The following is a 144179-nucleotide window of genomic DNA, read 5'->3' as shown; positions in this document are numbered from 1 at the left end:
GGTTTTAGGAAGATAAATCTCTGAGGATCCAGGCCTTTGGTACCTAAAATAAAACTTGGGCTTAATTTGAAACGCAGCACCAAAACAGTGATTTTGAAAATTTTTTTAACCATCTGGAGATGCCTGACATTTTTAGTTATAATTTTCCCTGCTTTTCTGATAGAGGCATAAAGATAGAACAACGCTGTAGCATAGGGAATATGGAAATCAGTCTTGAGCTCTTCCCTCTGACATATTTTAAGCAAAAAGGATGAATAACACGCATTTCCATACCTCCTTCCTGAGCAACTACCTTTACCAGAAAAGGAGATACCACCAATACATTTCCTCTCAAGGAATCTCTCAAGATAAAAAAGAAAGCCCTGCTCTGTTCTGTGAGTGAACAGGCAGAAGTGGTATCATTCGGAAGAGGAATCAGAGCTGTGGAATCTGAATGGACAGAAGATCCTCCCCGATGGTAGAGAATAAAATTGCTTGCAGCGCAGAGGGTAAGATCCAGCTTGTCTCCACTGCTTCCCTAGAAAACAGCACACAGCTTCCTGCTCAGCAGGCGACTCTCCAGATCCCTTCTGCTTGCTCTTCCAAATTCTTCTGTAGCACTGGATTATGAAGTGTGCTCCTGAGATCAAGTGCCTAAACTTTAGGAATAGATCTGTTACTGAATCTGGCCTTGAAGGCCAGTCATAATTCCACACAGGTTGAAGCTCTTGTGGAATATCTGATAAAGTAGTATCATTTGATAACTTGCTCACATGTTTGCATAAGACTTCATAATGAGTTGGATAAGACTCAGTAGAAATAAGCAGTGTCTCGGGTTGTGTTATAACCCCACCATTTCTACTGTTACTGGTTGGCAGATGTCAGATAGAAGGGGGGTCATCCAAGCAAAGCTAACATTTCTTTGATCACTCATGTACTAATCCCATAATGCTACATGTATGTAAAAGTCAAGGGACATAGATCCAAATGAGTCACTCCCCGTCCCAAATAGAATATAATTGCCGTTTATTTTCTGCAATATATAGGAAAATACAGGATATATCTCCTAGGATATAGGAGAATATAGGTTATATTCTCCTAGGAGCATATCTTGTTTAAAACAGCTAAAATACGATCAGGATTTGTTCACGCTATAAACCAATCTAAATTGTAATTCTCTCCACTGATTCAATTTTATTTGTAAGTAAAGACAGCAATTAAAGATGCCATTAGCACAGTGATGAGTATGTTTCCATCCTCCACGTGACTCTTACTTGAGCATCTGTGTTCTTGTGAGCAATCCTGTGATTAAATTCATGATCTCTGTAAAGATAATCTCCTAATTTCTGCTTGCTTATTTTCTCTGAAAAAATGTTTGTCTGTAACCTGAAGACCTTACAATTAAGTGTATGTAGCTTAAAGCCACTTTTTAAAAATTATGTAAATTGTACCTATTGAATGATGTTCTCAATTCAAGACAAAGATTTTTGTTAGGATGGGCCAAAGAGGTTTTCAAAATGTTATTGCTTCAGGCTCTGTAGGACAAAAGGAAATGCCTTGTGTACCTGCATTGTAAGAAATCTGAACAATAGCAGAAAAAACATTTTCCAGAGCAGAATCTCCTGGAATAGGATCTGTTCTTTATATCAGTGTGCAGCAGTATACCCACACACTGCTTGTAAAAAAAAATCTAAGGAAAGTTTCAGTACTTTACTTGGAACAGATCAACAAATGGCAGCTCTGGAAAAGACTGAAGTGTTTACTAGCTTTTTCATCACCCTTTTAAAAAAGATCAGTTGCAGTAGCATGGGCCTAACAAAATTAGTACCAGAGAGGAAGGGATAAGATCTTAACCTAGAAGAGGAAAAATATGGATTAGGGAGTTTTTGTATCAGCTGGGCCTGATGAACTTTGTCATCCTAGGATATTTAAAGAAGGAACTGAAGCAGTTCTGTGCTCATAATAGTTCTCTTTAAAAACTGGTACACAAAGGTACCAAGTGAAAAAAGAAAAAGAAACGTAGTTCCTATTCTAAGAAAAAGTGAAGCAGTTAGCACCTGGGGAATTATAAATCACACCTCTTAATTAAAATTCCTGGAAAAATACTGAAATATTTTCAAACACATTATATACAAGCACATGGGAAAACCCAAAGATTCACGGACATCATAGATTTATTGAGAACAAATTCTGTCAAGACAATTTAATTCCCTTCTGTCAAAGGTAACTGGCCCTGTGAATGGAGAAGAAGCAGTAGGAGTCAAATGTCTTGGCTCCAGTAAAGCTTTGGCCATTGTCTCATATAACATACACAGAAGGAAGTGTCCTCTAGATGAAGCTGCTGTAGGAGGGGTGCAGGACTGTTTGGAAACTATATTGAGATTGCAATCTTCAATGATTCCTAGTGAAAACTGAAGGGCTTATCATGCTGGATTCTGCAGCAGTCTGTCCCAGACAAGTACTGCTTGCTGTTCTCAGTAGTGGCTTAGAAGATGGAATAGAGACTGTGCTTACTAAATTTGCAAATGCTAGCAAGCTGAGAGAGACTGCAAGTGCATAGTATAAATTTGGAAAGCAATCTGAAAAGAAATGCAGGTCAGTAGGAATAAGTGCTATACTGTTCCAAACAGAAATAGTCAACTGCAAAAATAAAAGATGGAGAATAAATGGTAAGGCAACATTAATGCTGAACCTGGGAGTCTCAGTGACTCACAAGCTGGACATGAGTCAACACTGTTAATGCAGTCACAAAAAATGGAAGATACCATGCTGAGAGGTTTAAATGAAAGTGTAGTCTAGGAGACATACGTGAAGTAACATTTTACTCTACTTTGCAATGGTGCAACTTTGGCTGGAATACATTTTGGGCCCCAGTTTTGGGAGCCATTCTTCAAGAAAGCTGTTGCTGAGATTAAGAAAATTCAGAGGAGGGCTACATGAGGGATCTTTTAATTTCTATGCAAGAATGAACAAAATGGGATTGTATTGCTTAAAGCATTGAAAACTGGGAAAGCAGTGAAATCCTGCCCAGGATGGACAGGAAAAGAAACAAACCCCTAAATGGCAGCAAAAAAAAAAAGTTCAGCTTAGACATTAGAAAAGCTTTCCAATGATGATAGTAAAACTCCAGAACAGTTGACCTAGGAAGACTTTAGTCTCCAGCACTGAAAGTCTTTAAGGACACTGGTGAGGAAAGGTACAGTACAGTTTTCTTGCTGTGTGGCTGAGGGATGAACTTGATGAACAGCTGAGGCTTTCCAGAACAATTTTCTATGACTTTCTAGAATGCATTCCTCTCAAGCTGCTAATAAGTCTCCATTTTGGAGTAATGATAAGTCCACTTGTATCCACATAATTTTTTTTATTGAGATACTCCTGTATATATCCATAACTGCTTGCTGTTGTAGGTTCTGTCTATGCAATGCCAAAACGGCTGTCTCCAGGGCAGTGCTGAGTCTGGTGCGGTTGCTGAGTGGCAGCTGCCTGCAGTGCCCATTGCTGCACACCACTGCAGGGCCAGGCTGGCAGGCAGGCTGCAGGCAGCCAGCCCAGGCATGCCAGGCAGCCTACCAGCCCTGTTAAGCTGCTGGACACACTTGAATAAGTAGTGTCCCTGTGTGATTCAGAGAGTGCCTGACAGTCGTGCTCGTGGGCTGATTGTTGGCATGGTCAGTGAATTTGGTCTTGACAGTGTTGTTGGGCCACCCTGGAAAGAATAGCATAGATCTGCCATGGTCAATGAGCATTACCTCTGTTTCACAAGAAACATTGAAAGCCATTTCCAGCCTCCCTCCAGACAATTTTTGCATCTGATTTCAGTGCTGTTATAAGCTACTAAGTTTCACCCATCCACCATTCCTTAACACTTAATGTTCTGTTAAAGACAAATTCTTTTCCTAATGGCTTTATTTAAAATGTATTATCTTTCAGTAACAATCTTTATCTAATTTCAGGATGATGGATAAGAATTATCCAATGTATTGATTTTACAAAACATAAATTACCTTTCATAATGCAACAAAGTGGATATAAACTCAATAGAGCCGTGTGTGAAAATACTTGGACATAAGTACGTTGTGGAGTTTAAACAGACACAAAGAGCAAGTTGTATAAATGTTTTAAAACAATAAACCCCTTGGTTTTTAGGCGAGAAGGAAAACACTGCAACATGTTTTTTAATGTTGTGAGTGAGTTTACTTGAAACAGGTTCTCCTTGAACTAATAATCTCATAAATGGAACAAGCCTCAAGTGGCAGAGCTTCTCCCTGAAGTCAAAGCTGGCAATTTCTCCTTATATCATGCAGAACAGATAAACGCAGTATCGGAGCTGCACAAAACATTCTTTGAAAACTTTGCTTCTAAAAAACACCAGAAAAAAAACCCCAAAATTGAAAAGGTTTATACTAGTACAATACCTCTCAAAAAACCTCTTTGTTGTGAATTTAAACTTGAATTTAACCTGAACTTATTTCTTTTGCTCTTTCATATCAGTTAGGAATTTGCAGTAAACACAGTGACATGTCTATGTGTAAATGGACCATATAATAACTTCATAATTCTCTCATTTCCAGTATAAAATTATTCTTTACATCAAGAAACACTGATTTAACAAAGTAAACTCTTTCTAGTGTTACATTTTTGAAAGGAACCTTTCAGAAAACAAGAAACCTCTTCATTATAAGATGGTCTATTCATGTGTTTGTAGTACGTTCATCTCTATCATATCTGATAGCCTCACAAATAGCTTATTAGTCTAGATTTTCCCACTAAATACTCTGGGCAAAATTTCAATTAGATTGAAAGCAATGAGGTGTCTGAGGCTACACTTAGTGCCTGTGTGTACAATGATGTCAACAGCGATTCCCTCCCTAAGTATTCCACTAATATATTGGCCTATAGAAGATATATTTTTCAGGAAGCTGAAGAAGTAAGGAAAAGCTCAGGAAGTGAGTCCCACTTTACTTCATTGAAATGCATGTTGTTCATTTCAGGAGAATTTATTGAAAGTGCATTTCACTTAAGTCTCTTTTAAAGCTACTCAGAGTAACCGAGCTTTCAGTGAGTTTTGTTCTCTGTATAATATTAAAATATTAATGTTTTCAAGTAATAATACACAATCTCAAAATTATAGGCAATTGATTAGCTCAATCACAAATCCTTTTTCTGTGTGCATCAAGCTGCCCTATGACTCTCACCTTGTCTGAAAGTCATATGCATGCAAAAGTAAGCGATTGCTACCCTACTACTCACAGTTTGCCTTACCTGCTTCATAGCTGCCTTCTGCTATGTGACAGTATGCAGGCACATGACAAATATCACTGATAGTTTCATGTAATTAGCCGCTTTCCATACACTCCCTCCAAAATTATAACAGTAGAACATATTATATGAAAGTCAAATAAGAGTTGATAAGAAAAAAAAACTTACAAATCAAGACTGTTAAAAGGCATAGGATTTTGTTTTTGACTTCTCGTGTGCATCAGAGATTTCTGTTAACCCCCAAATTGTTTTTCTGAAAAATCAAATAAAATGGTTGTTTATGGTCTTATCATTGGTCTAAGTACAGGCAACTGGAGGAAATACTGGGCTACTAATCAAGGATCTGGCCTTTCTTTCTAAATAATTCTGAAGAAAACAGTAGCTTCCTAGCAATCATGGCTCATCAAGTGAAACAAGAAATTCACTCTGGCTTGGGTCCCATTACAAATACAACCTGACTGAACTGCAATCTGAGCATAGCCAGAACTGATAAAGAACACAGACAATCTTTGCTGTCACCATTGCTAAAGATGCTGTGCAAAATACAAAAAGACTCAATGTACAATAAATGTGATGAAAACTTCTAAAGCTGGGTATAATAACATTAAAAAGAGAGACTTAGTTTCAATAACCCTGGTTAACCCTGATCTCAGGAAATCTCTCTTGTGGTTACAGCAACCGACTGACCTTCTTTGAAAAATCATATACATGATAAAATGGAAAAGAATATGTTCTAGTTAGATATCAGCCTGTTGTCAGCCATATGCTATTTTGGGAATCACACTTCCAATACTGTAAGTCAAACCAAGATATTGGCTTCTGTCAAGGATACAGCTTTATATGAGTTTATAAGGAATTCAGGTTTTCTACCAAGATCTTAAAAAACTATTACCGCAAAGCTACTTGAATCAAGATTATAGTAATTCAGGAGATTAATTATTCTGTAGTAAAGAATATTACATGTGCCTTTTTATAGTATTTGGATATAATTCAGCAAGGTACTTAAACAATTGTTTTCTGCTAGTATATACTTCAGAATATATGTATGTGCCTTGCTGAAGTAAAACCTAAATTACTAAGGATAAACTTCTGCGTCAAATTTTCAAAAGCAGCTTTTCATTGTATTGCTTGACCAAATTTCTTTATTGCTAACAGTCAAAGCATAACACTGGGGGAGAATTCCAGCATCTTTGCAGGTCTCCAAACTTCCAAAGACTCTGCTGCTGGAAGACAAGTTCTTCTGTGAGCACTGGAAGTAATGAGAGGCCTGCTTTCTATCAATTTGTATTCTTTATCCCCACAAATGCTCACCTACACCATCGTATTAACACAGTTTCTCTTCTGTGTGTTCTAAAATGTCCTCAGACAGATTGGCTAGCTGGCCTCTGCTAAACAGAGTGTGTGGCACTCAGGTTGTACCTCTGCTTCCCTCAGTGATGTGGCACTAGTGCAGATTTTGTCTTCTGAACAGCCTTCAGTTTTATTGAAACTTGATTATGAATTAGACTTCCGTATTTTTTTGTCAAATTTGGCTAAAATTATCCCATGAGTATAAAACATCTTCAGGGAGATAGGACTATGTTATAGCTAATAATATGATAGTATAAATCTCATTTTCATAAGAAGCTAAGCTATAAAGAAAATTACTGTCAGCGTCAGGTTAAGTACAAAGTACAAAGAAATGTACTTTTAGGAGAGAGAAAGTCCTTTCCCAGAATAAATCTGGGACTGCATTTCAGAAGTTAGCGATGCTTATACCAGTAACCTTTAAGCATAAATCTTCTGTACTATCAGAAGGTAAGAATCTGCTTTAGCATGGAGTTCTAAGTACATAAACAGAAAATAAGTAACCACAGGGTTTCTGTGAAGAGAAGGAAAAAGCAGAAGTGTGGGCAGGGAGCACAGGAAGCAGGCAAAGGGAGTAGTTCTCACCATTTGATTGATTGACTGATTGGGTACTTGATTATGGAGACTATATTCTCAATGGACAAAACATGCTATGATTACAAATTCTCTGAGTTCAGCGGAGTTCTCCTAGGACTTCAACTGATTCCTCCTTCTCTCAGAAGGCAAATCTGGGAGAGGATCAATAGCCTCATTTCTTTCCTTGGCTGAGAATATCCAGTGACTGAAGTCACTGTCCTCAAAGAGAGCATTTTTACCATCTTGTCTAACAAATTCCAGAGACAGCAACCTCCAGAGCTTAAGATGTTTCTGCTGTCTGTAGGTTTTCCAGAGGCATTGACAAAAGACAGATGGAAGGGAAAAGTTCAGTGTGTACCGTGGGAAGGCCTGGTGAAGATTTTCTGGATCCAGCTCATGATCCAGCTTTTTACTTTTTTACCTTTCCTGGATATTGGTGGAAACCAGATTAAAAGTCCCCAGAAGATGTGTGGTTAGGTATAAAAACCGAGTAGTGCCTGACACTAGCAAGTCTCAAACAAGTAAGTGCCTGTTGTCTGCTATCTTTACTAGACATTTAAAAATGCTTCTAACAATTAGCATTTGTGTCCTACTTAGTAACTTACTTCTATAAATTCAAACAGACTTTGTTATTATCTCTTCTTAGAGTTTAACAGTTTTATGACATATTTTTACTAACCACCTCTCCTGTCAAATCAGTGGCTGTGAATGGCACACAGAAATAGGGTGAAGGTACAATTGCTCACTTATTATGTTCTCATTACTCTGTGTGTTGCAAAGGTTCAGCTCTTTTCAGTGGTAGACCTGCTGGTACCGACAGGGACCCAATAGAGACCATAACTCAAGACGGTGTCTCAGAGACCTTCTTGAACAGTCACTCTGATCTCATTGTGGGAGAGTATCTCAGACTGAAGATATAAACAGCCTAATAAAAGGACTGAAACCAGTTACTCAGCAGAAAGGAAACCTCCTTCCTCCCCCGTTCTCTTTAGTCTGAAAAGTCACCTTGCACATTGCAAGAGCTTTCTCTGCCTAACTGACAACTTGGCAGCCCTGACAAGAGCAATTTGACTTTGGATGGAAGCTGGATCTGTGGCAAGCATATAGTTACAAAATAAGTCACGCTTTCCTTCCATTGAGTGCATGTTCTATTTATAGCACATTCCAGATTATGCAAGGATTCCCAGAACACTGCAGACTCTAGTTGAAAATTATATCTGCATAGCATGGAATATATCAAGCAATATTTTAAAAATCCCATTGTTAGCAGAATGAGCATCTTGCAGTTATATCTACAGAAAAGCTGGGGTAAATTTGGAAAGATACCATATAGTAACGAAGAGTAGTTACAGTTCATTTTATTTTGTTCGCCAAATCATTTTGATAAATTGTATCTTTTAAAAAAGCAAAACAGTAATTGCATGAAAGAAGCCTGAAAAGCCAAGGTAAATAGTTCACTTGATTGAAAAGTGAGATTTTTCTGATGTTTGAGAGAGTATGTATTTTACAAATATGAGGGAATGTGTTAGAATGTGAATGTTGTAGGACAAGAATATTTGAATTCTAACTTTAATGTCAATTTCCTCTCAAAGTTGTGACAAAATACAGTATCTTGCTATCCATTCAGCCATGGGATAGGAACTTTCAGTGAAAGTTTGTTTTGTGATGCAAACATTACAAATTTCTTAAATTTTCATGTTGAGAATACCAAATAATAAAGCTGGGACTTAAAATATTTCAGTGACATTTAAGAAATTCTAAATGCTCAAGAAAAGCAATATAGCAGGAGAGCCATGCAGATATAAAAGTAAAATACATATATCACTGAACATACCTGTTTTCAGTGCAAATACACTATAAAACACCTGCATCTATTTCTTTTCCCCCAATTCATCATGTAAACTTAAAGTACTCTTATGCTTTGAAATAGGCCAATTGGCAAAGCTTATTCTGAATTTTCAAATGGCTTATCACCCCTAATCTGTGAAGCAAGAATTTCTGAAAGTCAGACTCAATCATAGCCATTTTGAAAATTTGCCTGAGTTTAATTGAAAACAAATAAGATTTGTAATTCTATTACAAAGTTTATTATCACTGGGTCATCACAGGTTTTCACTGAAACATCAAATATAGACACAGCTTTGGGTCAAGACTAGTCAAAAATATAAACAACAACGACTATTTTCATGCCAGTACGTTCTGTCAGACTTCACAATCTTGACTAGTTTTAAAAAATGCATGTATTGATTGGATGTCCCAGTCTATTTTAGACAGCAGATTCACTCTAAACTCTGTTAACTGGTTTGCTGGCTAGCTAATCAATCCAAGAACAAATTGTACTCTTTCAACATATTTTTTAGTGTACGACACAATTGCCAAGCCCTGTTATGAAGTGACCTTCGCAGTCTCACAATAAAATACACCTATAGAGAAAGTCTGCAAAGTTATCTTCAAGAATATGTTAAATTAGCAATATACCAGGGCTTAGCTGTAAAATTTTATGAAGTGTGTTTAATGTGTTACAAAGCAGAGTTTATACAACTAGAATTAAATAGCTTACCCTCAAAACCACCTTTTGTGCTTGATTTAGAAACTGGGGGTTAACAAAGTTTCTTAACAAACTAATAATGCTGTTGCCATCGTTAACACAGCATTCAAGCCTCTGTACCTACATATCAGATTCTGCAGTGTTTCAGTCCATTAAAAATATAAAATAAACGGGAAGAGGGGAGAGAAGGAAGGGGGGGGTGTGGTATTTCTAGACCCCAATGTAATGTGGAAGGGCATTTTTGTGGTACTTTTGTTTAGCTATATCACCTATACTTTTCGTGTCACTCGAATTTGAATCTCTGAAGTGCTATTTTTCCATCAACAAACTATGGAAAGAAGATGATGTGAGCTCCTCAGTTGTCTATCCAATTATTCATCATTAATGGGCTAAGTCACAAAGTAAACCTTCATGTGTAACTTTAGAGTCAGAAAGGAGCCAGATTAGACAGTTTTAATTACCCAAGAGTCATCATTTGAGCTCTCTCTTCTCATACCCTTTCATTTTTAAATCAAACCTCCGGTCTCACATGTTAGTTTTCGCACATCATCCACTAGATACTGGAATAATTTACACAAGGTGTGAAGTAGTCTGTTTTTAGCTATCTGTTACAAAGTTAGCAATGTTACTATTCTTACTGGGCACAGTGTGTAAGATATATTCCCACACTAGGAGAGTATTTAGTAGGGTCACAAGGATGCCCAGTCCTTATCAAACACATTCCCTGGAAACTTGGCAGGGGTTTCATTTTACAAGAATTCAGGGGCAAATTAATGGTATTGGTTTTAGGCTTAAATTTTTCAGTGTTTGTGCAGAAAGAGATTTGTATTACCAACCTGTAACAGAAAAATTGTTGTCAGCAGTATTCAAAGTCTAATTTTGCTTTGAGTAAATTGATTTTGAATTAATTTAATTCACTAACTTTGGTATAGTTGCTTCACATTTGCATGAGAAGCAGGCTGTATTCGCACTACTAAGATTTATTTTAGTCTATTTATTCATTTCATAAGGAAGAAAACTGAGCTTTTTACGTGATTTTGAAGACAATAACATCAAGGCTGGAGGCAAACACGGAGTAATATATGCAAGGACTAGATGCAAATATTTTCAATGTTTAAAAAGGATTTTATGTAACCTAGAGAAACAGAAGCAATAGAAGTGTGGCTCTAAATGGAAACAGAACCCTGCAGAAAGAAAAGACTCGGTCAGAGCACTATGTCTCTACTTCTAATAATCTGTGGGAAAGAGGGAAGTCCCCCACACACTTTGTCTCTTGTCATTTTTCTGACTTTTTCCTTAGTCTCTGTCTTGTAGAAAGTGTCTGTGCGTGGTAGGAATGTTGCCAGAAACACTGAGGTGGAAATTGAACACAACCAACCACTGAAAATCTTTGCAGAACTTCCAGGCAGTCTATGTAACTGCAGGAGGCTCTTCAAATTTTGCTGTCAACCGAGACCAAACTATATATCCTGAAAAGATGTATTAAATACATCACAGTGTATCCAATGGAAAAATATGTAATCTGCTATGCTTATGAGGATCAGAAAAGAATGGTGAGCAGGGAAAGCCTTATTTTAGGGAAGAGTCTTTTTTAAAAAACTTATTAAGAGGGAAAAAAGAAGAGCAGGAGCAGAGTTAGTTATTACCATCTGCAAAAGCTGAATATAGCCTCAATAAATGAATGAGGGGACTCAGATCCCTCTGAGAATCCAAGAACATCTATAAAACTAAGTTATGAAACTTAGCAAATATTATATTCAACTGTATCCTGAAAGCAGAATATATAGAGATAATATGAAATACAAAATATTTGCTGTGACATCATCAGCAGTTTTTTGCCTATTTGCTATGCGTTGAGGCCTACCCAACTTTCTCAGCTTCAGTGAGAAATTGGAATTTGAAGCTGGATAATTCATTAGTTTCGATTAATAGGAAAAGGACTAAGGCCTAGATCCTACCTTGTACTACACCTGTGCAAATTAGAGACTAAGGGTCACCAAGAGTCCTTTTCTACCCAGGCACATATCATCAGGCAGCGTGCACTTTACAGCAGGCAGCAGTGCTCAGGAAGAACAGCTGGCTGAGCTGCCAGCCTGCACTCTGCTCTCTCAGCTATGTCTTCTTCCCCAGCACACTGGTATGGCATCTTGCCATTTGCAGCACGTTCCGGCCAGAATACGGCATTTGGATACAACTGCACTCCAGAAGTCCAGCAAAATAAATTGACTCAGCCCATCTGTCAGAATAAAGTCTTCTACCAAAGGATATCCTTTGTCAGAAGTTGGCAGTCCTGCAGAGGACAGCCACACTTAGGAAACTTGCTTTCACATCCTGCTTCATCAGAGATTTCTTCTGTGACCTTGAACAAGTAATTGGCTTGTCTATGCCTCAGTTTGCTGCCTGAAAAATATTTGCAGGAGTTCTTGAGAGTAAGATTGCAAAGCCCTCAAATACAATGGTACTGAGGACCAGAAAAGTGGACAGATACAAACTTTTTTTGGAAACACAGCTTTCTACTTCAACTATCAAAAAAACCCAACTGTACCAGAGTTCAAGTATGGGGGTCAAAAAAGGCTGATGATAGCAGAGAGCCTTCAAACTCTGCTCTTGGGTAATGAACATGTCTTCTGACACTTAAACAACCACTGCTGACTGATAAAGAATGCAGCATCTTGCCCTTCTAGCCTACAGAAAGGGTCACCACACGTAGGGCCTTGAAGTTGTTCTGGGAAATGCAGATCTTAGAAGACTTCACCAAGAACGATAGAGTTCTGTGTTATATAATTATCATTTCTTTGCTAAGATACAAAGCCCTTAGACAGTAACGTTCCCTGGCTTTCCTCACGTGAGAGTCATGGTGCTCTTTGTGCAACATTGCTTCTGGAGCTCACGGTTCAGTAACTTTCTATCTGCCTTGATTGTAAGTGGCAGTGTCAACGCTCATGCCAAAAATAAACCGTCCTGACGAATGACATGGATACTCCACAGGCTTAGAGACATCTTTTTATAGCAACCCTTTGATTTCAGATACCAAACGTTTGCTATTTTTGGCACAGAGGCTTGGAGAAACTTTCATGATCTTTAGCCTACATGACTACTTTTGCACACAGCTCAGGTGCTGTCAGAGTACTTGCGGCTTTTCATAAAGATAGGGAAATATGTTTATTCTACTGGATATTTGTACTCACTAGAGAAACAGCTGACCTAGAAAATGGGGACCGTGCTATCACATGAGGTTTTCCAAATTGTTGCTGAGGTATTAAAGACTTGTCACTTCAAGAAGTTCTAAGATGTCTGATGGTTTGATACTTAATGTAACTGAAAAGAATAATTTTGAATTGAATTAACTAGAAGTGAAACATAACCATGAGATGACTTCAATGTATTTCCTCATTTAATGACCCAGAGAGGATATATATATTTATTTATTTTAATAAGAGAATGTGGTATTAATGGCAGATGCCAAATTCACCCTCTGGCAGATAGACATTCACTTTTTATTCATAGGGCAGACTGAAGATGTTTTTATCCAAACAAGTTTTTTTAAAGTCATAATTTACCTCTAATACAACTCTACCAGCCATAAACAGCACTAGAAGCTACTGTGTAGGCAGAGCTCTGGTTATTTTACCTCACATCAGTTCAGTACAACTGGATAACAGAATAGTAACATTTTGGCAGCACCACCTGATTTAGTCATTGCTATCAACACTCTAGTGAATTATATGTCTGATATTTACTATTGTAGTCAGAGCCAGATCTCAAGGAAATGTGTATTGCTACCTGATGTTCTGTGGCTTAAGAAATGCTTGCCAGATTAGACCTAGTTTACCACAGTACATACAGAATCTGGAAGGTAATTTAATTTTCCCATCCTTATAAATCTTAATATCACTGGTAAGATTTTTCAAACAAGGGTTACCATTTTCATGATGACAGTGTCATTTGCACTGACGAAGTACTAGCCCAGACTATCAAATCAACTTTTACCTAGGAAAACATAATACCAGGAGACAGAAACAAGTAGACACTCTGGAAGGACAACTTCAAAAGAGAGAAGAGGCCATGTGAGGGGCTACATCTGGAATACCGTATCCAGTTTTGGGTCTCCCAGCTCTCTCCACTGGAGAGAGTACAGTGGAGAGCCACAAGGATGGTGGGGGGCTTGAACATGTAGCGTGAGAAGAGGGTGAGGGAATGGGGTTTGTTCAGCCTGCAGAAGAGAAGACCAAAAAGGAATTTAAGTGTTGTCTTCTGCTACCTAAAGGTGGGGCTTATAGAGAAGACAGCAACAGACTATTCTCAAAGGGACGCCACAAAAGCACAAAGAGCAGTAGTCACAACTTGCAAGAAGGAAAAGGCATAAGAAGAATATTCTTTAACAAGGGTGGTTAAGAAAAGTAACAGATCACCCAGAGAGGTTTGAAAATCTCCAAGGCTAGAGGGCATGAATTCAGCAGGCGAAGACCCACATCAGTGTATAGAGATACAGTAGTTCCTTTATGAATGAAAGCTGTTAGTTGCCTAACTTGATGATTTCCAACAAATATTTCTTTAAATTGTGGCAGAAATTATTAGTTTCATGAGGTCTTATTTCAGCACTAATTCAGTTCTATGGGACTGAAGATTTGCTTTCAACTTGCCTTCAGACTTAGTAGCTGTAATGATAGTTACTGGTACGGTTTACTATTCTTTAATGCCTGCAGTTCAGAAAGTCTCTAGTCCTTGTACTTGGCACCATACAGGCATAGAACAAAGAGAGCAGTCCCTGTACGTTATTCAGGACAGACAAATAGGAGGAAGGTAAAGAAGTACAGTAAAAACAAATCCACGGCTCATCATCAGAAAAACTGGAACCGATCCCCAGCTCTCAATTTAATGCTTTTTTTCATTGAAGTTTCTCGCTCATGTTCCCTTTCTGATCAATATAACTTAACAGCCAATCTATGTAATAAAAGTACAAGGAAAAAAAATCAGTTATAGACACTTTACCAATATTTGAAATAATTTTAAAAGTTAATTTCACAAGAAGTCTGTGAATAGGGCCTTATTTCTTCTGTAAATAAATATGGTCCTAAATACCAGTGCACTAAGGCTGCTTAAGGCTGAAAGTAGGATGATTCCAACTTGTCCTATTTTAGCAGGGTATACTCAAGATATACTTTTTAAGACTACTGAATGCAATTAATTTCACAATTACTTTGAAAGGATTGAAAATCTGACCAGATTAGATTCAAAGCCTGGGCAGCAATTGCTACAGCTGAATACAGAGCTTCATATACCTATGCATTTTAGCTGTTCACTAATGTTAATATGCACTGGTCATTAAGTAAAAATTCAGTCCTTTAGGCTTTCCCCCCCTAAGGCACGCTAATGAATTTATTCATGGATGTTAATCCAACTAGTAAATTGTTCCTCTCCTTCTGTACAGAATCTCCCTCTCCTTTAGCATTTGACCGTTTCAAATGCTGAAAGAGAGACTATAACCTCCCATGGAAAGCTTTTCCTGTAAACACTAAAATGAAAAGAACAAAAGAAAACAAAAGGATCAAAAAGTTACTATGCTTTTTGGATAAGGTGAGAAAAGTGAGTTTTATTTCTAAAAGCTGATATACAATGTATATGTGTATATCTGTGTATGTATATCCCTATCCTTTAGCAGATTTCTTCTTTGCCTTTTTCAGGTCTCCACAGTCAGGTCTGACTACAGGGAACAGCCCACGGAAGAGTACGTATCTTGTTGTACTGTATCTGCCAGAACTGCTTTATTTGGGAAAACAACAGAAAACAGGCTCAACTAAATTAATAGAGTCCTAACTTACACTGTCAACCAGAATACGGGCAACAGAAAAATATATAGTAAAACAGTGAGTTGTTTTGGGTAGGAGAAAGTTCCCTTCCTTTACCTTAGAAATTCAGCAGTGATTTTTAATTCTGACACTTGTCAGAAAACATACTAAAATACTGCTAAGTATCAAAGCTTAAGAGAGATGCAGCCATTATCAGAGAGGACCTGCATTGTCATATACCAGATTTCTCTCATTTTTATTGATGTTATAAAACCTGAAAGTTAGAAAATTAAAGTGGAAGAAATCTCTTTTGCTAAACTCTTCTAGGGCAGACAATCTTTGCTGAGGAGTGACTAACGGGCTTGTCTACAGCATGACCATTAAACCAGGGTAAGGAAATACTACTTATGACCTATTTTGCACTACCTCCTGTGTGCAAACACTTCAAAAAGAAAATCAGTCCACGTGCACAAAGGTGCTCCGAGCTGAAGGCATGTCTTCCCCTTAAAATGAAAGATGGTGCAGATCTCCTTCACCAAGCTGTGACCAGAACCAAAGTGAAGCAGTCGTATCGACACAGCAATGTACAAAAGGTCCCACCAACAGTTTTTTTAACTAACAGTATTGCACCCCAGTAACTATTTGCTGTCTTTGGAGTCAAAGCTGGTCACTCTTCAGTGCCATGCTGTAGCTAGCTACTTATATTGTTCAGTGAATGCCATTGCATTACACGGCGCACCACTTTTCATTAAGGAACTGTCTTAAGAGGACACATAGAGCTACTGCAAAATAGCTAGCAGACAATTTGTACCATTAATGTGCAGTAATTCACTTTGTAAACAAACTCTGGTTCAGACTACTACTCATCTTACTATTGACTTATCAGCTTACATACTCACTTTAAAGGATGATAGTTATAATCTGCTGTGGAGAACTTCCTGATACATTATAAATACCCAAGCTAAGTCTCCAAGTACATTACACTTGTGTGGATTCAGTGACCCCAATGGAAGAAGAATTTCTCCAGACTGATCCCCAAACAACAGGTCAAAACCTTGATTCTTTTCTTTTTCTGCTGGCTTGGTTGTCTGTTTTTAACTGGAAACACTATTTATATATCTCAAATACATAAGGTTTATGATTACATTACTCAGATGGAGTCAGACAAGCAATAAGAATACTTGGAACAATGCACACAACTTGTAGTCAACAGCAGGTTGCCAGGTAGAGGGGGGTAATTCTGATTTCATTTCAGCCTGAAATAACGCCAAAAAAGGTGAATGCCATTATGCAAGCTACAGACAACTCATAATTAATGTCTGAAATCCCCTTGTAATTTAGCCTTTAAAGGGGAAGAATCAAAACAACTATCAATTATAAAGATCATAGAGCAATATTAACACTTATGTGTAAAAACAACAGTCTATCAGTTTATTTCCAAGATTTTTTAAAAAACTTGGTGTCACATATGAGTATCATTGTTTGAGTACATCCCATGCAAATTGTCAAGCACAGTCTTTAGGGAGGCTTTTCTCATCTCCAGTTTGATGTGCTAGGTGGAAACAAGGACTCTGCTGACAGCAGGCCAGATGACTGATAAGTACACATCTAGCATTGAGTCAAATGCTCCACAATCCCAACAGGTCCCAACTTGACAGAGACAGACATTTGTGTAATTAACATTTGGCAAACAAGAGGCAGATAAGTAGTCAGTAGGCGGTTTACCGAGAACTGAATAGTTCTAGTCATCTGTGTAATACGTGCACCAGCTGTCAGAGCTAGGGGGTTTCTCTAGACTGACAGTCATGTGTATTCACCTTTTCTTAGCTCACAGAGGAAGAACCCTCCCTTTCCAGAAACAGACATAAATAGACTTTTCAGCAGACATGAATGCAGTGCAGATTAGCAAATTTCTAAACGCACAGAATAAGGATTGGAATCACAGTAAATTTACCTAGTTTACAGTATTTCCATAGTCAGAACTATAAAAGTCTGAAGAATCTGTACTAAAAAAATAGATGCACTAGAAACACATTTTTGGTACAAGTTCTCATTAAGGCTCCTTCCTTGTTTTCCCTTGCTGGAAATGAAGTCCTGCAGGTGAAACCCTATCCACTCATATCAAAGAGTGCAAAACCAGAACATTTTTACCTTTTCCGGAAGACAAGCATCTCTGAATACAGTGCCTCTGCTCTTCTTACCTCCAGATTTCAACAGCAGATTTACTGCCTCTTTTCTGGAAGAGCTGTGATATTTTTACCGTAAAGCAGACAATGCTCAGCATCATATTTCAAACAAGCTCCCTTGCTCACATGTTCTGAGTTGTGAGGCATCAGCAAAGCAACCTGTTTGTTTCCTAAAGCAAAAATCTGGAAAGATGCCTTTGTTCCCAGACAGTGAGACTTTCTTCTTTTGATTAACACACAGAGTCTAGAAATTCTACCCACAATTGACATGGGTCCTTCTTGTATTTAGTTCAACTATTCTGTTTCCTACATATACTCGGGGAAAAAAAAGTGTAAGGTGACTGATGAAAATCGGTCTTTTGCCTAAGTGGAACTGTAAAAAAGAATACATTCTTGCTCTTAAAATGCATTTGTTGAAACATAGGCTGTCAGCCTATTAAATGCAGAACAGACACAAAAAGTTAACCAAAATTGATAGATAAATGATGATACTGCATTCCGTTTAGATTGTAGTGAAATGAGCTACCTACTTTGCCACCATATGCAGTCACATCACTAAAACAGAATTGTTCTGTTTCTCTTTAGATCAGTTGCTTGAACATTCTAGCCAAATTTTGAAAGTCTAATTAAATTTGAACAGCTACTACTTCTACCCTGTTTCTACCCCAGTGTTTGGGTTACAGCTTGACTCTGTTCTTGCAGTGGGCCACAGAGATGGCCCAAGGGGACACAGTTGAATGCTGCTTCGGTAACTTGTTTTTCACCACCTGAACAAACTGCTTGTGTGTTTTTATACCTCCAGTTCCAACACTGCTCTCTGGTGGATCAGTCTAATACCCCATTTCCTTGTTTAGAAGTAATTGCAATGCTTGTTCTTTACCAGACAAATTTTGGGTATTGTTAGTCATAAATGTGCCTTTATATTACAACACAACAATATGGTGTTGTAATGTAAAGACATAGCTTTGCTGCTACTGTAGAGATGGCAAAACTTGCTGTGCATAAACTAACTCTGGAACCAGAATCTTGTTTGGATGTACCCATAGCCCAGGTATTAGCTACCTTAAAACTTGGTATGACAAGTGCTGTTTCATACTGTGGATATGACTTAATCTATTTGAGACTTTAACAACTCTTTGGGAAGCTTGGTTAATAGTTTCAGCAGGGTACTGAAGCACTATTACTTTTATACTCAGAAGGAGATTATTTTAGAATATCCATACACCAAAACAAACCTTCAGTCTTGAAGGCTTGAAAAATATCTTTCTGTTTTTCAAAAACATGGGAAACTTTTACTGTGAAAATAGTCTCTATTAGCCATAGAGTCTATTTGAGCCATCCTTGCTTTAAGAGGGCCAGGTGCCCTTCTATAAGACGGTTTATAGACTTGAGTAGAATTTCAGACATTTATGGTAGCAGAGAATTTGGCTCTTCTCTTCAAAAGGTGAAGTTGACGCAAATACGAGTAAGAGGAAATTCACACTGAAATGAAAGCGTGCATTCCACTCAGAGTCATTCTAGGTTTTATACTATCTCAGTGATTTTCAGTTACAATTTTGAAAACATATGCAAGAAAAACTGTATGAAAATTGTTCATTGACAAATGTATCTCTCTACTGTTGTCTGAAGTGGATAGAACTTCAATTGGTACTTTTCCATGCCAAGAGTCCCCCCCACTTCCAGAATACAAATACTTAGACACAGCTACAGTAAAGAAAAATTCCAACTGACATGGATGCATAGCCATTAGCAATAGAGATTTTTGATGTGTCAAAAAGCATGTCGTCACTGGTCTTTTCAGAAAGATGTGCAAGTAAACTCAAAATAGCAGCCACAGACCATATTTCTCAGTTCACCAGTGAAACAGAGGTGATCTTGGATACCATACAAAAGCCCTTACTAGCAAGTAAGTCAAATGCTTAAATATGTGTCCTTGGCTGAGACTATATCCCTGTTCCCCTGGCAAACCCAAAGTACCAAGCATAATTGCTCAGGCAGAGCAAGCAGTACAGTGTAGTTATTTGACAACTGTGTATTAATACAAGTTCATATGCATCCAGTTATGTTTTTAACTGAAAACATGCCTTCTGAACTGTAAACAAATTATGTTCTATTTGTTCCATTTCCCTGTCTTTTTCTGGACAACTGTTGGCTTGAAACTGAGTTTGAGTTAAATATAACAAGAACAAAAAAAACCTATCATAGAATTAAGGTTTAAAATCCTGTGTACATTAGGTTAAAGGCAGTATTAGTACATCTTATTACTTTGCCATTTCCAATGCCTTGTAAAAGATAAGATTATCTCATTAATCCTATTGTGCTCCCTCTAAGGAGCTGAAACACTAGATGAAAGTACACAGAAATAAAGCAGCTGTCAAGTGGTGTCTGACACTAGAGTATCAGAGCAAAGCTACGCATACTGCCAAAGCATCTCAAAAAGTACAAATTAAAATTAAGATCTTCACATTCTGTATCTCCCAGCTAGACACAAACATAAAAGCTGTTCTTTTTACCCAGTCTAAAGTGTGGTAGAAAACAGTGATGTTTCATTCACTGCTGCAGTTACTCTCTAACTTTGTCTGTAAACAATTCACAGTCCTCAGAGAAAACTGTGCCAAAAGAGAGCATTTTTCCCCCAATTCAACCAAATACAACAAAAGATAGCTTAAAATATATTTTTATATATGAACAGATAGGAGCCTGTTTTCTTCCCCATCCTCCTAATACTTTAATCTTGACAGCAATTAGTATTTCAGAAGACAATAACGAAAGGTGAAACATCTCATATCAATCAGCTGTATTTATATTAAAAAATAAATGCATAGAGGATTGTGGGAAAAGCAAATAAAGTTAGAAGTACATAGACTACATTTTCATAGTTACTGTTAAAGCAGTGGGAGCCTCTGCACAGTTGGAAAATGCCACAACAGGAGGAGAATACTGTGAAGAGCCTCAGTAGTATTTTGGATGTTCAGAGGTCTTCAGCTGATTTCTGTTCACATAAATATAACTTTAGTCAGTCATATCTCCTGAATATAATTCATGGAAAAGTTTTGCTCCCAGTTTTGTGCTTTTACAACCAAAAAAATGCCTTCACATTGAATGAACTTCTTCCTTGAGAAACTTGAGTGATAATCATGGGAAAGAAATAAGCCCTGAGGAGTAAAAAGAAACACGTGAAATAATAGAGCTGTCATCAGAATTGTAAAAAATACGTTATGAAAATCAAGTGTCCCAAACATTCACAGATATGAGGATTGAATGCCAGAGATGGAAGCTTCAGAAAGAACCTATGGAAGGTGACAGAGACAAAGCTTCCACACCAACCGTAACGCCGGAGGCCATCAATCCTTTCCTGATACAAATGGATTTTACTCAGCTAGTTGAAGTCTTCTTCAAATACTCAGTGGTATAAGAACAGAGATTTTATATTTGAAACGTGAGATCAGAATCACATAGGTTCATCAAAGAGTCATTTGGCTTAAAGACTGCTCCATTTTCTTGATGTTTACAGTTAGCATCTTTTTAAGCTTGACTATGGCCTTTGGACAGAAATAGATCTTGAAGACAGGGTATCTGAAAGCTTATAATGGATTTCCTTTTAGCCATAAAAACTCTAGGTTTTAACATCGTGTTTTCACCTGCTCCCTACACATGTTGCAACTAAGAAGGAACAGTAATTTCTAACAATCATTTCATAACAACAGGGAAAGCTTTCTGCCCTAGTGACCAGGACAAATCTGTTCTCAGATAATTACTTTACAGTATCATTGGCGTAAACTCCATCAGCTCAAAACACACAGTAACTTTTGCGAAGTTGCTAACATCCTGTCTCAGCAGTCTCAGTCTCTGAAATAGACATGTTTAGTAAGGGAGAACTAATAGTTACTGCTAGCCAAAGACTATCTGAAAGCTAAACAAAGCATTTTGGACCAAATTATGAGAATAATAAGTGCTAAATGTTAGATTTGCTTTTACTATTATTTTTCTTATTAGGAAAAGGAGCATCCCGATCAGTTTCTTTGATCTTGAGATGCCAAAGAACATTCACAATCGGTGCCATTAGTCAGCTCAGTTCTCCCAGCAGTATGCTAGACCCCTGGAATTCCCAGGCAATTTAGTAAAATGTGCACTAACACTAACAAAAAAACCCTAAAACCCATCACAAAACAAAACATCTTACCATACGATTGCTAATACAAGTCAGCCTCTAGCTAGTGACCATTCACAAAGGGATTTGAAATGAGCAAGCTTTCAATAAGGAATGACCCAAATTTCTACTGTGCACGAAGCAGCATGTTTCAAATCCAGTTATGGCACAAATATCAAGTTCCTTCACAAGGTAAGATGAAACAAACATGGCCTTAAAGACTAATGCACTGTATTGTCATGAGTCAATCTGAATCAGTCTGGTCAAGTTATAGACAGTGAAACTTTAAAAATTAATACTTCATTTTATCTAAGCTGTTCCTGAATAAGCCATTTAACTTCAAAAAGTGCTGATGGAAGTTCTGAATTGCTTTTTCATAGAAAATTAAGGTTTTTCATCCCTTCCCTGAGGAAAAAAAGAATAATTGCAGGGTTTATTTCCCTGTAATATTTTGTTGATTACCTCCAAACATTCCAACTTTTATCCTGTGAAAATCAGTGTGTGAGACTGTGAAACGTGTGACTATGAAACATTTCAGTTTAACTAAACCAACAGAAAATTACTGTATTTTTCATTTTAAAATGAAAATTAGAGCTCTATATGCTACTGAAAAGGCTGTGAATGCTTTGAAACTTTTTTAAAGAAAAACCTTTTCATAAATTAAAAATGACCACTTTAAATCACTTCCAGATAGAGATTGCTCTAATGCTGTAGCTTGGCAGGTTATAGGTTTTACAGACAAGCTATAAATTCTCTAAATAGACATCAATAATAGAAATAATTGCACAGTCTTTATAAAGCAATATGAACAATTATATTGCAATATAAAAATCTATTGCCACTATAACCAGCGATGAATCAGATGCCCATTAATGAATAAAGGTTGTGAATCATCGTCTTTAAAAGATTTAAGACTATGAAATGTAACAGCTTCTTAAAATTGGCTCCCTAGCTTGTCTGTGTTAACAATTGCATGACCAGAGATGGTTAAGAAACAACTGGAATTTTGGTTCAGTGAGCTAACCTTGATATTTGTCTGATGTACACTACAGTTGTTTTGGTATGGCTTTGAAATCTGCCAACTCCCAAGGACACAGTCCTTCTTGTAGTATGTTGGGAAAGTACTGTGCTCTCACCTAGACTGTACAATATCATACCTATTAACAAGGCATTTTCACAAAGCAAAAGGGCCTAGTTTAACACAACATTTGTAAGCAGTTTCTTATTTTATCTGAAACAATTCACTCATCCATCAGTATCCAATTAAATGCAGTATGAGTCAGGTGGTAGCATACTATATTGGCTGCTGATGACTAATAAGGCAGGTCAACATCTATACATCAAACTATTTGGTGAACTAATGGTGATTCGCAACTTTGATTAGAGTCAGTGACTGTGAGCACACTATATATGTTTTAAGGATGTGTATTATTATATTTTATCTACTAACATAAGACGACAAGATACACCATTAAGACTTTCATATTGAATAATCCCAATTTAGTATTGCTTGCTAACGTTTTGTGCTTTATGATTGTTTTTTCCCACTGTATCAAATACATTCCTTCCTCACACAAGGACAAGTCTCAGCAAAACGAGTATCTAGTGTATATGCCTAAAAAAATTTAGGCAATACATTGTTTTTAACCTCATGCTTTCATAAGCATTGTATACAACGTAAATCAACACATCTTTTGCAAGAAGGAACATAAGGTTTACAAATCCACAGAGACCAAAGGAAAAAGACAAGCATGCAAGAAGTACTTCAGTAATTTTTAAATGAGCATAGCAAATTTATTTTTCAGGTCAGCGCATGATTTTCTGTTACTTTGTTTTCTTTATCAGTCCTGGCTTACACTACTCCTAGTGTAATTAAGATCACTAATTTAATCTAAAATTGAAATAGATTTTAAAAAGTCAGTTTGTGCTTTCAGCTTGGATGCTACATACACAGCAAGTTAGCTGAATGTGAGCATGGCAGTTTTGAACTGTGTATGCAGGTTTTTGCTACAGTCTCCGAGTCCTCTGAGCTTCACAAACACTAAAAAATTGCTTAGACTGCCCATTCATACTTGCATGTTTTTGAGAGGATGGTACTTGCTTTCATGGAGCTTGGTGGTTTTTTTAGTTTTTGGAGAAGGGACAGAAAATTGCAATAATGCACAATTTAAAGGAGGATACAGTGATCTTTGAGCCTTAGTTTTCCTTCTGACTTTTGAATGCACTAGTTATCTATTTTAATAGCTCTAATTTTGCCACAAAATGCTTAGTCAAAGAAATATATCTACACAGCTACATCAGAATTTTCCTGTTTTAGGGAAATGAAAGAATGATTTTTAAAATAAGTATCAAAAAACCACAGGAGGAAAGACAGACATCACTTTGAATTACGTGTATTAACAATAGAAATGACAAGCACAAGAAAAAAAGACAGGATTAATGCATTCATTTTTCCTGTCATTTGAATTAAGATTAAACAGAGTAAGAACATGACTTCTCAATTATTTTTCTTAATGCCTGGTTTTGCTTACTAGAAAATAGAAAGACTTCTTACAATTATCTGTCAGTTATATAGAACCATGTGGAGAGACTTTAAACAGCATGAGTTAAGTGTTAGCCTCACCTTTGTGTCTAAGAACTGGCTTCCATCTAGACCACCACTTCATGTTACGGTACTGCTGTCATGGATGGGACTATGCTATAGATAGTTGCTCCAGAGAAATAATGTGCATCTACAACTTAGCAAGCAGAGAACAGGATGTACATACATATACTAGACATGGTCCAGCTGCAGTCGACTGACTATTCAAGTAAACTGTCCTCTTTTAGCGAGGCAAATTAATCCAGCAAAGTGCCAAATTACTACTGTCTAGCTCTGGAGTTAGCTCAGGTACCTCTGCATTGTACTGCATGCTCTACAGCATCACTGAGACTGGTCATGTATTTAAATTGCTGATGAGAACGCGCCCCATATTCCATTAAATCCTATAAGCCATGCAGGCTGTGAATACTGAGACTGACAATGCTTCGTGTTTCTCTCAAAAAAATCTGCACTGTGTAAGAAAATGCAGCTTGTCAAGTCACAAACACAAAACTCAACTGTAATTTCAGGTATTTCATATGTCCTTCCTGTTAGGTTTGTATGAGTGAGTCTACAAAAACATTTGCAGTGCTTTCTGTAAGTCCAGCAATCAACCTGATCACTCAAGAGATGTGAAAAAAAAACAGTTGGGAAAATTAACCACCTGTCTTGCCATTATCACCGCTTCTTTTCTTAATGCGGTACTGTAAACACAGCAAAGTCTTCTTAATCTTTCAGATACAAATGTTAGATGTTGTTTTATTTCAAAAAAAGATTTGTAGTCAATACAATTTTTCAAAGTTGAAAGTATCTCTTTAAGTGGTCCTCTCAAAAGATTGAAGTCTTGGTATAACTAACTGAATTTTGCAGTTCTGGATATGAACAAGAAAATACCTGATGTCAAAGACATTTCATTATTCCATACTCAGGAAGAGGAAGCGGGACTTCCATAAGGCCTGTCTATGTCATGTGACTGAGTCTGAGCTAAGAGCTGTGAACTAGCAGCAGGGGACAGCACACTATCAGGATTCCCAGATTTTATCTACTCCTAAGATGATCTGATCTCAGCAAATTTTCTCACTTCTTCCCCAGTTTCCCTTTCTACCCTTTATTCCTTTTTAGGTATTTACAGTATACGTACTTTCTTGTACATTGCATATAGGAGACAGCAGGACAACCATGACATGGGTCTCCAAGCTGCACACTTCCATAACAGTCACAAATGGTTCTTAACAGCTGGTTTTCCCTGACTTTTTAATTATCAAAGCTATATGGTCTGCTGCCACTCAAAGATCCCATCCCATACCTGCATGTGTTTTCTCTCACTCATATTTCACAGGCCGCTCATTTAAAGCACAATAATTTTAAATATCTAAGTTATAAAGAAAATCATGTCATCAGTTTGTCCTGTGAACTGTTGGTTCTAGAGGCAACACATGGACTCACCTGGTTTCAGTACGCAGTAAAAAAGATAAAGTTAAGATGTCCTAGGAGGATGGTAGAAAACAGTGAGATAATGTAATTCCTAAATAGCAAGTGTATGTATCCTAGAAAAACGGTCTACAGCTCCTCCTCAGGTACTTACTGTGTCTCAAGATTATAGGGTCTTCACCCTGCACAGTATGCTTTGTTTCTCAGCAAGGAAAGAGGAAGCAAAGATATTAGTCAGGATATTATTTCATGATAATAAAACTAACTGACTTAGTTTGGCATCCAACCATGTTTGAAGCCTGCCAGTAAGGGAAGAATTAGGGCAAAGTCTTCATGCATGCCCCAACACCAGAGTTTCAACTTCTGGAAGGCACTGTGTGGCAGACACTTATTCAGAGCCGAACATGCAGACTTATTCACAGTGTTCCCAGAGGACATATTTCTGGGCTGATGCAGTAAGCCTTTAGTCTTCCATGAGACTAGATAGTTTAGAGGATTCATGCATTTTCCATTAGTAATCCTACTTGAGATATTGAAATAGAGTCACATATCCATAAATTTACTTCACCACTTCAGCACCAAGTGCTGATAGAGGAGACATATCTGCCTCTTACATATGAGGAAGATAGGCAGAGGTTAACAAGATTTTAATTTTATGCATGCCTCACCTGAAGAAGATAGCTCAGAATACCAGAAGATACCAGAACTCATTTGTTTATCCCGCTGTATACACTTCATATATTTTCCTTAATATTAACTACCCTAGTTTTTTCTCCTTTCTCTCCTTCCAATATATGCTGCCTTGAATCTCTTTTCCAGATGGTTTCTATCACCCTTAACAGTAATACAGAAATAGCCCATTGGTAATTTAAAGGTTTAGAACCAATTAGCTAAGTCTTTGCTTTCATTTCATCAGCTCAAAACTTATGTATATCAAATCACATTGTTCCAGCTGAGATCCTAATGAGCTAGAATTTCTCATTTTGGTGGCCCCTAAATTCTATTTATAGAGTCCTTTCCAACAATGAATTCATCTGTTCAGAAAACAAGGTCTGGCTGTGCTCAAAAATAAGTTATAATGAGCCATGTCAGCAAATACTAGATAAAGGTAGTGCTGAAAGAGGGAAATGAATACTTCAAGCTCATTTATGATTTATGAGTTCAGGGTTGAAATGGAAGTGACACATAAGAATGAGCAATGGAAATACCTCTTGTTTTGAGAGAAAGGATGAATAGAACTTTGGGCTTGAATAGGTTTTAATAGGTTATTGATCTAACCTATGTCTGCTACAAAAAAAGAGCAAAGTTCAAAAACTGGTCAGCAATAAACAAAAATACACTGTATCAGCCAATAGCCAAAATACTCCTGCACGGCCATAAGAATATGGATCTGTAATCATCAGAGTCATGGGTATTGTACATCTAAAACTGCATCTCATTTGCAGTTAGAATGTACACATCCAGGGGTTTCACACTCTTACTCCTTCCAAGTTTTTCAAATAGAGGTCAATTGGCTCTGGACCGAGTCCCAGGATGTTATGGTAGTGAAATCTTATGTGATCTCAAGGGACAAGCACAACAATGCATTTTCTACTCCAGGCCAGGGAATCAAAAATCCCATGACTTTTTAGAGGTGGACATTTGCTCACTTTCTACTTTACCGGTTTCATCCACTGCCACAGCTCAGAGGATAATGATCCTATTGACCAGTGCCTCAAGAGATCTGACTTAGAGGCAATGTCTACATCATTGGCATGTTTTGTTTTAATTCGACACCATCTTGAGTATCAGAGCCAGACTTTGACGTATTCCTAAGGAACATGTCAGAAACATGCAGTCATGCCTCTAATTAAGTTCATGGGAAAGCTCTTGAAGCAGCTAAAGTTTCATCTAGTCAAGTATAGAAAACCTCTTTAGATAAAAATAAAAGTTTAAATGGATGCACATTCATACCTCTCCTTTCTCTTCACAGAGCATAAACCCCACATTTTCATATTACAAAAATATATTTAAAGTAGCAAGATCCTTGTACTCATGACTGTCTAGGATACTAGCTTGCCTACAGTTCTTTTCATCTGTAGACCAAATGATGGTTTTTAGATACACATGCATAAATCAGTTGGTCTGGTGAATACTACAACCTGTTTCAAGTGTATTTAGTAGTTTTGTTGCATTTATATCTAGATATGTAGGCTCCTGCAACAATTTACAGGTTTTACAAAACTTATTTGCAAAATACAACTTGAGGAAAGCTGATTACAGCTAAGTTATTTGCTAGTTTTTAATAAAGAGGTACCAGCAATTAAGCTTGCATAAATAAGCAATTTCTACTCAGGTAAGAAAAAAAGAATTATTACTTAACTGGATCTCATTCAGTGGCATCTCCCCAAATTCCCATATAAGCACACTATTACCCTACATGTGAAGAAGAGAGTCAGTATTCTGGATGCTTCCTTTTTTCCATCAATACACATTGCCAACTAATTTATTCTCAGCTCCAGTTCCCAAGACACAAAACTTCACAAGTAACCATTCTCTTGCGTGTTTTGTACCACTGCCATAATGCCGGTGTCTTAAGAACAAGGACTTTAGGTATAGCTGCACCAATCTGCACCTCTGAAGTTTTAAGGAAATATAAGGACAGCTAGTGTCTCTTTTGGTAAAACATCGGCATTTTGCAATAAGAACATAAAGTGCAGGTTCATCTGTTGCTACATTTACTGGGTTGCATTCTTTCTGTTGCGCTAATTAAACATCAGAACTTTACAATTCCTAACTTATCAAAAAATGTGTAACAAAGTAGTAGAAAATTCTTACACTAAGCTGAAAAAGGATCTATTACATCCATAACTGGAAAGTTTTGGAACTCTTTCAGCAACAGAAGTTTTGTGGGAGATTGTTTTCATCAGCAGGATGAATAAAAGATGAGTTGGCAGGTGAATACGGTGGAAATATTTATTACTAGCATTCACTGAAAATGACACTAGAATGCCTCTAAAAGCCTGACTGAAACATTTAAAAAATTAACTTGCACTCTGGAAAAGGAAATGAAGATAACCAAGTACGCCCACTTTTCTGCCAGGTGGTTGGAAAACCACATAGAAATTGAAGTAAAAATGAAATTGAAACTCCTTTTTCTTTTTGTAACGTAGCTGTAAAAGGGCAGCAATGTCGCATTGTTTTTGTGTTTTTTACAGAGGGTTCTACACTCTCTTCTGCATAATGTCACCAGAGAAACTTTCAGACTATTGACTAGTGCAATCTGTTCTACTGTAGCCAAAGATTTCAAAGACACAGGGCTTACTATAAACAAAGTAATAATAAAAATAAATAAATAACCTTTTCAGCAGTGTTAGGCACATTTTTTGAAAAAGGATCAGGGTCGTTAGGGAATTTACTCTCTACTATTAGCATAGTTTAAAAAATACAGCTATTATCTCTTATTCGTAAACACAGCTCTGCAAATGAGAGAAATGTCCTATATGCATGACTTAGGAATTCACAGGGGATATCACAGCAAAGAAAACCACTGGCAAACAGTAAGTTTCTTAATGCATGGCAATATCAGAATTAGGGATGGATGCATAGCTTTTATTTGCTTTACATATGCTTGCAAACAGTAAAAGATAACTATTTTGTTTTGTTTAAAATAAGATGATGCAACATGAGCCCCAACCCTGGAAGATTTTAATCATGACCTAGTTTCTCTAAAAATCTAGCCAAATGACTAGATTTCACTTCTATTAGAGAGAGAGCACAGCAAAGATCTGATTAGCAAATATATCAAATGGGTTTGAGATCAGAACCTGACCCAAGTCCCTGTGTGGAGCAGGTCCGTGGAGGATCAGCTCTGTAACCCAAACACCGCAGCTTTATTCTGCCCCACTACTGCCTGTCATTTTAATCTTTCAGTTGAGTTGCCAGTATGGTCTGATTATTTTACTTTCATGGTAAGTGGTTAGAAACAGAGACTCAAACGTATCTCAGGTTGAAGTTTGTCTACAAGGAGGATGTATTACTTTTATCTGTGCTAACAAAGAGGACAAAGCAATTACTCTATATCACCCAGCACTTCAGATCTTTGTTATTTGCTATGCTATACGGCATTGCTGTAATAGCAGCAAACAGTTGAAAAAGCTTTTCTATAGGATCGTAGGATCACTCACATATGCACCTGGCAGAAAGCATGTTATGTCACACTCTAGAATTCCCTCACCTGCTGCATGTGGAAGAAAGTCACATCCCCCTTCTCATATTGCTCTAAAAATGCAATGTTGCCCCTTTTTCTTAAAGTAGTTGCCCAGAACAATAAATAGAAAATGAAACACCATGGAGTAATGGGAACAGAAGAAAGAGAGAGGTGGTGGGTGGAAAGAGCAACAGCAAGGATACATAAGAGATGCAAGTTTTGATAAGCTGCATCCAGTGCAGGCAACTATGTCCAGAAGAAAGAACTGCAGATAAAGATTAAAAAAAAAGGGAGGGGGGGGTCCAAAAAACCTCCACCACTAAACAAACCAAACACTGATTTATTTCTCAAACCCTCATCTTACTCAAGAATCCCAGCTGACAACGAGGTTGAACCAAGACATCTCCGTGAACACGTAGAATGAACAGTAGATCTCCATCTCCTCACAGCAGCAAGCTCCTCCAGGAGCATTTCAAGGTAATTTCCAGACTAGAAGTTTGTCCTTTATATATACAATTACAATTGTATCTTTACAATTTATAACCTAAGCCATAGCTTAGCCATGGGGCAGCCGTGGCCACCTGCAGCTTCTGAGCTGCATGACAGCAGGAGCTAGGCACTCGGGTAATCGTTGAGCTAAGATTTCCTCAGCTTCGGAAGCATCTTTTTTTCTTGTGCAATTGAAGACTTCAGGAAACTCAGACAGGTGTCTCTTGGCTTCACTTTCATGTTCTTGTACCTTTCCACAAAGCTTAACTGCTTAGGGTACTTGGGGCATTAAAACTTGGTTTTGGCAAAGAATTAATCGAACTCTTGCTCAGATTACCCAGTTCATAAGTTGGAAGTACTAATAAATCACAGAATTTTTAACGTGTATAGGTGATTGGTGGGGGGGTTTTCCTCCATTTTTCAACAGCACCTGAAATTTATGTTATGAACACATACATAATAGTGAAGAGAGACTGAAGTCCCCTTTTGCAAAACTCATATGACATCTTCTGGCCAACCTCGGTTCTGCAGGTACGAAATCAAAGATTGATTCTGTAACGCACTCAAATCGAAATCCTTTTTGTTAAGAAAAACAGCACAGAACTGTGTAGCATGAAATAGTGATGTAAGAGCCACCTCAGAGCAACAAAGATCATTTCAGAGAGCACGAAGCAAAGCACACTGAACAAAAATAGAAAAGAGCATGTCAAAGGCTCCACCATCAGAGCTCAGAACCTCCGTGAGCTGACAGAAAGCTGCTGATTTCTAATGCACTTCAGTACCCTACAGCGAGGAAGAACTATTTCCACAGCTAGCATCTTTTGGCTGATTTGAGAGAAGTACAGAGTCAGAGTCTCAACTAACCAACCCACTCTAGAACAAGTCCCTATAGGATTGGCCCCAAAATTTCAGCAGGGAGGCATGAGAAGTACACTTTATGACCCACTTATCTGCTGCCTAGGGTTCCAGTACCCTTTTAAGCATTGCTCATTGACCACATTTTTCCCCTCTGCATTGTTTCTAATTCAAAAAAGCTCGCCAGAAGGCAAAAACCGTACTTTTTTTTCCTCTTTGAGAGAAGTGTCCAGTTAAGTTTGCTTAACCCAAATAGAAGCCATAATTATGCTTCCTTTCCACAACTGCTTGGCTCCCAGTCATCTTTTTCCATCAAGTTGTTAAAGAGCTTCAGTCAAAGCATTCTGAGAGTCTCTGATAGCATAGGCTCAAAGAAGCCAAGCTCAAGTAGACGCCCCACTGCTTGTTAGCATGGTGCTGAAGTGCAGGCCAATGGGCCGTAAAGTCCCTGAGCAGCAATTAAGGAATGCAATAAGAAATAAGACTCTTACCTGACTGGCAACTGGAGAGATCCAACAGCAGCAGTTTGAACCGGTTCTTCAGGATGAAGACAAAGATTTAGTAAAATTTCAAGTGTTTCATTTGACAAGAATACTTCTTAGAAGGTTAACCTCTCCGCAACAGATGTAAAGAAGGAAAACCTTTTTTTTCATGTCACACCATGCTTTGTAACCCCAAGAGAAACACATGCCTTGGATTCTTACTTTTCTGCTAAAGTATTAAAATTACTACTGTGGTAGTAAAAAGCACACACCACTAGTGTGACCAATTGGTATCTGACAAAACCACAAGGTGTGCTCAGTTCTACTTTTAGTTCTCAGTACTATTATAGCTCTGAACAGAGAACCTCTGTTCGACTAAAACAATACCAAAAAACTCCTCCTCAAAGTTTAGACAAATATCTTCTTTTGGAAGGAAAAAAAAAAGAAAAAAGAAAGGAAAAAAATCTGTCCCGAATAATTTTCTTTTCTCTTTACCCCCCCAAAAAAGACAAACACTTGGAATTAATGGAAATAAAGTTAAGCCTCAAAGACTAAGTACATGAACACTTGCCTTGCTACTGGTCTGTTGTAATTGAAGGATTTAATCAATGTTTCTATAGATGTATTTGTAGATTTTTTTCGCATTATTTTAAAGACAATTACAACACACACTTGATGTGAATGTTACAATGATGTTTTAACTGCTGATGAACACATGTGAGCCTATCAAAGTTAAAATATTTTTATGTAGAATGTCAAATTACTAAAGCACAATTTGGATATTTTGGCCAGTGAACTCGTGCTCCCTCTGCTGACTGGTTAATTTAGGAACCTCAATACTATCAAGATGTCCTTACTTTTATGTGTTAACAATTATTTCAATTGTGGGAAAACCGCAGAGCTACACACACTTAAGCTAACTCACAACACCTACTCAAACTATTTACTTTTACCCCAGCCTGAACATTAATGCTCTCTGACCTGGAATCTGGCATCTTTTCATATGAGCATTCAGCAGAAAGAATGCCAGATTCCAGTACAGCAACCGAAACATTAAGTCTTTCATCCATTTAACAAAAAATTAGTTTTAAGTGTGAAATGAATATTTTTACTTACAAAACCAGTAATCCCCCTCACTATTTACAAAGAAGTTACCAAAAAAACCACCACCCCCCAAACTCCAAATACATTATGGAGCCCTGAATACTTAAATATAAATAAGCATCATAATTTCAACCCAAGGTTTAAGTTTTAGGGAATAAAATAATATTTTTTCTATTATTTACATCAGTGCTTAGCCTCAGATGTTTTACTTAAGAGTTATAATGCCCGTAATACCACATTTTGAGAGACAGAATTTGAGTGTGTTTTTGACTATTGCTTCTCCGGACTGCTATAGAAGTAAAGAAAACAAATGCCAAGCAGAACTATCTAATCTAAACCAAACAGACTGCCTGCAAAGATGTTTGTTCCAACATATTTTCAATATTGCAGGACTCGCATCTAAATGTGCTATCAAATCTTCACATCATTGTGCTTGCAGAAGCAGATTAATGCATTTAGTTTGCTCATTTAAACATTGTTGATTCCCCCTCCAAGTCACGAAATACTACTTTTATTAATGCCTACTAGCTGCGTTAGCAGTTAGAGATGAAAATGTCTATGATCCAATTCAAATGGGTAGAATCATTATTTTTCTTACCACAAGTATGGATAGGTTACTTTCATTGGCCTGCAACAAATTCCAGGGAGCATGCAGTTAAATCCATTATTTGCATTTAAAAAACAAAACAACCAAAAACCAAACCTCTAACTAGTTTAATGTTATCCTTTTCCCCTGTAGGATAATTATAGCATTGCATGTTAAACTGAGCAAAACTAACATGAAATTAGAAATAATACCTTTCTTTCAAATGCGTTCCCCCAATCATTATCAATTTGCAGTTGCAGTTACAACAACCTATGTACAATAACATATCCAGGAGTAACACTTAGACAACATAGTGCCACAATGACTCTTTCAAAAGATGACCTAAATTTCACCACTGAGTGGTGAAAAGAACGAAACAGCTTATTTTTACTTTATGACTATATACTAGCTGGTTTGCTACGTTACTTTTGCAGTTGCAGGTTTGCTCTACATCAAAAGTTTTCTAGGTTATCTTCATAAAAAAATGTATCACTTCATATTATCTCTAATATGATTTAGTCCCTTTGTTCCTCTAGCTATGCTGTTAAATAATATCTCTATTAAGAGGTAGTCTAGAAATGCATTCTTTTACTGCTTTATGTCTAAATTTCAAGCAAAAAGCTTATTTGCCTTTTTCTGGCAGATGAAAACTGTGTCTCCACAGTACCAGCTTCAAGGATGAAGGCACACTTTAAAGTAAGTTGGACCCAAGCAACAGGAATTTCAGCAGCCTCTGTAACATCTTGCACATACCTAAAGTCTTCCTGCAGTCCCTGTCACCAAGATCTAAGTGTCAGATTTCTTGAGGCAATCCTGTTTTGTCAATATCAAGGGGAATAGATCTACTCATTTTATCTGAAAAAGAGGGCTACCTGCCTCCAGGTTGAATTGCTGGATGTACTCCAATATGTACTAGATGAAAAAAACTTAAAAGACTAAATTAGCTTTGCAGAAAGGAAGGTTTTTTAAGGATGCATTCAGTGATTGCAATTGTGGCACTGAATTACACGTCAATCCTGAATAGTCAAAAGCATGAGTATTTTTTAAACAGTTTTAGTTTCCTTCTAATCGATCTTCAAAACAGATTATTTAAATGCCTGAAGAAGCACGGAGAATTTTTATCCAGAGGAAAAGTATACAAAAAGCCCCAAGTCCACAACTGCTACCGGTTTATGTCCCAAGATCTCATCTACTTAAGATCTTGAGAAAAATTTAAGTACTTTTTAATCTGCTAAACTGTAGAAGGGTAACGCTTTTATTTTAGTGAAATTCAGAAAAAAAAAAAGCAATTATTTTTATCTGCTCTGCTGTACCCACATGAGTTCTTACTCGGTAGCAACAGCGGTAAACAGTCCTATATTCCCAGTACACACATTGTTGCGGGCAACAGTCGCTGCTGTGCACAAACAAGGAAAAGAGTCACTAGAGAACACCGTATGTGAAATCTAAGAAAATACAGCTAATTTGCAAGCTTGGATTGGCACTCTAGAAAGCACAGTATAAAAGAAAACAGTTGTAAAACACACAAAAGTATATGTTCAGAGACTAGAACATACATTCATTAGAGAAAATAACTGCACCTTTAAGGAAAAGCTGACATCCAAAGGCAAGAATAAGAGTAAAATAAAGATTAAACATGTTTTGGTGAAATATCAGCACTGTTATTTCTCCCTTCTAAGTTAAATCTGAAGAGACAGGTGCTCTCTCTTTGCTGTACTTACATTTAGATGAATTTTTCAATTTCTGGATCTGTCAAACTTCATTTAAACTACAGTTGGCAGATTTGATGCACAGCACTTCATAGATCAATACTTAATAAAAGGGCATATTCTTTAAGTAAGTTAAACACTTAAAATGTTTAAGTCTAGTACTGTTAATTCCTAAACAGAGAATCATGAAGTCCGTCGTGTGTTTGAGCTGTAAGTTGTCACACAAGTCCACACACAGAGTTAAGAGAACATGCATTCACACTTCAAAATAATTGCAGAAGAAAATAGGATTGTTTCCTAGCTTAACAAAAAAGAACTAAAAAAAAATGTCTGACAATCCCAGGGCTCTGTGAGCAGCCTTCTTTAGTGTTGTCTTCACACCTACAAGGCAATTTGTTAAAGTATCTGACACTGTTACATCAAATAAAGGTTTGGTAGTTTATTTAATTCAATTACAGTGCTTCAATAGGATGCTACTCATTTTGCACAAGAGCAGAGCCTTTCTTACACTCCATGCAGCTACAGGTATTATCCATCTCTCTATTAAATTGTACCAGCCTCAGTGAAATTCGTCTTGTTTGTTCATTTGGAAAGTTTTACCAGTAGTTCCCATGGAATCAGAACTGCGTCAGCAATCTTTAGTTCAGTTACATTTCAGTGAACTTTCATCAAAACATTTTTCTTCAGTGTGTACAGACCTGGAAACCCAGGGAACTTTCACCAAACTCGCTTCTAGAAAGTTATTTTTGAGACTAGTAAGTGGCAAAAAGATTTAGGAACTTCCAGACCATAACACTGGTAACAGCTTGACTATCAGAGAAAAACAGGAATGGTTCCAGTATCAAAGCTGGCTAGTGGTACAGAACAGCAGCAGTGCAAGTCTCTATTCATTGTTTCTGTAGTAATTTTCAATAGTTTCTGAATTAAAATACACCACAGTAACTGTGATATCATCTCTGTACATTCTCGCAAGGTCTTCAGGCAGTGTCAGCATTGCAGCAAGTTTCTCTTGGTCCACCTCCCCATACTCATTACTTCCAATTGCATGCCTTATTAAATGAGTAGCTATGTTCTGGTCAAGTGAGGCAATGCCTCTGTTTTTCCTCTGAAGTAACAAGCTGTGCATATAACCCAAATTAACTGGTTTCTCAAAAGCCAGTTGTGGTTTCTGCATATTAAACTCTGTAAGGTGTCCAGCAACAAGTTTTACAACCTTCTCATTACTTAGCATCTCCCATAGTCCATCCGAAGCAATAACTAGAAACTTATCCTTGCTTCTTAATTTGTGGTATGTGACTTCAGGCTCTGCAGTTAAATAAGGGGGTGTATGGTAGTTTGGAGGAACATACTGATAAATATTTAATGCCTCAACATCACAGCTATTCTCGAGAACACTGTGTTGCAATTCTTTACTCCATTTTAACTGCACATCTCCAAAAGCTCTGGAGGGCATGAGAATCCCCAGTAATCTGTCATTCACAAATAGGGTTTTCTCCTCAGATCTAGGATGTTCTCTCTTCAGTCTTCTAATTTCAAATTCATCGAAGGCATTGTGGTCTCGGGTTAGAGGGAGAGTAGACCACGTTCCATCTTCTTCATGAACCCCTAAAATTGCTCTGCAATCACCGGTATTTGCAACGTTTAAGTGAACACCGTTAATGTGAGCTACACAGGCTGTTGCACCAGAAAAAGCTACTTGAAGGGCAATATTTCTCATCAATTCATTTTCCTGGGGAGCCTGAACTTCCAGTGATATGTCTGAGTCTAACCTTTTGAATGCACATATCATGGCTTCTTCTAAACTAAATCCTAGCTCAGTGTCTAGGTCCAGTAAATGTTGCCAGTAAACCCGGAGGTTTTCAAAATATTGTGAAGTTATTTCTCGATACTCTACATCATTTGGATGCTTGTGCCACTGCAGAATAGGTAGAACTGGTTTCATGCACTCCACAGCAAGCTCGATCTCTTCCAAGGTTTGCCGAGACATGAGAGAAACCGCTATATAATGAAGTAGTCTCTCACTTACTGCCTGAGCACATGCAGAACCTGCATGACCATCGAAGACTCCAAACATCATCCCTTTGGTCTGCAAGCAAGTGGCTGCACTTCTGCGGTCTTCAATAGGGGTGTTGGATGCCAACTGGTTACTTTCAAACCTCAACACAGAATTTGCATTTTTACCATTCAAATCCAGTATTTTATGGGATAATTCGCCTCCTCTGAGTATATCATTGATTTGTGATGGAGACAACTGGAAAGACAAATGTTCTTCTTCGGTGGAAGTGTGTCGGAATGCTTTTTTTAAGGAGAAAGTATTGTCTAAGCTGCAGCTTCCAGCAGGGTAGAGATGTGTTTTGGAGAAAACAAGCTTCCATTTTATCTTGTTTCTATTTGGGATACAGATGGAGTACAAACGTCCTTTTCCTTGTAAAACAATGCTGTTTCTTGCTGAGCTTAAGATCCAGGATGATACAGTTCTTGACATCATAAGTCACTCCACAAATAGGAGCACCTTCCTTCAGTAACACAGAATGTCCTTACAGCCTAGAATATAAGATAAGGAAAGGTATAAAATTTAGAAGGTTCACAAGAAGCTTTCTATATAGCAATACAAAATCAAGTCTAGAGCTCACAGAAATATTCAGAACTTTTTTCCAAAAAAAGATCGCTATCGATACAGGCATCTTAAAAGTGATACAATTTCCATCACTTAATTATGACCTTAGGATATGACTGCCTCTCTCCAGTTAACTCAGACAAGCTAGTTTTTATTTTCCAGGCATGTTTTTCCTCATTGTGTCAAGGCTAAGAAGAAATTCCAACATTACAAGATATGTAATTGTAAACTGTACAGTGAAAAGCCTCATCTAACATGACACAGAACAAACAGATCCAACAAGTTAGAAAATAGGAACTTCAGTGACAATTAACGTGCAACTTTAAAAAAGCCTTCTAGAGTACAACTCTATTAATACACTCTAAATATCAAAACCAAGAGAAGATCAGTACTCAAACCCTACAGAAAAACTGAAAGATGTGGCAAGTTAATGATTTATATGAATTGCCATGATCCTCACATCTAGAACAACTAGTCTACCTTTCCAATTCTGTTCCAGCTTATAAGCTCGACTGTTTGTTTTTTTTTTTTACCTCCAAGGTCTTAACCAACCTTCACGCAGGTAGGATTTTTTGCGCAGCTGAAGGCAGATTCTAGTGCTGGTTAATTAATGCATTTATCACAGCATTGTGCACTTTGATGCAGTGAAAGTTACAGCACAGTTACACTGACAACTTCACAGGCTTACAATTTGGCTTGTTCATTTGGAGTGCAATTAGAACAAGCAGCTGTGAAGAGCTCTGCTGCTAACAGCACTAAAACCTAAGGCACCTGAGCAGCTGAAGTTCTTCAGTTGCCATGGGGGAGGTCCATCATATTGTCTCCTACTTTAAATAAGGTATTCAACCTGTAGGAAAATGCTAAGTACAACCAGATGCTTACTCCACAACAGAATTTTGTGCCATGGATTTCAAAAGCTAACTGTATAGTAGCACTGCAAGTACAGTTACTCCCAAAAGGTCACGCTAGCAGCATCTGTGAGCTCTGAACCACTTTCAGGTGGCCTGTAGCACCATGTGCTCTAGGTCTCAGGCCAAAGATGCTACATAGTACTGCAATATTGGTTTTTTAGTAGGGCATTTCATGAGAAATAACAAGAAGCCAGCCCGGCCAGTTGCATGAAAACGTCTCTTAAGAAATCAGCAGGAGCTAAAAAAACCCCTTGAACTATTCTAAACAAAAGGCCTACTGATACAACCCAAGGACTTCACTGAAATCCCATTTGGAAAACAAAAGCAACGTGTCACAAACATTTCTGAAGCGTACCACAGAAACACTGTTGGCTTAACAGAAAAGAGTAGACAAGCTGTTCCAACGAGGACCCCACCACTATAATTCTGGGGAGCTTATGACGACAGGCAAAGACACAGCATAATTTTACTGCTGATGTCAGGAGAGCAGATGGAAAAGGCAATGCCAGTTCATTGCTCGAGGCTCGCCTGCAGTCTCTTGGGACACTGCCACCTCCCAACACAACTGACACCTTTTGTTGTACTGCAGAGAGAACACAAAAAAAATAAAGCTAATAGGAAGACAGCTGATACTGCTAACTCCAGCATCAGCTAAACTCAAAAAGCACCAACAATGCAAGACAAGCCTTCGTGTTTGCCAACCTTTCCCAGGCCATCCCCCATCCTGTTTTTTCTTCTTTCTCTTTCTGCCCTTCTGAGCCACATGAGATTGAAACAATGATGACTTTCACGTTCTTGACTCAAAAAGCCGACAGAAACAGTGTTTTAAACAAACTTACCCTGTTCACATCAGCTGGCTGACAGACACAGCAAGGTGGTCGTTTTCTTCCTAGCAGCAGAGTTGCCTAAAACCATTTAGACTTATGTTTGCCTAAGGTCAGGTAGCATCGATCAGTCCAGGAGCACATTTCTAAACCACCCCTACTCACTGCCTGTAACTACAATTTTCACATCCTCAGGTTCCAACCCCGTCGCAGTGTGCAGACTCCACTGCTTCTGCCCAGGACACCCACCCACATCCATTAGCCACTCCAGCACAAGCCACGTTAAAACACAGTAGCAGTGCTAATAAAAGCAATGTGCTAAAGACCATTATGTAAGAGCCAATTACATAAACCTTATGCTCCCTGCGCGGCACACCTACCACTTCAGCACCAAACGCGGCACTTCCTCATCAGGTGAATTAGTGTAATCATTGGAACCAAACTGCCCTCATAACACAGCCTGCTTGCTGCTGGGAAGTCAGAGTACCCACTGGGGGCTCCCGAAAGAGGAACGCCCACTTTTTCCAATAAAATAACAGATATCCATTCCATTCATTTTTACAGCCCCCCCAAACCCCCATATTGCCCTCACACGTGCTCCCGACACCGCCCACACACCCTCTACGCACCCCACCCTTATCCCACACACACCAACCCCTACCCCACTACCTCCCCCACAAGCTCCCCACCTCCCCAGCCCCCACCGACCCCACACACCCCCACTCCAGACTAGCTCCCACGCCCCATACTCCCAGCCCCTACCCCGCACGCACCCCCGCGGGCCTTTCCCCGCAGAACCGCCCCACGGCATTCCTGCCCCCACGGCTCCGTCCTCCCGCTGCCGTGAGGGCTGCCCCTTAAGCAGGCTTAAGTCAGGCCCGGCTCCGCTCCCTCTGCCCCGCGGCATCGCCCCCTGGCCGGCCCAGCCCGTGCCACGGCGGAAGGGCTGGCGGCGGCCGCCGCCGCCCAGGCGAGCACCCGCGGCGCGGCGCTCCCCCACGCCGCTCCCCCGGAGGCGGCTGAAGCGCCCCTCCGGCAGCGGCGGCGACGCTTTCTTCCCGCCCCCGCTCAGGCAGCTGCCCGCCCCGCCGCCCCGCCATCCCGCGCGGCGCCCCCGGGCGCACCCACGGGCCGCAGCAGCCGCCACGCGACCCCCGCCGCCTGCAGGTTCCGAGCTCGCCGGCGCAGCGGGGCGCGGCGCTGGCGGTGGGCGCTGACTGACGGCCCCGCCGCCCAACCCGCGCTTCCGACACCAGAGCCGCCCTCGGCGCCCCGCCCCGAGTAACTGCCGCGCCGGGGGGCGGTGCGCGGGTTCCTGTCAGGACACGGCGGGCCGGATGAAGGGCGTGGAGGCGAGCCCCGCCTCCCTCTGTCCCGCCTGTCCGCCATGTTGTTCTCAGCGCCTGCCTGTGCCCGCAGAAGCTCCTCAGCTGGCGAGCTCAGGCACAGCTGCGGAGGGGCGAGGTAAAGCTCGCTGCGGAGCTGCCGCCAGGCCCAGGGGTGAGGAGAGATCCCCTGGGGCGGGGCCCCGGAGCCTCCCGTCGCCTCCGCTGCCCCGGTCAATAGAGCCGTGCGCTTGGTTGCCTCACAGCGCGGATGAGGTGCTGAGGGAGGGTCAGGCGACTTCGGCCCTGTGCTTCTCGGTTTCCTGCGTATTTTTAAGCAGGATAATAACGTGAGCAATAAAAGCAAGCAGATGAGATGTGTTAGGAAAAAAAACAGCAGCAAGATTTTTTTTTCCCCCATTAATAAAGTTAGAAAAATGTTATTCTCTTGAGGGAGGGTCCTTAGGATTTTTGTTGGTTTGGTTTGGTTTTTTTAAATACAATTCTACACTCTTCAGTGCTGAGGCCACCAGCTGGTGAGGCTCAAAATTGCAAAGCCCTTTTGAAAATGATAGGCCATATAAATGATGGAGAATAAAAAGTAAAGGCTCATTTTGCTGGCCCCCCGTTTTTTTGGTTTCATATGTCTGCTTGTCTTGGTTAAAATTTCTACTGAGTGGTTTTATACCACGTAACAAGACAAGGGATGGGCCCAAAGTGCATGGTGGTTAATGAGTAGTTATTGCGTATTATGGATTGGTTACTAAGTAGTCCTTGCTTTAACCTGTAGTAGTGATTTTGCAAAAACAGAGGCTCACAAGTCACAAGAGGCTTTGATATTACCAGTGCGTTTTTTATTCTCCTGGCTTCTTGTACTGAAGCATTTTTTGTTTAAATAATGTGTTGCAGGTATCCTAGGTGAGAGAAATGTGTTCCCAGGTTATCTCAGTTGGAAGGATGTGCAATCATCTTCGTGAGTCTGAGCTTTCATTTTTTTCTTGTTTTTATTAATACAATGAAACATAGTTTCATGTGAAATGGAAGACTAAGAAAAAAATAGAAATTCACCTTAAAGAAAAATTTCAGGGCAATATTTTAGCACACATGAAAACAATTATATTAAGTTTGACATAATTATTTTATTTGTCTGACAAATCTGCTGAACTGAAAGAGGTCACCCGCAGCAGCCCTTACCTGCATCTCTCTACTTTGCTGCACTGCTCAGGTATACCAACAGCAGTTTCTGGGTCTCAAGGCACTCTTCATTCTGACCTACCAAGTTTTTTCAGTTTTTTTACCATTTACAACAGTAATAAAACTTCATACAGCAGCCTGAAAACTAACTTGACTGCTCTGAGTTTCCTGTGCTCCCGGCATGTTTAAATGAAAGGATTTTAAAACAATGAAAAGTTGAAATTACTTATTGCTCACATGTTCATGCAGTAATTTCATAAACTTATATGTGTAAGCTGAAGTGATTTAGGAAATGTGTAAATGAAGGTGAAGCAATTAACAGTCCTGCAGAAGAAGGTGTTGCTTTCATTCCATATTTTCTAGGCACAAGAAGGAATACCATATTGAAGGCTTCCAAGAAACTTAATGGTTTTCAGTGTTTCAGTGTTAATGGACAGGACTGGATATTAAGTTGAATTGAGATTTAGATTCTGCTTTGGAGTGTTTGGTTATGCTGATGAACCAGACTGATATATAATTAAAGTTTTAAAAAGTAGAAATGATACTCTCTGATATGATTTGAGGAAAGAAACAGTATTGCTCAGGCTTGCAGTATTTTTGCCTTCAGGAATATCTAATTAAAATGGCATATTTCTGTGGCAACAGTGGCTTGGTTGCCATAGTGCTCTATCTTGTTCATTTGCATTGAAAAAATTATAACTCAAGTTTCTTGACATAAAACTAAGATTTGGTTTTGACTTCCCTGTTTATAGGTGAGCTAAAGTTCAGTATCAAATGTCCTGTGCCAGGAGAAAGTCCTTACCACTATTTATAAGCTAATGAGTCTAATTCCAGGGGCATTGTATTAAGGTGCAGTGACAGGTTAAAATGTAGCAAATGCTATATTTAGATTTTTTCAAGGTATAATTTTATCTGTTGACTTGTACAGTCAGCAACTCTGATTTTCTTTGCAAATTCATTTTTGTGCTCATTTCTATGTTGCTTCTTTAGGCCATGATCCAGCTCCCATTGAAGTCAATGACAGTTTCAGCAGACTTCAATAGGTTTCAGATAAAGTGAAATGTTTATTTGAGCCTGAAAGGTCAGTTTGAGAAAGGCCATTGCATGAAACACATTGCGATGAGGCCATTCAAGCACATGGCGTCTTTACTTCTGACCTGAAGTTACTGCCTCAGGAGTTGTTAAGCAGACAAATCCTGCTAGGTATTTGAGACAGGAGTACATTGCTTAAGTTAGTTCAGCCAACTTGTATGTTTGTATGAATGCAGAAGTGTGAGACTATGAAAGAAACTTAATTAGTTTCACTGTATGTTGAATTTGATGTAATTACTGGATACTATTTAGAGATGTAGTCCTATTCTCTCCCAGAACCCAGCTCTTCTGTCAGATTTAGCTATCACACGACCCTACAGCAAGTCAGGCTGTCTTCAGATCTGACAAAATAATAATTTTTCAGGGGGAGTTGTGATCCAGCTTCCTGCATGGTAATGTGATCGTTAGATCAAATGCAGAGAAAGGGGACAAATGTGGAGTGGGGAGGGATACTGCTGCTTCTGGCATCAGCCCTCAGTTAGTTTGGGTGAATGACACTCACAATCTTATATACCTGGAGTAATTCAAGTAAGTTAATACAGAAGTACCTGAATTACTCAGTGGTAACAGAGAATATTTGCACAGTGAGGATTTTCATACACAGAACTGGAGGCAGATGTCTGCAAAACTGATAAAAACTGACTTCTTGGGAGGGAGTGCGGGGAGGTGTCCCACAGATCGTAAAATTTGCTTGAGGGTTTTAGCACTTAGTATTCTGCTTTGAAAAGAGCAGCAGCCAACTCAACTGTGGGAGCATTTATGTTGCTGAAAGAATTCTAGTTAACTGAAGTTCAGATAATTGTGGTTCCACAGTAACTGGACTCCTAACAGCACTATATCAACCTTGTCTCTGAAAATCCAACACTGTCTAGAAGAACTGAAAAATGTAGGAGGCAAAAGATGTCATATATATGCATCACTTGGAAATGGCATATGAAAGTGTACTTGGTATAGCTCTGTCAGTTTGGGATAATGAGGTCTTTAGCTGAAGTTAAGAAACAGCCAGAATGTATCTAGGAGGTGGAAGAACAGCCGTTTCTAATTTTTCATGTCCTTTTATAAAAGGAGGCTAATTCTGTGACTAACTGGACAGGGAAACTTAAAGTTTTCTATCTGACTCTCCTTACACTGATACTGCACTATTTGGGATTTCCTTTGTTCCCATGGAACATTACTATTTTTCTCCCTTTGTTTGTTTGGGCAAGTGGCTGTGGCTAATTTGGTGCAATATATACAGCTTCTGCTTCCAGAAGCTGCAAACAGATACCCATCAGTTACCGCTGCCTTCACGGCAGGTGCTATGATGGATTACTTTCCACTAATTGATATTCATGAAAGGTGTGGGACTCCTAGTGCTTTGTAAACATTTCTTATTATGGGGACACACGAAGAACAGAACCATCAAATAAGCCAGATGTTCCTAAGAAAGCAAGTTAAAAATCAGAATAGTGTTTCTAATAAATAACTAATCCTTTTCCAAAAAGCTGACAGTAACAAACACAATTTGAATCCAAAGAAAAGTAGTTTACTAGAAGTTTTCCTGAAACGGAGAGAAAGACTTAGTCTAGTGATACACATTAGAAAATACCCATAGATCCAAACCCTTTGGAAACTTGTGAATGACCATCACGCAAAGGAAGGTAGGTCCTTTGAATGGACTGACTCTCTGGTCCATCTTAGAGAATACAGATTGAGTCAGACCTTGCCTTTGCACAAAAAGCACAACAGTAGCTGACCAGCTTTTTGACAGGAAATGAATACAACGCCAGTCCACAAGACACTTCGATACCTTCCTGCTGAGAGCCTTTAAAAATGTCAGCTGTTTACTGTATTTTGCCCTGTAAACAGTGACATACATTTCATTTACTGTATATCATATTTTGAATTTTTACAAAAGGGAAATTAGCACCTTAGATGCAGAGATGTCTTCTTATAAACAACAACAAAAAAACCCCCATGAATGAGACTGGGAAAAATAGATTTCCTCTAGGTCTGTTAAAGCAATTGCATTTTCCTAGTTTGGTTACAGCAAATTCCAGTCTTTGATCTTCCTATATAATCTGAAACAAATGCTCAAATGCTAGGAAAGCCAACAAGCCACAAGAAATGTCAATGAACAGAGGTAAACACAATGAACAACTGTAGGAAAAATGCCATTCCAACTCTCCTTAACCTCTGCTGTTACAGCAGAGGCTAAGCAGTGTGTCTATATATGAAGTTGCAGGGGTTAAACTGAAGATCCAGTTTAAGTTAATGTAATTGGACTGGTGCAAAGGCCTATCTAGTTGCTGTAATTGGATCTGAACTCCACATATATAATTTTTACTGGACGTTGCTTACAAACTGGTTCAAGTTAAACTGAAATACATGTTCAGTTAAGGTTCTGTACCACTGTAAAAGTGAGTTTAAATTTCTTGGGGACAGCTTACAAGTGCAGGGAAGTCTTCTGGCTTGGTATGAAGTGCTCATGTGTAGAAAAGTAATTATATTCCTTTCCTCCCTCTCCTCCTTCCACCTTCTTCCCCTCCAACAGATGAACAGGTTGGGTTGACTCCTGGATTGCTGCATTTAATATTCCACTGTATTAATGTGAAATGAAATGAAATGATGGTTTGCATTACTATGTTGCTGTTCACATCCTGGAGTGAGGGGCTGAAATTTTACTAAAATTCAAATGTAATGCAAATAGCAGTATAAATGGAACATCAGAGGTATAAACATTCTCTGCCTTACAGCCATGCAAATTGGGAATAGTTCTGTTGAAGTCAGTCAGATTTCATCAGTATACTGTAGTTTCCTCAGGGTAAGTAAGTGAGAAAAAACTTGAGACCCCCCACTCTTACAGGCAGTGTAGAGCAACATGCTTTGATACTCAGTATCTTTACTAAATGGTCACTTTTGCATGCAGAAGGAATTCAGAGAGGAAAACAGCTAATCTGAGGTATAAGATAACATCTCATTTTTTTCAGCCTTATCTCTGCTTTTTTCCTGAAATGCTCCCTTTTTTATCTTTCTGACCTTTGAATACCACCAAAAGCACCATCTGGTGACAAGGTACCTTGCAACACTTTTCCCCTGATGCTTATATTTGGGTTAATTTACACTCATCATGAAATTTATCATTATAAATCACTGCTAGATCATATCAACTATATCACTGAAACTGCCTAAAAATCTTTCTGTTTGCAGAGGATGGGGAAAAAAATCCTAAGTTGAACCTTAAATATAGCTATTAACGTTAAAAAGTTAAAGTTAAGATAGTGTGCAGTTTACCAGGCAGAAGATATCTCCACTCTATCAGTGAAAAAAGGAACAAAAAATAGTAACTGATTTATTGAGTTTCTTTTGTAAGATTGATTTTTATCTGATAAAGGAGTTTCAAGGACTGCGTATGTAGAGCCAGCACAGGGATTTCAATTACGCTCACCCATACCTTTAAAAATAACTGTCGTCAAAGTAAAATTCTCTCATCTGTTGTATTTTGACTGAATTGGCCTTAAAAATTGTTTTAAGCATTGTGGTAAGAAATGGAAACAGACAGCCACTAGATGGCATTTTTAGTCTAGCTTTTAGAGCTGTGCAATTTCAGTCACTGTCCTAAATATAAGGCCTCGTGTTCTCTCAGTCATGACAACTGTGATGCTACACAGGATCCTTACACACCTTACAAGTTAAGCTAAGTCTTGCTGGAGTAGTTAGATTCAGCTGCTCTTTTGCCTTCAATATAGTTGGTAGAAGATAAGGAGAGCACATGTTCTAGAGTTTGAATGACCTTGATGGAGGAGCTTTGCTGAGTAATGTTTGTGTGCAGACAAAGACAGTTCAGAAGGGAAACAAAGATGAATTTTCTGCAAATCCTCAAAAAGTACTGATGCATAGCACAGGTATTTGGCCCTATGAATTGCCTTTGAGGGGGACACTTGTACTAGAGGCACCAGCTAGAATACTCTTAGGAGTTCAGACAAGCAAACTGGTAATAATGGCTTGATTCCTATGGTCTTACAAAATGCAGCACTTTGTAAATTGATGGTCATGTCTGTATATGCAAGCACCGAAATGTAGCTCAGATCAAAAGTGGAATTATTAAATAATAGAAGTTTGTACTGTTATAGTTAGTATCTTCTGAGGGTCTCAAAGCATATTATAAATACAGTACACAGTCCCTGGGTTTGAGTATCCTCATCTCATGGACAACAACATAAAATAATGTTGGTAAAAGAAATAAAGCAGTTCTTGCTATAAAGCTCTCAAGTTAACTATATTTCAACCAATATATTAACAAGTCAAGAATCTGTATAAGGAATACAAATGAATATGGTTCCTTGTACCCCAGAATATTACTACTAGGAGAACTCTGCTAAATCAGAAAGAATCATCAGTGAAGCTCTTCATGCTACTCCTTCTGAAAAATAACTTAGATTGGTGATTTTAAGTCTTTTGGTGGGGAACATTGTTATTATTTTTGCTATGTTTTCCTGGTGGACTATATTTTCAGTTACAGGGAAAAGACAGTACAGCAAAGCTTAATCCAACTGAATACTATACCTTCATCATACTGATTGCATTATTCATTGAGTATACAATAAAATTCACTATTTCATATATTTGATATTTCTTCTGCAGTTTGCTTTTATAGTCTCAAAATAAATGAAGTGCATTGAATTGTAGAATGTATTTTATAGCTTTAAAATCATACAAAAATTAAATATTTGTGCTTTTTTCTTGGATGACCAGGGTTTCAAGAAACAAAGAACATAAAAGGCTTCCCTTTATATTTTGTTTCACCATGGTAAAAATAGATCATGTTCTTTAATCCAAACTGAAAAAAAACCTGTAAACAAGATAAATTTTATTTCTTAAGGAAGGTATAGTTCAGTTTCTCCCAGAAACTGAACACCTTGGGGGATTCAGCATTTAAAGCTCTTTACAATAGCTAAGCTTTTACAATAACCTTGTGAGCTAAAGATTATCCTTCTGTTGTTCATGAGTAAACCACCCTTAAGAAGCTTAAGTACTGTGTTCAAGGTCACAGAATAGACACATCCTGTGCATAAATAAGATTTTGATTTTGTTAGACCGAGGGGTTGTAGCTGGGGAAAAACTGGGCAAAGTTTTGGTATACAAGCCCCCCTTACCTTTTGTGAGAAACTGAGTGAGCAGAAACCTACTTATATGCCTAGAATGAGAGAAAACACTGAAAATATTGATCAGTGACCTGCTCTGTGAAAGTGTGTACTAATACTAATGTAACAGTACTTTGGTAGCTTGATTAAGCTATAAGGTAAGTAATATTGGTTACATTTTAATCAGGAAATTATTTTAATTTACCCTAGTAAAAAGTATTTGGGCTATCAAATATATAAGGTTCTTTTGAAAGACTTTTTACATTTTCAGGTGAGTCTCTTCATGTAGATTTTAACAGGGACATAAGATTCCTGACAACAATAATTTAACCCTGACTGGGCAAGAAGTCATTCAAGATGCACAAAATGTCAGAATGAGTGAAAGGATTCAGCTGAAGGAGAAACTGTTAGTCCCAAAAGATGGGACGAATTGTGATCTAGACTAAAAATAGTTTTTAAAGAGAGGTAGGCTTTCTAGAACTTAAAAAAAAAGCCTAGAAACTTGGGAGGGATAACTCTTATCTGTACTTGATTATTCTACTATAGCATAATCAAGGTTTCTATGAAACTGACGATAAACAATCAAAGCATTCCTTGATCCGAAATAGATGCATCAGTTGAAGATATCAAACAGTATTTCCATTAATAAAAGTCCAAGAAAACCAGTACTCTAAGTAGGGAGAAGTAGGTCTATTCAAAATAAAGGACGAAGAGATGCACACTTGATTTTGAAGTCTCATTTATTTCATTTGTTAAAGAAATTAAGATACATTAAATAGATTTTCTGCAATACCAGTTTGTATTACTAGCAAAGTTACAATCATAACAGCTAAAAACATTGCATTTTGTAATGATTTTCTGTTTCCTTTAGCATCTGCTGTATAAGAATCTCACATCTAAAACAATGCTGAATTAGCCCTCACAACATCCCTGTGAGGTAGGTCAGTGTTACCCTCATTTTATATAAGAGGAAACTGAGGAATGGAAAGTTTTAGGTCAGTGTACCCAAAAAACTGTAGAAGAGTTAGGCCTAGAATTCTAGTCTTCCATTCCCTGCACTGTGCTTCACATCTAGTGTCTTTCTGCCTTTCTGAAAAAGAGCAGCCCATAGTATCTCTTCTCCTTTCCTCGCCCCCGCTTTCCTCTACATTGTAGATCTTAGATGATTTCTCCACCTAAGCTGATGAAAATTTATAAACATCAGCAATTTCTATCTGAACTATACAGATGAAGTAGAACATTTGAAGCCCAGAATTAAACTAACTGAAAATAGACTGTGGGTAGTCACAGATAACATCACTGTATTTAGTACCAGAGACACAAGCCTGAATTTTGTCACTAAGCTGCAGAAGCAGTAGTACTAACACATGGCTTTTCTAAAGCAACTTTCTTTTGAAGAGGTAAAGGGACTCAGGACTGATGAAACCTCCTATCTGCAGGGAGTATCTCTGACAGACTGCTGTAATGAGGGGATGATTTGTGCAGCAAGGTACATTCAGTGCAGTCAAGGTCTACCCATGTTAGGTCCCTAAGGTAAACAAAATATCTACTTTCTTTAGGGCAGACAATAAAGGAGGTTGTATTGCAGAGCAAATCACTTAACTGAGGTAGAATCTGAACAATTGAGAACCACAAAACACATACCTGAATTGCTATAGATGTTCAAGACAATTTACAAAGGCATTATAGTTACATATGCTGCATGGGCTAAAAAACCAAATGTCTGAATGACACTGTGCAATAAAATGGCCTGCTTTTAAGCAGCATTTGCATTGCTATTTTGAATTAGTTATAAAATAGCATCTTAGAACAGTAACTTTAAAATATATATGTAGTTTTCATACCAGTGCCTACTTGAGGTGAGTAAAGAACTTTTTTCTAGTGCTACTCGTGCACTGTATGTGTCGACAGCAAGAATACAGTGAAAGCAATCTTTAAATCAGACAGAGCTCAAATGCTAACAAGAGATGGGTAAGGGAAATTTAAGTCCAGTTTGTCCAAAATTCTTGACTACTGTTTCATCATGTATTAAATGAGACAATTAGAAGTTGTGGCCATTGGTACTAGTAGATCACTACATAATTTCCCATTTTATATTAAGTGGTATTTTAATTTCATTTTAATTTTTAGAGTTTCAGGTCTTGGAGAACACTCTAGTTTACTCAACTATCCCTTATATTAAAAAGTGCTAGTTAAAAAGATCCCATTTCTCAAAAGAATGAGCAATTCAAATAAAATATAAAATCAGAAGATTGTCCCCCTCCAAGTAGAGTGTTCATGGAAATGGCTGTCTTGTGTGTTCCATGAGTGATCTGAAGACCAGAGTTTCTGTTTATAGAATCTCAAATGTGGAAGCTCTTGGATATCTCAGGGCCATTATCAGTTTTCTTCAGGCCTTGAAGGAAGCTCGAACTACTCTGCCCTTAAGAGGCTGAGGGGGGCGAAAATTATTCACCATTTGGATCCTCTGGTCTTCCTCACTAGTGAAGAGGAGCATGCGAAATTTCTCCAGCTGTAAATTCAGGTGAAATAATTTACTGCTTAAGAGGGCAATCAATATTAATGTTTTTTAAAAAGGACCAAAGGAAAGTATTCAGTACATTTTAATCTGTTAATAGAACAGGTTCAAGCAAAGATCCTAGAGAGTATTAACAGAAAAAACAGAAGCCCCGATTATTGAACAGGCTGATTATCCACAGGCTAATGGTCTTTTAACTTAGCCCCATTGCAAATCAAAACAGTCACTGCTTGTTTATCCAGTGTTGAATCCTACAAGAACTGGGAGAGTATCAAAAGCTTACCTGTTTCTCAGAAATTCTGATGGGTTCTTTCAGCACTATCCATGTTACACTCTCATTAAGGGGTGGTGTTGTCAAAGAACCAAGGTATGTCCAATAATCTAGACTCAAAGGCAGGAGACATTTGGGGTTGAAGCTTCTAAATTGAGCTTTTGTTCCCTGGAAAAAATTGATACTTGAAATTTATCTTTTTACTTTTAAGTGCAGGTTAAGAACTCTTTTTGAAAGAGGAAAAAATGCTAAAGTTATATTAAAAAGTAGGGGAAAGGAAAAGTCTATAAAGGTTTTGCTGCCTTATAACAACTGTTATCCAAGAGTAGCATGGCAAGTGTGATGCCTGCTGCTGGCTTACTGGACTTTGAGTTCTTGCCCCATTGCCTCTACCGAAGTTCAGCTCTTGTAAAAAAGGTCTAAAAGTGCAGAAAGTGTATTCTGTATATAGTGTTCAGTGTGAGCTATAGATAATATCATGGCAGAATTCCTTGTCTCATTACTTGCTATTTTCTATGCTTCCCATCTATTTCAGTAGAAAATTTGAAACTATGGAAAACTTGGCCCCAAACAGTCATTGTCTGCTAGGACAAATACGGGCTTTAAAAATCTAGTCAAGTCTAAAATTAGAGGAAGGTGGATCAACCAAAAGACCAGTAGAAATAGAAGGAGGTGCTGCCTAAAGTAGTGATTGCCTTAACTACCGTAGTCCAGGGCAAGATTTTTCAGCCTGTAGGAGTATCTGAAAGGTACTTAGTCACTCAGAAAGCACTGTCCAATTGCCTGTAAAATTGCTTATAAGGAACACAATGAGCAGCTTATACCCAGTGGCAAACCTGCAGACCTTCCATCACTACAACTGAGGGATAACTACTTCTTTCCTGCAAGTGGAAGAAATCACTTAAACATCAAAGTATCATTTAGTGTGTCTGCAGCCTACATATTGCTGTGTAACTGCCTTCATTTCCTGTCTTTCACAAGCATATACAGAGGAGCAAGAAATAATATGCCCACTCAAGTATTAGATATAGTTTATTTTGCATATTAGAACTTATGCATGTTATAGAATGCATTAACCTCATGTAAATCCAGAAAGGATAACATTTGTAGTGGTCTAATCAGTCTGCACTTGAGAAAGTGCAGCAGGTATCAATCTTCAGCAAAGCTCTCAGATACATCTGGTTAAAGACCACCTTCAGGTATCACTGTAAGAATAGACTAGCTCAGGACCTCATTAAGATTGTGCCCTGACAGAGCTTTGCAGCAGAAGATAGACAGCCAGCTTTGACTTGTTCAAGGCTAGGCTCAATGGAAAAGGATTATTTTGCTGAGTGTAAGAGCTGAGCCTGAAGGGTCATGGAGCTTTTGATTTTAGATTCTCTGGGAAAGGTAGAACCTCTGAATGACCAGTGGGGTCAACATAGCCTTGGGAGGCACCTGAGATTAGGCAAATAAGATGAACTTTGGAGGGGAAGAGGAGAATACAACTACAGTGATGTTCTAATGATGGGAGGATTTGCAGTGGGTGGTTTTCCATTTTTGTCTCAAACATGTACATGAGCTTGATTTTTAAAGGATCTCAGAAACAATTAAGTTTAAAGAGCTTAAAACTTACTTTAAATTTTACCATGTACAAAGCATCAGTGAGTCTGTTCATATTGGCATGTTCTTTCCCAATCTAAAATAATGGAATAGACAGGTTAAATAAGAATGACTACAATTACGCTTTGAATAGGTGTTGGTTTTTATCTGAATCTCAACATTCCTACTAAAGTAAGTTTAACAGCAATTTGCAATGAGTTACTGCTTCCAGTAAGTCATCTGTTTTCCTTAAGCACTACTTAAATATGTGGCTTGGTTCTCAAACACTTGACAGCATAATGCTTTTCATCATGTAAACATGCTATTTTTGTGATTCTTACCTCCAAGAAAACACCAACTACTGCCAAGCCATCTGGAGCTGCTGCTGCTTCTCCAAATGTTGCATATTTTCTGGCATTCCAGTGAACTAAGTGGAGCTTTAAAGAAAAATAACAAATAAGAATTCAACAAATTAGTGACAGAAGCTGTGAACGTAGGTTGTCTCATGTTAACAGACACTAATAGTTGTTCATAACAGAATGTAGGTTTTGCTCCAAAGGCATCTTTGGAAAGATGAACATGTTCAATCTTTTGGACCAGTCCATAAGCATGGACAGACACTAAAAAAGTTTCTATATATCAGCCTGTGTTGGGTTTGCATGACAAGGTCTTGGTAGCAGGGGGGCTACAGGGTTGGCTTCTGTGAGAAGCTGCCAGAAGCTTCCCTTATGTCTAATAGAGCCAATGCCAGCTGGCTCCAACATGGAGCCACCTCTGGCCAAGGCCGAGCCAATTGGAAACAGTGGTAGCACCTCTGGGATAACATATTTAAGAAGGGCAAAAAACTGCAGCTGAAGACAGGAGTGAGAATGTGAGAGAAACAACTCCGCAGACACCAAGGTCAGTGAAGGAGGGGGAGGAGGTGCTCCAGGTGCCGGAACAGAGATTCCCCTGCAGCCCGTGGTGAAGACCATGGTGGTGAGGCAGGCTGTCCCCCTGCAGCCCATGGAGGTCCACAGTGGAGCAGATATCCTGCTCCCTGGAGGACCCCATGTCAGAGCAGGTGGATGCCCAAGGGAAGCTGTGACCCTGTGGGAAGCCCATGCTGGAACAGGCTCCTGGCAGGACCTGTGGACCCATGGAGAGAGGAGCCCAGGCTGGAGCAGGTTTGCTGGCAGGACTTGTGACCCCATGGGGGACCCACGCTGGAGCAGTCTGTTCCTGAGGGACTGCACCCTGTGGAAGGGACCCACACTGGAGCAGTTCATGAAGAACTGTAGCCTGTGGGAAGGACTCATGTTGGAGAAGTTCATGGAGGACTGACTGTCTCCTGTGGGAGGGACCCCACACTGGAGCAGGGGAAGAGTGTGAGGAGTCCTCCCCCTGAGGAGGAAGGAGCAGCAGAAACAACGTGTGATGAACTGACCGCAACCCCCATTCCCCATCCCCCTGCACCACTGAGGGGGAGGAGGTAGAGAAAATTGGGAGTAAAGTTAAGCCCAGGAAGAAGGGAGGGATGGGGGGAAGGTATTATTTTAAGATTTGGTTTTATTTCTCATTATCCTGCTCTGATTTGATTGGTAATAAATTAAATTAATTTTCCCCAAGTTGAGTCTGTTTTGCCCATGGTGGTAATTGGTGAGTGATCTCGCCCTGTCCTTATCCCAGCCCATGAGCCTTTTGTTCTATTTTCTCCCCCCTGTCCAGTTGAGGAGGGGAGTGACAGAGCGGCTTTGGTGGGCACCTGGCATCCAGCCAGGGTCAACCCACCACACAGCCTTAATTTGAAACAAATCAGGCATTAGCCTGTGACCTAACTTCCCTAGTATAGGCCTTCATCCCATGGAGCACTATGCTCCAGTACTCACTGGTAGACTCCAGGATGCTATGCTACTGTAGTATTTGGGATAGATTGTGCTCGGAAAGGCCTGTGCCTTGTCCTGGCTTTGCAGAACTTTCTCAAGAGCACCAAGATGAAGCCATTTCTGAGCTACGGATAGCACCAGCATGGTCATTTAATTCTCATTAAAGTCTGTGCTGACCTAACCATCATGAGTAGGCAATCAGAATCCTAAGGGACATTCAGTCCCCACTACAAAGTCATTTGTCAACAGCATTTGCATGAATTAATCCCATCTGTAAAAACAGATCATTACCTCACAGGGAAAAGGTTTGCCATCAATTGTGTGCTCCGATCCCTGGCTGTGCTTTGTCCCCCAGTGAAAATGAAACTGCTTTAGCCGAAATGGATTCTCAAAGGGACCACCACTGATTGCTAGGCAGAAAAAAAAAAAAAGGAGAGGAAAAAGCTTAAGCATTCTGGCTTTTTTGCTTCCTGTTAGTGAAAACTAACCATTTTTGGTACAATAGTGGAAAAAAGCCAGCAGCATCTCCCAGTTGCTAATATGAAAGAGATGCATCATCCAGACATTTAGAAGGGTTGGATTTCTTAATGGAAAGTACCTGAATTCATGTAAAAATTTAAATTAAAAACATTGAGTGGCTACTTGTACAGAATTTTGTAGCTTTTTTGAAAGAGTATTTGAGATACAAAGATGTGGTAGCCATTGTTATGGTTATGCCTTTCCTGTTAAACACAATAAATCCAAGTTGAATATTAAAAAATAAATCACAATTTGAAACTCATACCTAAAATATTTTTGACAGTGATACTTGAGATGTGCAAACGAGCGTCAATACCTTGAGCATCAAGTAGACAATTCAGCTAAGTATTTCCTCTTTAGAGTGTCTTTACTTCCAGTGGAGGTTATCTATATTCTGTTTCCTTTAAATACCTGATCCCATAAAAGAGGTAATATAATAGCTTGTACTTTACACAACACCATTCAGAATCTCAAATCATCTTATAAAGGTGAGGAAATGCTACAGAGAAATTTCATACATCCTTTAGAAATAACACTTAAGAACAGATGAATGTTTAAGATGCTACCTATAGAAGATACTCTATCAACAGCATCAGTAATCCTCCTGTAATTTTATGGCACTAAAAATAAGTTTTGCCCAACAGACATGAAAACCTGATCAAAGTATTCTATATAAGAAAATTAAAATTACATTTAGTATCTGTAAAGCACTTATCTTCAGTGTAGTCCATAACATTTTATTGAAAAAATTAAAGCTGGGGCTTGCACAGTGCTACCACATGTGCATAGTTTCAGCTGGCCTTTATGCAGGAAACTAGCCTTGCCAAAGGAAAGGTTTTAGTATTAATTAAGAATATAAGTATCTCCTAGTATGTTTTTCTGAACTTAGCAATGGAATGCATCACCTGTCTCATACTACTTTAAGAAATCTAGCTATGATGAGTTACTGTCAAAATTCTGTTGTGCCATTTATGCAGAGCTGTGAGTCACTAGATCTATTTCAACACAACTAAAAACACTTTAAACCATGTTTTCCACTCCTAGCAGTCTTCTTCCTTGAACATGTTATTAAAACAAGGCATGTGCTTAGTGTAGAAAGGGCAGAGGTCTTCATTCCTGCATGTGCTCTGAGTCTATATCTGTAAATGCACAGTAATAGATGATGTTCTTAAACTTCTAAAGCTGGATAAAGTTCACTGTTAGGTAGATATAGTTCAGCTTAGAATTGCACGAAAGCAGTTAGCAAGCTAAGATAATACTTCCAGATATATTTTACAAATTCTCTTTGTAGGGTGACATGCTTAATAGATCTGTGTAGCAAGATTTTGGAAAAATGCACATCCAGTCTTCTTTTCAAATTCAGTAAAGATGCTTGAAAACCTGACCTTTCAGTTGGGCAGTTTCTTAGATTCATTCCAGAAGAGAAATTTTAAAACAAAATGGCTGGAATTTTAACCCCAGCCCTTATTTCAAAGAGTTACCAGCACAGACAAGTCACTTCACAGAATAAGTAACTTGTTTTGAGTATCTAGGATATCCCATTTAGCTAGAATCAATAAACACACCCAAATGGAAGATGAAATCAGCTGATAGGTTTAAAAATTGTTCAGAGTGGGTTTTTTAAAGTGCACTCTGTCCATTTATCAGCTACTTTATCACCTTCATTTGAATGCTCTTCCCCTACCCCCCGAGATGTAAAAGCAAGGTCTACCATGGAAGTAGAATTAACAGAAGTAATCAATCACTTAAAGCATTTATATTCTCTGCCACAAGCTAAGAGACAAGAATAATATACAACTGCAGATAGTCCAACATCCACAAGCTGCTGCCAGCTCAGAATTAGCCAAAGATTTTTAATTTCTGAAGAAACTGAACTGCTATGAGGCAGGGAGGAAAGAAGAAAACAATGCAAGGTAACAGTGACTGGTCCAGATACAACTTGGTGTAGTGACTATGATTATGACTACTACACTGTATGACCCGATCTCTGCTGATCCTCTTCTCTTCTCTGGATGGAAACTGGGCAGTGAGCCAGACAGAGCTGGCATGTGCGTTAGCATCTTTGATTTGGATGATCATGGAGACAGGGCAGTGAGGAGTGTACATACCTACTCTGCATGCTGGATGTGGTCTAGGAGTGCTGGAGAGATGCATGGATTCCCTGTCTAGCAAACTGACAATCCCCATTTAAAAGGGAAGCATCGCAAACAAACCTCTGATTTTCCTGATGCAAGAGCTTTGCCTAATGCAGAAACACTATTCTGCTGTGCAATATTGCATTGTTAGAGAGGCTCAAGTGAAGACAAGATATGTGAGGCTGAAGAAGACAAAATAGAGGGCTCTGGTCATATGCCTTGTTCTAAACTGAAATTGTACATCATATAAAATATACTATACAGGATGTATTTAATTGTTTCCCTCACTAAGTCACAAAATGGTATTCCGAGTTAGCTGGTTGTGTTAGTCTCACCTGTCTTGTCATCAGTATCTTCAAACTCAACCATAACTGAATGACCATTGTTGGAGATGTTGAGAGATGTACACGATTCATAGGAGATAATAAGTGGCTTCAGATTAGGGTCATAAACTGCTCTTGCAGAAACTATATCAATAGGTGACTGGCGGTTCCCTTGGGCAACAGGATAAGATTTGTGCCACTCTGAAGGTCCTTCAAAAGGGAAGAAAGGAAAGCACCATTATTTTCTTCCTATTATAAACAAAATAATCATTACAGGTTTTCATGAGGCCTGAAGTAAAGCTTGCTGAGCAGGGGTGACTTGAAAGTTTGGTATCTGAGAAGTTCACTTAAATTCTAAGCTGGTGTGGTTTTATTAGCACAAACAGGCTGCAACAAGATGGGGGATTCAAATATCTTGTACAAAACACACTGAGGAAATCATAGCACATCAACAGGCTGCTGTATCTTCAGTTACTTCACTAATTTCCTGCAGAGTAATTACATTGCTACAGTATCTGAAGACCTTCCAAGGTGGGTGCAGGTGTAAACACACTTGCATGCACACATATACTCCCCCAAAGAAACAGCATTTAATTCTTCCTGGGAAAGATAGTGTAAAAGCTCCGGTGATTCAAATTAGATGCAGATGACTCAATCTCTTAGCTACTGACTCTGCAGTTATTTTTAAAACCATTTTATGACTGCAGTAAATCTTTGAGGCAGCTTCATTCTTCACTCATGCCCATTATGGTATCTCTCTACCCTGAGTGAAGGGTACAGTGTGATAATTAACATTTTTGGACTTCCTGACCCCAATAGAGCGGGGAGAAAGATCAATTTAATAACACAGCTCTCTACTGCCAGAGCTGGAACATTCTTATGTTGTTTGAGATAACAAAACCTTATCTGTATCAAAGATTTACTTATGGCTTCTTTTTCTACTTTGATATGGTAGTGCAGGAAGCAATTAAATTCTTCTACGGCTTATGTTCATAAAGTATTAACAGTAACAATTTTACTTTAAGATTCCCAAGAAGCACATTTTTAATTGTAGCATTCTCACATACTTTCACAAGTGGAAACTTTTTTTAATCAAGCACAGGTATTTACCCTCCTTGAGTTTATGTAACAAACCCAGTGATCCATTATACTCTTATTTGTCTGGGGCATTTTCTGGAAAGCTAAGCTTATAAAATAATATCTTTTCTCAGCCTGCCTATAAAGCAGTTTTAGGATTTAAATGCTGTTACACAAGCTTAGGCAATATAATTTGTCTCTTATAAGCTTCATAAGAATATACATGGCTTTATTACTACTACCACGTATATGCCCAAACACATAACGCTATCTACTAGTACTAACCAGCTTCACTTAGCATTCAAACTTGCTTTTGGACTCACAGAAACTAAAATAGTTGCTGTTAAGAGAGAGACTGGCTCCTGAAGGTTATGCAAAACACCCTTGTTGGACACTCAGCAGCTAAAATAATTGCTGTCAAAAGAGAGAGACTCCTGAAAGTTATGTAAAAGACTGTCTTATTGGACAAGATCAGTCACTCATCCTTCCTCTGTAAAGGATACAGGTGCTATAAAACACTATTGTAGGAATCTTTCAGTAGCTTCACATATCCTCTCACTCTGTGACACACATTCTTGGAGGTGGGAAGCAAAGGAGGATGACTAAATTAAAAACTGTCAAATCAGAAAGCATAAGTTGTTCTGTAAGAGATCTCTGATACTGATCTGTACAATTTATTGATGTTCTAGAAATATATAACATATTCCTTATTTTATTCATTTCTATGGAAGCTTAGATATCACATTTCAACAGCTACACAGGATCAGAAGATCTATTACTGCTTTGCTAAATCTTCTTTACTTAAAAGAATTGCTTTTGGAGAGACAGACACAGTTAATCCTTTTCACAACAGCTTTTTGGAAAGAAACCCATCCATAATATCTGCAGCCTGAAAAAAACCCGCTCAGTACTGCTTCTCTCAGTTTAGGAACATTGATTGCAACAATGAAAGGCAGCAGGTGTAAGTTTGTGCATCTTTTGGTGCCACTTTCTGGGTGCTATTTATTATCAATAAAGTAATTAATTACCTGCTGTATATACTTGATGCTTGCAGACATCGAAACGCAGGCAGCTCTGCAAGGCTCAGGCAACAGTTCTAGAAAGAAAATGAGTGGGGGAAGATAGAGAGATGCAGCACGGAAATGCTATAACCTACCGTCATCCTGCCCATATCCCCAACTGTGGTGGCCAGTCATTATAGGGGAGCTGCACCCTGCTTTGCTCTCAGCTCTTTGATCAGGGCACTGCTGCTTACCTGCCTTTATAATGGCTCACCGTGGGATAGGGTCAGCCCCTTAAAGATACAGAGCAACCAAAGCAATTCCTGCAGGACAGGGAAAGCACCCGCCTTCCTCCTGCTCCCAACTTTGCTGCTCCTGCTCCTGCTGCTGCTCACTCTACTTGCTAACTCAGCACAGAAGGAAAATGTAAAACTGAGATAACTGAAGTCCCAGGACTTAGAGAGGAACCAGGACTTAGAGAGGAACCAAGGCTGTCCAGGTGGCATGGGGATCAAATTTAGGAAAAAGTAGTAGTATTTTCCCATTCTACACCACAAGGAAGCAAGAACCATAACCTGCTGTGAGCATCAGGGCACAGTAATGTGTGCAGATTGTAACGGGAACTGCCTTTCTCACTTTTATGTTCTGCAGGGGGAAGCATCACCTAGTCACTGCCTCTCTTTTTCTTAAACACTCTCTTCAGCTGCAAAAAATGAATGATGTTTCCACTTGATTTGTAATTAAAACTTCAGCATCTGTGCTTAGATGAGATGGAGAACATTCTCATCTCAGAAAAAATTACTTGTGCTACTTTTAAACAAGGTAAAAATCACACCAATCAAGGATAAGTTGGCAATCTGATTTTTTTTTTCTTTGTAACTCTGAAGAAACTTTTTAAAAAGACAAAAATAAAAGTGTGGTTGTATTAGGGAACAGAACACAGCAGATTCTAGAGAAAAGAGCTGATCTGTGAAGCTTCAGTTATCTGGTACGATCCAGTAGTTGCCTGCAACCTGCTAAACCCATGAAGAGGCTACAACGAGATACCCAATCTGCAGCTGTAAAATGCCTTAAGACATCTTTGTGGCAAGAAAAATGGCTCCTTGGTAGTAATTTTGTTGGATCTGAGGAAATGCCGTCTGTCAAGGCTACATTTTAGAAACATATTGATTTTCACAAAGACAACAGCGCACAGAAATAGGGATTCTTCTATTATGCAATCAAGAAAATGGAAGAAAAAATCAATGAAAGCATTTTATGCAACTTTTATGTTGTGGTACTGCTTTGTAAGAATTAATTTCCTTTTTCAGGAGCTTTCCATAGGATCCAGCTATAAAACCTTTGAGATTGACTCATGCAAGCTAAATCACTCAATAAGATGTAAACTGCTGTAAAAGTGTCCACAGAGTAGTTCTGCAATGACTTACTCTGGTCAACTTCTCAATTTATTTCTGTTAAACTACTGTGATCTACTCAGGTCCCTCCATAGGCCTGACACACGCACCAGGCACTGACACTGCAGGTATGTCTGTGGCCAAACAGTCTGCACACACAGGTTCTCATGGTGACTCAAATACTGGGAGTAGTACAGCAGCGCTGCCATTGGGTTAAAATACTTCGCTGCTTAGTAGGACAAATGAGCTGCGAGAAGTTGTGATGCTTTGGTTCTTATTCTTGTGTGGCTCTGTGCTGTGTTTGTAGACAGGGAAGCCAGATGTAGACAGAGTCAGTCAGATGCAAATAGTCAGGAAAGCTGTTCTAGACCATGGGAAAAAGTACAAAACATACCAACTCACCAGTGAAAAGAAGAAACGGAAGAGGAATTTTGTATATTAAAAAAAGCAGACTGTAGATTGGGGAAAACCGTATGCAAGATAGAGAATACCGAGCAACTGTTTTCAAGAGAAACTTGAAAACTGAGGCTCAGATCTTGCTCGCAGGGCACGGTGCCATTGAAGTGGCCCCATGTCTACATGCATGGGACACCATTTGCCACTTGAGCTTTTATCTTCTCACATTCAAAACCACATAGATGTCTACATACGTGGACTACAAAGGCAGGGCATAGGGAGACCTCTGAGACAAGAGAAAATATGCTGAAGACATGGCAGGAAGTGGACTCTACAAAACGGAAGTTTAAATGGTTGGATTTAGAAAAAGTGAAAAGGGGGAGTGACAGTACGTGAGACGAAAGACAAAGATAGCTTGAATAAAATTTTAGCTATAAATGATAGCCAGTGTGTATATGACAGTTTAATGTGCTCCCCCATCCAACCAGCCTTCTTTCTTTTTGAGGAAAATATTAAGTTTTCCTTCAAGCTAGGGTAATACTGCTGCTTACACAACTATCACATTATTCTGTAACCCTGATGTGTCTTGATATTGGCTGCCTCTAAGAATGGATTTTCACTGATTCTGTCCTCAAATTACCATTTATCACTTCAAAAGTTGCAGTAGTAATCTAATTGTGATCTCAATTTTACTAGCTTGAATTGGGGAGAATTACATCACACTCATGAAGTCAAACTTATGGAAGTGAGAAGAACAGAGTGGTAGGTGTGTAAAGGGTAGATTTCTCCAATGCTGAGCTAAAAGTGGTGATTTCCACAAATTTCTCACAGGCTTTGACTACATCTCAAAAGTGTCTGCTTAGCAGTGAATGACAGAAAGACATAATTGCATCCACTACAGTGAAATATTTCAAGCTACCTTAAAGAATAATTCTGTCTTCCCCAGTCTTCACACTTATGATTTTACTCCTCTTTGACAGTAATGATGAGTGAACAGAGCAGCAGCCTAGGATAAATACATGGGTTCTTCTGAACCCATCACTATGTTGTGGCACTGAATTAAGACCAAATGCTTCAGTTTTCCCATTCCTATATATGGAATAATTTTCTTTATGACTTAATTTGAGCTCCCTTTCTTAAAATTGTTGTATAAGAACTAACCATTACGGTTAGAAAGCTCCAAGTAAGATTGGAATGCCAAATAGAAGTTGAACATATTAAGTTTTGCAGGTTTGAGGAAATTGGATTTTTGAATCTCTAAGGCAAGTTGTCTCTATAATACAGATCTGGAGTCATCGGGAGGTATTCGCACAAGGACATCACGTCACTTGAGGATAATGTTTTTGGTATATATTACTGCATCACTGTAGACACGCAGAGCTGCATTTTAGGAGATGTAAAATGAAAGAATAGTTATTTGGTTCCAAGGTGAACGGCTAAATGTCACTCTAAGTGTATTTGCTTAAGTAACTTGGGAATTATGTTTGCTGAGCATCTTTAATAATGGCGACATACATTTGAACGAGGTGTCGTGTGCCACCTTTAATGCATATGAGTGTGTCTGATGCGTCATTGCCTATTAACAAAAATATGGCAGAAATACCATCAGTTTGGGTACAGGCTGCTCGCTCTAGAGCCTTTGAAGTACAATAGGTAGGAGCAGATTAAATGTTAAAACATTCATCACTCCAGAGCTTGCCTACACCTCAGGTTCTTGAAAGAGTATCTTGTTTATCCAGGCAGCTCATCTCTCGTCTTACATTGCCATTACTAATGCTGGCAGTTTCCAAATGGGAGTTATACTAAGGTGACATCTGTTCTTTATGTGTGTGATAAAATAATTTATAATGAATCCAGAAACTCCACAAAAATACTTCACAAGGTAACTATAAACAGGAGGGTATACTGCCAACACTAAACATTAAAAAGCAGAATCATTCCAGATTTTTTTTTCATTTTTTTAGTATTTTATTTAAAAAGTGACTGCCTACACTTGTTGACTGACAATAGAAATTTCAAATTTTATATTCTCAAGTTTTTCTTTACAAACACAAAAATGTGATGACTGTATATTGAGATTCTCATGCATCCAGTGTAACTTCAGGAGCTGAAAGTGGTAATCTTTCTCCCACAGCTACATAGTCAGATTAATGAGATTTCTAAGGGAAAGAACTCCACATTTATTTACTGGGAATCTCTTCCTGGCATAAGGGGGGTGGGGGGCTGGGGGGTGGGAGGGAAGGGTCCATAAGTAAAGAAGGGATTTAGAAGAAAAGGACAAAAAGGACATGCATAAAATTAACAGACAATTTTGCAAGAGAAAAAATTTGAATAAAATATGGGCCAAGAGGGCCAAGAGGAAAGAAGGAATTTATTTGGAACATTCTTGGGAAAGTGGGGCAGAAAAAGAGGAACTGGGTACCTGGCTCCCTAGGAGTTTCCCAGCCTTCACATGCCATTTTTTATTATTACTTGTCTTTGACTTTTAAAGCTATACACACTTGGCTGCTTTACACCAGAAATGGGGCCTATATTTTGGAATTAAGTCTGAAATAATAATTCTTATAATTTATGGTTTGTCCAGGTGAAACTGTATAATTGTAGCAGATAGCAAGAACAGAACGAGACAACTTTTGATTTCGGTAAACGGAACATTCCTACAAATATTGCAACAGCCACTGAAATTTCAACAGAAGGAAGGATTTACTGTGACACAGCAAACACAAAGCCTGAGAAAAATGAACTTTGGAGGAGATACTGTATATGGGAAAACAAAAGAGGAAGCACTATCTTGTATTACAACGTCATCTGCAAGGTATAAAACACTAAATTATAATTGCACTGTTGTATACTTCATTCCAGCAGATATATAGCAAATTAAATTTACTAAAGAGAAGCAGATTAAAAGGATAACAGAATACCCTTTTATGGGCTAACAAATCAGCCAGAATGATGCACACATTTTAGGACCTCTTTTTTGTTGTTGAAACTTAGTGCCAGAGACGTTGGTTGAAATTTTTAAAGATGTGAAAGTTTCCTCTTTTTTTGTACACTTTCATAGTACAATCTATATTGATCCTCTATGGAAAGATTCTCATAACAGAAGTACATAGACACAACAGATTTCAGATTTTATTGTCTCAATACTAAACAGAAATAATTGTAATAATGTACACCACCTCTGCAAAATATATCTAAACTGATTTTTCTGAATGCAGGTATCTGCAGGGCTTCTGACTCAGACTGCTGTAAAATGCTTTAAAACTTCATACCAGAAAGTGGGTTGGGAGATGAAGAGAAATACCCGTTTTGAACATAAATTCCAGGAATGGCATCGTATCTTTAGAAACGTATTCCTGAAGGAAACAGCATCCTATGTTTCTATGCTTGTGACTCCCATCAGCTTCAGTGTTCCCCAAAGACATCAAGGCCTGCCTTGTCAGCACAGTTTTTTTCTACCGTTTTCCAAATCGCCGTCTCAATTCCATTGAACTACGGTGGCAGCTCTTCTCGCATCCCGACCGGATTTGCTAAAATCTCCGTGTCAACACGAATGCTTTCACCTATGTACACAAGATCAAAGCAACGCCCGTGACTCCCAAAAGCACCCATGGGACGAATCCTGCAGCCCCGCGGCGCAGCCTAAGGTAACCCACGACACCGGCCGGGAAACCTCAGGCCCTCGGGCCCGGTACCCCAGCTCAGCCGGGCCCAGCCGGGAGCACGCAGGCAGCCGCAGGAGGCTTTTAGCGGAGCCGGGCGCGACGGAGGGCGAGGAGGCGTCCGTGCTTAACAGCGCCGTGGGGGGCGCAGCCCGCAGGCACCGGACTTCTCCCGCAGAGATTGCCCGGGCAAGGCAGCGGCCCGCAGCCCGGTGCCCGAGCCCCGCGGGCGCGTCCCAGCCCCGACGAGCAGGAAAGCCGAGCGGCTCCGCGCCACCACGCCCCGCCCCTCCCTGGGGACCGCCCGCCCCCACGAGGCTCCACCTCGCCCAGCCCCACAGCCCGAGCCGGCCGCCCCGCCCCGCCCCCCGCCTCCCGCCCCCGCCTCCCGCCCCGGCGGCTCCACAGCGCCCCCCAACGGCCCCGCGCCCCCGCGCATGCGCCCGCCCGCACCTGCGCAGCGCCTGCCGCTGGGGTGCGTGCGGCAATGGCGCAGCCGGGCAGGGCCAGCCTCAAGGAGCAGAGATACGACCGGCAGTTGAGGTAGCGCGGGCGGGCTGCTGGGGCCTGCCCGGGCTCCGCGGGGCTGCTGCCGGGCTGCCGCCGTCCCGGCCGGTCGGAGAGCGGGCTGCCGCGGCGCCTGGCCCTGCCTCTCGCTGTAGGCCGGGCCGGGGGCCGCAGCCCGCGGGCCGAGCTCCCGCCGCTCTGGTTGCCCGTTCAAGCGACAGGCCTCCTCCGCGGCCGCTCGTAAGGAGAGGCACGGCGGGCGGCCCGCCTGGGGCCGGGCTTTGCGGGCAGGGCCGCTCGCCGCCGCCCGCTGAGCTCCCCGGGGCGCGGCAGCCGCCGGCTCCGGCCGCCCGGGTCGTGCCCTGTGGGGCCCGGGAGGAGCCCGTGGAGGGGAGGAGGCTGTACCCGAACTAGTCGGGCTGTTGCCGGCCGGTCGCTTATCGGGTTCGCTGAGCAGCTCCGTGAATGCTTGTGCCGGCGTAGGGGAAAAAGGTAGAAAAGAGCAAAGTCAAATGAGAGAAGGGCGGCTTGTACTGGAGGCAACTGATTTTTGGAATACGGCATGGGTTAACTTTCACATGCTTGCATACGTTTGAAAGTCTTAGTAGTAGTTATAAAGCTTTGCTGTGTCTCTTCAGTAACTTCCTTTTCTGCAGCTGAAGAGACTAAAATTACTACCCGTGTGAAATCAGTGGGGCATATTAAATATGTTACAACAGAAGAAGGTGTGCGCATTCATACAGTGTAGAGTATAAAGATGGAGGAAATGAAATGTCGGTAAAATTGAGTTGCTCTAAAGAAAGTTTCGAGTTTGTCACAGTAAGTTTTCTTAAAGCTTATTTTGGTTAGTGCTATTTAGCCCCTCTCAACAGTGAATAGAAAGTAGTATGCTAGCCTCCATTTGTGGTTCTTTAAATTTTTTTCATTTCTTTATATTGGCATTACAATCTGAAATGAAATAATTTCATGATGTTTTGGTTTCCATCCCAATGTAGATTGTGGGGTGACCATGGACAAGAAGCTTTAGAATCTGCCCATGTTTGTGTGATAAATGCAACAGCAACAGGAACTGAAATACTCAAAAACTTAGTGCTACCGGGTAAGTAGATGTCTCTTCGGTATTTTCTTTGTAATGTGTCTGATAATTTCATAATACCAAATTATTCATAGTGATTTTTTTTTTCCCCAAGGTATTGGTTCATTTACAATTGTTGATGGGAATCGGGTGTCTGGAGAAGATGTTGGAAATAAGTAGGTTTGTTACTAGTTTCTGATACAAATTGAGAAGTAACAGGGTTTCATAAGTAGTTCCATCTCTATAGTTGTTAAATCCTATAAAATTCTTCATAATTTTAAAAGCCTCTATATGTTTCTCAAGTTTTTTGTGGTTTTGGATGTTTGTGACATATACAGCATGCAAAATCATTTTGATATTAGCTGCTAAATTTTACTTAGTTTTTTAGTTGCTGTTTTTGTATCTTACTGGTTTATTTGCTTGACATATCAAGTTTATGAAGACAATGGTCTACTCAATATAAAAATATTTAAAAATAACTTGTTTGCTGTAATCTTGAGATATGACAATGCAAGATTTGCTTGTGTTTCAGCGTGGCTAAATGTATTTTCCGTGATTTTGGTGATGAAAATAACTTACTTTTCATTTGTTTATCATTGTGAAACTGTGACTGATAGCCATTTATTAGCTTTCATAGCTTTGAAGAGCTTTGTGCAGCAGGGGAAAGGATAACAAACTCTTTACAAATCCTATAAAAAAATTGTTTACTAATTCTAGATCCCATTCTCTTATGGTTCAGGTAGATACCTACAAATATGTGTCTACTTACAGGAGTTACGTGAGGGGGAAGGATATTCCATTACATGAAGAAATGAGTACTAATGGGTCTTTAATTAGCCTCGTGAAAAAGAATCTGCAGTGTGATCCTGGCTTCTAGAGGAGTTTACCATGTCTTATTTTTCAGATTTCTGGCTCAGGCATTGGCAAGTTTCCTTAAGAAACTGACCATGAGGAAAATATAACAGTGGTGGGGAGAAGAAAAGCAGATTTAAGAGGGAACTTGGTTTGTTGTGTATGAGAGTCAGCAACATATTCTGCACTACAAAATGTAGCCTTAATGTTGTTTTTCTTCAAAATAAAACTTCACATGTAACTCATGTAACTCTTTTTCTCGTTTCCTTTTCAGTTTCTTTCTACAAAAAAGCCATATTGGTCAGGTAAGGAGATAACAAATGTCACTTCAGGTGTGTTGAAAGCATGAAAGTATTGAGTAAATACTCAAATGTAGTCTTATGAGTAATGCTAAAAACATGTATGTATAGGTTAAAATCTATTTATTCTTTGACAAAATTCCCGATGCTTATTTTTTAGTTGCTCGTAAGTGAGAAGGTAAGCTCAGTTCTGGGAAGATTAAATGGCAAAAATGAACAGGATATGGTTAAGAAAATCTTTGGAAGGATAAGGTGGAAGAGAATAGTGGTTGAAGGAGTAAAGCTAAGAGCGGAGAGGTGGATGGGGGGAAAAATCGCAAAACCAAGAGAGTACAAAAGGCATAGGTAGCTCCTGGAAATTAATAAATAGCTGTCGCATAATTCTTGTTTTTAAAATGATATTGCTAAAAATGGTCTCAAACAAGTGCCTGCTGTTAAGGGATTTATTTTTTCTTCAGGTAAGCGAGGCTTGGAGTAAGAAGTCCTAGCTTATGATGAAGTTTTTTGTTGGTTTTTTTTTTTTTAAAGCATGTAGCATATGTAGTACTGATATACTATATAAATTACATTTCAAGAGGTTAAACATTGTTTTGATTGTTCTGAAACAGAATCGTGCCCAGAGTGCCACTGAGCTCTTGCAAGAATTGAATAATGATGTTTCTGGAAACTTTGTCGAAGAGGTTTGTTTTCCTAAATTAGTTGTATGTTTCTTGTTATACAATGTGATAAAAGTATGAAATAATAGCTATGTGTTGTCTTTGTAATGTTGCAGTTTAACATTACATTTCATGATAAAACAACATTTGAGGAAGAAGATCTTAAGTTATTTGCAAAAAGTCAATTTATGTGTTTTAAACATTATTTTATAACTTCATAATTTTATAGCTTTCACTTAACACTTTACGTTGAATGTTGAACAAACTTGCTGTGTATTCAGAAATTTGCAGTGTTTCCTGACATTTTTTTTCCTACTATTTAGAGTCCAGAAAAGCTTCTAGACAATGACCCTTCCTTTTTTAATCGATTTAACTTGGTGGTTGCAACGCAACTACCAGAAAGGTAAAGAATCATCTAAAGTTGTTTGTTTGTTTGTTTTCATTCAGTTGTAAAAGTAGCTTTCAACTACAGGCATATTCTTACAGGAAAACTTAGGCAAAACAGAACTCTGTCATTGTGAAGGAAGGTTACAGTACATGATGGCATTTTTCTATGGACATTTTTATATGTTAATACATAGTTTAAAATCTCTTTCAGGTCCATGCCTGACTCCTAGGTGCTGTCTCCAGGTGTATTTGTCTATGTCAAGTACTCTTTTGTAGTGACAGTTGTTTCTGGTCCAAAATTGCTCTAACAAGTATTCTTATGTAAACCCTAACAGGTAATAGGGTCTGTGATACCTTTAGATTTTTGCAAATGTATTTTATTCTTTGTGTAGGTCTTTCCATTTTACCCATGTATGTAATTATATTGCCCATATAAACTTTGTCAAGACCAGAAGTTCGTGATTTTTTTAAATCTCTTCCTGCTGAGAGGCCTCTTGCATGCTGCTTTCCAGTAAACAGTACAGATGAAAAATGACAACTCTCAGCGTATTGAGAAGCTTGAGGAGGAAGAGCATGCTTCTATTTCAGTAGACAGGCTGCCTCCACAGAGGCAAGAGGTTGCTGGATAGACGAATAGTTAAATCTTGCTTTTGTAAGGAAGTGGCTGTTGATCATACTTTATATGTTTTCTCCCTCCCCCTACTTACAGAGGAGCTAGAGATACTGTCTCTTATAGAAATAAGAGCCATCTTGCCTCTTTGAAGTGGTGATTCCCTTGCAGGCATTTGTGATTAAAGAGTATTTCTTACGTGCTATTCCAAAACCTCTGATTGGAATTGCCCCTACTGGAAGTTATGTTTGTGCAACACACAGATCTAATTCTTTTTTTCTTTCTTTCACATAGAAGTTTTTTGTTTAATTGATATTTGGAGCATTTGGGAGGATGGAGTTAAATATAAGTAAGCTAATGGATAAATATATTTCTAACCTAGTGTAAATTCACTTATAAAATTAATCACCTTATATGTGCTTAGAATCATGATAATATTAGAGTTCTCTCATAGAAAACTTCTCTTTCACGAGTGACTTGTACAATAGTGAACTTTATAGTTAACTGTTGTCCTCTTGTACATCTGAAAAAAAAAAAAAATGTTTTTCCTTACAGTACGTTGCTGCGCTTGGCTGAACTACTCTGGAATTCTAACGTTCCTCTGCTGGTCTGCAGGACTTATGGACTGGTTGGTTATATGAGAGTCATTATTAAAGAACATACAGGTTAGAGGGTTTTCTGAGGTACTTTTCTAAAACGTTTAAAGCTTCAATATGTAATGTCACTTTGACCCCCCCCCCCCCCCCCCCCCCCCCCCCCCCCCCCCCCCCCCCCCCCCCCCCCCTTTAAATCTTGTGATGTATTTAGTATTTGTTAAGTCTTACGTAGTTTGCAGCTCATCACCAGGAGCATTCTTTGAGGAATGCATATGTTCTGGTTTCGGCTGGGATAGAGTTAATTTTCTTCTTAGTAGCTGGTACAGTGCTGTGTTTTGGATTTAGTGTGAGAATAATGTTGGTAACACACTGATGTTTTAGTTGTTGCTGAGTAGCACTTACCCTAAGTTAAGGATTTTCAGTTTCCCATGCTCTGCCAGCAAGCAGGTGTGCAAGCAGCTGGGAGGGAGCACAGCCGGGGCAGCTGACCTGAACTAGCCAAAGGGATATTCCATACCATAGAACGTCATGCCCAGTATATAAACTGGGGGGAGTTGGCTGGGAGGGGTGGATTGCTGCTCGGGCATCGGTCAGCAGGTGGTGAGCAATTGCATTGTGCATCACTTGTCTTTTCTTGGGTTTTATTTCTTTTTTTTTTCTGAGATAAGAACAGTTTAATAACTAAAGTAAAATAAAATAAAGTACTAACTAATAATAATGTAAGAATAATAATTGTAATGAAAAGGAATATAACAAAAAAAGACATTGTGTAATTTTTTTCGCAGTTGTTGAATCTCATCCTGACAATATGTTAGAAGATCTGAGACTGGACAAACAATTTCCAGAACTGAGGGAACACATTCAGTCTTACGACTTGGATCATATGGACAAAAAGGTTGGTATGTGGTTTGCACTGTGTACTCTAAGACGGATGCAGACATAGAACAGGCATTCTATGAAAATGGCTCTTGGCAGATGACTTTTTTTGGTGCCAAGTCTCATCTGAGCAGAGGCAACTGTAGAATCAGTCACAAAGTACTATTTTTGGCCTCTGCCCCAAATGTTAGAGTCTGTATTTAAATCTTAAGCAAGTGGGGGTCTTGAAGTAAGGAATGTTCTTGGACAACTCGATTTTTTGTTAGATTGATACCCCCTCTTTTTTTTTTTTTTATGATTGCATACTGCTGCAGAGCTTTGCAGTGTGGGTATTTGTGCATAATGTAAGTTTCACACCAGAAAAATATTGGAGAACTTGGGTCAGCCATCCTGCTTTTAAGTAAAGGAATAAGAATTTAATAATTTGTTTTATAGTAGTTAGAGAATGTTATTTCTGAATCAAAATCTGGAACACGTCCTGTGTTTTTACAGTAGTGGAAGGGATGTTGGGAGTTTATGTTTAAAATAGGTTTTTAATTTGTCTTCCGTTTTTATCTTTTTCTCAACTTGACAAAGATTTCTTTGCTGTTCAATTACAGGACCATAGCCACACTCCATGGATTGTGATTGTAGCCAAGTATCTAACAAAGTGGTTCAGTGAGGTATGTTGCGAAACTGGATAAGTCATCAGTCTATTATTATTGTTACTTTAGATTTGTCTTTTCTGAACTAGAGTGTTATTTTGACAATGTGTAATGAATAAAGAAAACAAGGTGGAATCATAAAAAAAAAAATTACTAATTGAAATACAAGTGAATGTATGTGAACAACCACAAACTCTAGAGTTCAGCAGCCTGAACACAATGAGGTTAGTAGTAGATATTTTAAAGACAAAATGTTTTTGTGTTTTTAAATTTAGAAAAGTGATCAGTTGCCTAAGAGTTACAAAGAAAAAGAAGCCTTCAGACAACTGATTCGGCAAGGTAATATACGTCCTAGGAGTCACTTATTCATACTGGCAGAAATATATAAGGCAATATTTGAAAAATAATCAGAAGTTCTCTCAGGGTTAGTTTTTACGATTCTTCTGCTAAATGATTGTTTTATACAGGTGGATCTTAAGATCCCAGATTTGCTTATAAATGCAGTTTGGCAGCGTTTCTTACTGTTTGCTGTTTAAGATCAAGAGTATGTTTTGATTTGGGTGGGAGGAGAGGCCTTAAGAGAAAATCCTGTAGAAAATGTTGGTTTAACATGGAAAATGTGACAAAGAGGAAAGCAAGTGGCTTTTGACACTGAAATTGTTATTAACTGCAAGTATTTGGTTGGTCAGTTGACCCACCAAACTGTTGGTAATCATTGCAACTCTGTAACCAGTATGTGAACAGACTTCATTTTTGCAGATGTTTAAATCCAATACCTTTTGCGGGTGCTAAAATTAATGAGGCGTTTTTAAGATCTAGAAGTACATCATCTTAAATGATTGTAGAATAAAAACATTAACTGAAGTTTTGGTATTTCCTCATTTGAAGCTGGCCTGTGTGCAAATTGCTGAGTGGTTCTGTCATCCTTATCCCCAGATTGGGCTAGGGAACGGATCTGATCTGTAGTAATTACCTTTGGTTAAATTAGGTTTTTAGTGGAGTCCATTTCTTGGTCTGGCTTGCTCTGTGGGTTCATAAGTGTTTGCCAAATTTGACCAAAAAAACCCCCAACACAACGTGACTGGGAATGGGAAGGAGAGTTGAATTGCCTTTTTACTGCTACCTACATTAATTTAGTGATTATGAAACTTTACTCTCTTTCTCACAGAAAGAAACTGGTATTTTTGTCATAAGTAACTTCTGTTTAACATCACAGGGAAATTAATCACATGCAGAATGTATATGTAGTTAGTTTTAGCAGTACATCTTACTGGTAATTCAGTTTTTTGCTGATTAGTTGTTATGCCACAAATACCTCCAAAGCCAGTCTGCTCTGTTGGTAAGACCTAAATGATGAGATTCAGGGGATTGTGTATTTTTTTTTTTTTCTATAAGGTATCTTAAAGAATGAAAATGGAACCCCAGAAGATGAGGAGAACTTTGAAGAAGCTATAAAAAATGTGAACACAGCATTAAATACCACAGAGGTAAAAGAAACACTTATATGACAAAATTGAAGAAATTTCAACTACCTCATTTTTTCAGAACATATTATGCACTTTTAGCACAGGAATTCCATTTGCAACATTCATACTTGGGTAAAACAGGATTAGTACAATTTTTAAAATTGAAATTGTGTAGTAAAATAGACCTAGACTAGGTGGCACTGTAACTTATGGAAGTTCTTTTATTTCCTTGCTCATGCAAGGAAGCTACATTTCCTTCCTGAAGACTTGAATTTAAGTATAGAATGAGTCGGTAACCAGAGTTCATTAGTAGTGTATTCCTGTCTTAGACTTTATCAGATTTTCTTTTACAGATTAAACTGTAAAGTGCTTTGTACAGTTATAAAGAATTAGCAGTCACTGGTGTGGATGATGTCCAATTTAAATACATTGCTAGAAGAGAGACTCAGAAAGCATTTGTTGAAATTGTGCTATATTGAAGCCGCTTGCTATAGTATTTATTCTGTATAGAAACGAAGTGCTGCAAGGGACCTTTGACTCAGCAAATTCAATACTTCCCTTTTGAAGAAACACGTTATGAAATTCCTTTCATAAACTGATCAAGTTTAAAAACATTAAAAGTGAAGTTTTAATTGTTTTTAAATAATCCTGAAGTAGTAACTCATGGTTTAGAATTTACCTCTGATTTCCTTAATCTCTCACCCATGGTAAATTGCAAAAGCTACATGAGGTAGAAGCACATTCTGTGATTCTTTCTAGATTACATTCCATTTTTTTTGAACTGTGCTGATCCTTGCTTGGACAGTCACGTTAAATCTCCCAAGAAAGCAGCAGGCTGACATCTGAGCCACTACAAGCTGTGTCCCAGGCTATTAGTGATTTATTTCAGTTTATGTGCCAGACTGAACTGCAGCAGTTAAGGAGTCAAAACACACTCACTTTTGCAGCCCCGCCTTTACTTCCCTGGCCTTTTTGCTGCTCTGTCTCTAGCAGGTAGGATGGGCAGCTGGGACTGGTAGTACCTTTTGCTGATGCTGCTACCAGTTTTTTTAACTTTTCTGTGTAGAAGATGGAAATAAGGTGAGACTTTGTTTGTAATATTCATCTTGATCAGAAGCATGTGCCTTGTTCTCAGTGCTACTATTTGAAATATGTCAGAAGCACTGACTATGTAAGATTCAAAAGAGATTTTGGAATGAAACTGAGGTCGCTTAGAGTTGGATCACCTATGTAATGAGTGTTGAGATAATTCAAGAAATTGGAAGTCAAGTAAATACAAACCCAATTTATTTTTTTTCATAGATTCCAAGATGCATTGAAGAGATTTTTAATGATGATTGCTGCATAAATATCACAGAGCAGGTAATGAGTTATTAAGGGTAAGGCTTACATGTAGAAAAAGCATCTTAAATAACATTTGTGTACATGACTGTCTCTTGTGCATTTGCAGTCACCCTCCTTCTGGATTTTGGCTCGAGCTGTAAAGGAATTTGTGGCAAACGAGGGGCAAGGAAGCTTGCCTGTCCGGGGCACTATTCCTGATATGATAGCAGACTCCAACAAATTTATCAAATTGCAAAATGTGTAAGTATACAATTTTTTCTTTAATAGTAACTAATGGTAGTAAATGGTGATGACTTCAGACCTCACAAAGTGCATGAATTCCTGTATTTAAAAAAAACAAAAACAGTGTATCTGGGACTGGGGTGAGGAGGGGTGTGGGAAGCACGACAGCCTGGGGCTATCTGCTCCCTGTATGGATGCTATCTGCTGTTTGGAACCAGGGCCTAAGCCTTCAGTACATCCCAGTTTCCTAAGGTTGGATAGTAAGTGGTCACTTTTCTTAGGTTCAGATCTAGTAAAGAGCTTCCTATTGATAGTAACTGGGCTATGGGATCTACTGCTGTCCAAAGCAAACTGTTGCTTAAACACAGCCTTTTGGTTTTTCTCCTCAATGTGTGTGTCAACATGGTTACAGAAATTCTAGTTTCCTATATGTTTATTTCAAATACTTAATTCTAATTAATGCCCTTTGAAGGGATTGCTTGGTAGATAAGGAAGAGTGTGAATGAACATTAACTGCAAATTCTAGAGAGCGTCAGTTTGGATCAAGATTTTAGGAAGGCCATCTTTGAATGCATATATCCTTAACATGAACTTACTATTCCTGTGCATCCTGGACATGAAGCAAATTGTTGGGCCAAAAAGACTTCCTTACAGTGTTACCACGTTTTCTTTGCAGTTGATTGCTTCTTCCTCCTTTTTTTAATCTTTAAAATGAAACAGTATCTTGCAGAAGACTTTGTTGATTTTATTGTCTCTGCAATCGTACTGTTGAATTGTTCAAATAGGAGCGTATTATTTCTAATAGATATTGATTGTTTCTCCCTAGATTCTGAAACACAACCTCTACTAGAAAAAGGATTGTGTGCCTTAATAGTGTTTACCAATCAAAATGAAATCTGTAATTTTAGAGAAGCATTCCTCAGAACTGTGACAAATAGCATTAAAAAGATGGATATAAAAATATAAATCTGTTACATGTCTAAAATAATTGATTGCTATTGCTTCATGGAAGTTACTCTGTATAATGGCAGTAAAGCCAAGAACTTGTATCATTATTTTGCTAAATGAAACCATAATTGCTTGAATTTGCACAGATACCCTAATTTGTAAATCTGAATTCTATAAGCATCAGTCCTGAATTTCCAGATCATTATCTACTTCAGTTCTCAATTCCAGTAAGCATTACAGGGTTTTAATTTGCAGATAAAACAATTACAGTTCCTTAAAATGAGCTCTTAAATTGAATTTTATTAAATACTATGTTGTTGAGATGTTTGCATTGTCATAGGTCTTAATGGAACTAATATACTATGGCTACAAATATTAAAATACAGAAATTAATGAAATATTAGAAGCTCAATGAAGGACATACAGCTGTTGTTCTGAAACTACTTAATATTCTTCCTCTGACTGTTTGTATTAATATTCATTTTAATTTTAACCGGTTTCTAAGCCACACATTCAGTGAACAGCTCAGCCATGCCGAACAGTCATGCAGGGAGGTAGTAAGTGCATTCATGGCCTTGAGGTAGCTCACTTCCATTCATGTGGCTTGTATTTTGTCTTTATAATATAAAACAAAAAAAATGGTCTTCACTGTGAAGTTGATGGCTTTATGCTGTAATTATTAAGACTTCTTTATTATTAACAGATACCGTGAAAAAGCAAAGAAGGATATTGCTGCCGTGGGTAACCATGCTGCTAAATTGTTACAGTCCCTAGGCAAGGTAATTACAAATGTACGGCCATTCTGACAGGACAGAAATATTTTTACGCTGACGTTCTGTACAGAAATAAGTCACAGGAGACAGATATGAAAAGAGAAGGCTTAATTACCTCATTCTCTCCAAAAGGCCTAAGTAAGTTCTAAAGAAGTTTAATATCTGTGGTCTGTTTTATTTATCACTTTTGGTTTGGTCATATAAAAGTAAAAAACATACAGGGATATATTATTTACAATTTAAGATATCTTTTCTTACAAGAATGACTAGTTATTTCACAATGGATATATGAATATCTCTGAAAATATAAATTCTCTGGTCATTGTATGTACTGGAATGAGTATATTCTCTCTTTTAGGCACCCGAATCTATTTCAGAGAGAGAATTAAAATTGCTTTGTGAGTATGCTTGGATTCTGTTGCTGTGTTTATGCAAATGATCAAATAATCAAAACCTCTTGAAATCAGTAACTCAATATTTGAATTTTTCAAATAAGTGCTTAGCAGTTGCATCCCTCATCTTCAGTGGAAGTAACATGTCCAGCATCTCTCAATAGTGAGTCTATAAAGGTTGGCTTTTAAAAGATACGATATTTTTTCAGGTCCAAAGAACAGGTAGCAGATGTCGTCTACTTTCTGTGATTAGTGCTTAATCACTCTTGCCCATTCTGTGATACTGACTTCAGAGTGCAGGCTCTGTAAACTTCTGGTAGTCTGAAAAGGTGAAACAGTGATGCAGTGAGTGGTACTGTTGATGGCATTTTAGGTTATGTCTGTTCTGGGTATGTATACGTGTCCACACAGCAGCCTGGCTAAGTCTCCCTGCAACTGGAAAATTTTCCTGTAAGCACGTAGCCAAAAGCACACTGCCCCTGCATTGATAAATGATTTGCTGGGAGTTTTGAGAACCTCGCAGTTCCTCATTTTTGAGTGCTAGGTAGTAGCTGCACATTGGGTTGTTTCATAGCAATGATACTGGAGAAGAACCTTTTCCCGCTCGTAGCTGTACTGTTAAGGTATTAATTGAGAATATGTGAGAGAGCAGTAGATGTAGCAGAAGGTGAAAAGAACCCATGTTCATTTGCAGCATGGAAGAGGAAAACATGAAGTTGATGGCTGTGACTGATTAATTGCTATAGAAGAGCTACACACGTTGTGAGCTGTTACATTAACGTGGCAGATACATTTAGATTCTAGAAGTAAATAAGCACGAAGTATTTCACTAAAATACTTGTGATCGTGGACCTAAATGTAGTTTAATAGATTTTATCACTGCAAGCTACTGGAAGAAACAGAAAAGTGTTAAGTGAAATTACAATAAGTTTTAATCTCTCATGTGTAACACATCAGAGATACAGACTTACAAAGATTTAGTAATTGGTGATGCGTTCAAGTAGGTAATGCTCTCCTTTCTGCACCCTCTGCTTAGGCAGCAACTCAGCTTTTCTCCGAGTAGTACGATGTAGATCTCTGTCTGAAGAATACGGTTTAAACACTTTTAACAAGGATGAAATCAGTAAGTACTCCTTTTTGGCATACTTTAATTGCATTTTCAACTTGAAATAGTTTTGTGATCAAAAAGAATTGTGTGTTACATGTTTCTGTTTCATTATGTAGTTTTATAATTTGGCATCAACTAGAAGTATGGCTTTTTAAGTCTAGAATGTTGAATTCAATTTGATTTTGAAAGGTCAGAAATTACGTTACAGATTGATGCATGTTTCAGGTTTTTTTTTCCTTGCTGATTTTATTTTTGATAGCACATAAGGAAAAAATTGTTTTCTTCAAACTTCTCTTTTCTGTACCTCAGTTATTTCTGACAGAGCTGCAAAGGTGCTTTTACCTGACCAAAGATAGGAGAATAATTGTCTTGGCCCCTCTCAGCTTATTGTTTCAGTATGTGAACTAGCAAACTAGTTACTTAATTGCATTTTATTTTTTGAACCTGCATAAATTAAAAAAAAAGCTGGAAATACTTTTTATCAAAGTTTGTTCTTATACAAGTCCTCTGAATGTTTTGGACAAACGTATATACAAAGTGTATATATTTTGTGTATACATATGTTTCATAATATTTATGATTTAAGTGAAAACTCCTTGAATTGGTTGATAATATGCAATGTGATTGAAGTAGTAGTTAGTATTTAGAAAGACTACTGAGCTGTATGTTAAGGGATTTAAGACCTGTTTTATAATCACAGTCATTACAGTTAAGTATATGAAGCATGCGTTTCAAATCCCAAAATTATAACTAAGAAATATCCCATTTAATGTTATAGCAGCTGTCAGAGTTGAAACATGAATATTGTCACTGAACAGTTTATATCAAATACATACAATATGGTTTTGTCATACACTCTGGAGTCAAAACTGTGTATCTGAGTTGACTCACTGAGATTCTCAGTTGCAGGTTTTCATTACAATTTCGTTTTACTGCAGATTTTACAGTTGAAGCAGATGAGAAATACTTGATTTCAAGTAATTCAAAACCTTTCTTTTTCCATTTCATCTGTACCAGCTAACCAGTTCTCTTTTCAGTTTCCCACATGGATAACCCAGACAGTGAAGTAGTGCTGTACTTGATGCTACGGGCTGTAGATAGATTTTATAAGCAGCATGGTAGATATCCAGGTATGTTAATACCAGTTACTTCATCAAAAGAAATACAAAGATCCAATAGTTACTATAATACTAGTTATGAACTACAAATATAGCATTAGTTGTGGTTTTGTTTCCATATTGATCTAACTTTAAGAATGTGAAAATTAAAGTGAGAATTGTTTGTCTTTGGGAACTTAAGGAATTTATCTGAATTGATACCACTGAAATGGGTTGCATGGATTATGAATCGGTTCACCTGTGCAGTAATTTGTTATTATCATGAGTAGCATCAACAGAATATTCAATTATTATTAGTCTAGTATTAATGATTTAATATATTAATCAGCTTAGAAACTTTTCAGAGAAATAAAAGATGCTGCCATTTAAACCCATTAACTTTGAATACGGTGTTACAGTTCTGTGATGAAACAGTTAACTTATTTTCCAGGTGTCTACAACTATCAGGTAGAAGATGATATTGGAAAACTAAAATCATGCCTTACTGGTTTCTTACAAGAACATGTGTTGTCTGTAGTGGTGAAAGATGACTACGTTCATGAGTTGTAAGTATTGTATCTTAAGTGTCACTTTGTTGGTAAAACTGACCTGAAAATACTAACTGTTCCTTTGCTATCCAGTTGTCGCTATGGAGCTGCTGAGCCACATGCTATTGCTGCCTTCATGGGAGGTAAGAATGTCACTGTATTTCTAAGGTCCATACAAACAAACCAACCTGCTGTAGTGCATACTTGAGTCAGAACCTCCACTGTTTTAATTACTTTGTATTGTTAGAGCAAAGACTGTAATCACAGATTGTAGTCAAAGATAGTATTAGAGCAAAATCCTCCCCCTTCATTCTCCAGATGTGACCTCCTATGTATATAGAAAAAGTGGACACAGCAAGGGTTTAAAGTCACTAAAAGGAACCAAATAAACGTAAAAAATAATCTCAGTAGATCAATTCTAGTAGCTTAAAAATGTGTTTAAAATGCTTGAAAGAGGCTTTGAGTTTAAAAAGAAAAAAAGGAATAATTGTAGTAATATTAAAATTAACACAGTACATATCTTCCTTTAAATTAACACAATACACTTATGTTAAGTATCTATTAAATATAAATAGCCTTCATTACTTACCTTAATTCAACCTGCAGGTATTATCAAAACTAAATATGTTTTAATGGATGCTCAAAATTGATAGGTCAGTTAACTTACCTTCTTTATTTGGCTTCATGTGGTGCTGAAGATAATTATGTATTAAATACTCTCTGGATGTAGATTTTTTTTTTTTTCTGATTAAGTGAAACTTGGTATGTGCAGTGCTTTAGAAAAATATGTAAAGATAAATTCTGAAGAAATTACAGAACATTTCATACTACAGGAGAATACAAAGGGATCACAGTGAAGTGACCCTTCAATTTATTTTACAGTTTAACTGTACATGATTTTTTTTAATTAAACGTCTCTATTTCATTTAGAGAGGTCACAACTTGGATGGGTCGGTCTGCTCACACATTTTTACTGTGTGTGTGTACATGGAGAGAGAGAGAGAAAGTATATTCAGCAAAGTGTATGTAAAGCTAACTTATGAAGTTAACAGCTTTCTGAGCCTCTTCTATACTAGGAAGTACTGAAAGGCATTTTTTCCTCCTAGTTGTATCGGAAGCTTCCGAAATAATTCGTGTAGTGAGTTGTAGATAAAAAACATTCCTACTGGTTTTTAAATATGGCCTGCTAACTACCTTCTGTTGTATCTTTGTTTGCTTTACAGGAGCTGCTGCACAGGAGGTTATCAAAGTCATTACGGGGCAGTTTGTAATTTTTAATAACACCTATATTTACAGTGGAATGTCACAGACTTCAGCTACTTTCCAGCTGTAGGGTAATGATCTTGCATTTGTTGCCACCAGGCGCTGCTGCTGCATCCTGTAAATACTGTGGTGGTCTGCCACTGACTGGACTGTTCTGTATTACCTGCAAATTAAAGTTCCTTTATTTGTAACGATTTTATCTCCCCCCCCCCCCCCCCCCCCCCCCCCCCCCCCCCCCCCCCCCCCCCGAGGACAAATAAAATCATACCAAATCCTGAAAAATTTTTTTAAATCTAGAATTTTCTGATTCACCTTTGAAAGAAAAAAGCAGCAGCTGTTCTTTGGCATGGTAAGTTGTATTTACAAATTGGCTTACCTGGTTTGCAGCAGAGCCGAATTTTTTTCATAAAAGCTGCTCTTCAGATTGAGGGGGGGAGGACTTGTAAAAGGTTGAAAAAGACTAATATAACTGTGATGGTCAGAGGATCTAACTGTGAGAAGAGCTAGGGAAAGCTGCAATACTTTTTATTGAGTACAAGAACATTAGGGAAATGGATTGTGTGCCTGAAAGCTTGGTTCTTTCAGCTGTATTCATCTAGTAAAAGATTCTTTTTCCTGCACCCTTTGTGTCTGGCAGATGTCAAGTGATGGCTAACTGGGTTTTGTGGTGGTGTTGTAGCTTCCAAAGGGCAGCGTATGGAAACTGAGCTGCATTGAAAACCAAGTGATTTCCTCCTGGCCTTGGCCAGGAGCCACGCTGAGGTTCGGATAGCGCTCGGAGGTGGTTAAAAGGGATCTGTCTCCTGGTGCCTGAGAGCAGCCGCGCCTGGCGATGCCTCCCTGCCGCCGCTCGTCTGGCGCTTGCTGCGGGTGACTCCTGAGGGGGCCGCGGGAAGCGGCTAAAGGCCGCGCGCGCCGCGGCGGGGCGGGAAAGGCGCGCGGCTGAGGGCGGCAGGGCGGCGTCTCGCTCTCCTCAGGCCGGCGGGGAGGGCCCGGTACCACGGTGGCGGCCCGGCGCGGCAGGAGGGGCTCGGGGTCGCCTTCGTGGCTGACCAGAACCACTCCCACTGCCGGATCAACAGGTAGCTAATCCGTGCCCTATTCCCCACCCCCCTGAAAGCTGGCAGAAGAATGCTTTTGCTTTTCATCTTTAGAGTGTTGCAGCCCTCCCCCCCACCCCCTTTTTTTTTTTAAATCTTGTATATGTTTTTTCCTTTTTATATTTGGGATGCTCTGGAGTACTTGTTAAGACTTCAACTTCAAAGTCGAACTCTGATAATGAGCTATAAATCATACATGGTTCATTTGAGAGGGAGGAGGGATGGGATGAATACTAAAATAGCACTGGAAGACTTCAAAGGTCTGTTACACTGAACAGTGTTTGTCAGCGGACACATCCTCAGCTGCTGGTGTGAATTTTTATTTCAGTAGGACACCAACAATCTGGACTTCTTCCAATGTACAGGATTTGACTACTGGGTTTTAAAAAGGAAAAATACCCCTGAGACTGGCTGTTTCTATCTTGGTGTGGCTGCGTGGGGGCGAGTCCAGCAGCCCAGGCCTTCACTGACTGGGGATGTTGCCATCAGCCTCTGTGTGAGCTCCCTAACCTCCTGTGTCAGTCTTTCTGAATGTTCAAGCTGTGTGCTCTAATGCTGCTGAGCAAACAGATGAATATATCTGTACTTTTTTTAAAGAGTGTTTTTTTTGAGGTTTGAAGGGATGTTACTGGGTTATTTTGCATAACTGATGGGGAAGAGGTAATCTATTTTCTTTTATATTCAACATTTGCCAGAAAGTCTGTTGCTGCAAATCCTGTTACTTATCTTTTCATCTTTTCCCTGCGATGCAACAACAGAGTTGAGCTATTTGCATTTTAATGTAGGCTGGCTTATGAGTATTATTTTGTGTACCTTCTGTATGTTGCAAAGGAAGAAGATCCAGTTAAGGTCAAGACATCTTTCTATAGTGTTTAAAAAAACTTGTGCTTCTTATATTAAAAGTTCTTTAATTGTGTAAATGTGTATTTAATTAAACTTCACTGAAATGAAATTAGCTCCAAAGTCAGCTCATTTTTAAAGCTTTTGTTAAGGAATATGTAGGTAGTTCTTGTTTTCTTGTAGGCTAGCAGGGTGGTATCAGTAGGGGGAAAAAGAGGTGATGAAGACTTGCAAGCTTTCTGCTATTGTGGCAGTGTTAGATTTGCAAGAAAATGAAATGCATATATATATTATCACTTCTGAAAGTGTAAAGGAAGATGAACTCCTTTTAAACTTTCTCTCTCTAAACACGCGTTTCACCAATGCTGCTGAAAGGATGTATATGGTGTATTTGAAGTAATGGAAGCAGCAAAGGAATGGGAACAATCAGTAACTCTAAATGGAAAGCAGGGCTGGCTGTCTTAATTAAGATGACACATTCTTTAGAGCCTTTGCTCTACTGTGAGAAGGATAACTAATTCATTATTAAGCTGGATTTATCACTGATTTAAAGTTTCTACCTGGAGCTAAATAATTTTTGAGAGAGTGAAATAGGTTACTGTGGTGCTTTCATCAACCTTTCTTAGTGTTTGGGACGTGGGGCGTGGTTAAGGGACCATCTTTCTGCTTCCAAACCTGAATTTCACTCTGCTGCTCAGCTAACTCTCGCATGCTGGCACGTTAGGTTTATGTAGAATCAATGCTGTGGGTTTTTCTAGTTTACATGGTTCATGTAATGTGATAATTTCTTTGGTGAACTAAAATAAATTCTTAGTTTAAGAAATAACGTCTCAGTTCATGCTCATTGTCCTTGGTTTTGATCAATACCAATAAAACAACATTGTTATGGTTTAGTGACTCACTGAGTAGCAGTAGGAGGCTGAATGTTTTATAGTGGATGTCAGACACACTTGATCTTCCACATAACATTACTTGGTGGTCTTACTGCCAGTTGTTCGCTGATGACAAAGTTGGCAACCTATTATAAGGAAAATTGGATCAGATTTATTGCGATAAATGACACAGAGCTAGGTATATTTTTAATGACAGGGATGTTTTTGGTGCCCCCCAGTGGTAGCATGGAATCACCTGATTTCTGCAAAATGTTAACTTTCAAAACATAACAACACAGTAGTTACAAATGCAGTGTTACTATAAAATACTGTATTTCCAAAGAAAATCTTTGTCGTGCAAGAGCATATTAAACTGTGGGTGTGTCAGATAATAGTGTAAAACCAGAAAATTGGAGTGTGTTTTAAGAAAAATTACTTCATTTATACTGCATATGATATTATAAACACTGCTAATCTAAACAGAAGAGAAAACACTTTTTCCTTGCCATTGTAGAACAAGAACAGGCATACAACCAAAAATGGAAAATCAAAAGGTGCAGAAAAAACAATGTGGTAAGATACCTAATATAATTTGTCATTTATTACCTGCATCAATTTTACAAAGTTTTATTAGACTGTGATAGGTCTGTCCCGGCATGGTGAGCTGTTGGGGAAACGTTCTTTTTCCTGGTTGCCAAATTTTTGGATTCTGTATTGGATAGCTAAAGGGCAAATCTAATGACAAACTTTCAAATAGTAAAAAATACCACCACGAAGTCACCTTTTTTTGCTAATATTTACCCACACTTTTATTGTATTTAACTTAAGAAACCCCAAATGTTACAAGTGTTTAAAACATATAATATCTGCTGTTACTGTTGCAAATCATTATCAAACAAGTATTTTTATTATACCCAAAAGACGAAGAAACAGATTTTAAAGTGGTTTACCTACCTAGGGTTGTCTGTAGGTGCCCAGAAAATGCTTTGTGTTAACTTCCTAACCTAACAACCTGATTCAAGATTCTAGCTGCTGTGGTAAGTGATTAAGTCTTCTGTAACTAAATATTGTATAGCAAGCCTTGCTTTGTTGGATTCTTTCCCTATTCACTCTGTAGACTTTCAATTGTATTTTCACTCTGAATATTTTCATGGTTCTGTATTATTCACTTAAATACACTTAATGCACATTGCAATTGCAAATTTTATGTTTAGTAATTTGCATCACATTTGCTAACAGCTACTAGTAATTAAAGGCCAGAAATATTAAAAGGGGGCTGTTCCTTTAGCAAAGGAAATCATGCTCAAATAACAAACTATGGAGAGGAATATTTTTTAGGTTAAGTATGTTTGTTGTTTATAGATGGATAGAAGTGGTGTAGCTCCATTTTCACTCACTTTTTTTTTTTCCTCCTTTAAAATACACATACTACATTTTTGGGCAGGTTTATTGTAATACTAAATAGATAAATGAAAAGATAAAAATTGACGTGAAGTTTTTTTGTGTTTGTTCTTAGATATGAAAACAGATCTGAACTTACTGCTTGAATGCCTTAAATATCAGATGGACTGCCCTGTATCTCAGAAGGAGGCTTTGATCACTATTTATTCAATTTGTCAACAAAACAGTAAGAAGTGTTTTTCCTTGGAAACAATGCAATTTTATGTTCACAGTATATGTTAAGAAACTGGTTGTCACTATAAAAAAAAAAACTAAAGGATATAAGGCTTGAGAAGTTATAAAATCTTGGAACCTTATAAAATCTTTCATTTTACAAAGAAACAAAAGCAAAAGTTTAATTTTTGTTCTTTTTTCTGTTATAGGTGAAGCAAGTGAATATTTTCGAGAAATTGGTGGTTTGATGTTTATAAATGATCTTGCAAAGTCAAGTGTTCATTGCATAGTAAAGGAAGCAGCTTTATTTACATTAGGAGTTATAATAGAGAGTAATGGTAATAATAAGTAATATTATTTGTATTTCTGAGTGAGTTATGATCCCATGTTATTACTTCTGCTTGTGCTTTGTCTTCATTATTTTTTTGTCTCAAAAAATCAGATTACAAGATTATCAGCTCGAGTTGGGGGCAGTAAAGGTGCCACTGTTTCACTGTCCATCCCCAGATTTGGAGAAATACCTTGCTAATGTGTGTAAACAGCATGTCTTTATGATATCAGACAGCTGTACTACTTCTCTTCCTCAGCAGCAAGTGTTAAATGACTTGTAGATTATTCCAAAGTTTGCCTAGGTCCTAGTTGGTTTAGAACTGACTACAGGGGGAAGCCCTCAGTCACTTTATAGTCCTGTTTTGTCTCCACTCACCACATATTGGATGCAACTGGGACTCTAATTACTATATTACAAAAATAATTTAGGACTATGAATGGCTTGCTTTAGGACTTAATGGTCTTTATTTTCTGGTTTCAGTTTATTGTCAACAAACTTTGTGTACTTCTGCATTGTTTGAAGACCTCATTTTATTTTTAATTAATAAGGATTCTGGTGTGAACTTGAAAAGAATGTCTGTTTATGTCATCTTAGTACTGGTGTCAAATAATAGTAAGTTTGGTTTTTTTCTGTGTTATAACACCATTTTTTTCTATTTGCCAATCTGCAGTACAGAAACTTGGAACACTCAAAAAGTAAAGTTTTGGTAAAGTTAATTTATAAAGTTGAATGGTTGCATGTAACTGAACCTGAAGTGTGTAAGTAGATCATAGCTCACTGGGATTTCCTTAAATAGCAGAACATGTTTTAGTTCTAAAAATGAAATTATAGTTTAAAAAAAAATATAATGCAAACCAGTAGTTTCTGACAATGTATAGAAAAAAATAGACATAGAAAGAAAGGGAACATTTTTGCCAATGTGTTGGTGTGATTTTGTATTTGGTTTTTTTGGGGATATATGCTTAGGAAATGGAAATAGAATGTATATATGTAAATTAAACTTGACATGAAGATTTTGTCTCAAGTTGCATGTGTCTTCGGAGTCTTGTATGTGTTCTTTTTTAGAAAGTGGGCAAACCTGTGTCAGAGATACAGGCTGCATTGGTCTTCTGCTACGGTTATTCAGGTAAACAGTTGCAATTCAAACAGAAAAATGATATACTATTTAGGACTTACGTTTGCTTGACTATTTGGGACTTGTTTGCATTGTTCTTAACAGAACAAGTCTTTCCACATCTGAGATGAATCTGTCAGATGAAAATACTAATCAGTGCTATCAGCTGTGGTCTTCAGTATGCAGTACTCTCTGTGCCTGTGTTAACAATCCTCAGAATGGTAAGTGTTGCTGTTAGAATCGTGAAAAAAGTTTAAAGTATTTCTCCAAAGTGACAACAGTTTGTTTTCATTTTTACCGTTCAACTGAAATTTCATATTACATTTTGATTTGGGGTTATTTGTTTTTACTTTTCCAGAAGATAATCAAAACATCTGCTGTTCAGTTTTTCCGTATGCCAAAGAGTGGCTCGAAAGTTGCACAGAGCCTGAGATAGTTCGTCCCATTTGTTCATTTGTTGGTCTCACAGTTGCAAATAACTGTAAGTGCAGCTCAAGCTTTAAATAGTTCTTCTTTTGTAAAAGTAAGTTTAATTCGATAGTTAAATATTTGATTTCTTTTTGTCAATCTACACGTTCATTTGCTGTTCTTCCAACTTTTACTCTGAAAACTATATTCCACTATCTTTACTTACACTGCATTGTGCTTAAGTGCACAAACAGCCACAAACTGGCTACATTTAGTAAGGTCAGTAAAACCTATTTGGAAGCTGTTTTGATTAAAAGTATTTTACAAATATGTCATTATTACATCTCTGAAGACAGTGACTTAGGTAGAACTCGAGCATAATGTTTGCCATTTGTATGCATGTATTAGGGCCATGCGTTTCCTGTAACTATTTTATAAGACAATTACTACATTTCTCAAGATTAATATATATCCAACTTCAGTTCTGTTGCATGGATGGAAATGTAATGATTAATACATGCACAGAAAAATTGTGATGATTGGTAAAATGCTAAAACAATTTGCAACTTGTATTATTTAAGACACATTTTTTCTTTTTTTTCCACTAAGCATATGTGCAGAAATATTTTGTGTCTGTTGGAGGATTGGATACATTAGCTAAAGTTCTCATCAAGCTTATGCATGATTCCTGTGTGAGTCACTCAAGCACAAAACTTGCAGTAGTAGTAACAAGGACTCTGGATGCCTGTATTGCTAATGACTGTGAGTGAAAAGACTACTACCATTTTTTATATATGGTAATTTTAAAATGTGATTTTTAAAGTCTGGTTTTGGTGGAAAAGTGATAGGAATGGATGCTAAAAAGCAATTGAGTTGTATACATCCCAGTTTATATTGCAGACTACTTAAAATTCGGACGTGTATATGGGGAATGATTCAGTTCATCTGAGGTGGGTTACTTTCCCATTGTTGCTAAAATAAACATAGTGAAATTTAAACTATACTGAAAATTAAAAATAAGATGCTAAAGCTAGTTTTGTGTCAGTAAAGCTGAGAACTGGGTGTGGCAGTCAGCTTGGGTCCTGGAGTTAGCGCTGTGTTTTGTAGGCCTATGCCTAAGCTAATAAGCTTTGTAAGCTTTAGGAGGCTTTAGTAACTCAGACATGGAGCTGAACAAATGTGGTATGTCTGCCTAACACATTTTTACTCTGATTGGCTGTCTGGGTAGTGCTGTCCTAATGAGGTCTTTGTGTATTCCATCAGAAGATTTTGAGAAACCTGTGAGCCTGATGAATCTGTGCTGTTGGCCATGATTATTATATTTGACGCTTCTGCCATAAGTGCTCGCTAACGGAAGTTCAGAAAGTTTAAAAGCATATACCTGCACTAGTTTTGAGCCTAGTTTCAAAGAAGTTGGTATGTGACAGGATTACGTTTCAGCATGTATGTGCTAGCAGTGGTGTTCTCAGTTTCAGGAAGAGGTTGCCCTCTACCAGAAACATTCCTAGCTCTCGTTGTGGCAGACAGACTATGTGTCAAACCTTATGCTACTCTTTCTTGCTCTGTTCTGGAACTGATAAAGGATGTGGAGAAACTCAGCAGAGGTCTACAAAACTTGCACATTGCAAAGCCCTTCTTTATCAGATCTTCTACCACACTTCTATACAGCACAATCTGGGAGACAGGGCAGTGCTGGATATGGGGAGTAGCATGGACAGAATTACTGCACCAGGAGGGATGTGGTAATTGGAAGTGTTAAAATGAGAGAGAGAGAAGAGGAGGACTGTGCAGGCCCAAGGCTTTTAGAGGTCTGTAGAGTTCCCTTGAATGACAGCATATTATACTTGGATGATGCCTTTATACTTAATATCTAGTGTATTTTTCTTCAAATTATTTTTAATATAATAGCTGCCATGGGTGTTGTCTTGACAAAGTACCACACTGTGTCAGAGCTACTGAAGCTGCTGTCCAGTGACACTCTGGATACTGGAGAAAAAATTAGTATTATTCTAACAATTGGACACTGCACTGAAGTTTGTGGTAAGATTTTTTTCTTTTTTCTTTCTGTCAGTTTCTACTAAATTCTCATACACTAACTAGTTCAATGGTATCGTTTCATCCAGACTGGAATACGAGGGAAAGTTCTATTAAATAATGTAATATTAGCATTCAGAAAAAATGTTTGCTATAATGGTCCAGCTTTAAATTTTAAAACCTGTGTCGTGGTTTAACCCCAGCCGGCAACTAAGCACCATGCAGCCGCTCACTCATTCCCCCCACCCAGTGGGATGGGGAAGAGAATTGGGGGAAAAAAAAAAAATTCATGGGTTGAGATAAAGACAGTTTAATAGGACAGAAAGGAAGGAAAATAATGATGATAATAAAATTATGATAATGATAATAATAAAATTACAATAATAATACTAAAAGGATTAGCATATACAAAACAAGTGATGCACAATGCAGTTGCTCACCACTCGCCAACCGATGCCCAGTTAGTTCCCGAGCAGCAATCTGCCCCTCCCAGCCAGCTCCCCCCAGTTTATATACTGGGCATGATGCCATATGGTATGGAATATCCCTTTGGCGAGTTTGGGTCAGCTGTCCTGGCTGTGTCCCCTCCCAACTTCTTGTGCCCCTCCAGCCTTCTTGCTGGCTGGGCATGAGAAGCTGAAAAATCCTTGACTTAGTACAAACACTACTTAGCAACAACTGAAAACATCAGTGTGTTATCAACATTATTCTCATACTAAATCCAAAACACTGCACTATACCAGCTACTAGGAAGAAAATTAACTCTATACCAGCTGAAACCAGGACAACCTGTTAACAGATAGATAGATCTTTAAGAGCTTAGAAAAAGTAGACTATTATGCAAGAATTCAGAGCTGGGCTTAGGTATCACAGCGTAAAATTAATCCAGACCTGAGAAATACTACAATACATACATACCAAATAAGTCTTTTTGAGCTCTATTTTAATGGCCCTTGATGTATACAGCTTCTATCCACTGTTTACATAGCTATTAGTTTTTTTAAAAGCTATCTAACAGTATTGTTTTTGAAGTAACATAAGCAGTAGGTGACCCTGAAATGTTTTTGCCAGGCTCCTCAGGGCTTTCCCAAGCATATCTGGTGAAAATATAACACTTAAGTTTATAGTAGTACAAGCGAACACAATGGGAAGTTGTGACATACTGATCATTGTTTATTTATATTACTGTTTTTTCTCATGTATGTTCAGAAATGCAAGAAAAAGGGATTATGCTCAAAAATCCTGATTGATTATCATCCTCTAAATGTCAATAACAAGTTCAATAATTAGCTCAGTAGGTCATAAATCTGATATTTTAAAAGACACTTTTTCATGAAGAATTAATTGAAACAAAGCTTAATGGAAAATGTCTTTCAAATAGAAATATGATTAAACCAACAGAATAAAAGTTTCTCTTAAAATGTCAACACTGACAAAATAATCATATTTCATCTCTTGTTGATTCCTTTGTTTTATGAAGTTTAGACAACAAAGAACTATTTCTAGAAAGTTGTCAGTTTTATGAATACATACTTCAAATGAGATCCCAATAAAAAAATTTAGCTAATTATATAGTTAATGAGGAGGAACAGATTAGCTAGACCAGGATTAAACTACTAATTTTATTAAGAGTTTTGCTAATTATAAACTTTAAGTTTTTGATATTTCTGCATCTCAAGGCAGCATATATGTAAATGTAGCATATATACTTTAGGAGTATATACCAGAGGAAAAGAAATACAGAAGCCATAGTTCAAATATTTTAGGCAACAATTAAATGAGTTTGGATCTCCGTCATACAATTTGTCTCAGTCCTTCTTCAGTTTTCTTACAAGAACTTTGAGCTATGGGCAAATCATCCTGTGTGATCCAGAGCACTTCTGCTGCAACCCGGGTAGCAGGTCATTACAGCATGCTTAGATCCATAATGCAAATCTCTTTTTCAGAATGTCCCTGAAAGTTACTAGTACCAGTTTCTAAAATTACTGTAAGATTAAGTGTGTATGAGGCTGAAACCAATCTATTTTCCTTTACAATGTCCTATTTTAGAAGAAAACCAGTGTGAACTGCTCCAGAACAATGGTCTTCCACTTATGATTCAGGTATTAACAGAGTCTCAGGATGAGGAACTAAACAAAGCTGCTACTTTTGTGCTGCAAAACTGCAAACAAATGAGTAAGCTTACTGTTACTGCTTTAAAAATTACAGAGATGATTTCCATCTTTAAGTTCTGTTCACTTTCTAAATGATTTTAACTGTAGCAGCTTTGTAATTCTGTGTATTCCAAGAGATGTTTGTTTTCTGCAGAAAAGTTGCATATTTGCCACCATGGGCTGATTATGGTATTTAGGTAGAAAAAAGATAATGCGATAATGCATTTGTGAAACCTATATATGTAGGGCCAGTTCTTAAAAGCTTTCCCACCTCTGTATTATGTGCAAAATATTAACATTGTCATTTAACATGCAATTGGTACTCTGTTCCTGGGTATGTATCATTGTATATAGAGACTAAACCAGTAGATAATCAAGCCCAAAATCACCATGACTACAATTACTTTGCAATATTAAAAAATCTTGATCTTCATTTTTAAAGTAGGGTGTATTTTGAAGTATCCTGTTTAAGGTTTTTTTTAATTAACTGTGTAATACTACCAATGAAACGGAAAGACACCTTGTCCTTTAATCTCTAAAGCATGGAAAGTATTACGCAATTGATAATTAGTAAAAAGCATGTATCTACATTTTTGTACTGAAAACATAACTGAGAGTTTTGTTTAAGATTGAGGGGATGTGGTGATTTTCAGTGTCCATTAATATGGAGTTGTTTGTTTTTAAAAACAGAGACCCATACTGGTAAAGGACCTATAGAGTTAGGATTAAGTCCATGATGAAGTCATTTTTTAGAGCACAGCATCGTTGTGTGAACAGCTTATAGTAACTATAATTGCAAGCTCACATCTTGTAACTGCAGTTTATATTTGAAGAGTATTAACATTTATGTGTAAATTTAAGTTATATAAAAATTATTATTCAGAGGTTAGATTTTGCATTAAATTATTGGGACTGTCCCTCAGCATACAAAAATATAATAAATATTTATTAAGGTGTTCATTGATAAAATTTGGAATATTAATATTGTTTTATATTTTATAAAGCTGAACAATTGTCCCTGAAAATAAATGATAATTCATTAAACGTGAACAATGTAGAAGAGTTGGATGTGCAAGTCAGAAAAAGAAGTCTACAAGACTACTGGAAGAAAGCAAAAGAAATTTTACACCGAATAAACTTGATTGAAAAAGAACATGAGGAGGTTGGCCTGTTTACCAAAGTAAGATAAAACTAAGCAAATCTTTCCAGAGTTTAGGGAGAAGTAGAAGGTAAACCCTTAAGATAATTTCAGTGTGAGCTAGAAAAGTAGGGAAAACATTGGATATGTGTGAAACTACAACGTGCAACTTTTGCCATTACTGTGTATCATGCAAAGTTAGTATGCAGGGCAATCAGAGAATGCAGGCATCTGTATTTTTATGAAGCATTTTAAGTTTATTATAAAACCAGATTTTCTACAAAATTGAGATCATTTAGGTTGGAGAAACAAGAGTTGGATTTATTTTTAATTGCCAATCATTTGAACCTATAATTTTAATATTTGCATGCATGAAATGCCCATGATTGTACAGCTATGACAGGATAGATGATAATAGAAAATATGAACATAAACTGAAATGAAGTTGTTCTGTATTTTCCTTGTGCTGTATAGCTACTTGATATCTGTGGGTGTGGAGCAGCAAGTTTTTGAGTTATTTAGCTGGATCTTAAGTTAATTAAATCTTTTCCTTTCTAGAAGTGCCTTGTATTAGTAGCAAATCCATTGCTTCAGCCTGGAATTATCACTAACTACCCCTTCAACACCTTCAGCAGCACTGCTGTCTTGTTGGCTCTCAACTCAGTCAGGTGTTTTTGAAGCTTCTCTGGAATTAGCTTTACTTTCAGAGTTAGACTGGTCTATCCTAGTTAATCTTGTTACTAGATTTATTTAATATTTTTATAGAGCTCGTATAGTCGCTAACTAGTATTTTTCAATACAGGAAAGAGCGCAAGGAAGAGTATTTGTAGACAGATCTTCAGAAGCCAATACTGAAGCATCAAAATACTATGAAGTGAATCCTGATGATCCAAAAACTTACATAGAAAGAATACATAAAGAAGTACGTTGTCCACAGTTGACCTCTAAGTCAGATGATCAGGTTCTTGCTCCATCTGTAAATTCTTCTCCGCTGAAAAATGGAATAGTGAACACTATGGATCCAGTAAATGCTTCTACTAGACAAAGTGAACAGAGTAATATTCCATGTTCAGTTAATGAACTGCAAACAGACAGTGTACTTCAAAGGCATAGTATAAATGAAAAAACTGCTTGTGTAAAAAATCAGTCTATTCTTCAAGTAAGGTAGGTATCTTAGCAGAATATACCTAAGCAGAAATACTAAGTTGCTTTTCTTTAGTAATTTCCAAATTGAATGTCAGCCTTTGAAATTATCTTTTACTAATTATGTCTTTTTCTCCTAGTGAAAAAGACATAGCCTTTTGGTAGCTCACTAGAGAATAGTCTGTGGAAGTGTTTTTGACATCACAGATCAAACATTAAAGACACTGTAGTAATAAAAGCTTCTGATCTTTTTCTCTGAATGGTAGGCTTCTGATGGATTGTATAGAGAGCCTGTTACAGGCCATGTTCTAATGCCTTCAACATAGTGATGAAAAAGCATCCATAGTTTTTCTCTCAAAATTCTCACTGATCCAGTAGATCAAGATTTTAGCCATTGGTTTGGATGAAACCACAAAGACTTCTGTAATATGCACTTACTAGGAAAACAGCAGTTCTCTAACTGCTCTGCAAAAAATTGAAATTGGAGTGCCTACAAACTAGGGGAAAAAGCTCCCCCCCCCCCTTTTCTCCCCTCATATTGAATTGCTTCCCTGCATGGGAAGAGAAAGATACAGCCTTGTTTAGTCATTCACTGTTCTCTTGCTCATTGGTCTCACACAAATGCTTGTTTTCCTCTTTTGCTTCTTATGGTTATCTTTCCTCTTTTTCTTTTGCTTCTTATGGTTATCTTTCCTATTGATAAACAAAAAATTAATTAGAGGCAACTTGCAAGGATAAATACAGATTCCATTGTCTTGAATTTATATCTGGAACATCCCTCAAGACAGGCAATGAGAGAGTATGAACAAAACTACATTTCTCCTTTTTTTGAGTTCCACATTTTTATTGTGCTTCTTTTATGTGGCTGGCTGGACACTGCTCCTATGCAGTTTCCTTGCATCCATTATATTGTAACTTTGCAACTACCACAGAAATTATCAAGAGCCTAGGATATGTTCCATGGTACATTCAGGTAAATTTTGCTTTGCTACCGATTAGCATAATTCCACACAGCTTCTTTATTTGTTGTTCTGACCTCTCAAGCACAAAACTATTAAGAAATTCTTTTTTTTTTTTTTGGGGGGGGGGGGGGGGGAAGCTCTCTCCTCGCATATGTATTTGTGTGAAAACAGGAGTTACCTAAGCATAACCATGGATTAGACCCCTTGCTCCTGCAGTATTTGGAGGTAGTTAATGACATAGAAAAATGTACAATCACCACATCATAGGAGCATGTTGGTTGCATAAAATTTAATCAGTGTAAGAACAGAAGACAATCAATTGCCTTTTAGAGCAATTGCTACATCTGGTGAAGGCTACAGTATTTTGAAGACTTTGTGAAAGTTTTATGTGCACTAAGTAACTTTATGTGAATCAGAATTGCGAATGACTCTGGAAACCAGCATCCCTTGAAAGCACTGCATTCCAAATGCTGGAACAGACATGCTGAACAGCACTGCAAGGAATGCTAATCACAGATCTCTGGTAAACAGATTTCTAACACAATGATTACATGCTGGGTACTACAAGCCCAGTAACTTGGGATAATTAGAATCAATTTTGTAGAGTTTTATCTTTTATATATTTACTGTGTTTTTTTGTTTTGCCTTTGGAATGTGTGGATTAATTTACAGGTAAATGTATGTTGTGAAGTTTGATTATTTTTTAATTTGTTCACATTTTGATCTTCCCAGTGGACACTTATTTAAACAACCAGCAAAGATTGTTAAAAATATGAAACAGACATGCACATCAGGTACAAATAGCTAAACATATTCCTTTCTTAGATAATTCTGTTCTTAATGAGATTTTAATTAGTTTTGTGTACTTCTATCACTACTTTTTATCAGATGTTATGTATCATTAGATGACAGAGTACATCATGTATAATATCGTTTAATTGTTTGCATAGTTTTGGAATTTAATACTGTATACAGTTTTACCAGGCGAATACTTATTCTACTTTTCTTCTAATACCTATTTTAGCTTTTTTAAAATTGATTTTAACTATTCAAATGAATGTATCACAGATGAATGTTTTAAGTTTAGTTTGACTGCAATCCGTACTGAACAATGAAAGCCATTAATAGAAAATGCGCAAGGATGCTGGTTTTGTTCTGTACTTGTAAGACTGGGGATAGAACCTATGAGAGTGACTTCTGCCTGAAGCTATTCCTACATGTTGAACATGTGTTTAAGATAAATGTTTTTCAGATTTGCATTGATCTTCTTAGTCTGATACATTTATTTCAGAATTGGGATCTGTTCAATCAAATCTTTGTTCATAATTTAGTTTCCTGTTAATTTATAAAATTTATAATTATTCATTAGATTAGTATTTGCCATAATGGTAGCTTTACAGGTGACCAAGCTGATCTCCAGGTTATACCTATTTAAATTGAGAATAAGTATTATTCCAGTACATCACATTTTTCAGCATCTGATTCCAAATAGAAATAAAGTTTATAGGGCTTAGTTAAGCAATGTAAGTTTACAGGGTTATTTTGCTGTGTTCAAGTTGAAGTAATATTCTTTGGGAGAGTGATGAAAAGCACTGAATTAAATGTAATTATTCTGGATTTACAAAAATGTAAATGCGATCCATTTAACTTCAGGAATTTCATTTGGATTTTCTGCTGTTATGTAAATTAAACTTTAATAATCTACAAATAGAAAATACAATTGAATATAGGTATGCTGATGCATGATTACCAGGGCAAAAGATCGATTGCATTTTCTTAGTGGGTTTTTTCGCTTCCTAATTTAGGTCAACATTCATTCTACTCAGAGATAACCAAGGAAGAAAAAAGTACTTCGGCTACATCTGCATCCCATAAAATGGCAGATTTAAGGTGTTTAGGTAAGTATTATCTCAGGTCTTTCTTTCCTGGGTCCATAAAAGAAGCCTTATGTAAGAATGCAGTGAATGAACTGACATTACAGAAATTTTAACACATCTATTGGATTACCTATTATGTAATTCTTAACTGCTTCCTTTCCTTTTTTTTTGTGCCTAAAATAGAACATAAATATTGAAATCAAGCTTACATATTCCAGTTTTGGTCTATGTAGCTTTTCTTAATGTGGGTTTATTAACAAACAGAATATACAACAGCTTAAAAGATGACACGCTACTTATACGAATACTTAAAAGCGGGTGTTTTCCTCCTTTCTCTGATTGGAAAGAGGGAGGAAAAACATACAGCCGTGCTCAGTACCCTCATATATTCCCCTGCTAAGCCTCCAAACTATTCTGCAGCCCTTCTGTTTTCTCTGCCTTGCTGCTATTAAGTACAGGCAGTCAGTTTTATAGTAATCCATGACTGCAGCCCTCAGTTACCCCATCTTCTACTTCCTGAACATGGTCTATCAGTAGGTTGTAAGAATGCTGCTGGTACTCAGGATTTGTAAGTGGATTTTGTAATCAAGCCTGTGTCTCCATTAAAAAACAAAACAAAACACCCCCACCAAAAGCCCCCCCCCCCCCCCCCCCCCCCAAAAAAAAAAGCCCATAACCCACGTTTGAACATCATTTAGGCATACGAATCAAAGTTGTCAAACTAAATTCAACCTGAGCTTTGGCACTGCTTTATCTTAGGCTAGAATATTACAGATATGTACTGGTGCCCTTATAATTCCTCACAGTGCAGAAGTTCTCTTTCAGCTGACGTAACTAACTGTGAGAACATCCAAGAATAACTAAACCGTAAATTACCCTAGGAATGTCCTCAAAAATGAACAGGAAGGTTTCCTGTGACGAAATTCATACCTAAGCTAGACTTACAATTTATTCAGGTTAATACAGATAACCGTTACAACACAGAGAAAGTTTCAAAGTATAGCAAAGACATCTTTTATATTTTGGCTCCTGGATAAATGTGCAAAGGGAAATGAGGCCCCTGTCTTCCCATCCCACTAATATTTTTACTTCTGTAGAGGATCCATGCCTCATTTAGTACTTCTGGAGTTGAGGTGCGGTATAACTTGGTCCCATAGGTCATGTTGAAAACTCTTCTTTTTTTTTTTTTTTTTTTGTTTTTTTAGAGAGCAAGTACAAAACAAGAAATAAGTATTTTCAAGAAGGTACATAAAAGTGTAACCTCTTTTGAGATGTATATATGGAAAACTAGAGGTTAAATTGTAGATCATAGTGAGCAAAATGAAATGCTGCACTTTGTGATGGCTTCTATAGCATTTGTGCTTGCTGTTTCTACAATATCCTATTTTTTTTCCAGGTTGTACAGCAGGAGGACTGTCCTTCAGTAGTAAAACCTTTACCAAGATGTTGCAAAGTTGTCCGTACCAGTGTGACCGTCACAAAGTCATTCTGGAAGCCGAAGAAAGATATAAAAAGGAACTTCACAAATTGGCTGTTTGTAACAACAGTAGATATGCAACTCATGAGAGTAATTATGATTTTTTTTTTGTAAATGTAACTATTGTTTTAAATCGTATTTAAAATTCTGAAATTTTTTTGTCCTGCTCTTGTAATTTAATTTGCTTTACCAATGATTTGTACTAAGTGAGATCAGAACTAGCCACTTTTGTTTTGAGGATCTTGTGTATTTCTTGGCAGTAGTGATATATCCTCATTATAGGCTTTGATGAGACTGTTCTGTTTGCCAGAGGTAGTAAAGTACTAATAGAAAGGAATATATTAAGTTGAAATAAGTGTGAATGGATGTATGACATCATAACAAGGTCATTTCATTCTAATGTTACATACTTATGGATGTAAGAGGCTTATAATTCTTAAGGAATTCAATAAAAGCACATCCTATATTTTTCTGGTTTAAAGGAGGCATTTTGATAATTAAGCAGTTATTACTTACTGGCATTTGTACTGGTGTCCATCTTATATTTTCCAGAAATACTGCTGACCCCAGTGAAGAAAAAAAGACTGCACACAGAAATATCAACTTTTAGGAGCAAAAAGGATAGTTTCCAAAGTAAGGACTTGGTTTGGAAATTAATGCAAAAAGCCCTTACTGTCTAATTCTTTTGCAGGACTTTACCATGGGAGGCTGTGGATAGGGAATTATGGGTTTTTTTCTGTAGATTCAGTGAAAAATCTGTATGTTAATAGGCCAGAAAATGCATACTCTATAATCATGAAATGGTGTTATGCACATTAGTTCACAACGAAGTTATCTAGTACTTGCTTTGTAGATACTGCTTTGAATCCTGTCAGGGTTACTTCCATGCCATCTGCTATTTTTCAGTTTTGTGGCATTAATTTTTAAAAAGAAGAGGTATAGTCAGGATCAGAACAGAGTACAGTTGCCTGTTTGTGGATTCAGCATCACTCTATTATACAGTTATAGTCATGTTAGCCTATTATACCTGCTTCTTTTCCTGCTTGGAGCTCTGCTAAGGACTTGGGTCTGTCTGTGCTAAATATCTAAAAGGGTAAACATTAATGTATACAACAATACTAGAGCAAGTAACTGAAAACAACCCATGAGAAAATTAAGTACAGGAGATCTCTTTACCTGTCCTGTATTATGAGGTGTTGAATAAGATGTTATTAACAAGGTAGAGATGGAAAAGTGAATATAAGTTCCATCAGTTTCTGCAGTGCAGTTTAGGAACCCTATATTGACAGAACAATCAGTTGCCCATAAAACCTGGTATTCTTTATAATAGACAACAACTGTCCATTTGTAAATAGCAGAGTACATATCTTTTACAGTATTTTATTCTGTAATATAGCAAAAAAGTTATGAGTTACAATTTTTTCGTTACTCTGCAGATATATCTTTTTACATAATTCACAAGTTTTCTTCAGAATGTGGTGTTTGCGGGTACATCCTGCAGAGCTCCAACTACAGTCATACATTCCTACATTCATCACCTAGTAACCAATACTGTTTCTTATGATTGATGACCAGAAATTTTAAAGTAGGCTGAAGCAGCTCTCTAAATCAGTACTTAAATTCTAAAGCATTAATATTACTTTAAAAAACATTCTCTTTTGAAAAACCAGCCCACCCATCAGGAATTTATTTTTAGTATCCTATTTCCAAAAACCTTGTTTACATTGTTACTTTATTTACTTAATTTCCGGTAAAGCTAGTAGATTGATTTTTAAATTTTTAAAATTTTTTTTCCCCCTCCAGATTCAGAAATTAATTAATTTGGCTATGATAGCCATGGAGGTCATGGCTTTTAAAATTAAAAAAACCCCCAACTTCATTTAATTTCAGAGCCCATTACACTAATATATTACCTTTAGCAAGTAAACATTTTCTGAAGTAAACTGAATTTTCCAGTCTTTCTTCCAAGACCAGATAGTGGTATGGCTCAAAAGATGGCACTCTCTTAAATTTTAATTCCTAAAACATTACCTTTGTGTTGTGTTTTTTTTAAAGAAAGATGCATAATGTTTTATTGTTTGGGTTTTTTTTAAGGTATTCTTTTGACTCCAATTAGAAAAAACAAATCTAATACTTCAAATAGAGAGGAACATAGTAAAAATACTAGGTTGACTGATGACTATAACTTGATACCTACGTATAAGAAGTGTGAGTATTAGCAGAAAATTAATTCTGTAATAAGTGTAACTTAAAGATCAGATTTTGCATTTAGGTCAGGGCATTGAGAAAAGCACCTGTGCTTGCTATTGGAGACAAATGGCTAAAAATTTAAATAGATATGTTCATGTACCTTCAGTCATAGTATTACTGATGTTTGAGTTAATTCCTATTATTTGCTAGTTGCTTCCAATGCATAAATAATCCTCATGTGTTAATGTCAATGATAAGAAAGAAGATCTAATGAAAATGAGGTATTACTAATAAAGCAACACTTACATATTCAAGTTCATTAGAAGAAATGTTCCTTTACAACATTATATTCAGTTTTACAGTAGATTTCAGTTAGTTTAAAGAGTAACTAAGAGGTGGCCTTGTTCACAATTTCATAGCTTTCCAAAAAAACCAAGATGCTGACTTGAAGAGACAAAGATTGAAAGAAATGTGCGACCAGGAATGTCAGCGCTTAAAAGAAAATTGCATATATTCACTTGACAAAGATGAGGTTAGTTATGCAAAGCCTAATCATACACTCACATATTTATAAATGTCCAAACAAAATCACTATGAATTGCATAATTTCTTTTTAAGTCACCTTTAACAGGAACCCAGTAGCAAAGTGAACCTTATTAAAAAGATATTCTGTTGATTCTACTCCAGTCATACTGATTTATCCCTGAAATGAGTTAAGCATTTTTCAACTGACAGTCCTTTCTGAATAATGGATATGGAGGTATGCTTTTTCCTGCACTAATGAAAATTTGCATACTATAGAAATAACAGAAACCTAAAGGAATAAACATACTGAAGGTATAACCTATGTAGGCATGACAAATGAAGGTAAAGGTCATGGAAAAATACTGTATTTCAGTAAGTGGGTGACAGTGAAGAAACCTTGAAAACCATTGTTATCTGATAAAGTGATCAGTTCTTTAGGACTGCTTAAGATTGTATTGTTAGTAATAATGCGTTTCTTCCAAATGCAAAATAGTATGTAAATTTACATAATTTTTAATTACACCGAAATAATTATTTGCAGAACAATGAAATACGTTCCCTGGACATGAACACAAGAACTTTAAACAAGAGAAGAAGAACCCGAAAAGATTTTGTGACTGAAGAAATTAACTGTCTTTTGAGTGGAGTGAAAAAAATGGGTAATCACTGGAATTTAATTTTGTGGTCTTACCCATTTCAGAAAGGACGGACAAGTGTTGATCTTTCCAAGAAATACTACAGGTTACAGTTGCAAGTAATCACAATTTAATTTTCTACTAATTGTATATGCTGTCAGCTCAGTTTTCAGCTTTTGCCCCTGAACTGACTCGCAAAAAAAAGGACAGGCTTATCAGAATTTGCAACCCATGGGATTGTGCTTTGTGTCAGTTCAATGCTATGCACACTAAGCATTAGAATGGTCTCTGATGTAATTCAGTCAGGGCTTGTGCCTGGGGAGAGAGAACTAAACAGGGAAAATATGAGAGTGCCTTTGAACCTTCCAGTGCTGCCTGGCAGGATACAAAGAGGGTAAGAATTTCAATTAAGGACTCTAAATTAATCCCTGTGTTTATTAGGAAGTTGATATTTTCTCTGTTCAGTCTCTTTTCTGATGATGGTTTGTGAAAATCTCTGGCAGTTTTGACCGTGTTTAATACGTACACTCCATACAGAGAGATGCTGTCTATGGATGGAGTGGATAGCATTTCTGCTGTGCTTTGGGTATGTGTGGGACTGTGTAGTGGCAAGCGTTTTTCTACTGAAACGTTTTCTAAAATTGTGCAGTGTTTTGTCTCAACATTTGTCTTGATATTTTCTCTTTTATCTCCATTGTATAGAGGCGAGATCATCAATAACATCTTGCAAGAGTATTTTGGATTCTGTTGCAGAATCCTGAAGAACAGCATTTTTAATAGTGAGGTGTTGTCACAACAATACGAGCTCTTGGAGAATTTAGATTGGCTTGGACTCATGTTTTTCAGTGATCACATTCACTGACAGAGTTGTTATGCTTTGTAAATTTAAATTACATGTAATTTGGTAAGTTCTTTTTTTAATAATGCTAACATACCTAACAAAATCTTTATCAGTAAAATTTAGAGGTGTTTTAACTTAATTTAGCCTTCTTGAACATTTGATTTATGTAACATTTCTTTTGGCTTTTTGTTTGAATCTTTTTATAGTTTGCTCTATACCTTTTGTAAGAAAAGGCTATATTGCTAAAATGAATATTTTATGTCAGAAACTGGTAAGTGTTAATGTTGTGTCTGAATTTGTTTCCTCTTAATCAGTGAAATGTTTAAAGCAGGTAAAATGCTTTGTCGTGCGTTTAATATGCTGTATGTGCAGAAGAATGTATCTATGACAGAAAACACCAAATGTATGGTTAAACACTGCTGCATATAGTAGGCAAATCTTACATTGGTACAGTAAATATCAAATTGAAATAAAAAGCTTGTGGAAATGTCAGAACTTCTGGGTAGAAGATCTAGCGTGTGGTTCAGCTGCAATATTTCTTGACTGCTATTAATGACTGGGATAACATTCCTGGACCTACATAAAATACTTCAGTGGTGTGAACTAAGTAGAATGCAGGTACTGATAAAACTTGGCTTCTGTTTACAGTTGGACATTTTTTTGGTGTATTATCCAAGTAAGTGAGCAGAACCACCATTTCTGCTAATTACACAATTTTTATAGAAAGCTTTAGCGAAAGCCTTAATAACTTGATTTTTCAGTGATAGCCTTAGTATTTAATTTGTATTTTTAATCTATTCTGATAAAGGAATGATTAATTGGTAGTTAATTTATTATGGAGAAAGTTTAGTTACCTTATTAGCACTAGGTTTTCACTACAATGTAGCTTAAATGCTTAAAAACAAGCAGGATAACCGAAAACTGAAAGACATGCAGGAAAGATGAAGCCAATGATATAATAAATACGTCTTCTAATATTTTCAGCTGTTGCACTTTTTTATACTATTAAAATTTTCAAGCATCTATAAAAGATGTCTTTGAATGGAGCTATTCAAAGCAGCGTAGTTAAATATTGGCATATGTATTTGCAGAATATGAGCCAAAAGGACTACCGAGGAGCGGTACACACAACAGGGAGATCTTGGTCTGTTACACACCACAAAGTATTTTTCCAAGGACTCAAAAGCCTAGTGTAGACAAGCTGCTCTTTCATCTATTGACTGAATGTGTATTAGTAATCTGTATTATTGTGGCCTAAATATATTTCAAGTGGAGAGAATACGTAAGGTGCAAATCTTTACGTGACATAAAGCCAGAATATCGCAATACTGACAAGTTACCTAATCTTAGGTATAATGCAGGTTGGAAGGGACCTCTGGAGTCCGTGATCTAATCTCCTTTCAAAGTTAGTGGAGTTGCTCAGTGCCTTGTCCAGTTCTGAAAATCTTCAAGGATGCGATTCCCACAACCTCTTCTGGTGCTTCAGCTACCCTTGCAATGCAAGTTGCTGAAAAAGACTTCATTGAAACATTCTTGTGTAATCCGAAAGGGACAAGTCAGGGAGTAGAAGCAAGCAGAAATCTGTTGTGGGAATTTGTGCAAGTCAATCTTTTTCTCTCCTTTTGATTGACTGTACAGTCTTGGTGATCTTATTAATTTTCCTGCATAAAATGCTTTGCAATCCACGCATAATGGGCATAATAAAAATATAATGGCATAAGAATAGTTAATGTAATTTTTAGGCTGCTCAAGCTACCCAGCCGAGTATTTCAGCATTTTGAAAAGCTGAATTGACTGAGAAATCATGAAGGAAAGCATGTTTACAGAAAAACTTGCTTTGTAGTTCTATTAAAAGAACAAAAATTATTGGCGGGGCGTGAGAATTTCGGTGGTAATTAAAGCTTGCTTTAGTAGTAAATAATTCATAACAGGCGATTTCATCTCCACACATGCATTAATTCATTTTCCACGCTACCCCGGGTACTCCTGCGCACCAGGGCCGCGCAGCATCTGCAGCCAGGGTAGGAGCGGGGGCCGTGCCCGCAGCTCGCTGACAGATGGCGCTCCGCCCGGGAGCGTTTCCCGGACGGCGGTGGCTGCACGAGAAGTTACCGGGATTTACGCGGCCGCTGCCGGGCCGGGCCCCGCCGCGGAGAGCGGCGGCGAGCGCCTCGGACAGGGAGCGCAGCGGCGGCCGCGCCTCGCCGGCACCAGGGGGCGCTGCCGGCGGCGGCCCCACCCGCCGCGGAGGGGCGCCGCCCAGGGCGGGGAGCGCTGCCGGGGCTGCCCGGGCGCCGCCTGATCGGAAAGCGACGCGGCCGCGGCTGGCGGCGGCGGTGCGCCTGCGAGGGGCAGGGGGCGGCGGCGAGCCGCGGCGGGGCCGGCAGCGCGGGGCGCCCGCACAGGCGGGCCGGGGCGAGGGAGGAGCGGGGTCCTCGGCGGGCCCGGGTGAGGTCACTCTTTGTGGCTGCGGCTGGCAAGATGGCGCCGGTGCTGGTGGAAAAGAAGCTGCTGGGGCCGGACGGGCCCGGCGGCGCCGAGCTCCCCAGCGAGGAGGAGGAGGGGCAGAACCTCTGGTGAGCGGGGCGGGGGGGGCAGGGAGAGCGCCTCCCGGGCCGCGGCATCCCGGCGGTGGAGGCGAGCGGCTGCTCTCGGGCGTCCCGCGCCTGTCACGGCGGGGTCTCCCTGCTCTGCCGACCCGCCTCAGCCCTCCCGCGGCGGGCGTGAGCCCCTGCCTCGGCCGGGCTGCAGTGGAGCGTGCGCCCCGCTCGGCCGGGGCGGGGGCGGCGGTGGGCGCCGGCTGCGGGGCCGCGCTCGGGCCCCGCTGACGGGAGCGGCGGGTGGCGGCGCCGCGGCACGCAGCTGCCTGCGGCGAGGGCCGGCCCGCCCGGCCGGCCGAGGCGGCGGGGCCGGTGAGGAATGCGGTCCTTGCCGGCTGTGAAGGGGCTCGTGGGGTGCGTGAGGGGAGCCCCGCGCCGGCATGAACGAGGCCAGCATCGCTGCAGGGAGAGGGAGAGCGGGTGTGCGGAGCCCGAGAGATGCGGCTCTGCGGGAGGTCTGCGGGACAGGCTCCAAGAGACTCGATCTCGTGTTTTCCCGTCGCTTACCTCCGAGTAACGCTTCTAAAAATACTAATAATGGCAGAAAAAATTGTGTATAAAATACAGTAATGGATTGTGGGAAGAGTTAGTCATCAGTTGAAAAGTACTGTTTTGCAGTAATGTGACCTCTTATATGGGAGAAAAACTTAAAATGTTACTGCACGTGTTTTAAAAATTATAAAAGCTTTTCTCAAAAAGGTGGCGTGCTTTTGGTCGTTTAAAATGAACTTAAATCGTTAACTGTAACATCACATCTAGTTTGTAAGTAGAATGAATGTAACCGGATTGGTCCGTGCGGATCTGCTGAGCTCATCAGTGCTGTCAAATGGGCAATCTGTGGGTTGTGTTTGTGTGTGCGCGTGCATATGTGCGTGTGTCTGCGTGCACGTCAGTCTAACAAGAATGATGCTGCTGTTCTAGGTCCTCAATACTGAGTGAAGTTTCTACCCGGTCAAGATCTAAATTGCCATCGGGCAAGAATATTCTTGTTTTTGGTAAGTAACATATGCAGGCAGGTGGGTGGTTGGGTTTTTTTTGTCGAAACAAAGCCGGTTTAAAACAATGATAAGAACAAACTGACACATCAGTTTGTTAAAATTAGATTATGTAATATGATCTATGGTATTATTGTCTTCAGGCGGCTGATAGATTTACTTTCTTTTTGGTTTACGCTGTTAGATTTATAACATATATTTAAACAAATGGAATGTAATAGAGAATAATTAAGTGCTTCATTCTTATTGTCATGGTATAAGCCATTGGATTTAGCTGGAATACTTGAAAGAAAATAAATAAGTATGGTCCAAAAACGTACAAGGATACTTCTGATTACTTAAATGTGTTTTGAAAAATCTTTTCGATGAAGTTAAAATTAATTCTGAAAGTGTCTTTTTTTCCTGTAAAAACTTACTGGCAGGTGATGATGGTTCAGGTAAAACCACGCTTATGGCTAAAATACAGGGAGCAGAGCATGGCAAGAAGGGAAGAGGGCTGGAGTACTTGTATCTAAATATTCATGATGAAGACAGAGATGGTAAGTTCATTTTATATGTAATCTCTTTACTGTAATTAAGTAGCTGACATGCTTTTTTAATAACTGTGGTTTCATCAGTGTATTTTGGGTTACGCCCAAGTAGCTGTTTCCCGCGTTGTTCTGTATGTTTTAGAAGCTATATCAATTTCTTAAAAGTGAAATGTGTTTTACATTCAGTGTACATTCTCCATCTTGCCCTTCTTACAGCTTCCCCTGTGTATGAGGAAAAAGTACACTTGAGCAGCTCTCAGGATCCATTTACTTTTAGGGTGTATACGTTTGCTGATGTTGACTTACTAGCAGGTATATTGTCATTTGGTATGACTGCTTGATAACTATATAAAGTGGTACAAGGGAATTTCATTCTCTTTACGGATTTCTGGGCGTGGGGTTTTGGTGTTTTCTTGTGGGGCCTGTGTGCAGAATTTTGGTTAACTATAACTGAGATGTTTTGCTACAGTTGAATGAGTGAAGAACAGAACTTAAAGTCAGAATTAGTATTTCCTTTTCTCAAATTGGAGCTTGTCTCTGCCCCTTTTCTTTCTCTTTGTTGCTGTTGATGGTTGCTCTACTATATGAGAGGGAGATGATGAAAAGAGACAGTTTAAAAGCAGGTCTAATGATCAGAGTAGTCCTAGTTTTGGGAATGTTAGGGACAGGAAGAGATAAGGAGTGAGTTCGTTATCCTTCTTCCTAAATCTGCCTCTGCTTGTCTCATTTTGGGCAAACTGCTGGACCTCTTTGTGTTAGTTTCCGTCTTCAAAAATGGGGAATGACAGTCTTCCTATTCATGACTTCCTTCTGAGTTTTCAGTTCAGAAGAGGGAAGCAATAATGGTCGTTCATCCATGTTGCTGAAAACAAATGAACTAGGAAGATCCTATAATGGTATTTTGGAAATGGAAATGTACTGAAGGCTTGCACGGGTGATTAAGTACCATATGTGACTGGTTGTTATGGAGATTGGTCCTGCACTTACATGGTAGTAAACTGTCTTTGGATACGAAGTTAGGTGCAATGAAAGGATGAGTACATTGCCTGTGTCTTCAGTGGCCACCTAATCTTGCAGTTCCTAAAAATCTTTTGTGCTGTAATTTTAATTGCTGACCCATTCTTGGCTTCTTGAGGTTCTTGCCTGCTTTCTCATCAGGCACAGTCTTCTTTAGTACTGCATAAATACTTTAGGGGAAAAAACCCGCTATGATTAGGAGTGTTAAGGTAGCCTGTGACATCAGGCTTCTTGCAACATCAAAGGAGATGGTATTATAAGCAGAAAAATGTTTGATGTGCTATTCTTCCTGGTACTGTCTTTCAAACCTCAAGTATGTGCCTACTTTGGAAATATCTTGGGGCTATTCCTGAATATCTGGAAGTGATAAGTATTTGAGGTGATTAGGAGAAGCCTGTCATAAGAACTCAGGCAGCACTAGCAGGGAAAAAAGAGACCTTTTTGACTACCAGACTTAGCTGGAGAATTCAGGTCTTCATGCGTCCCTTTAATGGATGTGTTAGGGTCTAATAATACATGCCTTCTTCCTTTCTGTCTCCTTAGCGTCATTAGCAAGCAAAAGAAATAGTTAAGTGGGTCAGGACCTCCCAGCAGGCAAAGATAACACTCTTCCTTCTCTAGGACAGGTTTGGGTTTGTTTCTTTAAACTCTTTGCATGCTCTAGATGTGTGTATGCTCAGATACAGATTTGGGAACAAAGCCTTTATAATTGACCCGCAGTTCTTGGAAGCCATAAAGAAACTCAAGGTAGGCATTCAGGAGCTTACTATCACATATTAATTTTTGAGGGTATCTGCTTTTTATTATACCCCAACCTATTCAAGACCAGCAAACCACAAGGATTTCCAGGGGTGTCAAATCAACACTGGTAACTGAAACTCTGTAGTGGAGTGAGAAGATCTTTTCAGCTTCTTTCCCAGGTGCTAGGAGATTTCTTTGCTCTCTTTGCCTTTTTCTTCTTCATTTCAGAAGAGTTTATTCTGTCCAGGAGAAATATTTTGGTCATAGTGCCGAGTCATTATCTACCTCCCATCTCCCTTTGGAAATCTTAAGGAAAATCTTCTGTGTTGCTTCTTATCCTATCCCCCCTCTCCCTTCCTCCTTAAGGGAGATTTGAATCTGGCTGCTCCTACATTTGAAGTGGAATTACTCTAGATTGCTAGGTGCATATCTTAGTTTACAGTTACTTTTGTCTTTTCCCCTAAAGATCAGATCAGTGATTAAATTGTTCTTTTTTTTGTAGAAAAGTTAAACAAATGCATAGAAAGCACCTCTTTTTTGAAGGACCCCTGTGGCTAATACAGGTGCCCACTAACTTTTTGGTTTTCACTGTCATCTGCTTGTTTATTGGCAGTGGCTGATAACTAGCTTGGATGGCAAGATACACGTCACCACCGTGTTGGTAATTAGCTGGTTCAGTTCTGTTAGATGTTAGTTGTTCAATGTAACGTGCCGTACTTTGGTCCCTAGGTCTCAGGATAACTTAGAGTAAGGCCACTACTGAATCTCTACCAGAAAAATCTCCTTCCTAGGGTACTACCTCAAATGCTGCCTAGGCTAAGGCATTCGTTCAAGAAGAGGTTTGGGGATGCCTGAGAAGCAATCCTGAGAGAGAGAGAGGATTCTCCTAGATCATTAGCCTCAGGTACAGTGTCCTTGGAGCACATGGCTTCTGCATACATGACACCGTAGTTGATCCGGATGAAAGCACTTATAGCACTAGCTGTAAAGTTAACTCAGAATATTAAATGACCTTGGAGCTCAGGCCCGAGAGTCCTCTGTTAGTGGAATTTCTCAGGGAGTGTGGCCAGTTTTAATTTTTTGCGTTTCTTTGTGATGAGCAGATGTTTTGTGTCTATGCTGGTTAGTCTGCTTTTGAGAGCTGAGAATCTTAATTCGTAGGAGGTAGAAGAGAGGCTCTGCATAATTTTCTTAAAGGATGTGTATTTCTAGAGTAGCTTTCAGAGTCTCTTGCAGTGATGGGGCAGAGTTAAAGTGAGGATGTACAGCAAGACATTGAGACAAAGTACATCGACTGGTTTTGTAGCGGTACTGCATGGGTTAGCTGGCAATTATAAACACCATAGAGAACTTTCAGTTGAACTGCCTCAGATTACAAATGCAATACAGTTGTCCTGACTGTGCCAAACGTACCAGTGAAGTAGAGCCTGTCTGTTGCCTTCTTACTTGTAACAAAATCAGGTAGTCTTGGTTTTTTGCCTCAGGTTTGGACTGGCCTCAGTCATATCATATGCATATTCCAGTTGAACTGGTTGTTCCAGATTGAACTGAGTACTGCTGGTACCCTGGTTTCTAATGGGAAATTGTCTTCTTGTCAACATCTTTAAAGTAATTCTCTTGAAAATTATTTTTTCCTGTTTCGCTTCTCTTCACAGCTTGGACAAAGGATATCTAATTACCACTGATACCCTTTGAATAAATGCAGGAGATGTAGTTGCAGTTCACAGAATCAACCATCTGCAGTAAAATTCATCAAAGCTGGAAAATCTTTTTCATGGCTAAAGGGATAATGAAATATTGACAGGATTTAGAAATGTAGTTTTAGCAGCTATTGTAATAGTAGCACCTGCTTTTCCAACAGAATCTGGTAATTGTTTGCTCTGTTTTGGTGTCTTATGTCATAGCCACTATGAAAGGCCCAGTTAACATTCGCATCATATGACTAACTAGGAGCTTGACGTGGTGCTGACAAAGTTGAATTTGCCATCAAGTCCTTGCCAAATTGCGAACAACCAGTACTGTATTTTTAAAGTATATAAAAGTGTGTTTTATATTTGTAGCAAATGTAAATCACAAGCCATACCTCTTTACTGTAAGAAAGGAGGAAAACCTTTCATTTTTGTACGTTACCTTTTTTTTTAAGTACATTTTAATGTGAGTGCTAGGCTGCCAGTCTTCCTAGCAGATTGATTTCGTTTGAGTGATAGTTCCAACTGCATTCTAGTTCTACCTCTATTCTAGTTCCCGTCTGTATTCTAGATGTTAAGCAGAAACAAAATCCTTAAGTAGGACAAAGGTGTTAAGGATTACAAAGCCTTTGTAAGCTTTAGATACTGGCTTAAAAAAGTGACTTAGAAGCAGTGAATTAGGATATTTATTAATTTTTGTTACTTGCTAAGGTGTGAAAGTCTTTTCTGTGATCAAAGCACTCGCCACAGGGGAAAGTATGAAAGTGCTGATGAGAGTTGTAAACTTTCATAGACTATAGGTAGACTTCAGTTAGGTTTTTAAAACTTTCATACTTGCTTCAAGGAGCCAGTTGTGCATAGACATAGTTAATGTCTGTTAATAACCTTTAACTCATAGAAAGCTCGCAGGGTTTTTATTCACTGGTAGATTTCTGCTTTTGGGAGTATACAAAGGATGCTTCTGGAATGCAGAGGATAATGGAGTCCTGCATAGATGTTTCATTTACTATTGTGTAATAGTAAATGTGTAAATGTGTTCATATTATGTCCTAGCTTCCTTTCTGTTTTTCCAAACTTTTGCCAGACTTTCCCTCTGTCCTTAGAGATCTCCCGATAGCTTTAGATTCCTACATCCAGTGCTGTGAGAATCCTGTGTGATATCAGTGAGACGGTTTCCTGAAGTGGGGGGGAGGGAGGGTGGAGACGATGAATATGCAAAGGTGCATTTCTTAGATACACAGTGTTTATTGTTAACTGTTTACTGCAAAGGGTAGATCTGAGATGTGCAGTTGGAAGTAAGAAGATATTTAAATTAAAAGCGTAACTGTTGGCCTATTTGTGTGATGACTGATGTTTGAATGTCTTATGACAGCCTAACAGTACTTAAGTAGGAGCATAACAGATGCTAAATGAAGACTGCGCACGTTATAGCATCTTGATGTAATCTGTCTGTAACTTGGCTGTTCAGTAATTTTATCCAAGACCTAATTAGAAGGGTAGTATGTATATCTCTGTACTCTTTTCTCCTTCCAACTTCCTTAGTCAAGTTTTTGCCTTTTTCTAGAGCCAGTGTTTTTGATCCTGATGGATTCTTTCCTAGAGTAAAGTTATGATAGCCACAGCAACTGGATTTATTTTGTGAGGTTAAAAGATTTGGAGCACAGGGCAGGGAGATACAGTGAGGCAGAGTAATTATGAAGCTCAGTAGCTGTTTTGAAAATCTGGGCTCTGCAGTGACTGGTTTGCTGATCCACGTATTTCAGAATTCATGTATCTTGTATGTAATACCTGTGGAGACCCACTGTTCCCTCTGGACAGCTGTAATAGAATAGGGAATACTTTGGAAGAGGTACTAGGAAGAGTCTAGAAGATAGAAACAAATGGAGTTGTTCCTTTTCAGGAGGAAGTTCTGAGGATAATTTAATTATTTTCTCTCTCTTTTTTTTTCTTTTCCTTTTTTTTAATTTGGACAGAATTGGTTGTTCAGAGTACCTGATATGTCATTCCTGGGTGATGCTCCATTTTCAGTTTCTTCTATTCTTGCCAAAGTTCAGGTTTGGGGTAAAACTTCTCATGCCAGCTATCTGTCCCAGTTGATTCCCCTGCCGCCCCTTGCATTTCAACAAAAAATGTCCAGTTGCTGTCAAAACACTGGGGGGGGGGGGAGAAACACAAAAAGTAAAATACCAGATCGTTTGCCCAGTACTCACTCTGTAAGGAGCCTGCAAGTAGGAGCCAGTGTTAAGTCAGTGTGAATTAAGAGCAGGTAGCACAACTTTAAAGTTTCGTAGGTTGTAAGTTTATCCTGTGTTTGCTCCTCCTACTCCTGTGCTAGAAATCTAAGCTGCTTATTGCTTTTATCTTGTTGGCAGCTTATTTCTCTTGTGAGATGTCTTTAGTATGTTAAAGCAGCTTATGTGTCTGAGGGACACCTGCGGGTTCCCTGCTGGACTCAGCTATAACCACCCTCTTTTGAACTTGGAGTTACATATGCGTCACATGTATTTTGGTTTTACTTGGAATATACATATTTCAAATTCAGGAATGTTGCGCAATATCTAAAAACTGTTGTATCAGCTGTCCTTAGTAAAAGCCAAAGAACAGAAATTATTTTTTTAAATGGAGCAGGAAAAAAATCCTGTTAAATGAAAGTATCTACCGAGTGATGTAGGCATTTACACATGCACCTGTCTTAAAAATAAACAGGCAAGATCTGCTGGTAGCTGGGCTTTTGTCTTCCATTTAACACTGATGTACTCATCTGTTTACTCATAGACTAGCAAAGCAAAAAGTTGGCATCTGTTGAGTTACAGCTGTACCTTTTCCTTTCAGATCATACTCGCTGTAACGTTTGGATTCTGGATGGAGACTTATACCATAAAGGGCTATTGAAGTTTGCAGTTTCTGCAGAATCCCTGCAAGACACCATTGTAGTCTTTGTTGCAGATATGTCTAGACCTTGGACTGTTATGGAGTCTTTACAGAAATGGGCCAGTGTCTTGCAAGAACATATTGATAAGATGAAAATTCCTCCAGAAGAAATGAGAGACATGGAACAGAAGTGTAAGTCTATGCATCCATACATTCTTGTCTTCTTTTTTTTTTTACTAGCTCTTGCAACTTTCTTTTGTAATGATAAATTTCTTCAGATTAGTGTTTTGAGAATGGGTTGGATAAGAATTACTTTGAAGTTGTGATTACAACTCTAATTCAAATAGACTCTATTAGGCTTTAAAACAACTCTTCCGGTTTTGCTGTGCTAACAAAACATCAGGTGAAGTAATAGTCTAAATCCCTTGCAATAATGAGATTTTGATAATTTGATTTTTAAAAAGGCCAATTTTTAAAAAATAACTCCATACAGAATCACATTTTTAAAAATAGTGACAAAACTCAGTAACGAAGTAAGCTGTCTGCTTTCCTGTGGTATTTAAGCCAGGTCCCATTCCCATACTGTGTTTGTCTTCCAGTAGGTCTCTTTGCCCTTGTTTTTCACCAGGCTCAGACTGTGATCCTGGTACATCTAATTGTCTCTCACTACAGCCATTCCTACCCTGTGACTTTAGGGATGTTGTATAAATTAACTTTCTTTCCTGGCATATCTGTGGCAGGAAAGAATCTGGCACTGGCAAGCAGTCATCGCTGCAGTATTGCTTCCTGCAGCTTCTTTTCTTTCCTAAAATAGTTTTGAATGTTTCTTGAGAGTTTTTTCTGTTTTCATATTGAATTACTCCAACATAAATTCCTTCAGTGGAAAAGCAACATGCATTCCTTTTCAGCTGAAGTGTAGATTCAGACTGATCCTTGCTGGTTGCTGCTTTTGTTCAGGGCTGGTGGCTAGCTGTATTGGACTGTTTAAACCTTGCAAATACTGTCTAGTAGCTTCCTTAGATTCACTTTAGGGAGCAGTGTAATCTGTTTGGCCTGTGAGCATTCAGATGTATTTGTACGGCTGATATCCTTTCTGAATGTTACTTTCTGAAAAGGCTTGTGCCTACAGCATACTAGCTAGAGTTTAACCTTAGTGATTAAAACCACCTGGGTTTGATCACCAGGTTATATTAAAAAAAAAGTAAAACCTGACAATTTTTAAGGGAAAAAGCTTTTTTTTTTTTTTTTTTTAAATGTGTGAGAGATTTTTTGGGAATGGGAGATGGAAAGGCGGTTCTACTCTCAAAATACAGCAGCTAACCTGATTTGCACTTTTCTGAGACATACCAAATTTTATGGCAATCCAAATAAATGTGAAGTTTGTGCACTTAACTTCTCTTTTCAAAAGTGAATTTTTTTTCAGCCTTCACTAAGAGTGTACTATGTGGAGGAGCCGGTTACAGCTATGACAAAGCTTTAGCACCGTGTTTGGGGAGCTTAGAAGACATTCCAATAGTATTGTCTTAGAGATTTCTAAATTAAAGTATCGTAGAAATTCCTAGGCTCTCTTGCACTTTAATAGAGTTGAGGGAAAAGGAAAATTTGAGAGCTGCCTAATTCACACGCTTGCAGGACTGTGCTGCTGTCTTATGGCTGAGCGGTGAACTTCAGTCCAGTATCAGCATGCTGGTAAAACAGGGGCCTTAATGTCTCCACTCCCAAACTTCTGTCTCACTCCTTTTCTCAGTCACTGTGTAGGACACTTGTGTCGTCTCAGATGCTTGTTTTCTGAGTTCTTGCAGACTGTCCCTAAGGCCAGATCTGTGCTCAAAACTTTGGCCACCATAGCTTGTAATTCTCTTAACAGCAAATTGTGCTACAATAAATTCCTATTATAACTGTGGCTATATTAGTGTAACTCCTTAGACAATAGAGAGCACATGTGTGTGAAGAATGCCCTGTGACTACAGTCCATCAATAAAGCTATACCAGCAAAGTTTTCCTTACTGAAATCCTGCTGCATATGCTTCCTGAGATAAGCTGCCACTTAGAAAATGAAGAATCACTGTGTTGCAATAGCCTGGATGTGAAGAAACTGGGATAATAAAGCACATATGCAAAGCAGGCAGTCAAAATATAGAAACGGTGCACAGTGAAGAGATGTGCTAAATTCATTCCAGTAAAGCCCCACTGCAGCATGATGCCACATGGATGTATATGTTTCTTGACTTCAGCTTGCAGAAACGTATTCCCTTATGCTTGCTTCTAGATGGAAGCTGGGGCATGTGGACCAAACTGGATGTCCACAGTGCTTTCCCTAGCTGTTACACTCAGTACCAGTAACCAGTCGTTCTTGTTGACCCTGGGGAAACATTTTCTAGTATTATCCCATTAGCATCCCTTTAAAGTGCTGCTAGGTTGTTCTTTCTCCATTACTAAGATCTTATTAACATTTTCCAGAAGTCCTTTTGTTAGCTCACCATTCTCAATGGAATTGACCTTTGGGCTGCTTGTCTTTGCTTTCAAGGCTTTCATGGCCTTTCTCCACCCAGCCTTTTGTCTTGTGTTTGCTGTTTGAGATACTGACTCTTGGCTTTACTGGGTGGATGACGCTAGGCTCCATCTGGTATATGAGAAGCTTTCCTTTTGTGTTCAAGAGCTTCCAGAATGGGAGGCAGGACACACATACGGAAGTAACAGTCTGCCTTGAAAGAAATTGAATTATTCAGAGTATACCAAAAGCATTGTTTGTCTGCAGTCACTCCTATCACTGAGCTGCTCTGGAAATTCCTTGCTAAAAGCTTGGCTAGTGTGGATTCAGATAAATAATGTCAGTTCAAATGTTCTGATTTAATTCAGGCCCACTTATGATAAATTATTGTTTAAATAACACACATTTGAATAATTATTTCAGGGAAGATCTAAATTTTGCCTCCCTGTTTATGACAGCAAAGCAGAAAAGACGACTGTCAAGAATCAAGAAATGCAGAGAGGAAGTATACTGGTAAAATGGCTATTATATTAATGTCCTCTGGAGTGTTTGAAGCTAAAGACGTGAAACACAGTAACATATTTTTCTGAAAAATAAGTAGTGTCCCATTCAAGCTGAATTAGTTTCAGGTTCTCTGCCTTCTGCCTCCCCCACCCCACCCCCCTGACATACACCTGAACGAATTCTTAGGCTAAAAGATAAAAGAAACTTACTTTGCCCAGACATCTTTTGTCTAGGTATTCTTTTCACAAGACTAAAATTTATGATCAGTAGAGATAGTGCACAAAAAAGCTAAAAGCTGCATGAATTGATTGTGAAATGTCATCAAGTGTAAATATGGAATGATTGTCTCAGAAAAATTTTCTGCGTTTTTCTTGTTCTGCTATTCAGTGCTTTTGTGATCTATGTAGTTAAGTAAGTTGTAGTGTTTGTCTGCCATTTCCATATTACAGTTAAACAATACTCCAAGACTGAGAATTTTATTGTTAGTAGAACAATCAAACCTAAGAATAATTGTGGATTGCTTTCTTGGTGGTACTTCGAGTCAGTTGCTCCTGTGATGTGAATGATACATATGTTCTTGTTATAGTTAGCTTTCAGTAGTTTGTGTAAATAAGCAGTAACATGAGAACAAAACATGTTAACTGGAAACTTGCATTCATTTGCTGTGTTAGATGCAAATGTCTAAGTAAAAGATTTTTACCTGGATAAGCCACAAGTTTGGTAGATGAATCAGCACGCTGTAGCGGAGGTGTGATTTTAATGGCATATCATCACCTGGTGATAATCTTTCAAATGTAATAGGCCATTCCTAGTACTCGACCTTACTGATAGGTAGCAGAATATTACTGATTTGTCAGGTGAACAGTTGTTTTTCTGGCTTCCTATTTTATGTGCATCATCTTATCTCTATTGCCTGTTCAAAAAAATTTAAACCAAAGTAATTTTCCCCTACTTCTTAATAAAGAAAAGAGTTATTTCCCATACCATGTAGAATGTGATTCCTTAATGTGAATTAATGTGGAGGAGAAAATATTCATAGCTCACTAGAAAAAAAGGAAAAAGAAAAGATTTATACAAGCTGTTTGGGTGCATGATGAACTTTATGTCCATTAAAAGTTTGGGAGTGGAGATCAAGTGAGAAATAGATATGGGAGGTAAGGAAAAAGTACTAAATTGCTGTGTGACAAAGAAACACTAACTGGAGTGAGCTGCTTTATTAGCTGCTTAGAATGCAGTTTGTATATAAGAGGTAGTCTGACAGCACTTGTGATATAGGTTTGCTTGGATTTGACAAGACTAAATTTTGAATGGGAATGGAGGTTGAATGAGAGTCTTTAAAAAGTTTTAAGAGCCTATCACTAACAGGCACGTAAACCACTTTAATTCAGAAACAAGTGTATCTGCGTTCAAGATACAGTAGTTAGAGGTTCTTAGTATAGCTTTTACCTTCTTTTAACTCTAGTAGTTATTTGTTCAGCAGACGCCCTTGTTAACTAAAGCTGAGTGTTTTCTGTAGCATTTCTTAGTCTCTAGTCAGGGATTAATGCCAGACCATATGCATTGTTAACAATCCACAACGACAGTTCATCTCCACAGTGAAGTTTTTTTCTCCCTCCATGCGTGGATGAACCAGAGTGAGATACAGCCTTGTTGATCGCTGGTCTGTGGTGCATGGTGTTTGGTACTGCTTATTCTTGGGGAGAGGGAAGAGTTGGGAATCTCGGCTCTCTAGGATTATGGTCTTCATTCCCATTCAGCAGAAATTCATGAGGATGTGCCATCAGATTTCTGAAGTTTCTATGTTGCATCTGCTATTATTTATATTAGTAAAATTCTTGGGATATCTTGAATAATGATTTGTATCATGTTGTCAGAGTCTTACTGTTTTCAAGAGAGGCTTTTCTTTCCCAAATTTGAGGGGGGTTATATTAATAGATGTCTCAGTAAAGAAAAGGTTTTTCTGCTTTGATAAGAACAAAACCTAGGAAACTAATACTGTCTGATTATAATGCTGTAGTAAATTGAGACCAGTATTGTCAAATATTCTTTTACATCTGATTAAGTCAGAGAGGCTTATCTGAATGATTGTAGTGGATGTAAATGGTATTCTTTTAACTGCTGTAATACACTTGTCTTCAGTAGGTTTTTTCCTATCCTGAGCGAGGAAGAGTCTGAGTAATGAAATAAGTACTTTTTTAAAACCCTTTGCTAGTTAAAAGCTCTGGAATTAATTTGCTTTCTGTGAGATAGTAAACATATTTAATGTGCAGAATGTATAATGAAATTTTGATTTCCAGTTGCTGAATATGAAACAGTACTAGAGGAAAGCATCTCTTTGAAAGCATTGTTGTTTCCTCTCCACCAGAAGTCACTGCCTCCCCAAGTTTAAAAGCAACTGCATTCAAATTTCTTTTTTTTATTTAGTTGACCTTGGGATATACTGAATTGGTGATTGGAAGTCTTATGGTCTATATTTAATGTGGTTTTTTTAAGCTTTTTTCTGGACGAGAGCTCTCTTGTTTTCCACAAGAATCACACAATTTTATATTTGAAATAAAAATCGTAGATTGTGCAGCTTTGACCAGAAGTGTTTTTCTGATTTGTTCTTTCTTCCACATACCCATTCTATTGCAGGAATGATTCCTATTTTGAAAAGGTACAGTGACTTCATTTTGCAAGATTTGTATTATAAACTTTTCTGAGGTTTTACCATTTCCTAAACCTCAGAAGTATCAGATGGCCTGCAGTACAGTTGCAGTTCCTTCCCTGTCACATGGATGGATGTACTGAACAACACTCTCTTTGTGACTGTGCTGGGGATTGGGAGCTTTTTGAAGAGTTTTCCTTACTGTACGTACAGTCAGCCTGCTCCCACTGTTTCTAAAATAAAGACGCCTTCATGGGAGCAAATCATGGAGCTTTGCTTGCCTCTTTTCCTGGGGGCTCCTCATGGCTGAGCAAGGAGGAGGCTTCAGGTGGGATTGTCATGTGAGGGAGAGCCCTGGGCCTTTGGGCAGTGCTGTGCCTGGGGGCAGACACATCCGGTAGGCAGATTTATCTGGTCTGTGGCTTTCATCCTGAAAAAAGACATAAAAGCTGTAAGTTGCAGCCCAGTTTTGATAAAGCATGCATGAGGTCACAGTGTGCTTCCAAAATGATGTTAATACTATTTCTTAGGCACTTCAGTATTTGATAGTATTCAATATTATTGGAACACTCATTGTTGCCATAAAATTAAAACATTGAAAACATAGAAAGCATCTAGTTTCCTCTGGACTCCATTGTAGTTTTCCAGAATATAACTGAGTCTCTTCAGGTAACATTTGGAAGTCCTTGAGTCTGTATTTATGCAGTGTATTTTTTATATTTCTAGCATTGGATTACTGCAACAGAAATGTAGAGTAATAGAAATTTAAATGGAGTAGTAGTTTATAAGAAAGAGTGGCTGTTTCAGCTTGGCGTTTTCCGTGTCCGTTCACATTTTCACCATGCTTTCTTCCAACACCAGATACAAATTGCACCGAGTGTAGGCCATGTTGCTAAACTACATTTACATTTTCTGCTGTCACCTCCCCTATAATGAAATGCATTCAGTTGAGGAATGTGCATTTGTGCATACTATAGCTCTTGCAGCTAGTTTTGATTACTTGTAATGGCTCCAAATTGCACTTGATTTAGCTTGCTGTAAATTTTGGTGGAGTATTGTTGTGTTTGAAGGAGCAACAAGGCTTAAGCTTGCATTCTGTTCTCATGTAGTGCCTCGTTATAAAAGGAGGAAAAAAGCTGAGATTTCTAGTTAGTTGTAGATTAATTATGATTTAAAAAGAAGACCTAGTTCCTCTGTTGTACCTTAAGAAGATCTCTCTCTTAATAGTTATAAAGGAATTTCAAGAGTATGTAGAACCTGAAGAAGGCTACCAAGGATCACCGCAGAGAAGAGGCCCTTCTTCTGGCCAAGAGGATGAACATGTTTCTTTGCCACTTGGAGAAAATGTGCTGACTCACAACCTTGGTATTCCTGTGCTGGTAGTTTGTACAAAAGTGAGTTTCTAGTTCTGTTTGCCGCTATGGAAAAGTTTAATTACTTTTCTTTTAGAAGGCATGCTTTATACAGACATGCAAAATGAATTCTGGATTAATAGTAAAGGGATTTATTTTAAAAGTAAGCTTCTGTCATCAGTGTCAATTTTTAATTTTGCAGAAGGGTAATAACCTTATCAATTATATGTTAATTACTTTATCTTTTGATTTATTGGTGGCATTTTAAAACCAAAGGCTCAAAGTAAATGTGATGTGTGTGTGTAATATTAAGGAAGATGTTTTAAGATGTGCTGGGACTAAATTATTGGGTTTTTCTGGTTTTGTTTTTCTCCCTTTCTTCCAGTGTGATGCAGTGAGTGTACTAGAGAAGGAGCATGATTACAGAGAAGAACACTTTGACTTCATTCAGTCACACATTCGTAGGTTCTGCTTACAGTGTATCCTTTCCTGCGCTGAAGAGATTTGCTGTAATCTGGAAGCAAGAAAATACATTTTAGTGTTGAATTGCACATAAAGTTAATCTGAGAAATTGCACTTCAAGATTGCTTGGTATTTTGTTATTTAGTATGTAGCATTTGTTGTTTTGAATATGTTGAGAGATGTTTAAAACTTTATAGTTTTTAAATTGTGCATGGGATTTGGAGCTTTTGTTCCTTTACAAAGGATTTGTCTTGCATTTTGTGAGGTGGTTTTTCTTGGTTTTCCCTTCAGAACTTGCAATTTCCATGTAAACCTGAGATCTCAGCTGTCTCTTAAGTTTTTGACTTTTTCAAAGTTAAGTGCCTGGGAGGGTAGGTAACTTTTGTGTATGTCAAAGAAAAGTATCATGAGTCTTCTCTTGTTATACCCCCTTCCTGTCCCTGAATACTAAATGGCTATAGCTTTTGCCTTGAACTACTTCTTAAAATGAGGTCTAGCAGATATCTGTCCATTAGCTCCTGTTGTGAAATTCTTACTATAATTTAAAAACTATATCTTACATAATTTTCCTTAAATAAATAATCAGATGGGGCTGCCTTGATTTATACATCAGTTAAGGAGGAAAAGAACCTTGATCTGTTGTATAAGTACATTGTACATAAAACATACGGTTTTCAGTTTACCACACCTGCCTTAGTGGTAGAAAAGGATGCAGTTTTTATGTAAGTCAGTTGTATAAGCAGCATGGTTTCAGATTGTTTTCTATTAAGCACTACACTTCGTATAACATATATATAAAAATAACTTGAATGGTTTGTGTCGTTCAAAAGCTTCGTATATGAGTCTTCTGAAATCCTGAATTAAAAAGACAACTTAGCACATATTACTTGGGTTATTTGACTCAGAGTATACCATTCCAGCTTTTTAGTATCTTTGGAATTTAGCTGAGAATTAGGACTGACCTATAATAAAATTGCCCTATTCAGGTAGAGGGCGGTAAATAAGTGGTCTCTCTGGAAGTGCTTTTTGTGACTGAAAAGGCAAAGCTTTCCTTCTTTTTATAGACCTGCTGGTTGGGACAATGAAAAGAAAATTGCCATTTTACATGAAAACTTCACAACAGTGAAACCAGAAGATGCATATGAGGACTTCATTGTAAAACCTCCTGTAAGAAAGGTAAAAAGGGGTAAATATTCCCTGCCCCCCCGACAAATAAGTGCAGTTTGCTTGAATGGCTACTAATAACTATTAATATTGAAGAACTCCAAATCTAAATGTAATTCTTTTTTTTTTTTTATCCCAGCATGTGAAACATCAGGCTTTCATTTTCCAGTTGTTTAAAATACTGCAAGCAAACACAGAAATCATTCACCTTAGAGAACGAAAGGCAGTCCAAAAATAACCATTTCACATGAACCTTTTTGCATGTGTGGGGCAAAAACACTTTTTGAAAATGGAGAATATGGTTGTAGGACTTCAACAATTTACATATATATACACATGGCATTGAGGTTGCCACGTAAAGGCAAATCTTGTAAAACAAGACAGTAAAGCACTATTGCATTAACATATTATTAATGACAGATTTCTTCATGTAAGGCAAGAGCAGTAAATAATCCATATAAATTCTATATATTGCTAATTTTGTGAGTATAGGCACACAGGAATAGGATGTGTGTGTGGATATCCAATAAAATGGATAATATGGAAAATTTTAAATGAAATTGTATTCTGATCTGTATCAGGAAGCTTCCTCTACAACTTTCTTACACGCTTAACGTTTCTAGCTCAAGCCCCAGTATTTCCAAAAGGGAAGAGCTGTTTGAAGCTTTCATGTAAGGGAAAGGTTTAATCCTGTTGTTTGTAACTCATGGCACCTGTAGGAAATAATCATTGCCTAATAGCAGTGTTCTGACTGATAAGAGTTAGTGTAATGCTTTTGGGGGCTGAGGGATTGAGTGTGGGCTCTGGTGGAGTAAGGTAATCTCAGGTCTTTGAAGAGATGCTGATGAGATTAATACCTAAACTTAAAAAGGTGAATGTGGCTACTTACCAAGTACTCATCTTTCTAGGAGAATACCCACAGGCTGGCATCAATGCTAATCTACTCCATTTGCTTACAGTATTTTTTTTTCATGACAACTTCTTTAATGTTACTACTCTTTTAAATGTGAAAGAAGTTGGGTTTTTTACAAAAAAAGGTAAAAAATGGTGTTAAAGATTTTCCTCTTTTTCTTCCTTTTTGATCACCAAAACATAAAAACAGTTACAGTAATTTCAGTTTTTACTTCTAATAACAAAATACTTTGTTCAACAGTTAGTCCATGATAAAGAGCTGGCAGCAGAAGATGAACAAGTATTTCTTATGAAGCAGCAGGTAAGAATGGAAGAATTAAAATAAGTCCTTACTAAAAAAGATTTCACTTTAAGCTCACCATTGTTATTGCCTTCAGTTTTTCATTCCTCATTTAAATCACTAGATAGTCACTTTTCAGCTTTGCAAATTCAGATGTAATTGTGAAATAAGACTTTATTTTAACAAATATGAGTAGAAAATATGGCCACTTATCTTGGCAAGTTGAAAGGAAAATATACTGAGAACAGAAATTAGATTTCAAAGGAGAAGAGCAAGAAGATTATTGTGAAATTTCGCAATATAGATGTATTGATCTGTAAAATATAAATATTTTTAAAACATAACATCTTAGTGTTGGAGTTTTCTTACAGCCAGAGGCTTGAAGGACTTTAAGGTGTCAAATTTGGCTATGCTGTATCTTGTTATTTTCTTTACTGCTCTATTGTTTAAAAAACCTAATAATACTTTCCTGTATAGTTGATTATAAATATCATAGAGGTTACAGACTTGGATGTCTGTGGTTCTGGCTTATAGTTCTGGAACAGCTGTGTAAGACAAAGGACTGAAGCTTATTTACTCATTTTAACTCTGTCCTCTAGTGGTAAAGTCTGGAAGTGTATAAATATCAAAGAGGAAGCCTGTAAATATCAGAAAAAAAATGTCAAATAAATTAATGGTTAGTCAGCTTCACTATTTTGTTCCTTTATATTTTCTGAAATATATTTAATATTCTTAATATGTTGTTTTTGCAGTCATTCCTTGCCAAACAGCCAGCAACGCCTACAAGAGCATCGGTAAGTAGATCCAAGAGAAGAATAAGAGGTGTTTTGTTTGCTTCTTGGGAAGAGGGAATGATTCTAACCTGTAGAGGTTCATTATGTAAATGTAAAATACATAATCTCTCCAAACTGCAGAAAGTAAATTAAAAAAAAAGTGGCAGTATTTTAAAATGTTGCTTATAAATTACTTCATTCTAATTCACTGTGGAAACATAGAAATATCTGATGATTATTGAACTGAAATTTTCCTACAGTGATTTCATACTTTCTTTTAGTGGAGGCACATGCCCAAAATAACTGGTGTTGTTTTGTTTGTTTCCCCCCCCCCCCCAGTGTGCATACACTACAGTGCTAATATAAAGGTTTAAAAAGTAATTTGTATGTAATGTTACATTTGCTTTATAAAACTAATCCATTTAAGTTCTTCTCTGATTTATGTGATTTGGACTTTTTTTTAAGGAATCTCCTGCAAGAGGCCCTGCAGGATCCCCAAGAACTCAAGGCAGAGCTGGTCCTGCCAATGTACCCAGTGCCTCGCCAATCACATCAGTTAAGAAACCAGATCCAAATATTAAAAGTATGAAGATGCATTTTACTGTTTTTATCATGTGTTATTTCCCTTAAAAAAAAAAAAAATCCTCTTTTATAGAAAGATTTTGGAATTTCTTCACTAATGGTATAGTTATTTTAATAACAGGAATGAATTTATGACATAGCTTCAGGTTTGATTTTTCTTTTTTCTTTTTTTTCTTTTTTTTCTTGTCATTCTTATGACTTGAAGTAGAGTTCTGTTATTGCCAAGCAGTCAGACAGAGTTCAAATACATTATTTCTTTAAGTTGCCTAAATACATTTATTATGCATCAGTTGGATTATTAGAGTGGGGACTGCTTTAAACTACATGCAGTTTTATACTTCATATCACTTACTCTGGAATCCACAATGAAACCTGTTCTTCTACTAAACCCTCTCTAGAATGTCATTTTCTATAGCACATGAAGTAACTTGGAAATTACACCCTTTCCCCTCCCTCAGCCCTAAGATGGAGCTCCACATTGTTGAGTGGTTTCTTTCCTCTCTGTGCATTAAGAAAGTTGGTAGGGCCAGTGTTGTTTTTAATTATACACTGTGGTGCCATACCTCGCTTACAGTGGATAAAATAGTCACGCAGTTCTGGATCATGTCTCATTGCTGTGTATCCAAGTTCTGATTTATGAAAAGTAGCGTGGCATGAAAGACTGCACTAAAACGTCTATGCAGTTTGTTAATGGACTTATAAATCTTTGAATTGCACATCCATACTTAATACTTTGTTTCTTGGCTTTGTTTTCTTGGCTTCTACATTTAGAAAAAACAAAAGCATACAAATATTTAGATTAAAATTTTGGGAACCCCCTCCATGCCAGAAGAGCAGTAATATACTTTCATTCATCTCTGACTTTGCCAAAGGACTAGTGTCTTTAAATTGAGCAAGGAGAGACTCTCTCATATTTGAGGTTTATTTCCTTGATTGGTAAGAGAGTTATGCATGTATGTAAAAAATAAGTTCTATCATTTACCAGCAATAACTGTTCTGTGATCTCTCTCTCTCTCTCTCTCTTTGTTTTTTATTTAGATAATGCTGCAAGTGAAGGTGTCTTGGCTAGTTTCTTTAACAGTCTCTTGAGCAAAAAGACTGGCTCTCCTGGGAGTCCTGGTGCTGGAGGAGTGCAAAGTACAGCCAAGAAATCAGGTATTGGACTTGTGATTGCAGACTGTTTTACATATTTTTAATATTTTATTTGGCCCATATTGGTCTAACTGCATGTATCTTTTAAACTGGTCAGTAAAGTGACAGACCTTGACAGATGACAGTGCCAAAATGTGCAGTCTTTAAAAAAGAACTAAACTGCAACTTCACAACTCCAGGGCTTCTATTAAGCCTGTTACAACTTGATTCTTCGAGTGAAGTTATACTACTGGGATACAAATAACGTTTGAGTCTTGATCATATTCAGAAAGTGCTAATTTCTTTTTTTACTTTAGAATTCCTTCCTTTCTTGACACTTAAGTGTTGCTTGAAGGAAATGCAGTTTATTGGGTTTGGACTGTAGTTTCCAGTCAAACTATTGAAATCTCTCCAGAGTTCAAGTTTAAATGAATTACTTCTTAGGACAGCTTGAAGTTATTCTGTCATTAATTATTTAGTATTTTATTTTGATCCAACAGAACTGATAACACTCATCAAGTGGATTCGTTCTGCGTATGTGCCTATGACTGCATTGTATGAGATACTTGCTGATAAGTAATTGCACTAGTTTAGGTGAAAATAAAAGAAACCCGTCAGAATACTTGGTACCTATACAAAACTCAGTGTTGTAAAACGCTATTCCTAGAGAGGGGAAGTAAGGATTTTTTTTTTAATTGGGAAGGGTTTTATATGACATGCCATGCTCTGAAAGCTCAAAAATGGCTAGAATTTGACTTATGGCAAGTCAGTATTTTGCTGAAGTTTTTTTTTTTTGTTTTAACATGATGAATTCTGTAATTTATCTTTCATTTATTATGAAGATAACAATAAAAGAATTTTGTAATATATAGTATTTACATATTGTTATCTACATTACAAAAATATTTAATTAATTCTTTCTTGATCCAGAATGCCCTCTTCAGTTAAACACTGAAGGGTGTCCCCTGCTTCAAGTGCAGCCTTGCGCTATTACTGACCACAGTGTCAAATTAACTGTTTTTATAGAAATAGGATTAGAAATAATTTTTAGGGATTATTTCATCCATGCTCTTTATCTAAAGCAGAATCAATTAGGGAGTTCCTGGCTAGTGATTAAGCAAACAAACTCTGAAATACAAGATGTAATGTCATCTCTGCAGGAAGCCTATTCCAGTACTTAATTTCTTAGTTATTTTTTCTCTTGTACAGTCAGTATTTCTTAATCCCAGTACTATTTGTCTTGTTCAAGTGGAGACAGAGATCAGTGTAGCCCCTTTTGTCTTTGCAGCAGTCTTTTGCATATTTGAAAGCTGTTACCCTTTTGCCTGTGACTTTGGTCTGGACTACAAAAATACACTTCTGTCAGCCTTTCCTCACAGGAAGTGTTTTTATGGCTCTGATAATTCTTACTCTTCTCCTTTGGACTGTCTACTCAGATGACCTGTTTCTTTACGTGAAAAGAAATGAAATGCAGTATGTCAGACAAGGCTTTGTCTGCCCTAAGTAGGAGTTACTTAATCTGTGTTATGTATTGTGCTTCTGTTTAGATGTCTCAGTGTGATGCTAGGTTTTTTTCATCTGTATGATATTGATCAGGATTTGTTATAACAATGCAGCCAGTTTAATACAATTTCTACCTCCTGGTAGGAGGTTTTCTAGTCTATATGAAATTACCTTAGTATTTCAAAAGGTCATATGTTTGCTTAATCATTTTTTTCCATTCTGTTATTATACACCACTTTGATAAATTATATAAATAACTTTTTACCTCCAGTCCTGTCTTTCAAAATCCTTTGTAGTCCCTTCAAGCATGCTTGCCTACATACCTGCTATCTTCAACAGTTGGACAGGGTAGATTGCTGAATAAAAGTATTGACCAGTACTATGGATAACTAATGGGTAATTTTATGAATTACAATACATTCATTTTTCTGAAATATCAAGACTGTTTTTTTTTTCCTAGTTTGTTTATATGAAGGTTATGTGAGATGTGATATCGATCACTTCTCCCTTCTCCACAGGACCTGTTATCCTATCATAGAAAGAAACTTGGTTGGCTTGACACAACTTGTTGGTAACGGATCCGTGTTGATTGTTGTGCTGGTAGGCTGTTTGTAAGCACCTAAAACATAATTCCAATTTCTGGAAAAAATACTAGACTAAAAAACTAACTAGTCTGTAATGGGCTTTACTCTTTCCTCTTTCAATATTCTAGAACATCATGTGCCTTTCAAGAGTTTTGAAAGATAACAAATGGCTATGTGTACCTTTTTTTTTCCTTGTGTCAGCCAACATTAACTCCTAGTTTAAATAGATTATTTCTGTCCTGAAACATCTAGAGACAGCAGTCATATATCCTTTCTTAACTTTCTTGTTTTGTTAGACTAAATTAGACAAGTTCTCTTCTAGTCTTCTGTTAGAGGTTGAGCTCTGTTTTCCGTACTAGTTTCTTCTTCATTAGTTCCCATCATTGGCTTATCTTTTCTTGAACATTAATGATTAGAATTGTACGCAGCACTCCAGATGTACCTCGTTGTAGTGCCTGGTACAGCAGTTCTCTTTCTTTGGTGGAACTACTTCTCCTGAGTAATCTCAAGATTGCAGTTGGCTTTTCTTGGCTGCATCAAGTTGGCAGCTCATGCTCATTTGCTGACTTTCGGAACACAACAATCAGCTTTCACTCACGAGAGAATATGCCTGTTCCTTGTCAGCTGATGTGCTCACATCTTATATTCAACCAATATAAGATTAAACTTTCCTGAGAAGGTAAGGGCTCCTAACATTGGTATCTGAAAAGCTCTCGTTGAGTTTATAAGGTAGCTGGTGCTGGTGATAACACAAAAGATTACTTGCTCTTTTGTGGAAGAGTTGATGAGAATATCTTGGAGAAAGTCTTATTTTGGCAGCATCCTCTGTGTGAGTAAATGTGCTAAAATGATCTTTGTAGGCATTTTAAATGTCTAATCTAAACTGTTTAAAAAGCCCTAAGTTTTCAGAAGATTGACACTAAAAATATTTAGCTTCAAAGAGACCATCCGTTTCTCCCACAGCTATGAATATCCTGTGGTTGAAATGTTGAGATTCTGTCACAGGATGAGGGAGGCATTGTGGATCTCAACATACTGGTCAGCCCGATTGATCGGTTGGTTTCTGCTATGTTAACTCTTACTTGAGACAACTCTCTCATCTGGGCAGATGCTGCAATGTCATGTCCATTTTTCATGCTGTGTAATTCCTCACCATCTTACTTGCCTTTATGTTTCTGGACTGTCTTTCTTCCATGTGTAGACAATGATATTTCAAAGAACTTCAGTTGGTGGTTTCTGTCGTGGATTATTTTTCTTCGCATGGACTTTTAGACTTAAAAAGTTATTTCATTTATATTCACAGGAAGATTCTTGCAAATTCTAAGATTTGCCTTCATCCTTCTATTCCTGTGCAATAGATAAAAAACTAGGGTTCCCTGCTCTCGCTTTAATCTAGAAAGGAGAATACATATAATTGTATGGAACACATCTAATTGACTAAGGCCGTTACCGTCCTTCACAGTACTTTTGTAGGGAAACTGAAAGCAAGTATCAATTTAATTTATAATGGAGGGGAAATTTTTATTTTCTTAAAAACAGCTCCTTGTTTTTCTTTGTCTTTGAAAGGTGCTCACCTGTAATGGTGGTAAAGGGGAATATGTAAACCTACATATCAATGAACAGCTTGGCAATGTTTCTCCTGTCCAGTATGAGGTAGTTGCAGGAGACAGCTGCTTGGTATTATTTTAGAGGCTTAAGGATCCAGTTCATCTAGCATAAAAAAAAGCCACAGTTTTTTTTTTAGACCTACTTTCGTTTGAGCAACAATTTTGTGTGGTTTTTATTGTTTTAGGGTTTAGGGTTTTTTAACTCCAAGGTACCATCAGTCTACCTGTAAAGTGTTTTGTAGTCTAAGTTATATTACAGTTAATGTACTAATTTTTAAATTTTGTTTAAATACTCATGCTTTGAATAGAGGCTATTAAGAGTTCTGTGGCTTACAACTAGTGCTTGAATCTAAAACCTTTAAAGTGATTAAAGGTAACCTTTTAACTTGGTTATGTCTTTGTACTTTGGAAAAAAACACTTAAATCTCTAACAGTCAGATCTTGCCTTCTTAATGTTTTCAGCATGTACCCTGGAAAAAATCCACCTAATATTTCACACACATTTGAGTTGGAAAACAGATGCTTGTTAAATTCTTTGGCTATGTAAGGAAGCTGTACATGGTTATATAATCTACTTTTTTTCTAAAAATATAGCTTTTTAATCATAAATGCTTGTATGCTCTAAGCATTAGAATATATTGTTCCAATTTTAGTGATTAATTTGTCTCTGGGTTTATAATTTTCAGAATGAGAGAATTAAACTGGTGGTTCAGTTAGAGAATTGTTAAAAAGTTTTGAGTCTAATGTAAAAATGTAAGATACGCCTTTCCATGAAATACTTCAGTGTGTCTGTTTCCATTTGAAGAAGTGCTTTGAAATGACTGCTCTGAGATACTACATGAATATGCAATTCATGACCCCTTTTTTAAGGGAAACGTTGTCTGCAGACATAAGAGTTCTTCCTGTTAGTTGTTTAATATTAAAATGCAGCAAGTTTAAGTGTGACCAAACAAATGTGATTTTTGTAGCAGGTGTCCTACGTACCTTGGAAAACTTGTGGTTCAAATCTGGATTTAAATAAAGTCCTTGCTATAAGTACTAATAATAGAATTGTGTACAGTTGATTTTTATAGAAAATTCTAAATGTGGTTGTTCTTAAAACGTTAGTTGCTGTAGAATATACCACAGATATTTTTGTGCTTTATGCTGCTGTATAATTCAGCATTTCATCTCTTTAAAGTGAATCAAACCTTAGTATTTATCAGTCTTTACATAGACATTACCTTGCATTGTGTCAGGCCCTGTGTTCTTGGGTAGGTGGCGAAATAATGAGCAATTAAATAATATATTGTCATATAAAAGTGATTTTATGAATACTGGTACTTATCAGTTAAAATATTTCAGTGAAGTTAGATTCCTTTTAACCTTGTGCTTTTTCTTTTTAGGACAAAAAACAGTTTTGACAAATGTTCAAGAGGAATTGGATAGGATGACTCGCAAGCCAGACTCTATGGTAACAACAAACTCTCCTCCAACAGAGAACGAAGCTTGATAGCGCATAAAAAATGCATATGTAAATGACCAAATAACTATGTATATTGATCTGATAAGACCAGGAATTTTCTGCTATGGCAGATGCTATCAGTTTTCTTGGGGCAGGGGAAATGAGCTTACTACATCATTGCCTTGTCCCAGTAAAAAGTGCACATTCAGGAAGTTTGCATATAAAATCCCTCTGTATAAGATAACCATTTAGAGTTTATATAGGGCAATTCTTTTGGTTTTGGAGGTAAGCAGGTGCAGCTGCATTTCCTGTTGTGAAGAACACAGAGAAGCAAAATGGAGAATTCTTATTAAAATACTACTACTGACTGCACACAAGGCAAGAAAGAGAAATGAAATCCTCTTTCAGAGTTACTGGAATTGGCTACTTGTATGTTTGCAAATGCATTATATTCTTGGAAAGGTGGTGGTGGTGGTGGTGTAACAGAGCATTAATTAGGTGAAAGAAGCCTAGGTAGGGAATGGAGCCCTAAAAGGGGAAACAGATTTGGGACAGTGAGAAACTAGAATGTTGAATTGACTGGAGAGGAGCAATGTTGTTAAATCCTGTGTTTCACATAGGGTAAATAATCACTGTTTTAAAAAGACTACTTTACGTTGGAGAATTCCAGGCCAAACACTAAGCATCATGGGAATTTATTCTTGTTATAAATCTTGGTTTAGTTTTTAAAAAAGTCTAAGAGTGTGGATGCCCTTTCTGGTGTAGCTGACAAAGGGAGAAACTATAACTTGTTTAGATCCAAGTGCCTGGCACAGTGTGTGATGTGTCTTTAGAAGGTGCTTGAACTTATTGTGCACTGTAGTACAAACAGTCACTGTTTGGTTTTATTTTAAAATCAGTAGTTTGGCGATTTGTATTTAATTTTAAATCCTGTTTTCTGATAGCTTCTGCCTTTTTTTATGCCAAGAGGCTAGCCTATGAAGAATGGTGGGTGACGTATCATTTTCCCATAATGAAATGTGCTACAGAACACTGTCAGTATTTTTTTTTTCTTACTTTTTGTAACTAAATATTAGCTACCAAGCTAAAATTGATTCCTGCCTTACACCTATGGAGGTTTTTAAAAAAAACTTTCAAGGCCCTAGTTCCAACCACATCTGCTGCAGGTGCAGCCAACTCCAATTCTGAAGGTAAACTAAAAAGTATGAATGTGTACATGATGAACATAATAACTTGTTTTGTATTTTCTTTAATGTAGCATTTCATTTGGAAAGATGGGTTGTGGTTGTCCCCGTTGCTGTAACGGAGCTCTGTCCATGGTCACATAAAACCATCATTCTGTAAAAACAAACAAAACTGCTATGGTTACTGAAATGGCACTTTGATTTTATATAGGGTATGCTTGTTTTACATGTATACACTACCATAAATTAAGAATACCAAGCATATTCTGTGCTCTTAACGCTGAAGGGAAAAACCACAATTTGAATTATGCAGAGTTTACTTTTTATTGATATGAACTTGTACTAAATCTGATGTCTGGATATAACTTCCCTAATATATATTGTTACTTAAATATACAGAATTAGATTGACCACTAACACAGTACTGGATGTTAACTTCAAATCCTAGTTACATCAAGAGGCCGTTCTTGTAAGTCTGTCTAAACATTATCTAGAAAGCTAAGAGTATTTACTTGCCTCTTCGACAAACATTAACATGAGTATGTTATTTGTGCCAGTTTTTTTGTTGAAAATACTATATTTTTCTTTTTTTTACTTTTTTTTAATAAACGGTATGACCTGAAGTTATACAGTTGTCTAGATAACAGTTGGACTAAGACTGTGGATGGCTGATGGGTAATGTGGATGTACTTCCTGGTGTAATGGGTGCCAGTTGCAAGTTACCACACCAGAAGTAGTAATTACACACTGTCTTCCTGACACTGAGAATTGAGACTGGAGACTAAAACATCAAAAACTCGACAGGAAAATTGGAAAAGTGTGTGATGGTAATGGGATATAGTTTGAAAACCTCAGTCTGAAACTGCATTTTTTGTCATCTAACCTGATAAGCACTTTCTCTAGCAATATGGCTAAAACTTAAAATTGAAGTACTTCCCAGTTCTATAAAAATGTTAAATATACTAAAATTGATCAAAACTGATAATGTATGATAACTTACCAGCTTTGCAGAAAGATGCTTCTGACAAAACAGAAACAGATTTCTGGTTTCTAATTGCAAGTGAATGCTCCTAGTTTATTGAAAGAAAGTTGTAAGTAATGTAGCATCCTGTGGTTGCCAAAGTCTGTCAACTTTGGTGAGCTGCACAGTTGTTATTCTGGTGTCTTCAAGCATTGGAACCAAAGGCCAAATTGCAAACAGCCTTTACATTTTCAAGTGAAACTTCATTTTATTTGCCGATACACTTGTATGGTAGACTGTTTAAACTATTATATGACTATATTTATATGCATTATAGTGACTGCATCTACTGTTCACGTTTAAACTAAGAAAACAAAAGATGAAAGCATTCAACTTGAAGCATATAGAAAAGTTTAAAGATTGGCCCTCCATAAAAATGCTGTGGTTATGCTGCTTGATTTTAAGTTTGCACTTTTTTTATTGGCATTTAAAAAAACTGTTTAAACTGAACAGAATTTCGTATTTTATTTAACTTAACTACGTTGAAAGTGACTGCTCTGTACATCATGAACTTAACAATATACATGCTGTAAATGAAAGTTCACTGTCCTGTATACTAAGTTTATTGGTTTTTTTTCCAACTTACAATTAGGACTGCAAATGTATGAAACAAACCTTAGTCCAGTTGTATGGCTTTAACCAGGTGCAGTATGCAGTCATGTGGAATCTTGCTTTCTAGTGCTGGCAAATGAGGACGTCTTTAATTACTGGCTTCAATAAACACGAATCCAGACTGCTTTATGCTGTGCTTTTTTGTTGTTTTTAAGATCCCCCTTCTAGAGCTGTTTCTGTGGGAGCAGAACATTAGTGAGTTCTGTGAACAGGAGAAATAAGTTGGCTTGTACAGTTGTGTACCTTAATGACAATTTCCTTCTTGGGAGTTCTTGTATCAGCCTTTGCTAATGCAACTCCTCTCTGGAGTTCAGAGCATGCACTTGTGTAAGTAAAGCAAAGCTGGCATAGCTACGTTTGCAGAGAGCGGTGTGCTTGTGATAGCTTACACATAAACAGTTACGTCAGCAGAACTGGTTTTGATGCAAAGTAATGTATTTCATGAGAATGGGGAAACAGTTGTGTATTTTCCCAGGTTAAGATGTATACCTTCTAATATATTTTGTGGAATACTGTATCCAAGCAGAGCAGTGGGCCTGAATTTGCAGGATTAAAATCCAGGTTATGAGAAGTTTAAGGAGTAAATTGCTCGAGTTGTGCAAATGCCTCTTCTCTGCCGACAGCAAAGCTAAGTTTTCTCCCTTTGGTGGGTGTAACAAGTTCTTCCTAGTAAGCACAGAAAGAGTAGACTGATTTAATTAGGATTCTACTTGTTTACTTCATTGTTACTTTAACTGGATGCCTATATATTCCCCTGCATAGATTGAAGTTCTAGTTATTAATGTTTCTTGAGTCATCCTGCCTCTGAAATAGAAATCAACTAAGCTTTTGGTTTCTAAAATACCTAGTTTCTCTAGAAGTGAATCCTTACGAGGCCATGAAACAATTATCATTTTAGAATTGCCATAATGCTTTATGTTTTAATGAGTTCATTAATGTAAAGAATTAATTTTAGTCCTTTAAGATGGGATTTAGAAAATATTTTTTGAATATATGAAGAGAATTACCTATTATGCTAATTTGGGAAGAAACTAAATGAAGACTTCATCTTTAGACATGCTGAAGTTGAAAATGACTTTATTCAGAAAGACCGTAACAGTGGATTGAAACAGAAGAACACCCTTGTAACGCTTATGTTTACTTTGCTGCTGTTCATCTGTAATTTGTTTTTTTTAAAGCAAAATGTCTCCAAATTTTTTTTTAAAATTGGGATAATAAGGTTTTGGTGTGGAAGACATCTTGCTGGAGGCTCTAAGCTACCCTTACAAGGTGAATCTTTCACTGCCTGTACTGTTCCAGATGGTGATGTTAACCCTGCTGGCTTTTCAGCCATGGCAGGATTTTGTTAGGGAATGAACTTCTCAGATAAGAACCTTTGCTTGAATAAAATCATCAGTTTCTGAGTCTTTGTAGTTCAAATACATACAAGGGAAAGGCTACAGATTATTAGGTTGTTACTGATGACCTAAACCAGACTCTGGTTGTCTGGGTCTATATGTAGAGCTGCATGGAATATCTAAATTGAATGTTTAGTACCAAAAGCAAAACTTGTCTGTTATTCGGTCTTTTTAATTAAAAAAATGAATAATATATTTATAGGATAGAGGCAGTTTAATTCCAAAAGGACACTTTTGCTGGAATTCAGTTTCCCCTTCAAGGAAGCATTGACATAAAACTTCCAGCCTGTTCTACTACAGCCTTAATAATAATTAATTACTTCTTCTCTGATCTTCTCAGATTGTGTGGAGAAGATAATGTAAGCACAAATAATTAAGACGGCCAACAGTCTGAACTAATGCTTTGGGACACCACATGGCTCTGGTTTCAGAAACATCTGAAATTTCTGCAGTCAAATGTAACTGTAGTTTATAAACAGCCATTCCATGTAATGGGAGTTGCAGAAGTACAGGTGAGGGCAGAATCTGACCTAGCGTGCTTTCTTTTCTCTGGAAAAGTGAAATGAAGCAAGCTCTGACTTGCACATGTAAATCAATGCCTCTTGAAATGCAAATGCTTAAAAAAAAGCTCAAGGAAGTTAATTTTCTCAAGTGAAGTGCTTTGCAAGTGGTAGTATAAATGTGGTGTTACAATGCTTCAAAATCATGCATGTCTCCATAAATCTTAAGTATAGGGCACCTAATTCTGCTTTAAACTGGCTTACAAAAAAAAAAAGATTGGTAGTATTAGCACCTTAGACGTTTCTTTTGCCAAATACAGTAATGCACCTAAGAGCATGGTGCTGACATGGTTTAGAAATGACTGATGCAAAAGATTTGACTTGTCAGTGTAAGTTGATACGTAGCACTGTTGCCCTCTGAAATATCTATGTAATCACTTTGGTTTGTGTTCCGGTATTCATAGTCACAGACTTCGAGTTACTGGAGGGGTTGTATTGAAACCACGCTAATAGTTACATGCAAGAGGTCTGTAAGATAACATCATAAACAAGGGAAGCAATTAATTTTCTCTGTTGCCTTTGTTTGCAGACTTTCTATGTGGCAGAATCAACATTGCTAGTTGTAACTTTTTATCTCAAGAAAAGGATCCTTGACTCCCCTCTCCCTGACAATTAATTATAATTATGTTTTGCTGAAGGTTTCTGGAGATGAAATGGTCCAAGTCCAGAAGGTGGCAGACTTGGGATTAATGCCTGTAGGTAATGCTGCTTAACGTGCCATTGCAAGATGCTATATGCATTGCTTGTGATGTTCCCTTAATAATTTTTGTTTGGCAGATTTTTTTTTGTTTGTTTTTAGGCTAAGTATCTTTCAAAGAGTGGATTGCTGAATTTTTCCCGAACAAAAGCAGTTTCATTCAGTTCTAAGAATTTTCTTAATATGGGTTAAGCTTTTTTCTTTCTAATTTTGAGTTGTCTTAATTAAGACACTCTGGTTCCTTTCTTTCAGAACAAAAGCTGAAATAGCAATGTCTGGCACTAAAAGAAAACAGTTGTATCTGCGGACAAGAAAGCTGAATTAGGTTGCACAAGCTGCCTTTGAAAAGTGTTTGATTTTTCAGTATGAATATTCACTAATGAAACTGTTGGTACTTGTTTGTATGTAACACTCACTGTAGCTTAATGACACATGTAAAAATGTCATCTCTTGCCAAATGCTTAAAAACAAAAAAAATCCTTCAAAATATGCCAGAAAGGTGGTTGCAACTAAAAGGTGCTAGGAATAGTCTTGCATGAATATTCACAAGAATGTGCAGTAAAATATGGAAGTTCTTGAGAAAAGGAAACATGCAATTGTAAATCTCTGGCACTCAGCTTACCAAATTGACAGCATTCAAAAAACCAGGGACTTGCCTTTTAGAGAGGGAATGAAATGACAGCATTAGAATTGAGTTAATTGACAGAACAGAAGGAATAAGACCACTGAAAAGATAATGGATGGAAATGGTTACTGAGGCTTGGACCAGATCAACTCTGCTTATTGTTCACTGGACTTACAGTCTGAGGGACTAGAGGACAGAGTACCCTATGGCTTGCATGCATTGGCCCAAGTGACCGGCTGCCATTTTTGTCTTGCCCTATGTCGCCCATTTCCCTCTGTGAAAGAGCCCCGCCAAGTTTTTAGTGTGGGATAGGCGGCAAAAGCCTGAGCCAGGTACAGCGAATTCACAACATGGTCACAGTGCAAATAGGAATGGTGGGCATGCGTGGTGGGAGGGTAATATATGCCTAGGCAGAGGCCCAGTAATTGAAGTCTGTATCTGAACACAGACTTAACACACATGTTGGTTGCAGAGCAAACTTGGATGTTGCACTCAAGTTTAAGTGACCATATCGATCGTGTATGTCTTAAATGGTAGGATAAAGGTAGAGATGGATGTTACTTGCTGTGGTTGGTTAATAAAAACTGTTTGATAATAAATCACTAAGTACTATCAAATTAAAACCTCTCTTCCAGAGGAATCAAATGATTATCCATGAAGGACTTGGTATACTGACTCTGCTTTGGAGATTATTAGAAAGTGAAGATGCTAAAAATTTTCAGATGGTCTGAAAGACTTAAGTTACTGTGCCCATAGGCAGAGAGGGAGAAGTAGGAAAAAATTCCATTTTATTGAAGATCAGTCACTGACTGCACAGAAAATCTCTTAAATCCAAAACAAAGGCAAAAGGCTAGGGGGAGAGCTCTTGGTACTTCCAGCCAAACCCAGAACTGGATTTATCTAGTTTAGGTGTGGAGATCAGTAAGGAGAGTGATACAGACTTTTATCATCTGTGCTGTAATCTCACTGTGTGACTCGACTCACAAATACTCAACAGCTGTCAGCTACCAATATCCTTTGGTAATCATTGTTAGTTCCTGTTTAATGGGCTGGTTTTGAAACGAGCAAGTGGTGTATTAGCCTTTGATGTATGTAAGAGATTGGGGTTACTGAATTAATACTGAGATTTGTGTATGTTACAAACCTGAATTGTTACACACAGTTTATTTTCCTGGGAAAAGCACACATGCCCCAGAAAAATACTGGATTGTCAGTAGGCAACTATAATTAGCAACTGTTTAACTAGCTGTGTTAGGATGTTTTGACCGATACCTTGCAATGCTCTTTTGCTGGGCTGAGAAATTGCCAGTGAAATTGGCAGGATCTGAAATATTTCAAATTTAGCAAAAGCCTGTCACAATCTCTCCAAGTCACCTTTTAGCTGAAGTACAACACAACTATTAAGAGAATGCTGTCGTATTTAAAAAATTTTTAGCATCGTTTCCTCTGCTTTTGTATTTGTGCTCTGTCCTATTCTAACCCCTCCTCAAAAATAAGTTAAATCTTTTGGCCAACTTCAGTAACAAGAAAGATCTTGCAGATAGCTGACTTAATACCAGTTGCATGAAAATTAGTGGCTTGGTAGAGACGATAAATCCGAAGATTTCCTCCGCTTTAGGTAGGGATTGCCAAGTAAGTTTGGCTAGTTCATAGGCGAGACAGGCCAAACAAAAATCTGTCAGTCTGCACACATGGAACCTGGCATAGCACTTGCTTCCTTTTGCTCAAGCAGTAGTTCGAGGACATAAATAGGAGCTAAGCCTGCTGTGTGTGAAAAGGGACCCTCGGGAGGGTGCTGGGTCATTGGGCTCAGTGGGAGGGGTGAGGTGGGGAAGGTAGGAAGAGAAGACATAAGTCTGCAAGGAATCGGGATTTATTAGTTCCGCTGTGTATAGCTTTGTAGAGTTGGGGCCATATGCCTGTCTTGAGTTTATAGCCAGTGATGGAAGACTTGAAATTATTTTTCCTGTTCAAAAAAAGAAAGAAAGAAGAAAGAAAGAAAAAAAAAAAAGGCCAAAACTTTCCCTTGTATGTAGAAGGCCCATGTAACTAAAGAAATACTCTGCAAGGGAATGAGCCAAATTAGCCGAATATAAAGTTCTGTTGTATGGAAGAATTAAGTGCTGTTGAAAAAAAGGAATATTCTTTGAACTGTTGTCATGTTAGCTGATGTTAGCAATAAACTGTAGTTTAGCTGTAAGTAAAACAAATTCAGAAGGATAATTAAAAAATGAACTTTTTTAACATTTGCAGTTCCCCACCAGAAGTGCAGGGACTGATGGGTTTAGTTACGTAACAACAAACACAGTATTAAAACAGTTGAGGTCAGTTGTTTTCACTGGCCCATTTCGTCCATGGAAAGAAAGAATGTAGTGAGTGTACTTCATCTTTTTTTTAAGCCTGCTGAGGGACCTTTAAAACTTTGCTTATAAAACATGGTTTCTACAATTTTTTCATCTTTCCCTTCAGCTTCCCACCTCCTCAAAAAATAAAAATCTGCTCTTTCCCTCCAAAGGCCTGCTGTACCCTACACGGTCCATCTCTTGCTATAAAAATACTGGATATCGCAGGGGCAGCATGACCATGCCTATGCAGTCAGAGGGAACTAGTGTTTTCTGACCTTCTGTTCTAGGCCTGTGCGTTTTTATGGTATTATTGGAAGAAGACTACCTTTTTTCTCAGTTCAGGGCTTTTTTTTTTTTTTCCTCTGTTCCCTGATAAATGTAGTGCCATGAATAAAATAAACACTGCTGTCAGTCTCTCTGCATATTTTTCAGTGTGCTTCATTATACAGGATTCTTTCAAAAGAAATATAACCCACAGTCTTGGCTGGTTCCCAGCACCATTAAAGGTCTACTGACACTTTTCTTAAGAATACGAGGTTTTGCTTCTATTTTTTATGGAAATTAATTTCACCTCCCTGCTATGTAGAATGTCTGCTGCCCTTCAGCCCAGCTGTGGCTGCAAGGTAACCCCTCTCTGGCACTTGCAGATTGCAGATGTTCTTAAAAGTTTTTGGAGGTGAAAGGAGGCAGTGACTACTTCATCAATGATGAAGGCAGGGGGAAAAAAAAGCCTGGACCAGTAAACAATACTGAAGGAGATGTCAATCTCTGATCCTGGAGTGAAAAAAAAAGTTGCTCTGTGAATGGCTCATTGTTAATAGCATATAAAGTCACGTTTGTAAGTCTGCGAAGTAAGGGTCTAACTAATTTTATTGGCAGTGTTGCCTTTCGTGGTTTTGTTTTCTGGGGGATTTTTTCTTTTGGTTGGTTTGTTTTTGGAGGGGAAACACTGTTTCCTGATAGTGATGGTGAAATTCCAGGAGTGACACTTTTACCTGTCCCCTTAAAGGTGAAGCCAACCCCATACAGCTCCTTGGGACAGGTCCTGTGGTGACTTCCAGCCACCGCTGCCTTCTGGTCCCAGCTGTGAGACCTGATGGCTGCCCCATGGTGCTCATATTGGAGGAATGTGTCACGCAAGTGTATGAGGCCTGTAGGGCCTTCCGGGGCCGCTCTGTTTATTTTCCAAAGCATAAGGGCTGGAATACAGGTGAAGATGTTGAAAGTATGCATGGGCTAATGTTACAGTATAACTGCAGGATAGGAGTAGGATTCATCAACACTTTCTGTTACTAGACCTGCACTTTTTTAACCAGACGAAAAGCCAAGAGAGTCACTCGCTGTGCTGTGTCAGTACGTGCCTAAAGACCCTGACCAAACCATCAGATTTGAGAAGCGGGCACTATGCTGTCAGCCTGTGAAACTTTTCTGGATGTTCAGTGGAAGAAGCTTTTATAGGTTGCCCTTCAAATTAGTTTCTTTCTGTCCTCTCTGCTTCTCTTGGTACTTTCCTCAGTTGATATGACTGTGCTTTGACTCCTAGCTGAGGAATTCAGTTCTCATTATTGTTCCTGTGCTGAGTGGTCTTACCCTGGGAGGCTGCGCAGTGCTACTTCAGCTGTGACTGGACATGGTGAAGTAGGAATCGTCGTACTGTTCAGCAGCAGTTATCCTCTGCCAGTTAGAGATAACTGACTGCATGACTCCCCACCATTCTGTCCAATTTTCCTTTTGCTTAAAGTCCATGTCAGAACTTGCAGCTCATTCCTGGTGTATTAATTCCTAACTCTGACTCAGCAAAATTATTTGCCTGCTTTCCGTGCTGCTCATGGCTACAGAATCAAAGTGTGCATGCCACACACCCACGCTGTGAAAATGGACAATGTACTGAACTAAGGCGCTTAAAACTACCAGATGTTTTCCTAACGCAAGTTCGTTATTAGCTTTTTAGGGTGGGGTGGGGTTTGGGTTTTTTTCCCTCAACTGAAAAGTTGAGAAAAAGCTTCAGCATTTTTTATATTGAGAAATCAAGGGGAAAAAAGCCTCCTCTCTGATGCCAGAGTTAAACTCTAATCACTGCTCAGCTCTCTTGGAATTTGGCAGCATACCAGTGCTCCTTCCCTTTGGTAGGTCATGTGGAAATACCGGAGCATTTTCTTAAAGAACCTCTCAGCTCCTTTCAGGTACTTGTGCAGATGTAACTTTCCTGTTAGGATTCTAATTCCTTTTGCACTCTTAACTACATGTAAGCACCATTTGTAATAAGCACCATTCAGCATCATACAAAATTTTATGTATAAACATTAAAATACTTTTAAGTGTGTTAAAACTACATAAATGCAGCTTTACAAATCTAGTTTTAAGTTGATATGCCTATTCAGTTGCAATAGAATCACACGCTTTAATCTTGAAAATAAAACTTAAATGTGGTTAATGAAATGAACCCACAAGAAGTTCAAGTTTATTAAAGGCTGTTTATTAAAGGCTGGATGAATAGCTGAGATGAAAGTTGAGAGATGAGGGTCGTTTTGTTGAGTTTGATCAGTGATAATATTTAAGATTCTCTTTCCACTGCTTTTTACACCTAAATCACCAGTTGGTTTTAATTTATCACCACTGTCCTGGAGATTCTTTCTGGTGGGGAGTGTTTAATTCTGTCGAAGCTGGCTTAACTGTTCGGTAAAAATACAGATCTTTGGTCATTTAACTATAGTGTCTATGAATAGCATACTTGGATTTCCTCCCCTGTGTGCCGTTTCTTCCTTGTTTTCACTATTCAGTCATATTTTAGCTGGATATGAAGTCCTCTCTCATGAATTCCGTGATCTGAATAGCTTGATACTATAGTGGTGTCTTGAGTGCCGATCCTTGACGTGGTTCCCCATTTTCCTAGTCTTGGTATGCAGCCACACAATGAAATGGCAGGCTGTGCTTGAAAAGCTTATGAACTTGTAAAAACAAAGTTACCTGAAAGCAATGTGATCTGCCTTGTATGAATGCAATGACCTTTTTACTGGATCAATACTTTTATTTACATATTAAACGTAGACATTTTTTTCCTTCAAGTGCTACAGAGCAGGCTGAAAAGGTGCCGTATCAGGCAAGAATGTATGTAAAGGATTCCTTTGTTAAATGTTGGCAGCAACCTCACAAGCCCGTGCCAAGTCTGTCCAGCCCACCCACCCGTCCAGGAGGACGCCAGAAAATCCCCCAGTATGGCTTGGTATTGGCACTGTGCCATTTATAGCAAGGGGGACGCTGGCTGTACGACCATGGTGCCGAAAGGGGCACCACGGCTACGGACGGCGATGCCGATATCCTGCTGCCCTAGGAGCTGCCTGCAGCGTCTGTGAAACCGTGGTCAGTAACTGTCAACACGCTCGCTGAAAACATGCCTCACAATTGTTCAAATAACACTTCAGATAGAGCAGAGAGAACTCTCACTGTGCTTTCACTGCCTAGGCAATTAGCTGACTAAAGAACAGAGGGTTTTCGGTGTGTCTATGGCATTCTCAAAATGCTCTAATGATTTTAAATACATCTAAACTTTGCATCCTCCACTTCATAGGAAAAACTAAGCTATTAAGAAGTTTGCTGAACGCTGTGCAGGAGGCAGTGGCTACGCCAAAAACCAGAATCAAGATCTCTTATCGCCTAGCCTTTTTCTTAAATCACTCAACCATCTCTCCCTTTGTCCTTCATTTGCCTTCTGCAATACCACCTTTTGATTCTCCTTCAACAGCTGGAACTGCAAAAGATTCATCAAAATGATGTTCACTGGATGTTTCAAAAATGTTTATTTGGTCAGGATAGTTTTCTAGAACCACCACAGCAGTCCCTCAAAACAAATGTTAAATGTGTCTGTGGGTAAGTGTGGACAACCTGTGTTCCTGAAACAGCTGTGGAGCCTTAAGTTAAAAAGAATCTGGAGAAGCTTTCAGAAGTGCCAACCACCTACCCATGATATTTCCTGCAAGAAAAGGAGCTTTGTGAGACTTCTGATTTCCCCGGAGTTATACAAGAACTGAAATAAGAGACTGTAAAAACCTATTAGTCCATCATGGGCAACCCTGTGCCAATGCAGGATTTTCCCCTTACATTTATGATTTCATATTACTAGACTAGTTTCATCTGACCCAAGCAACAGAGTTTCCATCCCTCTCCCTGCCTTGCTCATGTTTTCTTTTCGTTTTTTTTCTTTTCCTGCCATTTGCCCTTCACCAAAGGGCAATGTTTTTGTTTTCTTAAGCATGTCACCTCACTCTTCATCTTGCTTGAAAGTATCAGCCTCTTCCAGCACCAGGGTATACCAGAGGAGCTATGAAAAGACTTCTATTGGCTGCATACTGTCAACGATGTCTCCACTTAACCAAGCAATGACTGTTAATGGTAGACAAAAACCCAACTCTTTCTCCATCCAGGGTTCCTGGTGTGCTCTCTGAGTCTGCCTCTTTGGCCCTACTTCTTAGTGTCTATTTATACAGAGGCCAAAGAAAAGAAGAAAAATCTCTTGAAATTAAAAATCACATGGTACTGGGCAGAACCCTCTAAAAGAAGAAGGATTAAAGGGGCTTCAAGAGAACTGAAAGGGAGAGATTAAGCAAAGCACAGAGATAACTGGAAAGCAAATCACAGAGTTGATAATCCACGGTCTTCATGGAAAACAGAAAAACTGTAGCGGTAAGAAAGACTCTTGGAGGCCAGAGGAAGATGCTAGAAGAATTAATACACGTGAAAGTCCAGCACTAGTAATGTGAAAGAAGAGAAAATGGTGTAGACTGTCAATGACAAGAACAAGAGTAGGGATCTGGCTAATAAAGATGGCAGATCACAAGATGCAACACTGAACACCTTGAATTTCAGCTCGGTCTGTGGTATATGGCAGTCTGTCTGTCTCTCTCCATGTTAAAAGTTCTTCAGCTGCATTTGATACACCTGTATTTGCCAGATTATGTGGCAATTTCTCCTTATTTATGGTGACACAGCAAGAGAAAAAGTGTCTCCAAAAAGTGATTCAGAGCCTGTCAAAACTAACCATTTACTTGGAAAACTTCACTATTTAAAATTACACTTTAAAATGTTTCTAACACTCGCGGAAGAATACCCTGAAGGTTTCCAATACTCAAACTACTGCAGGTACCATGTCGTAACAGCTTGAAAGGGTAATTCTGAGCAGTGTGAACTGCCTCATGTATCTCGAAGGATTAACTCGGAGTTACGAGTACAATTTAAAATGTCAGTACCGTTGACTTTCTCAGCGTTAGCATCAACATCAATGCATTTTAAAACACCCAAAGTCAAAACGCCTGTAACGCGGTAGACCGCTAGCGCCTTCTGAAGTGCCAAAACCTCCAGGAGGCAACGACTGGAATCCCCAACCGACTCCTGCCGAGCAAGGTGACCCGGCGGCCGCATCCGCCCGCCCCCGGCGAGGCTCGGCGCCGGCCGCGGGGCGAGGAACACCCCGGCGGGCCGGGGGCAGGTGCCTGCCCCTCCCCTGCCCGGGCGGCTCCGCCGGCGGCGGGCGGGCGGGCCGGCCGGCCGGCCCGGGGGCGGGGACGCGGCCGGGGGCAGGTGCCGGCCGCGGGGGCGGAGCGGGCGGAGCGGGCGGAGGGCCGCGGGCCGGTGGAGGCACCGCCCGGCCGCGGCGCGCCCTCCGGGGCGGGCTCTCTCCGCCCTTTCCGCTGAGCGCAGGGGGAGGAGCGGCGGTCGCGGCAGCGTCCCCGGTCGGAGCTGAGCTGCCTTGCCGGGACCGGGGGAGGGGAGCGAGCCGCGGGCTGGCCGCGCCGCCGAGGGGGCTGAGGGCGGCCCGGCGGTCTCGTCCCAGTGGGAGCCCGGGCCGGGCGCGCCGCGGC

General features: G+C 38.2%; 5 protein-coding genes across 12 annotated transcripts; 3 read left to right on the top strand and 2 right to left on the bottom strand.

The window, feature by feature from the left end:
• Positions 1-35679: 35679 nt before the first annotated feature.
• PDP2 (pyruvate dehydrogenase phosphatase catalytic subunit 2) lies at positions 35680-40830 on the bottom strand. Of its 4 annotated transcripts, none has more exons than XM_050903970.1 (4): positions 40737-40830; positions 39993-40130; positions 39628-39719; positions 35680-37804 (listed from the first exon to the last, which is right to left on the bottom strand). In XM_050903970.1, the coding sequence occupies exon 4, from the start codon at positions 37746-37748 to the stop codon at positions 36144-36146; it is 1605 nt and encodes a 534-aa protein (XP_050759927.1). In that variant the 5' UTR covers positions 37749-37804; positions 39628-39719; positions 39993-40130; positions 40737-40830; the 3' UTR covers positions 35680-36143. The 4 variants fall into 4 exon arrangements, with proteins under 4 accessions (XP_050759927.1, XP_050759925.1, XP_050759926.1 ...); XM_050903968.1 differs by having other exon boundaries at positions 39628-39693; XM_050903969.1 differs by having other exon boundaries at positions 39628-39693; positions 39993-40079.
• An 8238-nt stretch (positions 40831-49068) lies between these two features.
• CA7 (carbonic anhydrase 7) lies at positions 49069-59831 on the bottom strand. The gene is made up of 7 exons (XM_050903949.1): positions 59792-59831; positions 57571-57768; positions 54873-54991; positions 53058-53153; positions 52751-52813; positions 51148-51303; positions 49069-50858 (listed from the first exon to the last, which is right to left on the bottom strand). The coding sequence occupies exons 1-7, from the start codon at positions 59829-59831 to the stop codon at positions 50736-50738; spliced, it is 795 nt and encodes a 264-aa protein (XP_050759906.1). The 3' UTR covers positions 49069-50735.
• A 5737-nt stretch (positions 59832-65568) lies between these two features.
• NAE1 (NEDD8 activating enzyme E1 subunit 1) lies at positions 65569-80951 on the top strand. Of its 3 annotated transcripts, none has more exons than XM_050904204.1 (20): positions 65569-65631; positions 66591-66694; positions 66786-66846; positions 67797-67827; positions 68430-68501; positions 68801-68880; positions 70030-70139; positions 70856-70965; positions 71546-71608; positions 71866-71929; positions 72986-73077; positions 74359-74418; positions 74507-74640; positions 76274-76349; positions 76702-76741; positions 77772-77858; positions 78881-78973; positions 79392-79506; positions 79582-79631; positions 80712-80951. In XM_050904204.1, exons 1-20 carry the CDS (start codon positions 65576-65578, stop codon positions 80819-80821), a joined length of 1608 nt encoding a protein of 535 aa, XP_050760161.1. In that variant the 5' UTR covers positions 65569-65575; the 3' UTR covers positions 80822-80951. The 3 variants fall into 3 exon arrangements, with proteins under 3 accessions (XP_050760161.1, XP_050760160.1, XP_050760163.1); XM_050904203.1 differs by having other exon boundaries at positions 66591-66698; positions 66766-66846; XM_050904206.1 differs by lacking the exons at positions 65569-65631; positions 66591-66694 and having other exon boundaries at positions 66797-66850.
• Positions 80952-84102: 3151 nt separating this feature from the next.
• Positions 84103-101298, top strand: TERB1 (telomere repeat binding bouquet formation protein 1). Its single transcript, XM_050904090.1, has 19 exons — positions 84103-84136; positions 85080-85190; positions 85387-85515; positions 85989-86120; positions 86574-86634; positions 86728-86843; positions 86981-87103; positions 87640-87792; positions 88939-89070; positions 91114-91239; positions 92222-92379; positions 93158-93519; positions 95193-95254; positions 96266-96358; positions 97734-97904; positions 98367-98447; positions 99909-100022; positions 100424-100536; positions 101071-101298. The coding sequence occupies exons 1-19, from the start codon at positions 84103-84105 to the stop codon at positions 101296-101298; spliced, it is 2499 nt and encodes an 832-aa protein (XP_050760047.1).
• A 3173-nt stretch (positions 101299-104471) lies between these two features.
• On the top strand, positions 104472-132823 carry DYNC1LI2 (dynein cytoplasmic 1 light intermediate chain 2). Of its 3 annotated transcripts, XM_050903964.1 has the most exons (13): positions 104472-104581; positions 105527-105600; positions 106023-106139; positions 112409-112639; positions 119317-119483; positions 119827-119920; positions 120490-120625; positions 120968-121079; positions 122221-122280; positions 123012-123053; positions 123498-123615; positions 124653-124769; positions 129825-132823. In XM_050903964.1, the coding sequence occupies exons 1-13, from the start codon at positions 104487-104489 to the stop codon at positions 129929-129931; spliced, it is 1470 nt and encodes a 489-aa protein (XP_050759921.1). In that variant the 5' UTR covers positions 104472-104486; the 3' UTR covers positions 129932-132823. The 3 variants fall into 3 exon arrangements, with proteins under 3 accessions (XP_050759921.1, XP_050759919.1, XP_050759920.1); XM_050903962.1 differs by lacking the exon at positions 106023-106139 and having other exon boundaries at positions 104487-104581; XM_050903963.1 differs by lacking the exon at positions 112409-112639 and having other exon boundaries at positions 104487-104581.
• Positions 132824-144179: the final 11356 nt, after the last annotated feature.

Source organism: Gymnogyps californianus, chromosome 12 (genome assembly GCF_018139145.2).
Source record: "Gymnogyps californianus isolate 813 chromosome 12, ASM1813914v2, whole genome shotgun sequence".
NCBI classification, from domain to species: domain Eukaryota; kingdom Metazoa; phylum Chordata; class Aves; order Accipitriformes; family Cathartidae; genus Gymnogyps; species Gymnogyps californianus.
This window is presented reverse-complemented; position numbering and strand designations above follow the sequence as displayed.

Excerpts from the sequence above, each read along its gene's own strand:
- PDP2 (XM_050903970.1), bottom strand. The coding sequence starts at position 37,748 with ATGATGTCAAGAACTGTATCATCCTGGATCTTAAGCTCAGCAAGAAAC.
- CA7 (XM_050903949.1), bottom strand. The coding sequence starts at position 59,831 with ATGACTGGCCACCACAGTTGGGGATATGGGCAGGATGACG. Across the intron at positions 57,769-59,791 it reads GGGATATGGGCAGGATGACG|GACCTTCAGAGTGGCACAAA; the intron begins GTAGGTTATAGC and ends TCCCTTTTGAAG. Across the intron at positions 50,859-51,147 it reads TCAGAATTTCTGAGAAACAG|CTGGAGAAATTTCGCATGCT; the intron begins GTAAGCTTTTGA and ends CTGAATTTACAG.
- NAE1 (XM_050904203.1), top strand. The coding sequence starts at position 65,576 with ATGGCGCAGCCGGGCAGGGCCAGCCTCAAGGAGCAGAGATACGACCGG. Across the intron at positions 71,609-71,865 it reads TAACAAAGTGGTTCAGTGAG|AAAAGTGATCAGTTGCCTAA; the intron begins GTATGTTGCGAA and ends TTTTAAATTTAG. Across the intron at positions 73,078-74,358 it reads CAGCATTAAATACCACAGAG|ATTCCAAGATGCATTGAAGA; the intron begins GTAAAAGAAACA and ends TTTTTTTCATAG.
- TERB1 (XM_050904090.1), top strand. The coding sequence starts at position 84,103 with ATGGAAAATCAAAAGGTGCAGAAAAAACAATGTG. Across the intron at positions 87,104-87,639 it reads TCTCACAGTTGCAAATAACT|CATATGTGCAGAAATATTTT; the intron begins GTAAGTGCAGCT and ends TTTTCCACTAAG. Across the intron at positions 89,071-91,113 it reads ACACTGCACTGAAGTTTGTG|AAGAAAACCAGTGTGAACTG; the intron begins GTAAGATTTTTT and ends GTCCTATTTTAG.
- DYNC1LI2 (XM_050903964.1), top strand. The coding sequence starts at position 104,487 with ATGGCGCCGGTGCTGGTGGAAAAGAAGCTGCTGGGGCCGGACGGGCCC. Across the intron at positions 119,484-119,826 it reads TGCTGGTAGTTTGTACAAAA|TGTGATGCAGTGAGTGTACT; the intron begins GTGAGTTTCTAG and ends CCTTTCTTCCAG. Across the intron at positions 121,080-122,220 it reads TAAAACCTCCTGTAAGAAAG|TTAGTCCATGATAAAGAGCT; the intron begins GTAAAAAGGGGT and ends TTTGTTCAACAG.